This window comes from Photinus pyralis, unplaced genomic scaffold, assembly GCF_008802855.1.
Source record: "Photinus pyralis isolate 1611_PpyrPB1 unplaced genomic scaffold, Ppyr1.3 Ppyr1.4_LG2, whole genome shotgun sequence".
Taxonomy (NCBI): domain Eukaryota; kingdom Metazoa; phylum Arthropoda; class Insecta; order Coleoptera; family Lampyridae; genus Photinus; species Photinus pyralis.
The window spans coordinates 53,280,286-53,424,464 of record NW_022170403.1 but is presented as its reverse complement, the minus strand read 5'-3'; the positions used below and the strand labels follow the sequence as shown (position 1 = coordinate 53,424,464).

The 144,179-nt window shown below is 38.3% G+C and overlaps 2 protein-coding genes and 1 long non-coding RNA gene across 3 annotated transcripts; 2 read left to right on the top strand and 1 right to left on the bottom strand.

Annotated features, from left to right (window-relative positions):
- Positions 1–59,545: 59,545 nt before the first annotated feature.
- LOC116163496 lies at positions 59,546–101,839 on the bottom strand. Its single transcript, XR_004143749.1, has 2 exons — positions 101,797–101,839; positions 59,546–64,470 (listed from the first exon to the last, which is right to left on the bottom strand). It is a non-coding gene; the product is annotated as an uncharacterized LOC116163496 (long non-coding RNA).
- Positions 101,840–120,562: 18,723 nt separating this feature from the next.
- LOC116164251 lies at positions 120,563–121,721 on the top strand. The gene is made up of 3 exons (XM_031478397.1): positions 120,563–121,187; positions 121,245–121,364; positions 121,430–121,721. The coding sequence occupies exons 1-3, from the start codon at positions 121,111–121,113 to the stop codon at positions 121,539–121,541; spliced, it is 309 nt and encodes a 102-aa protein (XP_031334257.1). The 5' UTR covers positions 120,563–121,110; the 3' UTR covers positions 121,542–121,721.
- Positions 121,722–126,135: 4,414 nt separating this feature from the next.
- Positions 126,136–141,986, top strand: LOC116163337 (protein son of sevenless). Its single transcript, XM_031477224.1, has 16 exons — positions 126,136–126,546; positions 126,598–126,717; positions 126,762–126,899; positions 126,951–127,115; positions 131,505–131,683; positions 131,738–131,898; positions 134,342–134,815; positions 134,866–135,598; positions 135,650–135,806; positions 138,439–138,699; positions 138,750–138,932; positions 138,978–139,256; positions 139,305–139,580; positions 140,696–140,883; positions 140,932–141,342; positions 141,401–141,986. The coding sequence occupies exons 1-16, from the start codon at positions 126,451–126,453 to the stop codon at positions 141,549–141,551; spliced, it is 3,972 nt and encodes a 1,323-aa protein (XP_031333084.1). The 5' UTR covers positions 126,136–126,450; the 3' UTR covers positions 141,552–141,986.
- The last annotated feature ends 2,193 nt before the right edge of the window (positions 141,987–144,179 follow it).

Here is a 144,179-nt window from a genome sequence, read left to right as displayed (position 1 = left end):
GTAAAGTAAAAAAATTCTTGTTCCCTTTATCTAAACAAGAGCTTAGGTAACATCCCGTGTGGCTATCACGACTCAGTTATCCTCTACGATGTCACTGCGTACAGCTTATGTGTTTCTCTCCCGCTCCCCTTTCGGAAACCATCAGAACTGTTGTACCTATTTTATTTATTTATTTATTTATTTGTTTATTTATTTGTTTAGCCAGATACCATACAGAATACAATTATTCCAATCCAATTACATGGCACTGGGATGCTGTACTTAAAAGTAAAACTACATAGTAATTACGATCTTATATGACTAATTAATTCATTCAAAGAGCCGTGAAATACATCGATGTCTCTCTCACGGCACTTCTTATTTAAAGCCAACAGGCTCCTCGATAGTGGCGATGACGGAGTGGTCACTAAAAAGATGATATCTTTTTTCCTTAATTTAACATGTGGCATTTTGAGTTTAATTTCATGAAGCAATTCTGGGGCATTTAGGTGATTATTCAGTATCTTGTACACAAAGGTAGCGCAGATCACTTCGCGTCGGATTTGTAAACTTGAGATTTTAATACCGTGCACACTATTTAAAAATTTTAGTTGGTTGGAGTAAAAGATTAAATTGGAAAATTTTGAGTCGACCTAAAATACACTATTCGCACTAATTTTTTTTGAACTTTCTCTATCATGTCTGCGTGCTTATAAGTTTGGGGTATTTGTGCTATTTATTGTTATTAATTAAACACTTTGTGCTGTTTAAATTAATAAAGCAAGTGGATATTCAATAACTTTCATACACCAATCAATTTCCACTACCTACTCTAAAGATTTGTACTAATAAAAAGAGCCGGCGACTTTTCAGGTGTGTGTGTGTTGGAAAGCAGAAAATGAAAAGTTCCTCTACTTAAGATTAATGGCACGAAATTAACACAAAGATATAACACTTATATACCTACCTACCATTAATTCAGTGAATCCGTATTCAGTTGTTAGAAATTTCCTCATTTCGTTGTACATTCTACATTTTTATCGGTTAATGTAAATTTACTTAAATTTTGGCATTCTCAAAATCCTTGTTCCAACGGCGATTCGCTGAACATAAAATAAATAATTATTACAGCCTTATGGGATTTCCTACAATTTAGTGCAATGAAAACAGTACGCCGGTCGTATAACATCCATTTTGCGAAACTTACTTCTGGGAATTTTCAAGCTCCATTTAAGCAAGACGAAGGGCTTTAAATAATCCGGGATTCGAAGAGCTCACACAAAAAACAGTTAACGTTAATGAGAATGTTGTCTTCCAAAGATATTGGCTTCTTATCACATCTATCTATCGCGCAACAAATTTCTGTATCGTGTCTTTTGTCGTAGTAATCGCATCAATGGGGTACCAATCAGGGTAGGTTTCGCTTTCATTCTATGTTGAGCATTGTGTGTGTTAAAATATTAAACTCATTAGAAGGTAATCTATGCGTGTCCTTCATGCTAGCAGGACTTACATTGACATATTGTACACAATTAGGTGCAAATTAAGTCCAAATTTAATACCGCAATGAAACATGCATGGATTTTCCCCATTTCAAATTCTATTTAATTTTGCTAGAATTAGGGAGGCCTCAGCACAACATCGCACTAAAGAAATGTAGAATGAAAGTAGACAATAATTCAGTACTAAGATGCCACAATTAAACATTTCTTGCTCCTGAATTCTAAATTACACCCGTTTCTTCCAATCAAAATACATAATAGAACGAAACTACAGTTGATTTGTGCTTCCATTACACGGTACCAAGCGCTTCTTCAGAATACACTGTGCAGAAACAGAACAAAACTAGGATTAATAATTGCATTCAGAGCTGTGGCTTCCGTCTCTTATTTTCTTAATTTGGTTTCTCTAGGTCTCCATTTAATTTTATGGACACTCTTTGAAAATTAGGTAAGTGGTGAGTTTTGTACGGTCGATTTTTAAAGCTCCCAGATTTCACAAAACAACCAAGGAAATATGTTCTTCAATCCCTATTAGTAATGATTTGGTGAATGCCTTTTCCACATTGGAGATTTTATAGACAGAAAGATAGACATGGCAATAATTTCTTCAAAAATCCAAAACTAGAACAGTTAATTAAAAAAGCTTATTCAATAATAAAAAGTAAATCAGTCGTTTTCTTGATTAAAACATACCATTTCGCACCCATGGATCTCTGGATGCTGTACCCACTACCTTTGAATATAAAATTTTATATTCAAAGCCACTACTATACCGGGTGATTCATTAGAAGTGAGGACAATTTGAATTTCCCGCAAATCAAAAAAATTATGAAGTTGGTACTAACTGATGGTCTTTTATTTAATAGCAGTGGTGTATCATCATGCTTTCAGTAACGTTTACTTATTTATAATCTACAAATACTGCTTCTGTTTTACCAAAAATTATAAACTAACACTAGACACAGTCACGTTTCTTACATATTTTAGTGCATCAACTCTAAAAATTGTTCAAAATGGAAAAAGTAATAAACCGCAAATTGCACACAACAATTAACGGCGACACTGGTTTCTTAAATAACAGTCATAACAGAACAAAGTTACTAACGAAATTCAAACCGTCTAATAATGCAAAAAATACTAAAACGTACGTACGTTATGCGCGAAATTCAAGCGATCATCACGTCTAATGAATCACTCGGTATTTATCTACGTGAGAACCTGAACATCTTAGTATAAAACCTGTATCATTTGTAAATACCTCCTCCAGACGTACCATTTTCGAGATATTCGCACTCCAAACTTTCGCTCCACCAAAAGAAAGCTAGTCATGGAAGTGCGCAAGTACGTATGGTGGAACCTCGCAGTGAGAGCCGGGTAAGAACCATCGAAGAGGAAGGTGGCTCTGAAAGTTTTGAAGAAAAGGTCAGTAAAGTAGTGGAAGAAAAGGCCAATAAAGCAATACAGTCACTGGCAAAGAAAGGTGAACCACGATGTTGGAATTGCGGCGAGATTGGACACAGGGCTGGAAAAGTTCACAATAATGCAGACGCTTTGTCAAGAAGACCGTGCAAGGACAACTGCACACATTGTTCTAAAATAGAAGACAAGATTGGCCATCTGCGACGAACGACTGTAGAGAGTGAGGAATGGAAGCCAAGCGAAATCAAAACGGCCCAAGAAAACGACCCACGTATAAAAACTGTTCTGAATTGGATGCGCCACGGACAAAGACCAGACTGGCAAGACATTAGTGCCACAAGTCCTGAAGTAAAGAGTTATTGGGGCCAATGGAATAGCCTGACTCTGAAAGACAACCTGTTGTATAGGACCCTTGAAAGTGAAGATGGCACCGAATCGACGCTGCAATTAGTAGTATCTAGAAGCAAAGTGTCGGAAGTATTGCGAAAATTGCATGACGGCGCTTCCGGAGGACACTTTGGTATTACGAAAACGTTGCAAAGGGTACGTGAGCGATTCTATTGGGTCAACCGTAAAGATGTCCGGCGATGGTGTCAAAAATGTGAGTTATGTGCTACTGGAAACTGTAACGAGTGGTTTGATTTCGCGCCAAATTTCATTAAAAATTTCGAAATTTCTTGTCATGATAGTGAAGGTCACCCTGTATATTTCATTATTTGTTCCGGTTAGAAATTTTGTGTTTGGGCATTTCGGTTCGCTCAAGACTATGGTCCGATAGATTTAATTTCGCTCAGATTTAATTTCGTCGTGGGAAGAGTGTAAAGCTGATTGACGTCATCGTGAGTAATGCGAGTTTTTTGTCGTTCGTTTATCAACTTTGGCGCCGTCTAGACCGAGAATAGGAGCGGATATAGCACCGAGCCATCAAGAGATAAGGAGTTTTCACGTCGTCAGCAGAAAACCGTGAGATCAGTTTATTCAGCAGTTCCTGGAGGTTGACGACGAAGTTAGAGTGGGTTAAGTCTTCTTTATCTAAACCAATGGGAGAATTTCTAGCGGGAGCCATTTTTGTTTTATGGTAATTTGGGTGTGGTTTTTTCATTTCAATTCTGAAGAAGGGGATCGTTTTGGAGAGACTCGCAGTTAGTACGTCAAGCGGTCAACACGTACCTTGAGCGATCGTTTTGGTACACTTGGCGGTTTGAGCCACCGGCTTATTTCGGTTGCTCGCAGTTGCGTGCTTTTTGCACCCGTTTCGAAGTGTTATTTTCTTTTCGCGTTGATTTTTTGGCGAAGAAGACCCAGGTTCCAATCAGGTGATATTTTGGCGAACCCTTGAGCTTCACCCCAGTTTACTTTGGATGCAGTGAATCGCGTTAGGATACGTTGTGATTTCTCGAGGATATATAAGGCAAAGTGCTGCCCTAGTCCTCAAGGCGCAGAATTTCGGGATCCGCCTCAGGTGGAATTTCCTACTAGTGCCGTACGGTCATTTGTCGAAGGAGCGCTGCGTTTCGGAGAGATATTTGCCCCAAGAAGAGCTGGTGAAATAATACGTCGAACCATCGCGGTTTACCGTCGGATAGTGATCATAAAAGTTTGTGTTCTGCCGTACCGCTAACTCAAAAAATCCGTCTCCCGCAGGCGGTCAAAGCTAATAAACTAATAAAATAAAATTAAATACACGTGCTGTGTAGAAACTTTGGCAACTAGCCGTCTCCCACTCGCCACGCGAAGGATTTCCTGGACTAAGTTTCAGTTCAAACGCTAAACTTTGCTTTCGTTCCGAGGAAGGATAGGCACCGTGGATTTTTGTTTCCGTGTGTTAAATTCAAGCCACCCCCTAGGAAGTCACAGAGACCTAAGTGTCAGGTTTCATCACATCCACCCTGTACCAGAGGAAAGAGCAGTTCACAAGATCGGCTGTACAAATGTTGTAAAGGTTAGTCTAATTAAATTTGTAACATTCTGTAAAATTCCACTTTTTGGTAATTAAGCTATAGTAAATAGTATATTAAGTATGGAGAACGGTAAGGGATTTTTACCGTTCGAAGACAATTGTTATTGTCTGAGAACGGTAACCCTTAACGTTCGACGTGCTTATAACATTTTTTGCGCGATCGAAATTAAAATTATGCAACCAATATAAATATGCACTAAGAAATTAACGAGCAGAATAAATCGAAATGATCGAAGTGGTATGGTGTACATCACTAGGTAACCAGTTTATTTGTCAAAATTGAAATTAATAATTTCATAAAAATGTGCATGTGTCTGATGTAGTTTACTAGCTTTGCACTTCCTTTATGACTTTATGAGCGTCTTGCTATAGGAAACAACAGCACAAATTGTACGTTTAATGTACCTAACAATAATTAAAGATTAAATGTAATGTAAGACTGTTGATTTTTAAAAAGGCGTCGGTAAGTATTTTTGCTGTTCTGTTTTTAGATCGGTAAGTAATTTTGGCGTCGTCGTAATCATAGCAACTGGTAAATTCTACGTACTGTCATGGAAACACCCATGGTAAATAGTCAGAAATGACCGATCGCGCAAAAAAAATTTTTGATTTGATTGTTTATTAAAGTCCAATGAACGATGACCAAAGAGTAGGATAAATTTTTGTGTTTATTTAAATAAGTCCCAGCCCACGCTGGATTAAAAAACGATTACCTGTTGTTGCAATTTTCAAACTGTAGAGGATGGCCACCCCTTGAGTAAATTAGTTTCACCTGATAGGATTTTTTATTTAGTTTAGTTGTCATTGTTAAGCTAGTGGTTTTTACCAGGAGGAGAGAAGAACTGCTAGATCCCTGTAAATTGTTTGTATATCTAATATCATTTCAATATATTATCTATTTGGTTCCAATGTGCCTATGTCTTTAACAAAGAACGAGGGGAAGGAAAGGGAGGAGTAGGAGTTGAGGCAGGAGATTGGTAGGCGGCAGGTCAAGGTTTGTTACGCAGTTTCAAAAGAGTTAAAAGCCCACCGATTTGAGTTAGCCGGAGCATTTATTTTTATCGATTGAGCAGCCTAAGAAGAAGGCGGTTTACCTTGCCGGGCGGAACCGATGGTTCCAAACCAAGAGGCAGCAACAGTTGCAGAAGTGTTGGTAAAGGAGTTCTTTACACGTTTTGGTGTTCCTATAGAAATCCATTCAGACCAAGGAAGGAACATTGAATCGGCTTTGTTCCAAGATGTTTGTCGATTGATAGGAGCCAATAAAACCAGAACAACACCTTTGCATCCTCAGTCAGATGGAATGGTGGAGAGAATGTATCGAACGATGAGTAAATATCTTTCAAATCGATCAGCCGTCAACGAGACCACGGGTCAGACTCCTGCCTGCCTTATGTTGGGTCGTGAACTACGCCTTCCATGTGACCTCGAGTTTGGGCGTAAACCCCATGAAGAATATGTCGCAGATGAAAATTATGTTGACCAACTAAAGGCCAAGATGAACGACATTCACGACTTGGCTAGAAGACATATTCAGATTGCCCGCGATCGCATGAAAAATCAATACAACCTCCGCTCGGCCAATGAAACTTTTGAAGCTGGAGATCTGGTATGGCTGCACAATCCACAGAGACGAAGAGGTCTTTCTCCCAAGCTACAAAGACAATGGGAAGGTCCGTATGAGGTGATCAAGAAAATAAATGACGTGATATATCGTATCAGAATGAACCACCGGAAACCGAAAGTTGTCCACATTAATCGACTCGCACGATATGCCAGATCCAACAACAACGAAGAAGTTAGAGGTATTCGAGAAGAGGAACGCAGCTTTGGGATCGAGCCAAACTTTAACGATTTTATATCAAATTACGCCCAGCGGAAGAAAGCTCGATGTGGCGTTACTCAGGAAATTTGTCAAAATATTTTTGAGCTTCCGGTTAACGTTTCCATCGCCCATTGTGTCGCCGAAGACCTTCGCATGGGTAGACCACGAGTGGGTAAAGTACTGCGCTTGGAAGATAGTCAACGCTCTTTGTTCTACTTGGTTTCAAAGAAAACGTCAGAAGGCAAACCCACCTATGAAAACCTCTGGTCTGCTTTAAAAAGCTTAAAGAAACTCATGGCATACTATGACATAAATAGCTTGGCGATCCCGAAGATTGGAAGTGGTTTAGATGGGTTGGACTGGAAGATAGTGCGAACCATGATCGAAGTGATTTTTAGAAACACTAGCGTTCGAATTACAGTATGCTGCTTCAACCCACAGGGGACGACCATCCGCAAAACTGTGGACTGTTACTTTTTCAAGAAAGGTGTTTGTCGAGCAGGCTCTGACTGCAGATTCCGACACGTGGCATTAAAAGGTAATACTAACGCAGTTTCTGAACGAGACGTCCAGAATTAAGAAGGGGGCAGTGTAACGGAAACGCTCCAGACGTGACGTCGCCTTTGGCGCTCTGGAATTTTCTAAGCGCGCGATAGTGGGAATGTTTGCGACGTATCTGGTAATTACGCGAGTGTTCTGGACCTACATTGCTTGCGTGTATAAATGGTTGCGGACCGAACATCGCAGTCAGTTTTACTACCGAACGAGATCGAGTACGGATGAAACATCGAGCGCGGAAACATAAACTGCGAAGTGTGTGATATAAATAGTCGATATAAATTGTACAGTTTTTATAGTGTTTTAGTTTTGTTTAATAAATATTGATATAAATCGAACCCGAATTTATAAATCACGTTACAGTACCTATATAGGCCGATCCACAGTATTCACTGGGCCAAGTGTGAAATACCCGTAGAAAGTCTCTTGAACCCAAACGCCTACCGGCCAACCATCAAAAGGGGCTTTAGATTTGAATGTGTTTATAATCCGCTTTAAATTAAAGTTAGGATTAAAGTTAAATATACCGTACGTGGGTAACTATTTTAAAAGCACTAAAGTTATTCTATTATTCACCAGAGATATCTGTGGGGTGTAAATACGTAAATAAATAAGGGCGACCGCATAATTTTATCATATGAAAATGTTTCCCAAATTCTCGCTCCCTTAGGCACTCTGTAATGAGGAAGACCGATTGTTATACCAATCCCCTGGACACTTTCTGTACTTGCAATTTTGAAAAACTGTCGAAAATCACATTTGAGGACAAAAAATATTGCTTTTCGTTTACGTGCTATTTCGGAGTTTTATTGCATACTTCAAAATCCATAAATCCATATCTTACATGTAATATGACAACCCTTATATCTTGGTGTAAGGGTTTGAACATATCACGGTAGAATGAGTTTGTTCTATAAAAGGTAATGAAACGTTGCCGCTTGTAGGCGGCCATTGGAAATGTACTACACTGATTTTATCGCAATATCTTTAAACAGATCTACCCCTTAGATATTGAAATGGGGTCAAATTGCATGGAAAATTCTAATCTATATATTCGTATTATGGACTCTAACTAACCGGTTTCTAACCGTATCATAATTGTGTTGTTAGTTTCACATTACATCTAAATTTCCAATTCCTTGATTTAGGTACCTACTTGTACGTATCTAATTTAAATTTTATGTTTATCATTATAGTTTTGAGATCTCATTGTTCGGGTTCCTTATAGAGCTTAAACATCTCTCGCATAAATGTTAATCATTGAAAAACTTTCGGTCTTTATAGGTACCTACAAGTTGTTATAGAAGTATGAACACATATCACACAATAACTTGAGCAAAGGTGCTGCACAACAGGTAGCTATGTATCTTCTTTTTGTTACATTTTGGATAACAAAAGTCAATAAATGGTTTAATTTGTCCTTGGGAATAATTGAAACAAAGCGATAATAAATTATTGACGACATTGTTAGGTATACAGCGTCGCTATTAAAGATGGTGCCATATAACTCACGCTCAAACCGTTTAAGATATAGACATTAAACTTAGAACGCTTCCATTTGAAATACACCTAATGCCTATCGCCCAATTAGTGTCTTTTAATAATAATAATAATAATATAATAATAATAATAATTTATTGCCATAAGTTTTACATTTTGTAAACATTAGCATTGTCAGAGTAGGAGAGAAGAATAAAGATTAGTAAATTTAACAGTAATTTATACGAAATGTGCGGTGTATAGGGTTAATCGTGGTAAATAAAGCTTCAACGATGCGTTGGTATTATTTTTTTTAAGACACTTGGAAGAGGGTGCGATAGATACATAAGGGATATTGCGCTAACACGGGTTCCGCTGCACCCTAACCAACACGATTACTCCGCAGGAAGCTCCACAGGATCAACCCAGCACTGCGTCGTAGGGCGAATTGAGAGATCGCCGGACTATAAACAGTCCACACTCGGAGTATTCATACATATAGAAGGGCCTTTAGACAAAACGCCAGCTTCAACACAATATAAACAGCATTACACCACCATGGTGTAACGAAAGCCTCCAAGGTGGGGTGCTATCACCACTTCTGTGGAACTTTCTGTAAACAGCCTTCTCTGTCGCCTCAATGACATTGGTGGTGACTATACGCTGGGATATGCGGATGAAATATCCATACTAATAACCGGCAAATTTGAGGGTACTCTATGCAGACTGATGCAATCAGCTCTTAAAGACTAACCGAAAAATGGTGTAGGGAACACTCCTTGTTCGCCAACCCGACAAAAACGGAGCTAGATCTCTTCACAAGAAATAAATAGGTAGAGAGTCTTCGAACCCCCTAGCTATTCCAAGACTACCTCCAATTTTCAGAGTCAGTGAAATATCGGGGAATCACACTTAACAAAAAACTGATTTGGAGCAAACGTATCCACCTCAAACCCGAAAAAGCAAATAGGGATTTCTGGCAAAGTCGCCGCGCAATTGGGAGACTGTAGGAACCATCCCCGAAGGCTGTCTTGTGGCTGTGCACTGCCGTAATAGGACCTAGGCTCTGCTAAGCATCAATTGTTTGGTGGCCTTAATTAGGTGCAAGACTTGTATGCCTTGCTTGCAGGGGCGAGATGCGAACAACTCTCCCAGCCGCTTTAGAGACAATTGCGGGTCTGCCTCCACTAGATAGATCTCCAAGTGAGAGTGCAGGCCATTCGGACATCCTTGCGTATGAAAAATGAAGGGTTATTGAATAGCAGAGGAACTGACGTGGACCACTCTCGAAATATGGGCGAGGCGACTAAGCGACTGCCTATCTTAGAAGGGCGACTCTCCTCAATCCATTACCTAATATTATTAGGTAATAATAATAATCACATCTTCTTTATGACTTATGAGGATGGGGTATCCCAACCCTACATATTCTTATCCTACATATCTTGAAAAACATTGGAAGGAACAGGCACTGGTATTTACTCCAAAGAACTGAACTTCCATATCACCAAGGCACTAGGCAAATTCTACCGTATTCCAATCAGATTTGGTAGGATTAACAGTATTAACACGCGCAGTGCAAAAAAAGTTCTTATGCACAACATAAAGAACAAAACTGTCAGAATCCTCATGCCACCAGGGGTCCCCTGCAGGCGCACTCGGTCACTGTAAAATTACCTCTAGGGTTGGTTTCCGAATGCTTCTACTAGAGCAAATAGCAGGCAGAAACGCCCTTGATCTCGCATGGGTCATACTGGAACGGAAGGTAATGGGAAAGCCGATGAGAGGCCGATTGGTCTCAAAACAGGTGTTTTATGGATCAGAGCCGGCTCTCCCACCTGCAGTTGCAATTGTAAACAACCTAATAACTCAAGACACCCAAACCCAACACAGGGCTAGGTTGAATAATATGTTGTTATATTGTCGCCATACAAGAGAAGCCTTCAAAAGGACCGTCTCGTAGCCCGGCGCGGTTTTGCAATGGGCTATCAAGAAAGAACCTGAGGTTACTCGTGGACACAGTTTCTGGGCACTATAAACTAAACATGTACATTCACTGGGGGGGGGGGGGTATAGAACCATCCATGTTGGAGGTATCCTATGATTAGAGCTTGAGTGACAATGAGGGGTCGGACGACTCTAATCAAGGAGATACGAGCGAATCCTGTCCACCCTGCTGTCATAATTTGTGGTATATTGGAAGAAATATACGCTAAAATAATTCGTATATTTTGTGATAACCTACCAATTAAGTATAGTTTAAACACTGAAACATGTATAATAAATTAATAGTGCAATCGTTAATCGCGTAGTCACTTCTCTGTCTAATGTCAAAAGCAAAACGCTGTACACGTTGACGTCACTTCCTGTGGTTATGCAACGGACGACACTACAGTAATCCAGAGTCCAGATTCCTAATGCAAAAGTGATCTTTTGGCATCCTAACGTTATATTTTATAGTGTTTATCCTCCCGGAAAATTCCTTCACTAAGGCCACGACTTTCTCAAATCTCAACGGCATAAAGCAAAGTCACTTCATATGGAAGTTGGAACTCCCCTCCAGCAACGTCACGGCTATTTCGCCGTTTTACGACCGTGGTCCAAATTCCTAGAAGGCGGAGGATGCCTGGTTTCTGAGCCTTTCATTTTTTTTAACACTGTTACTGTCACACCTTTACATGGTTTTTTAAGCTATTATTTATAGGAATGTTAATAATCAATTAAATATAGTGTGTTCCATTTAAAAAAAGGTTGACGAGAGAGATTTAAAACAAAAGATGGCATTTCTTTAAAGATTTAAATTGAGAAACAATTGACATGAGTAATAACGAAGAACAAGTAAACTAGACCTTATCTTTCAGTACAAACCTTTAAATGCAAAGACGATTACTTTTGCCTTTGAATAAGGTCTTTCCCATTAAAACATTTATAGGGTTCAGAGATTCTGTTTTTATTTCATCTGCGGTATCAAAACGTGGTCCTCTCGCAGTTTTCATTTAGCTTCGGTAATAAACAAAAGTGAGTCAAAACAGCCTGACAGTATAATTCATACTCGTAGTAGATTTGTCACAGTCAACGTTTCCTTCAATCGATTCATCTTTTACATGTGATACCTACAATAAGTGTGTAATACTAGGTATAGTTAATCTGTGGTAAATCATATTTAACATTTATGGTGTTTAAATTCTAAATGTTTTGTGTACTGATGGGTGGTAAGGTAACAATATAAGAATTGGGATATTCAAACGGCTTATTTTGCTGGTATACATGGATCAAGTTAGCTGAACATCTACAAATCTTAGCTACAAATCTACATAACTTGTTTGTTGTCCTGAAAACATGTTACAGCACTAGTGCGCTACTTTAAACACTAGGTATATAATATAATCTCGAGATTTGTGTCTTCAATGTCCTGCTAACTTAACGTGGTGTTTGTTCTATCCGGATTAAATGTGGCAGATATAATACGATTCGATAAGGACGCGTGAACAATTGTGTATCTACTTACCATTACACCTTACATCCATGACGACTAGAAATTTTATTTTGTCGCTCACCTGAAACAAAAAAATAGAATTGGTTATTCAGATTTGCAAGAATGGATATGTCAACGTAGATATGGTGTCAGAAGAACTATCTACTCCTTATTCTCGGCGTTAAACCCTATGCAAATACTTGTTACGCATTCCCAAGGGTGCAGTGTCAAGTTCCATATAGTTTTAGTAAGAAACTGCTTTCGGCAAATTTCACAGGACGACAACGTTTAAATTCAAGCAACTCAATTACATCGACATAATGTATTTATACGTAACACTATGCGTTAATAGATGTAAGTACCTACTGTTTGGACTTGTAAGTTATTGAAGATTATATAGTAACAAAATCAGAATAAAAGCTAATTTTCTGTATAATGAAGCCACTTTAGCCACATTGTAGTAACTTATTGTAACGTGTGTAGAGATGAGTTATGTCCCTTATATGTTTAGCTAAAATTTAATGTACCTATATTTATCGTTATACTACAGCGTTTCTCAAACCGTGGGATACATACCCAGGAGGAAGGGGTATATTAAATTGATAAGGGAACAGCGCAATAAGTAATTCCGAACTACAATAGTGTATTGAAGGTCAAGTGTTACTATGTGACCACAAGATAGGAGTAGTACAGTAAAGTGTTTTTCATACTTATTTAACGTTCTTTGTTAAATTAAAAATATATTGCTATTGTTTGCGTTTTGTTCGTTCGTCTGTCCGTCCGTCTGTTGGTCCGCCGTCTGTCGACCATCCGCCCGTCTGTTCTTTCGTTCGTCTGTCCATGCATTTGTCGGTCCTGTTTTTTTAAGAACCAAAAGAGCCATAGCCTATTGATTCGAAAAAATTGAGTAAAAGTGAAAGCTATGATTGCCATTGACATTGAATGCCTTAATGGTATCTATAGGCTAAAAACTACATGTCAATTTCATCACATATCGATCACTTTAAATGGTTCAAGGCACTCTAGATAAAAGTATTAAGAATAATAAAAAAAAATCACTATATCTATCAAAAACCGACCAGTGAGTGTCATTGTACCCAGAAAGTCATGTCGCACCAAAACAAACAGTCCAATTTAAAAATAGAAAATTAAGTCAATTTTCAAATATTTCGTTATCTAAAACAAGAAAAAATTACCGTGTGGTGAACAGAAATTGTCCTTATATGGACCAAACTACCTTGGACAAGATGGGGGACACCTACAACCATAGGCCTCACGTGAACTTCACCAGGGTGATTTCAAACTCCTACCCAAGACGAAAGTGGAGGGAGAGAAGGTGGTGAAGACGGAGCGCGAAGAGGTACAGCAGTTGATGGGTCCCTCAGGGGAACCACAACCAACTGTGAATGAATCTCTTCTACATTACATTATTAACAATCATCTAGAGATAGCCAATGTAGGAAATGAACCAACCTTCGTTAATAATCGACGAAGGGAGGTAATTTACATAACATTTGGTACTGTGATTGCTTGCAGCTCAGTCCACAAATGCCATGTGTTGCAACAACCACCCTTTATCTGACCATAGACATATTCGTTTTCACATTGAATCAGATGAAGTGCATGGGGTCGTATACAGGGTGACAATTTGAAAACTTACCACCCCCCATATCTTAGTAAATAAACGAGATATTTAAAAAAATCAAAATCCGTTTCGGTAAGTCGAAGGGGGAATCACAATGACATAGTTGGTGACGCACCCCCTCACACCCCCTGCGCCCTAGCCACCCCAACTTTTAAATCTTAAATAGTGACTCTCCATGTGTGATACGTCATTGGAAAGCTCTGAAAAAATGCTTTCCAACCATACCAAATAGCATTACATTTAGGTTAGTAATTATCGTGCAAATCAAAAAATAAACATGGAAAATCGTATTTAACTTGAACTTCCAAAGCCGACTTGACAGCAACTCATTTTTGATCGCCAGTTATAATCTATTCTCAAACTCTTGTCGAACCTTTCCAATGTTGGTTTTGCAATATTTCGACATTCTTGAATTATTCTCTGTCTTAGTTCGTCCATGTTCGCCGGTTGCGTTTTAAATACGACAGATTTCAAATGTATCATATTAGTTTATTTTTGATTTGCACGAAAATTACTAACCTAAATGTAATGCTATTTGGTATGGTTGGAAAGCATTTTTTCAGAGCTTTCCAACGACGTATCACACATGGGGGGTCACTATTAAAGATTTAAAAGTTGGGGTGGCTGGGGCGCAGAGGGTTGGAGGGGGTGCGTCGCCAACTATGTCATTGTGATTCCCCCTCCGAATTACCGAAACGGATTTTGATTTTTTTAAATATCTCGTTTATTTACTAAGATATGGTGGGTGGTAAGTTTTCAAATTGTCACCCTGTATAAAAATTCGAGAAGAACCGACTGGGAACTGTACTGAGAGAGGGTTAATCTCGAGAACTAAACTGTTCCACCCGAGCTAGTAACTTGGTGGGACTGAAAGTCATGAAATCAAACCTTCGTATGGCTATCAAAGGTGCCTATGAGGCAAGCTGTCCCACAAAAGATAGGAGAATCTCAAATAAAGTACCATAGTGGCAAGATAGACTCTCTTTGTAGGCACAGACTAGGAAGCTTTTTAACAAATCAACGGAAAAATGGGTTTCATACCGAACCACACTCACGCAATACAATAAGGCCATATGAACTGGAGTTGCTACGAGCAAATTCCAGAAGGTGCCAGATTCCTAAGAACTTTACAAAGAAGAATCGGTTCCTTGAATAAATTTGAGGAAGGTTATACAGATATCACAAAGGAGACCTTGGAGCTTTTGCTTCAATCACACCTTTCAGGACTTTCAAAGATGTCCCACTGGTATAAGTACACTAAAATGATTATACCAGTCATTACGTATGCGTCACTCGTGTGGTGGCATAAGACCTTCGCCCATAAGAACATACAGATATTTAGCAAGGTGCAGTGCAAAGTTTGCCGTGGAATTACGGGGGCAATGATAACGACCCCCACCACAGCTATGAAAAGTCTCTTGAACTTAACTCCACTGTACCTAGGGTAGAGGTGCTCAGAGGGGCATACCGTCTGAGAGTCATTGGTGAGCAGATCTTTATAGTTGCAGAGAGCAAAGCAGTGATTGCAGCATTAAACTCATATGTAGTACATTTAGGACTAGTCCTTGAATGCACATGGGTGGTAAACGCCATACGCAATTGGAAGGTTTGTCGCTCACAAGGAAAATTGTTAAGTTCAAAGAGCCACTACGCACTGTGAGAATCATCCTCAATGACCTATGTGTAAAGCGTCAAATGTTTTGGGAATGTTAAAGAAGAGGCTTTGCAGTATATTATGTACTGGTGCGAGAATAAAAGTGTCATGCGCGACATCATAAATTTATGTGAATGTATTTTGGTTGTTGAAAACGTTCTTTGGCGCCTTAAAACAAAGCTTGCAACCGAGACTAGCTTGACTAGCCCGAGGAACAACCGGACGCACAGTACGCTTGCAAGACATCCATATTCTAAGCCAGATTCAATTAAACGCTGCTATTGGTTGCTTGCCTAGATTAGACCAAAGGGGTCGGAATGGTACGTCGCAGTCAGAATTTTAGTATGCTATTCAGCAAACCATGGCCTATATTAGGCCATGCAGCAAACATTCGTATAGTTCCGTACTTAGGGAGAAACAAGTATGCATGATTTAAGTAAGCCGTTGAAACGTTATTTTCTGTTTTAGGGAAATAAATAAATAAATAAATAAATAAATAAATAAATAAATAAATAAATAAATAAATAAATAAATAAATAAATAAATAAATAAATAAATAAATAAATAAATAAATAAATAAATAAATAAATAAATAAATAAATAAATAAATATGTCCAGTACGTTGAACGCTAATTTCCAAGTCCTCGTTGATCCTTCGCCAAAAAATACATTGCCGTTTGCTTATGGTGCGTTCTACCTGGGACACACTGTATAAGATTTAAGTGTAAAAGCAATCCAAATGAAAGAAAGCTTTGTTATACGTTTAGTGTACGTAATATTGTCATAAGTTGCATACGTTTGTTTACAAGTTTATGCCTTAGTCACGTATTTAGATATAGGACACGGTTCCCAATTTAAAATAGCTTTGCGTGTAAGACAGTTTGGATTACCCAAACAAACTGATGGTCTACCTACTTGTACCTACTCGTAAAAAATTGCGTTTCGGAGTTGCTTCGCCAAAGGTTATTCTTGTATGACAACTACACTCTGCTAATGCATTGCCACTCATGTTTCAATTTCGAAAATAATGAACCGTTTCATCCGAGATTGCATCGCTCTCTATTCAACGCTTTTTCATAATGATTTCTTCACCTTTACGATCATTTAGTTTTCAAGCAGTAAACAGTGATTTTCAAAAAGTTGTTCCCTTTTTGCAACTCCACTTTCACTCAAGCCACAGCTAACAGCATCCTGGGCGATTAAATCACTGTGGATTTCCTTACTTGCCTAGTGAAATGTGCTTCGCACACGATTTGCTCCTTTATGACCTGTATTCATTGCCTACGACTCTTCGATCGCATAAATTATTACTTTGAAACTAGTCAATTGCAATATAATATATTTCTTACGCTTATTACCGAGCGACCCAAATCGTTCATGATTTTGAACTTTCTGTCCGTCCATCCATCTGTGTATATGATAACTTACAAACGGTTTCGAATTTTCCAATTCTGTTTTCCGTAGTAGGTATAGACAAATGATCAAGGGACTAAATGAATAAATTTTGGTCATGTGAACTTTCTGTCCGCCCGTCTGTGTGCATGATAACTCGCGAACCATTTTGAATGTTCCAATTCCATTTTCAGTAGTGTAGGTAGAAAATGATTAAACTGTTCGTTCATCTGTGTTTATCACTCGTTGTCTGTCTATATTGGTGTGGAACAGGTTATTTTCTGTTTAGTCTTCACGCCAAGAAGTGGAATCTCGAAAGAGATAGCAAAAACGGAGAGTGTACAATGATTGCAGTGCGATGTTCTGTAATGCAAATAAAAACACTGAAATACTTTCGCATAAAATGAACCTGCGGATTAAAATAACACTACTGATGAAGATTGGATCTGGCAACCACTTATACTAGAACAACGGTCATTAGATTGAGTTACCCTAATCTTTACGCTAGATCTGCAAGCTTTGTAGTGTAGTGTAATGTAAATTTAATGTATTTTTATGCAGGGAATATTTTTTTAATACGCCACCCTCCGACTATACTTTTTATTATCGAGTCTATAAATTCTAAAGTAATTACGTACAGTGTAGCTGAAAATACAAGAGGCCTTTAAGAGGTAGTTTGGAAGTTGAGATATAGGGCAATAAACGCAAGCATTATATAAGCAGAAATTGAACCGAAACGAGGATGAAGGGAACGTGATAATATACAAAAGAATTTATGTTGGGACAGATTGATCTTTATAGGTTACTTCTTATACCAATAAAGTTCTATTACTTAAAGTTAATGGAGAACTTATTTACCTACTTTTCTTGCATAAAATCTTAAAGACCACTTCAAAAACGTTTACTCAAGTAGATTTTATACATTGTTTATTAAAAACGTTCACGTACCGACCTTAGGGTGTGGTTTTTTAAAGCTTTCAACTTTAGAAAAGTTTTTATATGTCGCTAGAACGTTGTTATTAATGATCAGAAGCTTTTTGATCTCTTTAGTGACGAGGACCCCGACATTCGCCGTTATTTATAAATTCTTATGGGACACACTTCAAAAGTTTGTGCATGTAGCATAATATGACATTGTCAGCACAAATTACTATTCATGGAAACGTTAACGAGAGATACCTACATTGCAAGATATCAATTTTTTGCTCATGTACAGGATGACACTAAAACGCTTAAATAGGCTGGTTTCATTAAATTCCTTTTGTTGATTTTGTGATAATCCACTCAGATGGTAAGGCAACACACGTTTACATCTGAAACAAAAATATAATAAGCTCTCAGAGACTTAAGTCTCTGTATGCTCTGTATATAACCAACCGAATACTAGGGGATTTTCATAATGAAGCTGAGGGGAAAATGAGGAAGATGGGGACGAGGTCGACGAAAGGCACACGCTTTCTCGGTTTTTTATTATTCTTGATTATTTTTGGTGGTGGTGTTTTGAAGGTGTATTTACAGGTAGTAACCATTTTATTCTTTCTTGTACTAGCTATTTAATCATTGAATTTCTTGCCACAATTTGATATTATTTACATTTTGCTGATTTTGCATAAACTATGATATCTGAATCATGGCGTAGTCCATGCCTTTGTTTTGAGTACCGTTAGATGAATCGTCTTTTGCGGCGGTTTTCTTAACTTGCTCGCAATTAATCGTTATTTTGGTAAAGGTTTCCTAACAAACTGAACGTAGGTACGCCATTTTGCCGTGGATGTTTCCCTTTACAAAATAACAGTAATTTTTCAGGTTCGTGTCGGTGTGAAAAATCTTCTTTTTCTCTCTTCAAAGTACTTAGGACTTACCTTCTGTACCTCTTTAACCCGCTAGCTCAGATAATAACATGGGTGCAAATAGGAAGATAATTCGTTCTATTCTAGCTCACGGTATAACATTCATTAATCATAAAAACGTAACCAAAATTTGGAAGAATGTTGTTTTGACGTTACTACTCTCATATGCTTCCGAGATTGGTATGTAAATGCAACAATTTGGGTTTCCTTTATACGCAAACTTCTTGACCTCCTTGAGAAATTACAGAGAATTAACATTAATTATCTTTAATACCTTTATTTGAAAGTCAATGGATTCAAAACATATAAATATCTCCGCCCTTAAAAGAACGGTAAAGCTTAATAATCAAAAATAACGGACATTTCCTTTAACTAGTACCTTAATCAAATTTAACTGTTATAGGTACAATCCCCTAAAATACATAAAACCCCAAAAGTCAAATATAAAATTGTTCAGATCGATCCAAAATACGCAAACTTCACGATTTAATCAAGTTTATCAAATATAAAACTGCAAATTCTACCTTAATTCGTCTCGGTAATGGCGTTGCTTCTTATCTAATCGCCTTACATCCGCTGGGAACAGGTTGGTGACCTCGCATTCCAGGCGTTCGCTTTTGTCGTTACAGGAAATCAAACTGGTGGTGGTGGACTGCCAAATTTCCCAAATCTAATCTTCTCAAGGTGGAAATACCCAAAAATACTCGCTGGCGGAAAACAATACGCCGGCGGGAAAAACTAACGCTGCATAGGCTCCTCTTCCAGGCTGGGAAACAAACTACGTTGGCACGCAGACCCCAAATTCCACCCTTAGATAACGATGTGGGCGTAAAATATCTCGATAACTTTATTTACGCTATATCAATTTTAAAACGTTCGGCGACGTCACACTACCACTTTTGACTTTTTGTTGCGTATTGAAATCGTAGTACGCTAACTGCGTATACCGCGTACTGCAAATTTCCAGACACTAATCACCACCTTTACTACTCGATGGTTGAACGCCGACTCCCTGCACTTTTTACTCCGCATAAAAATTCCCCTCGCACCGTATTAATTGCATTCATATAAAAATGAAACAAAAGCACTTTAAAAATAGAATCTGTCTTTTGCACTTTATATCTAAGTTACATTGTAATTAAAAAATTCTTTCTAGGACGTAAAGAATGTGTAAATTTGGTTTTAAAAAACTCCAACCCATTACACTTTGTAATACTGTACAGATGATTATGCCATTATTTTGTTTAATTAAGTATTTATTTCTGTATTCACGAGGAGTTGATTATCGGTGCGATGTTGCTCTGTCCGATTGATCCGTAACTATTCCGTGAGTTAAGTACCTAATACAGTTTGATTGTTCGCTGTATCTGTTACTTTTTGATTCGTGGCGCGCTGCAGTTCTTGTGCGTTCGCTATACGAAGGGTTTTTTTTTAATTTGAAGTTTCGATGTTTGTGTGTGCGAGTGGGTCATTCTATCTCCGTGTAGTAGGTACCTAATGCAGTTAGATCTTTCGCTGTATCTGTTGCCTACTCGTCTCGTGCGGATTGTAGTTCTTAACATCTTAGCAATACGAGTGGGGGCCCTCTCATTAACATTTTCTCTATTTAAAATATGTTCTGTTGGAGCGATAATCGATTTTCACATGAATACTTGCTATTGGCCAATGGCATTATCACATGTACTTTTCGTGGTAAATTAAATTATGTTAACGGAAGGCTGGAGTAGAGCCACACCATTTACATGATTCCCATGTACATACAATTTATTATTTTACGAGTTGTGTTATCTCTATTGATCGTAAAGGTATTTTGATGTGTTTTTCTACTGAATTGATTTATCATGTTTTCAACTGCATTTATGATGTTTTGCGTATTTTGATTTTATGAACTTGTTTAATTGCATTTGATTTATTATCTGATTTTTATCATACAATTTGAGATGTTTTATTTATGTGTATTTTCTCTTGCATTTTATTGCTGTAGGTGATTTATTTCATGTATTTGTGTGGCCTATATGCCAGGGTTTTAATCCCGTAGAAGGTTTCCCTGGCATGGTCTTGTGTGTACGTAATATATTTGTTTGTTCTTGTCATTTCTTACGCTCAAAAGTTCTGTCCCTTCCCGATTATGTCTCACGTCCCAACACACAAAAGAACCGATTACACAATGTCACAACGTAGGAGTCATTCCTGCCATCCATATTGAGCCGACTGCCATCCAAATTCAAAAGTGCCGCGAAACGTCCATCGTTTCGATTTATAGTTTTTTCCCAGAGTTGCCAAGTATAGGGTAAGTCAACGTTTTCAGTGTCGGCTTGATAGAACCCTAGGAACATTACAATTTTGACATTTGTTTCAGATGCTTTATCAGCTTTATGACTTTATCCAAATGTGTCTTTTTTATGGTAGCATTTGTTAGAGGCCTTTCAATGACGAGTCACAAGTTGAAGATAGCAATTTAGAAGGGAGGAGTGGAAACAGTTAGAGAGAACATTGGCCTTGTGTATATTGAAGTGGTTCACCGCGCACACCTTCGAAAAGGCGATGCATCCCATCCCGGCGATGTAAATCCCGGAGACGTACACCCCGGCACCGTTTTCCCGGCGACCATTACTACCCCGACAGCGTACGCATTACGGCATCGGTCATCCCGGCGACGACCAATCTAGACGACTATTGGTTTCCCGGCATCGGTTGTCCAGGACAATTTTGGACATAATTAATGATATGCTTTAGACGCGGATGTCAAATTTGCTGTTATTACGCCTGGACGAATTGTAATTAATGCTTAGAAATAGATAGGGACCGAAGTATGCAAGGAAGATCAAATAAGTTGTGTTGTTTACACAAATGCCTTCGGTGCAAAGGACCCATTTTTTTAATGCGTTTTACCATTTACCTGCGCGGATAGATACCAACATTTCCTACCTATAAATGGCATAATGTCAATTTGATATTATACTATTCAGATTCAGATTGTATCATATCTAAAAAGGAAAAATCACTCTATAAAATACTTTGTAAATTAGAAAACTTAATTCCGGTGAATTGTTTCAATATGATAAGCATGAATTTTCTTCATATGTTTACTTCCATCCCTCCGATCGCAGAGTTTAAATTGCCAACGACCGAAGCCGGGATTGCCCATCGCCGGATTTAGAGCGCCGGGATAACCGAAGCCGGGAAGTAAATTGTCACCGGGATGGCTTGTCGGCGGGAAATCGGTGCCGGGATGGTCATCGCCGGGATGACCGTGGCAGTTGGAAAGGTGCCATAATGAATTTACAATTCATGAGCGTTTTTACTTTTTTATGAGCGTTCCATTTGTATATTATATGAACCTACTGTTAGAATGTTCGAAAAACTGATCTTTCAAAGTTTGTTTTGTGCGTGATAAAAAGGTGGAAAAACTAGAGAATCTATATTTTCAATTAACCATTACCTCGCAAACTGAAAATGCATGCAATATAAAATAGTATATTAAGATACAAGTGCTTTAAAGAACAATTATACACGTGTATCTTATAGTATTTTTTATTATACCTGCAGTATAATTTAAAAATAGGAAATACAATGAAGTCATATTGACGTTATACTCAAATATACATGTCTAATTAAGTGGGCTGGGTGTTCGTCATTTCACGATTGCCATGGAAATGTCACTTGACGTTTGCTTATAAAAATCAACGTCTTTGTGAATAAAACGATTTCCGTTGAAAAAGATAAATACACTGTCCATTAAATCGCTTGTTATGAAATTTAAACAAACGTTGGTAGGTGTAATATCCAAATCCAGTAAAGCCTATTATAAAGAATATGAAAAGTTGTTTCCATGGATGAATAGGAAGTTACTTACGAATAGAGTCTTAAGTGCATCGCTAATGCTGGCATATATGTCAAAGGTATTTAAATCTTCTATCATTTGGTGCTTTCATTTAAAACTTCAAACAATGCTGTGATTAAAAAGTGGAACAGATTTGGAAGCATACCCTAAATTACGCGCGTTTGTGAAAGCTTCAACAAAAGGATAGGAGAAGCCAAAGGAATGTTCTGCATTTACAGAAACCGACCTAAGAGGATTTTTTACACAGCCGTCTATAATTACAAGCCGTGCTGAGAATTATGGCAACACTGCATGGTAGGCCGATTTCCTAATTCAACTTGACAGATTTTGGGTGTATTTTATATGTGTTTTGGGTGTAATATTCCAATTTACCTGTTTTAACAGAGCGAGATTGCGACAATTTGTGTTACTCCGTACGGAATGAACAGAAGTTATTATTCAGGTAAGTTGCTATACGAAATATATCGATTTGTTGTCATAACCTCTAAAGCAGGCTACTCGTTACTGGACCCTTTACAAGCACTGGTATTTGTTGAAAGTACCTGTACAAGCTCAAATATGACCTACACACTACGTGGTACGTAAGTACGGTAAGTATTTATCATGAAAAAATACAATTAGTTTGTATTTCAGGTATTCTAGCACAGACATGTCAAATCGATTTTCTGAAGGAACCTTTCAACTTATTCCCAAGAGTTCATGGTACGGGAATTTGTCTACAGGGCGCCCCTCTTTAAAAGCTTCGTACCTACACCCACTGGAGTAGCGGCTGGCTTAAAGTCTGCCATTCCGGATCACACCTGGTCGTTGATAAAACCTCGCTGATGCGCAGCGATTTACTGTCCTTTTACCTAAATTAAGTGCTCAAGCGTGTACTTCACCTCGACCTGTTTCGACAGAAGTTCACCACTTTCGGAGATCTCGAGGGAAAACACATTATGATGCAGTTACCAATTTACAGCGTTCCGAATTTTAAAGACAAATAAAAATGTTATTATCCATTTTTGTAAATAAATAATGTATATGCACAAATTGTAAGCTGCCTAAGTATCTTTCTTCTATATTAAAACCGCCAAGGCGAAACACAGGAGAGAGGAAAATGCCATTTTTCAAGAGCAACAAGACGCCATTAAAACGAAATCGGCCCACCGATTGACTTTCGAACAACGTTGCCAAACTTCTCAGCATGGCTTGTAATTATAGACGGCTGTGATTTTTTATTTCACCCAGATGACAGTTTCAAAAGTCATACTTGCTAGAGTTACTAGACCTAATTTATCTAGAAATCTTGATCTTGTCGATGATATCATGTTAATCCATATCGGGCCCATAGTCGAATAGAAGTATCGTTACTTAGCAACTTTAAAGCACGTGTGTTTTAAAGGCCTTTTTTCGCACGCATTTGAGTGTTTAGCACGGAGATTGTGACACAGGTATAATAAAAAAAAAGACTTAATAGACTTGAATCATTTAATAGTACATTATATATCAAGGTAGAGAAGTCCACTATTATTGCCTGAGCACCAAGATTACATCTCCAGGCGCTTGCGCCGAGGGGTGTAAGGTGCGAAGGCAATAATAGACTTCTCTACCGTGGTATATATACTATTTTTTTCACTACTAGCACTTGAAATCCTCTAAATTAACATATTATATTGATAAGAGAGTTAACGGTTGGACAGAATTGTTTGTTTCTTAATTTAACATGTCAATCAAGTACGTGGAAGTACAAGTCAAACAGGCCGTATTTTGTTCTGTCATTGAGATTTAAAGAGTAATTTCGTTCGAATTTTTTCAAAATGTGATAATTTTAGGTATGTAATTTCTCTGGAAATTGCGAATGGTGGCAATTATTCGTTTTAGAGAACTTGTCTAAACGTTCATTGAACGAAATTTCGGGTTGTGTTTTCTAAAAGTGACAGCGTGACAGTTCTCATTATTGACTACTAGTTAATAATAAAAAATTATTAACCACTTTGAACAAATGCCGAGAAAGCCTACTTTACAAGTGGAAAAAAGGTTAATAATCATGTCATCAGACGCTAGTAGTGAAAAAAATAAATTCCACTATTTTATTAACCAATCACATCAAGGTGTAGTTTTTTATAAAGTTAAAGCTAAAGACAATTTACATAATTCTATCACACTCCAACAGTCAAGAATAATTAAGTATAGATACGAAATACTAATGATCAGTAACACACACAAGGAATAGATTTAATTACATGAATTAAAATAATGGAGTCCTTAACAATTAATCAAAATTATTTGACATTCGTAGACAAGTGTTTCACGATCGGTTTGTCATTAGTCCAATCCGTAATAATTGTGGTCAGAATGTTTTACAATAATTGCGTACCTAATGCGTTGTCCCCTGAATTGATATTAATTCAGATTGCGAGTTGTGGATTGATAGAAAACTGATCGTGTGTTGTGCCTTGATCAGCGCCTCATTATTTAACCGCCTGGGCAGGAATGGAGATACATGTCAAAGGCAAGAGCGTACAATGAAGACACCGTACAGATACAGTCATTTCAGCAACCGGAAAATCTATCTATTTGGAACACTTAGACTTCTGTGAAATAAAACAGATAAGCAGTACAAGAATAAAAACTTTGCTGTGAGCAGCATAAATACCGCCCGCACACCTGCGCATGCGCGATTGTGCCCAACATTAAAATCAAAGCTTCCTAATATTGTGTTTTATTTACTTGTTTTCGCTATCGATTTCGGACTGTGGGTCCAAAATCAGGCCATGCGTCAATAATATTACAAGAATTGAGTCATGTAAACATGTAAAGGTAGATGGTATGAAGACATCGATCGGTGGTATGGTCGAAATTGTAAAGCAGATTAACTGGTAAGCTGTATAAATAAAAAACATGTCGTATGTGGTAAGAATGAGGTTATGTGTAGGATTTTATCTGCCCAAAAGGTTTGCAGCTTTCAGCTTTTCATTTGGTTCCATTCGGTTTATTTCTGAGGCTTCAAAACGTGGATCGCCGTAAAAAAAGTGGGATGTCATTTTTTACCGTAGGTATGTCAAAAAGCTTTGGTAGCACAGATACCACTCTCACACCTGCACATGCCCTTTCTGCTTTTTAGCACTTGGAAATGTAAGTTTGACACGCTTGCGTATGCGCGATTCTGTCCAAAAACTTTTCAGCTCTTCTTTTTATGTCTAAAAGTAAGTGTAGTTTCTAAATTTGGTTTCAGTCGGTTCAGCTGTTTAGCCGGAATTGAGAGTAAAAGCAGAACGACGGACCGATAGACAAACATCATCGAAATTTTGTTTGATTCGGTTTCCTGGTACTTCAAAACGTGTATTTCCGGCAAAAAAGTGGGGGTAATTTTTATTCTCAATGCATCAATGCCTCCCATACTAACGTGCGGGTGGTAAAAATGGGTGGTAGCGCCGGTCAAAACAAGCATGCCCCAAAATTTATCGCACGGAAACTTCAGCTCCAAGTTCCAAAATGTGCGTTTGTCCTTTAACGTGTTACCACCCGCACGTTAGTACGTTAGTAAGTTTTTTGACGGAAATACATGTTTTGAAGAACCGGGAATCCGAATCAAACAAAATCTCGATGATCTCGACCTGTCGGTCTATCGGTCTGTCTCAGGGTCTGTCTTTACTCCAAATTCTGGCTAAACGGCTAAACCGATCGGAACCAAATTTGATACACATGTCCTTATACATTACAAGGAAAATAGCGCATGTGCAAGTGTGTCAAACTCTCATTTCCGGCTAGACGGCTGAACCGAATGGAATAAAATTTGGTACACATTATGTTAACCTTAAAAGAACGTAGAACGCGCATACGCAGGTGCGCGGGTGGTATCTGTGCTAGCCACAGCACATTTGTTGTTAATGCATCGTAGCAGGATGGAGCTTGTGGTTTTACCTATGTTGTTGTACATGTGAAATACAACGTAAGAGATTTTTAAAAACTTTTCAAAGCAAAAAGTTACAGCAGGTCCGATATTAAAGCATGTTTAGGTTAATAGACTAGTAATACTATGCGATCAAAAATGAGTTGCTGTCGAGTCACCTTTGGAATTGTTGTTTACATGGGAAATCGTACTTCACTTGAACTTCCAAAGGCGACTCGACAGCAACTCATTTTTGATCGCCGGTTATTATAATGTAATGTAAGATGGCATTACAAAATTCCAAAAATTTGGTGATATAGGGGATCAAGACAAGCACTTTTTTCCAAATAAACCAAGGGTCCAACGTGTTTCGTTTGGGAGCCACCCCCAAAGAAGTGGTGAAATTTGGATTTCTTTTTTCTCGGCAACCATAAGAGTTACAAAGATAGGTGACGAAAGGTTTTCGGGTGTGCCCTATCCGATTTTGAAAATTTTTTTCCAAAATTCCTACCACGAGACGAAATTTGGTATCTGGGGGTTTTTGAACATGAAACTGACGAATCTGGAATTAGTTTCTGAAAATTCGAAAAAAAAAGTTCCACTGCAATTCTTGGCCGGACAACGAAAATGGAGAGAATTCCACTAAATTTGAGGTGTACATACTTGATGATTTAAGGAACAAAACTGTCAAACAGTTTTTTTTAAATAACTTTTCAAACAAAAGTTATGATTATTTGAAGTTTGGGCCGTCAGGTTACAAAGTGTCCCCCGCCTACTAGTGAGTGATCTAATTTCGCATGTAGTTAATTCAAAATGTCGCAAATAACAAAAAAATAACGATTTAAGTCGATAAGATAAAATTTGTAAGATATGTCCGTTTGTAATGAAAAAGAGACTGGGTTCCGTACGAACCCCACCCGGTATTAGGTGTTTTAAAAATCACCCGGTGTTAGGTTCTATTCATCTATTTTGACTTTTCATAGCTTAATTGTCTGTCATCAATGAAAGCGACCACGTTTACCTTATAAGGTGATTTTTAGTTCGAGTTTCCTTTTAATTGACAGTATAACTCCTTTTCGACCTAGAATGTTCATCTTCCCCAAACCATTCAATGGTCCGTATGAATAAAAGTAAGCAAATGCTTATACTTGCAAAATTCAAAGTAAATACTCGTAACTGCCCCTTCATACTGGTCTGTTTAGCATGGTTTAGCAGCGCTGCACTGCGTCCTGTCCTTCTGCTTAAAAGCGCTGCTAAGTCGCCCAGTGCGAAGGAGCACTTACGAGTATTTACTTTGAATTTTGCAAGTATAAGCATTTGTTTACTTTTATTCATACGGGCCAATGAGTATATTAGCAAAGTATTTTTATGTAATCTACCTATTCTAACAAAATTTATTCTGCAAGGCCTTAAAGTGTTACCAGGTTGCGCTGCGAAATTTTACGATTGTGTATATCATCACATAAAATACAAAGGAAATGTAACATGAAACGTCTAAAACCTATATAAAATTTAAACCTCGAGGGCGCGTACGCAACAGTACCGTTTACTCTCGGATGAGTCATTTTGAGGGTTTTGGATATTAAACGTACAATTATATACAGCACAAATTCAAAATTCATGCAATCAAGTATCTCTGGGACGCGTCAGAGATTGCGCTATAATAATTTAGGGGGCGTAAATCGGGTAACGCTTTCTGCGGTGGGTATTTGACGTAGGTATCCCAATCTATTTTGTACAACCGAAAAATTAAAGGTTCTTTTAGTGTGCTATAAATCAATATTAAATTACGCTTTCATATGTAGTGGCGTTAAAGTTGTTATGGAACATTTGGACCAAGTAATATGTCTCAATCTGTTTCAACAAGTTTCTAGGACTGTAGGAAAGTCATTCGATCGTTAGCAATCCCTTGGGCGCAAACAGATTAAAGTTAAGAAAGGAAGGAACTTTTAATAATAGAGATTTCTTTTGAAATTGTTTATCTGACCTGGCATCTAAAGGACTGACACATGTCAAGAACGATACAAAGTGCTCTTGTGATTCTAAAATGCGTTACAAGGAATTCATATTGGAATGAAAACTTTATTAATCTGCCACTGTCATATAAATCAGGTTCAGAAAATGCACGTTAACCTGCTACGAAAGCACACTATCTTATAGTTTTATTTTCTGACATATTAGATAGTTACACGCATGACATCTACCACTCAATGCTTCCGATTTTTATGCGATGATTGCCTTTAGATTACAAGAAAAACAAACATGTATTGTATATTCGTGCTAGCGAACAGACGTGTTTTGCGATTGCTCGTCAACAAATCTTCAATTTTGTGTAAACTACTGTTTTACAATAATTGATAACTAAAATCAACGATAAAGTGTTGAAGTGCATCATTTGATCAATTGTTGTAAAATCGAGTTTTATCCTATCTAGTGCATATTATGTGGAATTTATTGTTATCCAAGGATTCTCTACTATCATAAAGGTCAGACTTAGTTAATATATTTTTGTAACCGGTACTTACGTATATCTCAATTTAAATTATGGCACCGGTGCCGAATTTGTGCACATTTTGTAATAAAACTGATAGCTCTCCTATGCTACAGTGTGATGGTTGCAAAAAGCACATCCATTATACCTAATTGCTCGCAAATCGATTTTGATGACGCGAAGCGTATAACCCGCCAACGTACCAAAGGGGTTAAGTATTTCTGCAATGCTTGTGACAAATCCATCGATCAATTTTCCCAGCTTATGGAACTCTTGCAAAATTTGTCGGATAGATTGGAGAAACTTGAGAATCGTCCAACCCAACCAAGCGACTTATCGCCCCAAAATTTTGAAGTTTTGGTTAAAGAAGTCCGTGAAAGAACCAAGAGGGAGAGCAATGTGATTATATACAACGTTCCTGAGGATCCTCAGTCGGATGTGGATGAAGTTATCAATATCTTGGCCGTGGTTATACCCGATGATAATTTACCAATAACCAAAAATAATATTTTGCGCCTGGGAAAAACTTCACCTAATGATCAAAGTAAACCTCGTCCACTTCGTATTACTTTTCCAACTGCTGCTTTCACTATCAAAGTTTTGCGTAACAAGAATAAGTTAAAAGATAATCCGGGATTCAAGAATCTTACAATTAACAGCGATCAAACTCCATACCAAAGGCAATTACTTACTACCGCTAGGTCAACGCTCAATGATCCTATCGCCAACGGTGAGACCAATCTCACAATTAAATATATACATGGAGTCCCAACAATCGTAAAAAAAAACTAGTATCTCCCAACAGCAGCAACCTTCTATGTTATTTTCAGAATGTTAGGAGCCTTAGAAACAAATTTTTTTGCAGCTATTAGTGTTTGTGAATTTGATATAGTCTGTCTTGTTGAAACGTGGTTTTCTGCTGATATAAACAGTTCGGAATATTTTTCTTCGGACTATCGGGTTCATCGGTGTGACCGGAACTTTGACCGTACCAGTGCAACTCGAGGGGGAGGAGTATTAATTGCTACCAAACAAGAAATTCTTGTCGAAACAATTGACCTATCCAACCTGTTAATCGCACTTAGTTCCATTGAAGTGGTGGGTTGCAAATGCATGTTTGGATCCACAACCTTCTATATCTACGCATTATATATTCCTCGTACTCCAACCGTCGAATCCCTGGAAACTCTAACCGATTACTTCACTACACTTCACTCTCATACCAAAAATCTTCTGATTGTTGGTGACTTCAACTTACCGAATTTCTACAACTCATCGTATGAAGACGGCGCCAGTCGAATTCTGCACAATTTTATGGATTATGTGAATATATTACAACATAACACAGTTTTTAACGCTAATAACCGAATGCTAGATCTCGTGCTCTCTAACATTAAATGTACTGTACTACGTGAAGAACTTCCTTTTGTACATGAAGACGTTTTTCATCCATCACTTAAAATTGAAATTAATTTAAGATGTGATAGGCATGTAGATTTCTCTGTAAATTTAGTAAATGCGCGATATAATTTTCTCAAAGCTGATTATTGTAAACTTTATAGAGATATATGTTTAGTTGATTGGAGTAATCTTGATGATTGTCTCAATGTTGATGATGCCTGTAATATTTTTTATGATAAACTCTATTCACTATTTAACAAGCATGTTCCCTTAATGAGAAATAAGCCTTTCAAGTATCCTAAGTGGTATTCCCGTGAGGTAATAGCACTGATTAAGCAAAAAAATAACTTGCATAAAAAGTTTAAAACAACTGGTTGGACTTACTACTATGATAAATTTAAGTCGCTTAGATCTATAATTAAAGCAAAAATTACTGCATTGTATAACGATTATTTACAACGGGTTGAAGCATCTGTGTCACTTAACCCGAACTATTTTTGGACATTTATACGAAACAAGACTGGTCATTCTAGGATTCCAGGCAAACTATATAACAATGAAACACCCTACGATTCACCAGCAAGCATTGTCAATGGCTTCAGAGACCACTTTTCTTCCGTGTATGTCACTTCTGATGATAATAACAAAAATTATCAAGAGTCTAATATCTCTAACTTTTTCTCTACAACACACATGATCAACGTATCTGAAGAAGATATCTTAAAAGCAGCTTGTCATCTCAAAAACAAAGCTACGGCGGGTCCCGATCAGATTCCTTCTTACGTTGTCAAAGATTGCGTTAGGGCCTTATTACATCCTCTCTGTTTTATTTTTAATTTGATAATTAAAACTGCATATTTTCCACAACGATGGAAGGTTACTCATATTGTCCCCGTGTTCAAAAGCGGTTCTCAATCCGACGTTCGTAATTATCGACCGATAGCTATCTTATCGAATTTTTCTAAATTGTTTGAAATTGTAACGCAACGATTTATGTACAATAACCTTAAACCCATAATAACATCTTATCAACATGGATTTGTGCAAAATCGTTCTACCATCACTAACCTCAGCTGTTATTCACAGTATTGCCATGAAGTTTTGGACAACCAAGGCCAAGTTGATACAATATTTACAGACTTTAGTAAGACTTTTGATAGAGTGCATCATAACATTTTGTTGCACAAATTAGCTGGAGTGGGTTTTTCTGATCACTTTGTCGCCCTTATTAAGTCATATTTAACAAATAGAACTTTGTATGTTACTTACAATGGCCATCAGTCCAACTCGTATATAGCTACCTCTGGAGTTCCCCAAGGTTCTAACTTGGGTCCTCTATTATTCCTCATATTTATTAATGATTTATGTGAAGTAATATCCTCGAATGTACTACTATTTGCTGATGATGTAAAAATCTACTCATCAATTTATACAATTTCTGATTGTATTACTCTTCAAAATGATTTGTTTGCAATCTACAATTGGTGTCTAATTAATAAATTACCATTAAACATAGACAAATGCAAATCTATGTCGGTAACGAGAAAAGTACATAAAATTGATTACAAGTATACCGTGAATTGTATTACTTTATCCCAATGCATACGTACTCACGATCTGGGAGTGTTATTCGATAAAGATTTGTCATTTAATGATCATGTTACAGAATCTGTTGCTTCTGCGTACAAAATGTTAGGCTTTGTAATAAGAAGCACAAGAGACTTCCATAATATAGATGTTATAACGCTTTTGTATATTACCTTAGTTCGTCCTCGACTGGAATACGCCGCAATTATTTGGTACCCCCACTATAAATATTATAAAAGCTTAGTTGAAAATATCCAAAGAAAATTTTTGAAATATTTATGGTTAAAGCATTTTGGTGCGTACCCCTGTCAAGGATTTGATCATGGAACATTATTGAATACCTTTAAAATGACATCTTGCGAATTTAGGAGAATTATAACTTGTCTTACTTTCTTATATAAATTACTAAACAATATTACTGATTGTCCTCAACTTTTAGCATGATTAATTTTCGTGTGCCTAGGCTTAATAGTAGACAGCTTGATGCATTTTATGTCTCTCAATCTCGTACAAATTTACTAGCAAGAGCTCCTGTCCATTTAATGTGCTCTAGATACAACCTTATCTGTGATTTAGTTGATATCCACAATGACTCTATAAGTCACATCTTAGAATCTGCTAAGAATGTATTTGTACCTCATTAGAGTGTTTCTGATATTTTCAAATTTTTTGTTTTTGTCATTTGTATTAAAATTAATTAGATTTAACTTACCTACTACATACTTAATTTTTCTTAAGCATTATGGTTAGCATGTTATAGCTTATGAAGGTTTTGCCCTGTTATTGGTCTTATGCTGTTGGGTAAATATATTATTATTATTATTATTATTATTGTCGGTGTTTCTTGTGAGAACTCAGGTCTAGCCTGGTTAACTAATCGCACGGATTAAAATCAAGTAACGATTAGTGTCTGTGTCTGTGTCTAGTGAAGTTATGTAGGGTTCTAAAGAAAAATAAAAAATAAAATAAATATTCACACACTCACATTGGAAATCTAGGGATAGTATGTAATTCATACTTACCAACATAGCTATTAATGGCCCCAATAGTCAACGCTATCAGGAAAGAAGAAAACAAAACAAAAATATCATTATAATAATTCCTGTAATTTATTATATTATCGGTGTTTCTTGTGAGAACTCAGGTCTAGCCTGGTTAACTAATCGCACGGATTAAAATCAAGTAACGATTAGTGTCTGTGTCTGTGTCTGAAGTTATGTAGGGTCCTTAAAAAAAAAAAAATAATAAAAAATAAAAATATCACACACGTAATTCGTACTTACCAACATACCTATTGATGGGCACAATAGCCAACGCTATCAGGAAAGAGGAAAACAAAACAAAACAAAATCATTATAATAATTCCTGTAATTTTATTAAATGGAGTTTATTGTGTAAGTGTTTCTTTGGCTTTGCGTTTGGGTTGAATACGAGTGGGTTGTGATAACGTGGTGTGTTTCTGTGAAGAAGGAGTTTTGTGTTTTTTATTTGTATTTATGGTGTTTCTTTGTTCCTGAGGTCGTATTTGTGAGGTTGCTTGGGTTTTTGGTGGAGATATTGCAGTATTTTGTGAGCCTGTGGTACTGTTAAGGTTTTTGCGCTTCGGTTGTATACGAGTGGGTTGTTTCTGAGAAGAAGGAGTATTGTGTTTTTTAACTGTGCTAGGGCGTGTAACTTTATTGGGTGGACCTGTCTTTGTAGTGCATGTTGCGTTACTTGTATTTATTGTGTTTCTTTGTTCTTGAGGTTGTATTTGTGTGTTGCTTGGGTTATTGGTGGAGACATTACAGTATTTTGTGAGCCTGTAGTGCTGTTAAGGTTGTTGCGTTTGGGTTGAGTACGAGTGGGTTGTGATAACGTGGTGTGTTTCTGAGAAGAAAGAGTATTGTGTTTGTTAGCTGTGCTAGGCCGTGTAACTTTATTGAGTGAGGGCGTCTTTGTAGGGCATGTTGCGTTACTTGTATTTATTGCGTTTGTTTGTTCAGGAAGTTGTGTTTGTGTGATTGGTTGAGTTAAGGGTGGAGATATTATAGTATGTTGTGTGTCATGTTGTGAGTCTAAAGTGCTGTTTAGGCTTTTGCGTTTGGGTTGAATACTAATGGGTCGTGATAATGTGGTTTGCTTCAGAGGTGAATCTCTGATTGTAGTATATGTTGTATCATTTGTTGTACTTGTTTGGTCGGTAAGTTGTATTTGTGTGTTTGTTTGGGTTAGAGGTGGAGATATTACAGTATGTTGTGTACCGTGTTGTGAGCGAGTACTGTTGTTTACATGTATACGTTGTGGATCATTTCTGTATGTAGTATCTTGTGTTATGTTTAGAAATTTATTATTATTATTATTATTATTATTATTATTATTATTATTATTATTATTATTATTATTATTATTAAACATTTCGACCCATATTCAACGACGCAAACAAATCCCACGTGCTTATTATGCGATTGTGGGGCTTCTGTCAATCAATTGTATATGTATATTCTCTGAGAAAAATTAGGAACATACACTATTTATAGGGGTTACGTATACAGAGTGTTACATATACCTAAGCATGTAAAAAAAATTGGGTGGTAGAAGGGATCAAAACAAGCAATCTTTCCAAATAAACCGAGGGCCCAACAGCCCCAAAAAGGTGGTGAAATTTGCATTTCTTCTTGATTTTTTTTCACAGCAACCATAAAAGTTAGAAAGACTAGTGGCATGTCTTTGCCGCTCTATATTTTAGGAACTGGTGAAAAAGAGTCCCAATTTGTTATTCTATTCGGGATTTGAGTACTTTTAGAGCGAGCGATTGTTTAGGGGGGGGGGGGGGCTTTTGACATTACATCTATAAGCTTTCGTTTGATGCCTAGACAGACAGAGTGTATTTTTTTAATCTTTTTTATAATGCAAGAGGATATACCCAACACTGGTTTCTGAAGTCGAGCCAAGAAACGCAAGAATTTAAAAGACATAATATTTGATTTGCTTGATAGACATTGTTTAAACGATTGGAGTATATTGTTGAGAACAGCAGTTTTAACTTTTGTATGTACAGAATGTATGTCAGATTAAGCATCTTCAAGTCCGTCCATGGTCATGGTCGTTGCGTACGAAATAAAAATTTAAATGTCTTTTCACAAGATTTGTTTATCGTTTCCCAATGCGCGAACTGTAAAATGGTAGCTATTTATATCTATACCGAGAAGCACCTTACCTATCCAACGGCAAGAAGAAGAAATTGTTATGTGAGAATTTGATAGTGGTCACAACTCAAAAAAAAAAACAAAATCATAAGCCTGGATTTTCCAACTATATTACAACACTCATAAAATTCTACTCGAAATTGAAACTTTATTTCATTAATTTTTCCGGCCCTAGATGTGCTAAATCTCAAAAAGCATTATAATTAAGCGCGTTTCAAATGACACCCATCACAGTCCAATCAACCGACGGCGACGCGACGTTTAAGGTCGATACGCATTTTACGGAACATCACGTCACCGACTGGCAACGTCACGTCAAAATATTGTATTATAGATTTCTTATGATAACATTCACATACGGAAGTAACGGAACGCACCGTCAATGTCACAAACCGTCGAGATAAGTTTCAAACATTTCTTTGACGCGACACTAATGTTAATTTTCTTCTATTTAATCTAGGCATGATAAGAACATAGGCAGCCAACATAAGAAACTATTGACGTAAAGCAAGGAATTTTTTCTGCGTTTATTGCTAAAAAAGTTATTGTAAAAAAACCAAAAAACCGTTTTTTACATGTTCCATAATTTTACACTTTTGCCGTTTATTAACGATCCTAGAGATCGTTTATAATTTTGTATTGCTGTCTGCCTGTCCATCTATCTGTCCAGTGCCGTTTTTAGGCATGGGCCACCTGGGCCAGGGCCCAGGGCCCCGAAGTCCTGAGGGGCCCCCACTTCCAGGCCCGCGAAAAATTCAGAATTGAAGTTTATCTTCCAATCATTTACACATTGATCACTCAACTGCAACAACGTTCGAAGGCTTACGATCAACTTCTCAATTTGTTCGGGTTCTTTTCTAGATTCTAGTGTTTTGCGAACAGAAGAGCTGGAAATGTATTGTCGGACTTTAGCGAATTTTATGCAAATGATGTCGATGAAACAGAACTGATAGTGGAATGTGAGCATTTTAAGCATTATCTGGTGCAGGAAAAAATGGTTGGTGATCACATACCTATCTACGATATGTACAAACTTTTGAAAAACAACAATCATGATGAGCGTTTCCTAATATAGAGATCGCGTTCAGGATTTTCTTGTCCATGATGATTACCAACGCCAGTGGCGAACGATCATTTTCAAAGCTCAAGCTAATTGAAAATCAACTGAGGAACAGTATGAGTCAGATGAGATTAAAACATTTATCCCCCCTGAAAATTATATTCTCCAAGAAATTGAATTTAACAATGTCATCAAAACCTTTGCGTTACTAAAGGTCCGAAAAAAACCTGTCTAACCTGCATAACTTGTAAAATAAATAAATCTGTAAAATATCTGTTTTTGTTTAAAAATATTTTTATTGAGGGTAAGGAGGGCCTCCACGAACGAATGGCCCAGGGCCCCGAAAAACTTAAAAACGGCACTGTATCTGTCCATGTGAACGATAACTTTGTTTAGGAATGTACAATCGCTTTTACATCTCCGTTAGTTATGAACTGAATTGCATGAAATTCAATATGGGCATAGCTTTAGCCATATAATACGCAATGCCAAAAGTTGAGTCGAATCGATTCAAAATTCACCGTGCCCTTTTCATATCTCGATAAACCGAATTGCAAACTTTTTTACTTATAAAGGTATTTAAATGCAATTTGATACATAGGCACTTGGAATAAAGGAGAATGAAACGCCCGTTTCAACATTTGGTTTTGCGCATGGGCAGTGCCAACTTTTTAGCGCATTTTTGCAAAAATTTTTTTTTGTAAAAAGTAGCTTTTAATCTCACTTTGGCTGGCTGGCTGGCTGGCTGGCTGGCTGGCTGGCTGGCTGGCTGCAAATGTGGGCGCGTAGAAGAACTCTTGTAGAAAGGCAACGGGTGTACGTGTATCTACAGGGCCGTGAAATTTGTCAACCTTAGGGACATGGCTACATGATGTGGGGTTGGCGACATCTGGGCGTCATCCTCGAGCGTAGTATACTAACGTGAAGGTTTTTCAGTTTTTTCCTATCTTCTACTATAGTTTTGGTCCGATTCTTTTGAAATTGGTGTCGTCGGAAAGATGTTGTAAACGCGCACAACTCCTGCGTGGCGGAATTTTGTTTTTTGTCATAGGGGCGAAATTAACGACCTTTTGCGAGGCGCGCGCGCGCGTCTTCGAGAAGTAGTCAGGCGCCTTTTACCTTCCGTTGCGAACTCACGCGGTTTAACGTTTCGTAAATCTCGAATCGCTGTCTCTCTTTCTCGTGTCGCCAATAGAAGTGAATTGCGAGTGAACGGGACGTCGGAAGTGGGTACCGTCAACGGGAATGTGGTAGCCCGCGACACGATCTTCCTGATGGTGGAGTCAAATCTTCAAACGCGAATTGCGGGTGAACCGATCGTCGGAAGTGGGTACCGTCAAAGGGAATGTGGTAGCCCCCGACACGATCTTACTGATGGTTAAAAGCGAATTGCGGGTGCACGAGGAAAGTGGGAAGCGGTTAGTGAATGTAGTAGCCTTCGACAAGATCTGTTATTGATGGTTGAGTCGAAAGTGGCTAATAGAATACTGATCTGCCACACAAAAATGCGCTGAAGTCCCTTCGATCTCAAACGAGGACTTTGATAATTTTTTGTCATGTTTTCTTTCATTTTTTTGTTTGTTTTTGTTGTCACCTGTTGTTCCTTTGTTAATTGTTTGTGTAATCCCCCCCCCCGATTGTGTATGCTTGTTTAGTTTTTTGTCGTTAAATTACCGTCTCGTTCGTCCCACTTTAACCATATATCATTTATCATGAGCTTCATATATCCAATTTTTGTTGTATTGCCTTTTTCTTTTTCTTCCTCCATCCTTTTTCGGATCTACTTTTGCACTTCTCTTTCTGTAAACGTCAAGTCGTTATCGATATATACCTACCTTTTTACCCCTTAGGGCTTGTCTGTTCTTCATAATTCCATTTTTTTCCTCCCAATTTGTACATTTTATTAGAATCTCTATTTTTCGTTCTCTATTTTGTATTGTACGGGCTTCTGTAGTAGAAATATTTATTTTTAATTCATTTTTTAGGAAATTTATTGCGTCGGTTTCCTTAATATTATTTGCTCCTTCTCCTTTAATTATAACGTTATTTTTTTCTTCATCCTTTTCTCTTTTCCAGTCCCCATTCTAGTTTGTCTATTCTCTCCTCTAGTTCTCGTTTTTCTTTGTTCCATTTTTCTTCCTTCTCTTGACTTTGCCTCTTCAGTTCCTGCATTTCCTTTTTAAACTCTTCTCTCATTTCTGTTATTTCTTTTCTGACGTCATTTCTCATTTCTGTCTTACTCTTGTTAAGGGTTATCATCATGCTTTTAATTCCCTCCATATTGTCTGGTTTTTCTCCTGTTTTTTCTTTCTCTTCTGTCTTTGTTGTGGGCGTTGATCGGTAGATTTTGCGTTTTTTTTGTAATTCGGCTTCTAATTGTTTCCTTGATGATGAGTGTTTTTAAATAAGATTCAATCGAATATGACGTGACAAGACGTTGACAATTAATCTATCTGCCTGTACATTCTGCATCTACAGTATGGGCCTTTGTTACCAACCAGTCTGGGGGGGTATGGAACGTACCTAAGTCTCAAAGCGAGTTTCAAATTTCAAATCTTATTTTCCTTATTTTTTAGCAATTCGGAAGCGATTGGTAACCTTTGTCGCAGACGCACCAGTTTTCCTAAACGCGTTTTGGTAAAACACGTCTCAACCCTTTCCACAGGTGCAGCTACCACTTCAATAATTCATGAAAGCCATCTCGATTATGCTTCGAAGTGCTCCCTGTTCGTGCAATTTCTTGTGTTTGGCGTAGCGAAAACGTCGACGCTTTCACATGTAAGGAAATGTGGCAGTTTGAGATTTCCCATTCGACAACTTTAATTAATACAGTAATTGTGTAAGATTTAATTATGCTATACGCTCCGTACGTGTCGGGATTTATAATTAGGGAAAAATCGCTCGCTCAATTTTCACGTTTCAATTCCCAAATTGCGCGCGGCGTATACGAGGACGATTATTATTCGCATATTATAAGTAAACAGGGAGGGAAACTGTCACATTTGACACAGACGTACCTACTTTCCGCTAGACAGAGTGTGCGTTCCTCATTAATTCAGCCGTCTTCTTGTGTCTTAGAGTTATTAGCATCAGCCAATGGGGGTGCGTTATATTCAGTTTGGAAGGATCCTTTGTTTTCACTTCCTGCATCGTCTTAAACCGAACGTTTCTCAAGTTTCTACCACCAACTCGCCGTGCTCCCAACCCCCCATCCTTCCATCACGATATTACGCCAACATATACGCACGCATCGCATATACACCACACGCACACAAGGCGGTGATGTTTTCCATTGATGATGTTGATGATGATGCTCCGCTTAATTACGTGCTCCAACCGAAACAAGAATTTTCGATATAACCAAACTATGCCGAAGATATTTATTAACTTCGTCGTCTATGAATGCCAGTTTCGTTGCCGAACTAAGTTAACAACAAACGGGGCGCTTCATTATTGAACCGGAAGATGGAAAAATTACTAATCCAGCCCTCGGCACGGATGATTAATGCTACACGAAGACATAAAAAGCTTTTGCAAGTGTCCTAATTGGGTTCACCCCCTTCACTCAACATTTTCGTAAAGAAGTGCCTTCGCTCCGCTTTTTCTTTATTCGCACTCATCCATAAAACCAATACTCATATAAAAATAGTTGTTTTCTCTAGTTAAATTTTGAAATGCATAATTTGTCATTTCTTTTAAGCGTAACTTAAGTTTTCAAAATGAAAATAAGATGTCCTTTTGGCATCCTACCGCTATCTCTTCTCGTTAGGGTAATGTCAGGGCACAAACTTGCACCACAAAACAAGGTCACTCTTTAGATATATAACCGGAAAACCTCAGACTACGACCTTGCCCGCAAAAAAAGATATGCAATCGGAAAATCCCAAGGCCACGACCTTGTGTTGCAAATAGTGGTGGGGATAGTACCTGGTTTCTACTTATGTGCTCCTGGTTCAAGCACCTCTTCAAAAAATCCTTCTATCGGCACTACACAAGTCTAATAGCTTTACCCGCATACATTCTCGATACGAATTCCGTTGTATCGAGAATATTCAGTTAATTCAGCAATATTCACGCTTTTTGAAATAGTATGTTCTCCTGGTGAAAACGCAAGAAGGAACAAATTAAATTGATATTCATCTCCTCGCGCATTATGGCTATCCTAATAAAATTTTCTCTCGTAAAGTTATAGCAGAATCACATAAATTGTTCTCCCGGCACTTCCATTTTAAAAATTGCATCGAGACAACAACAACACGCAAAATGTATCGGTGAACATCTCCTCGGCTATTATGTTCTATTGATGCAAATCTCCTCAAGTCTTGATTTTTCTTTTAAAAGTTTTGATATCAGGATCACAGTTTCAGTATCTACCGAGAGCCCAGAAAACACATGTGCTCTTGATACAATCGATTTTTGAAAACTTTTGATATCAGACACTTAAAAGTTGTTATCAAGCCAGGATGTTGTGGTGGATTTTCTGCAGAAATATACATCCGAATGAACTGTGATCCTGATACGCTTAATTATACTTTTGTTATCTTGGTATCAACGGTGATTTGAACCGGACTCGGCGCTCCTGATACAGTTAGTAAAAAACTGCTGATTCATATCATTCCAGTAACAGAAGAACATGACAAAAATAGATATCAGGAGAAAATGGAACTAGTAGAATGCCAAAAGCGGATAATTAAAACATGTGCTCCATGAATTATTTGTATGGGTTTTTAGTGTCGGGCGAGTATGCAACTCGTCGTTTTTAATATTTTGATATCAGGATCACAGAAGAAGGTGCACAGTTTCAGGTTCTATCGAGAGTCACAAATTGTCATTCATCAGAAGACACCTGTGCTCTTGATACAATCATTTTTTGAAATCTTAAGATTTCAGAGTGCTACTTTGTTATCAAGCCAGGATGTTGTGTTGGTTTCTCTGCAGAAATATACATCCGAAAGAACTGTAATCCTGATACGGTTAATTATACTTTTGTTATCTTGGTATCAACGGTGATTTGAACCGAACTCGGCGCTCCTGTTACAGTTAGTAAAAAAACCCGCTGATTCATATCATTCTAGTAACAGAAGAACATGACAAAAATAGATATCAGGAGAAAATGGAACTAGTAGCATGCCAAATGCGGATAATTTAAACCTGTGCTCCTTTGTGGGTTTATAGTGTCGGGCGAGTACGAAACTAGTCGTTTTTAATATTTTGATATCAGGATCACAGAAGAAGGTGCACAGTTTCAGTATCTATCGAGAGCCACAAATTGTTATTCATCAGAAGACACCTGTGCTCTTGATACAATCATTTTTTGAAAGCTTTTGATATCAGAGTGCTACTTTGTTATCAAGCCAGGATGTTGTGGTGGTTTTTCTACAGAATTATACATCCGAAAGAACTGTGATCCTGATACGTTTATTTATACTTTTGTTAACTCGGTATCAACGGTGATTTGAACCGGACTCGGCGCTCCTGATACAGTTAGTAAAAAACCACTGATTCATATCATTCTAGTAACAGAAGAACACGACAAAAATAGATATCAGGAGAAAATGGAATTAGTAGCATGCCAAAAGCGGATAATTTTAAACCTGTGGTCCATGAATTATTTGTGGGGGTTTTTAATGTCGGGCGAGTATGTCATTTTTAATATTTTGATATCAGGATCACAGAAGAAGGTGCACAGTTTCAGTATCTATCGAGAGCCACAAATTGTCATTCATCAGAAGACACATGTACTCTTGATACAATCATTTTTGGAAAGCTTTTGATATCAGAGTGCTACTTTGTTATCAAGCCAGGATGTTGTGGTGGTTTTTCAGCAGAATTATACATCCGAAAGAACTGTGATCCTGATACGCTTAATTATACTTTTGTTATCTTGGTATCAACGGTGATTTGAACTGGACTCGGCGCTCCTGATACAGTTAGTAAAAAAACCGCTGATTCATATCATTCTAGTAACAGAAGAACATGACAAAAATAGATATCAGGAGAAAATGGAACTAGTAGCATGCCAAAAGCGGATAATTTAAACCTGTGCTCCTTTGTGGGTTTATAGTGTCGGGCGAGTACGAAACTAGTCGTTTTTAATATTTTGATATCAGGATCACAGAAGAAGGTGCACAGTTTCAGTATCTATCGAGAGCCACAAATCGTTATTCATCAGAAGACACCTGTGCTCTTGATACAATAATTTTTTGAAAACTTTTGATATCAGAGTGATACTTTGTTATCAAGCCAGGATGTTGTGGTGGATTTTCTGCAGAAATATACATCCGAAAGAACTGTGATCCTGATACGCTTAATTATACTTTTGTTATCTTGGTATCAACGGTGATTTGAACCGGACTCGGCGCTCCTGATACAGTTAGTAAAAAACTGCTGATTCATATCATTCCAGTAACAGAAGAACATGACAAAAATAGATATCAGGAGAAAATGGAACTAGTAGCATGCCAAAAGCGGATAATTAAAACATGTGCTCCATGAATTATTTGTATAGATTTTTAGTGTCGGGCGAGTATGCAACTCGTCGTTTTTAATATTTTGATATCAGGATCACAGAAGAAGGTGCACAGTTTCAGTATCTATCGAGAGCCACAAATTGTTATTCATCAGAAGACACCTGTGCTCTTGATACAATCATTTTTTGAAAGCTTAAGATATCAGAGTGCTGCATTGTTATCAAGCCAGGATATTGTGGAGGTTTTTCTTCAGAATCATCCTGAAAGAGCCACTTGGTTATATTCATCTAGAAGACACGTCGTGTGCTCTTGATACAATCAATTTTTGAAAGCTTAAGATATCAGAGTGCTACTTTGTTATCAAGGCAGGATGTTGTGGTGGTTTTTCTGCAGAATTATACTTCCGAAAGAACTGTGATCCTGATACACTTAATTATACTTTTGTTATCTTGGTATCAACGGTGATTTGAACGGGACTCAGCGCTCCTGATACAATTATTAAAAAAGCCGCTGATTCATATCATTCTAGTAACAGAAGAACATGACTCAAATAGATATCATAGGAAAATGGAACTAGTAGCATGCCAAAAGCGGATAATTTAAACCTGTGCTCCATGAATTATTTGTGTGGGTTTTTAGTGTCGGGCGAGTATGAAACTCGTCGTTTTTAATATTTTGATATCAGGATCACAGAAGAAGGTGCACAGTTTCAGTATCTATCGAGAGCCACAAATTGTTACTCATCAGAAGACACATGTGCTCTTGATACAATCATTTTTGGAAAGCTTTTGATATCACAGTGCTACTTTTGTTATCAAGCCAGGATGTTGTGGTGGTTTTTCAGCAGAATTATACATCCGAAAGAACTCCGATCCTAATACGTTTAATTATACTTTTGTTATCTTGGTATCAACGGTGATTTGAACCGGACTCAGTACTCGTGATACAGTTAGTAAAAAAACCGCTCATTCTTATCATTCTAGTAACAGAAGAACATGACAAAAATAGATATCAGGAGAAAATGGAACTAGTAGCATGCCAAAAGCGGATAATTTAAACCTGTGCTCCTTTGTGGGTTTATAGTGTCGGGCGAGTACGAAACTAGTCGTTTTTAATATTTTGATATCAGGATCACAGAAGAAGGTGCACAGTTTCAGTATCTATCGAGAGCCACAAATCGTTATTCATCAGAAGACACCTGTGCTCTTGATACAATAATTTTTTGAAAACTTTTGATATCAGAGTGATACTTTGTTATCAAGCCAGGATGTTGTGGTGGATTTTCTGCAGAAATATACATCCGAAAGAACTGTGATCCTGATACGCTTAATTATACTTTTGTTATCTTGGTATCAACGGTGATTTGAACCGGACTCGGCGCTCCTGATACAGTTAGTAAAAAACTGCTGATTCATATCATTCCAGTAACAGAAGAACATGACAAAAATAGATATCAGGAGAAAATGGAACTAGTAGAATGCCAAAAGCGGATAATTAAAACATGTGCTCCATGAATTATTTGTATGGGTTTTTAGTGTCGGGCGAGTATGCAACTCGTCGTTTTTAATATTTTGATATCAGGATCACAGAAGAAGGTGCACAGTTTCAGGTTCTATCGAGAGTCACAAATTGTCATTCATCAGAAGACACCTGTGCTCTTGATACAATCATTTTTTGAAATCTTAAGATTTCAGAGTGCTACTTTGTTATCAAGCCAGGATGTTGTGTTGGTTTCTCTGCAGAAATATACATCCGAAAGAACTGTAATCCTGATACGGTTAATTATACTTTTGTTATCTTGGTATCAACGGTGATTTGAACCGAACTCGGCGCTCCTGTTACAGTTAGTAAAAAAACCCGCTGATTCATATCATTCTAGTAACAGAAGAACATGACAAAAATAGATATCAGGAGAAAATGGAACTAGTAGCATGCCAAATGCGGATAATTTAAACCTGTGCTCCTTTGTGGGTTTATAGTGTCGGGCGAGTACGAAACTAGTCGTTTTTAATATTTTGATATCAGGATCACAGAAGAAGGTGCACAGTTTCAGTATCTATCGAGAGCCACAAATTGTTATTCATCAGAAGACACCTGTGCTCTTGATACAATCATTTTTTGAAAGCTTAAGATATCAGAGTGCTGCATTGTTATCAAGCCAGGATGTTGTTGTGGTTTTTCTGCACAATTACACATCCGAAAAACTGTGATCCTGATAAGTTTAATTATACTTTTGTTATCTTGGTATCAATGGTGATATAAGCGTATAATTTAAACCTGTGCTCCATGAATTATTTGTGTGGGTTTTTAGTGTCGGGCGAGTATGAAGCTCGTCGTTTTTAATATTTTGATATCAGGATCACAGAAGAAGGTGCACAGTTTCAGTATCTATCGAAAGCCACAAATTGTTATTCATCAGCAGACACTTGTGCTCTTGATACAATCATTTTTTGAAAACTTTTGATATCAGAGTGCTACTTTGTTATCAAACCAGGATGTTGTGGTGGTTTTTCAGCAGAGTTATACATCCGAAAGAACTGTGATCCTGATACGTTTAATTATACTTTTGTTTTGTTGGTATCAACGGTGATTTGAATCGGACTCGGCGCTCCTGATACAGTTAGTAAAAAAAATCGCTGATGGGTGATACTTTGTTATCAAGCCAGGATGTTGTGGTGGTTTTTCAGCAGAATTATACATCCGAAAGAACTGTGATCCTGATACGCTTAATTATACTTTTGTTATCTTGGTATCAACGGTGATTTGAACTGGACTCGGCGCTCCTGATACAGTTAGTAAAAAAACCGCTGATTCATATCATTCTAGTAACAGAAGAACATGACAAAAATAGATATCAGGAGAAAATGGAACTAGTAGTATGCCAAAAGCGGATAATTTAAACCTGTGCTGCATGAATTATTTGTGGGGGTTTTTAGTTTTTAGTATGAAACTCGTCGTTTTTAATATTTTGATATCAGGGAAGCATAACAAAAGTGAATAATTGACAGCCGAAAATGCCCGTGCTTCTCATAAGGTTAATGATTGTGTTGTAGTTTTAGTATCAGGAGAGTATAAGCTAATGATTTTTATTTTATAGCACATGTTAAATTGATACATTAATAGGTTTGAATGAGTAGGCGAAGCCGTTCTTTAACCGTAAAGATAGATCACTTTAACCGTTAGGGTAGATAAAGTGAAACAGATGATTGTGCATTCTAATGACATCTGTCATTCTTATTTCAAATGCACGATATAAAATGGCGACGGCGACAAAGGACGAAGGCGTAAGTGACGCAATCTTTCCGCCAAATATGACATACTTTTTCGAGAACATTCGAGAGCGTTTGGAAGCGTTCGTAAAAAACCGTTGCTATATAAGCAAATTGAATTGCGATTCAGTTAGTTCTAATTTCAACGCCCAAGTAATAAATAGTTCGGGCTGGTATAAATTGTGTATGTGTGAGTGATAAATAATCTTTTAGGTGTTGTAAATCAATTAATTTCAAGACTGTTATAAATTTATTGTTAGTTAATTGTAAATAAATAAAGCACGTAATTAAATTTACCTTACATTATATTAAAAGCAGAGAAGTACTTGATAACTCTTGCTCTCAATTCCTATCCCTTTTCCCATGACATTAAAATCAAGGGAGGGCTCGATAACTCGTTCGCCCATAACCTCCACCCCTTTCCCATGGTACCCTCGTGACGTTTTGGTGGAAATAGCAATAGAGATGTTGTATGCGCTGGGAGGTATTCCATACCCTCCAGACCTCCCGGTAACACTTTCAAGTTCAGTCTGGAATACCCCCTAGCAATAAAGAAAGGTTCAGTGAATGTTCCCGAAAAATTATAGTAAAATCAAAGAAGGACTCCTTTCCACATAACCCCCATCCCTTTCCCATGGTACCGTCATGATAGTTTTTTTTAGAAATTGCAGTATAACTGTTGTATGCGCCAGGGGGTATTCCATACCGGACCCCCGGTAACACTTCCTTCCATAAAACGTTCAGCCTTCAGGGATTTTTGGAACATCCCACAGGAAAAAGAGGAAAGTTTAATGGCCATTTCCGGATATTTATATTAAAAGCAAGGAAGGGCTCAATAACTCTTTCGTTCCTAACCCTCATCCCTTTTCAATGGTACCCTCATGACAGTTTTCTGGAAATGGCTATAGAACTGCCTGCAGTGTATACGGGAGGGGGGGGGTATTCTTTACCCTCCAGACCCCTAAATAACACTTTCTTCTACGAAACGTGCAGCCTAGTTATTTTTCGGAAAAAATCATCAGATCCTCTCCTCCTACGAAGTACTGCAGAGAACATAATGCCGGGAGGATACCCCCCCCCCCCCCCAGCAAAGGAAGATTCAATGACCATTTTGGCAAAATTATATTAAGAACGATTCGATAATTTTTTCCCCATAACCCTCATCCCTTTACCATGGTACCGTCATGGCAAATTTCTGAAAATGGAAATGGAACGGTTGTATACATATATGCAGACCCCCCGGTACCATGTAACGAAGCACCCGTTTCCCGCCTTGATGTTACCCCTTTTTGTCGTCACTCTGTAGATGAACACCCCGTATCTAAAAGCGTTTTAAGTTGGGCGCTTAGTTACGAAATTGTCATGCCCAAAGTATTTATGTTGGTTCTAGGAGTTGAAGTTAAAAAAATAACCGTAAACGTAGCTAATTCAATTTCTAGAGTTGTGTTTCAGCTGACGCTATAGCTGCAATTAATCTACCATTTGCAACCGTTCCCGACAAACATTTGAATTATCTTTGTTGATCTTGTCATTTACCAGACGAGGCAAATTAATAGTTTAGATTTTCAGCCACGTTTTTTGTGTGTAAATTTTGTAAAAATTCTTTATGCCGATTCGAGGAATTTCAATTAAGTATGAGCCTTACTGGACTACCGAGTACCGACCTTAGAAATTTCAATCCGACCAATTAAGTATGTGGAATTAATAGTAGTTAAATAAATAATAAAAATAATAAATCTTTCAGTTTTATTAATTTTAAGGGGGGGATATTGTTTTGCTTCCCTGCATTTGCTTTCCCGTAGAGACCGCTACCGAATCCGATTATTTAATGTTCCCGATTAGGGAAATGACTGTGCGCTTTAATTTTGTTTTAGCATTCACCACTCCTAATGATTATTTAATTTTTTTTGCCATTTTGGGGCGGACTTATTACGGAAACAATTTTTTCCACAAAATGTCCAGCTATCAGGAATCGCATTGGTATTTTTCGGAAAAAATCATTTTCACCATTTTCGGAAAAGTATATTAAAAACAAACAAGGGTTCGATAACTACTTCCCCATAACCCTCATCCCTTTCTCATGGTTCCGCTATGGCAGTTCTCTGGAAATAGCAATGGAAATGTTGTGTATTCTGGGGGGTAGTATACAAATTTCGACCCCCCCCCCCCACCCCAGCAAAAAAGAAGAATTAACGACCATTTTCAGAAAATTATATTAAAAGCAAAGGAGCCGATAGCCATTTTTCCCCAACCCTCATCCTTTTACCATGGTCCCGTCATGGAAACTGTCTGGAATGGCAGTAGAAGTGTGGTATATACTGGGGGGTATTCTGTACCCCCCGATCCGTTCCCCGACAGCACCTTCTTTCATGAAACGAAAAGCCTTCAGGAAATCGCATCATGTCAGCGAAAAACCATCAGACCCCCTTCTAAGAAACGATGCAGAAAACGTAGTACGGGGTGGGGGTGGGGGGTGGGGTTATGGAATGTAAAAAAGCATTATGCGGGTTACTCTGTAATTGGGCGTAAGCCTGTTGAGGACCCAGAAGAAGAGATAAATTAATCAATAAATTAAATTAAATTAAATTAAATTAATAAATAAACAAAACAAATAACCCCCCCTCCCCCCGGCAATAAGAAGAAGTTTCAAAGAACATTTCCGGAAAATTATATAAAAGGCACACTATTACTCATTTATAACTCGCATTCCTTTCACATTTTTGGGACCCCCTTCCCCCAAGAAACACTACAGAGAACATAATACCGAGGGGTCGAAGGGGGGGGGACACCCCAACATAGAAAGGGAGATTTAATGACCATTTCCGGAAAATTATAATAAAACTGAAGGACTAGATTACTAACATTCTTCATAACCCCCATCCCTTTCCCGTGGTACCGTTATGGCAGTTTTCTGGAAATAGCAATGGAACTGTTGTATATACTGAGGTATCCCCCCCCCCCCAGCAACACTTTTATGGAACGTTCAGCCTTCAGGAATCACGAAAAACCATCAGTCCCTTCTCATAAGAAGCGCCGCAGAAAACGTAGCACCGGGGGGTCAGGGACCCCCCCCCCCAGCAAAAAAAGAAAAATATTCAATGACGATTTCTGGAAAATTATATAAAAAGTAAAGGGTTCGATAACTTTTTCCCCATAATCCTCATCCCTTTCAAATCTGAAATTTGAAGCCGTTCTCTATCTTTTTTTTAGGGCATTTCCCAAAAGGAGAATGAATGCTATTGTCCGCACTTTGTCCATCTGCGTGTCCGTCTGTACGACTACTACTCCCACTTTAATCTTTTTCGTTGTGGTTTCTTTCTTATACGATGTAGCAGAGTCCCGAGACCAAATTTAAACTACCTTTATTATGGATCATTTTCCGGTAATAAACTTCGACGAATTCTTTAAATCTGGGGGGGGGGGGCATAGTTGTACATTTTCAGATCTATTTAAATTGTAGTTTAGTATTTGAACCATTAAAAAATAGTGAAACGCGTTTGAGTTTTGAATACCAGTCCTTATTTCAATGTGATTTCACCACCCCTATTAAAATATAACCGCGAAAATACCTTCAAAAATCGATCCCTTTTACTGTATGCAGTTTGAATTGAAAGTAGGGCGCTAGTTATACGAGACCACAACTTTCCCTGTTAAAGTCTCGACGGATTTCTGTGCTGTCATCTCTACAGTTCGGCATAGCAGTGCACGCACCCCCTTGTAGATGGCGGCGCCTTACGTTCTGACTCAATTTTCCGATTTTTGACTTGATCGCCCCATTTTTTTCAATTTTCTCGCTTCAATAATGACGCAACGCACTTACTCGACGAAGACGCGAAGTCAATTCCGAACTAAACTTAAATTACACCCCCCCCTCATTTCCAATTAAGCCTCGCTATATTATAAATTAAAGGACAAATGATGCGATATAAAATGGCGTTCAGACGGTGCGGATTCCTTAGTAATTCGAGTTAACGAATCATTAACTACAGAAACTTTAACTAAAGATTAAATATAATAGTTAGTGAGTTCTAATGTCACTCATCACTTAAACGTCACTTCCTTAATTATCACATTAAGTTCAGCCGGGAGAGATGCGAATTTCAAGAAGGGGGAAATAATTCAAGTTTATCGCTCGAATTAAAACGACTCGCGCGTGTTTTTTCTTTCGCTCCTCCGTCGCTCGTCGTCGATTATAATTTTTGAGGTGAACTGTAAATTTTTTTCGGGACGTCCCACGTAAAATAAATTGAAGCGCATTCCTATCGGGCACTGATAAAATTCGCTCACGCGTTCGAATTCCTTAAATGTTTTCGGACCACTTCATATTAGGTTAAGGTTCGATAATTATCCATTTTGTCCGCTGACGCCTTCTACAATGCGACCCCTATGACTTTCCATTTCCACGGTCACTATTTGATCTGAAAAAGTACAGAAATATGACGTCGATGCTTATTTTATTGTATTCTCTATTTATGTCGAACTCGCCTTCAACTCGTTCAGCATTGGCCATCTGTTGGCGATATTGTAGAATAATCTGGCACATTTCTCATGTCTTTTCGGCCACTATAAAAAGAATGGATTGTCTATCTCACTCCCTTTCCCCATTCTACTTCGTATAGTCTTTCTTCTTCTCTTTCATCGTGTCCATGTATGCTGACCTGTTCTTCTTCCCCTTCTACTTTTTTAAATCCACATCTCTCTCTTTTCTATTATTTAGGGCCTCTCTATTCTACTTTCGTTGCAACACCTTGATAGAGTGGTTTCTCCAATCCACTATTCTTATTCTTCTCATCATTCTTCTTACTGCACTTATTAACTCTTATCTCTGTTCATATCCTTTCTTTTCTCTTTTTAAGTTTTTTGTATCTTCTGTTTTGTTCTTCCAATTCGATTTTTTTGCTTTTTCTATCATCTAGTTTTTTCTATGGTACAATCGCTGTCCCACCATTGTCTCTCTCTCTCTCTCTCTCTTACGTTTCTATCTCTTTTCTGCCAGTTCTAATAGCAGTTTTCCGTCTTTGTTGCATTCTTTATCCCTTGAAGTTCTTTCTTGTTTCCCCTTTCCCATTCATAACCCTTTTCCTTCATCTCTTATTTGTTGGGTTTAGGTACATATCTTTCCAATATATACCCCTCCTCTTCCCTATTATTTATAACATTTTTACGTGTTTTGTACGCCCTCCGTTGAAAATCATTATCACTCTCATTCTTTTGCCCATTAAGACGCGCTACCTCCCCTCGCCGCCATTTTTTACATTTTTCTTATTCAGAAATTAAGGCGCAAATCTCGGAGCAAATTATGCGCCTCTTTGCGCCATGGGAATCAAATTACTTTAATTAAAAATGAATTACTCCAAAACTAATGTCGCATTATGCTGACACAGTCTCCAACGTTTTTAAGTGCAAATTATGCGCCCGTTTCCGTAATCGTAGTAAATTATATATATTTATATAAATATTGTCGAAATTTGTATTTAGTTCATAACGTTTGATTGAGAGGTCTGATCGAAAAAGTACGAATGGTTTTGGATTCTACGCACCAAAATTAGTGAGAAAAAGTGTTTTCCCGAGAAATTTTGGAGCAGTCGATTTTTGGTAAAAAAGGAAGGAACTGCCTTTTTTTGAGGCCGGAAAAAAAATTGTCTGAGATCGACCGGGAAAAAACATTTTCTTATAGAGTTTGGCCCGTAGAATCCATAATTTCAAACAGTTCCAAGATTGGACCACTAGATCAAAAGTTACAGCCCTTTGAACTATATATATATTTTTTTTTTCGAAATTTGTATTTAGTCCATAACTTTTGATTGAGACGACGTCTGATCGAAAAAGTACGAATCGTTTTGGATTCTACGCACCAAAATTAGTGAGAAAAAGTGTTTTCCCGAGAAATTTTGGAGCAGTCGATTTTTGGAAAAAAAGGAAGGTATAACACTGCCCTTTTTTGAGGTCGGAAAAAAAATTGTCTGAAATCGACCGGGAAAAAACATTTTCTTATAGAGTTTGGCCCGTAGAATCGATAATTTCAAACAGTCCCAAGATTGGACTACTAGATCAAAAGTTACAGCCCTTTGAACTTTATGTATATAATATATATATTTTCGAAATTTGTATTTAGTCCATAACTTTTGATTGAGACGTCTGATCGAAAAAGTACGAATCGTTTTGGATTCTACGCACCAAAATTAGTGAGAAAAAGTGTTTTCCCGAGAAATTTTGGAGCAGTTTTTAAAAAAGGAAGGTAATAACTGCCTTTTTTTGAGGCCGGAAAAAAAAATTGTCTGAGATCGACCGGGAAAAAACATTTTCTTATAGAGTTTGGCCCGTAGAATCGATAATTTCAAACAGTTCCAAGATTGGACTACTAGATCAAAAGTTACAGCCCTTTGAACTATATATATATTTTTTTTTTTCGAAATTTGTATTTGGTCCATAACTTTTGATTGAGACGTCTGATCGAAAAAGTACGAATCGTTTTGGATTCTACGCACCAAAATTAACGAGAAAAAGTGTTTTCCCGAGAAATTTTGGAGCAGTCGATTTTTGGAAAAAAAGGAAAACACTGACTTTAGTTGAGGCCGGAAAAAAAAATTGTCTGAAATCGACCGGGAAAAAACATTTTCTTATAGCGTTTGGCCCGTAGAATCGATAATTTCAAACAGTCCCAAGATTGGACTACTAGATCAAAAGTTACAGCCCTTTGAACTTTATGTATATATATATATATATTTTCGAAATTTGTATTTAGTCCATAACTTTTGATTGAGACGTCTGATCGAAAAAGTACGAATCGTTTTGGATTCTACGCACCAAAATTAGTGAGAAAAAGTGTTTTCCCGAGAAATTTTGGAGCAGTTTTTGGTAAAAAAGGAAGGTATAACTGCCTTTTTTTGAGGCCGGAAAAAAAAATTGTCTGAGATCGACCGGGAAAAAACATTTTCTTATAGAGTTTGGCCCGTAGAATCCATAATTTCAAACAGTTCCAAGATTGGACTACTAGATCAAAAGTTACAGCCCTTTGAACTTTATATATATATATATATATATTTTCGAAATTTGTATTTAGTCCATAACTTTTGATTGAGAGGTCTGATCGAAAAAGTACGAATGGTTTTGGATTCTACGCACCAAAATTAGTGAGAAAAAGTGTTTTCCCGAGAAATTTTGGAGCAGTCGATTTTTGGAAAAAAAGGAAGGTAATACACTGCCTTTTTTTGAGGTCGGAAAAAAAATTGTCTGAGATCGACCGGGAAAAAACATTTTCTTATAGAGTTTGGCCCGTAGAATCCATAATTTCAAACAGTTCCAATTGGACTACTAGATCAAAAGTTACAGCCCTTTGAACTTTATTTATATATATATATATAGTCGAAATTTTTATTTAGTCCATAACTTTTGATTGAGAGGTCTGATCGAAAAAGTACGAATCGTTTTGGATTCTACGCACCAAAATTAATGAGAAAAAGTGTTTTCCCGAGAAATTTTGGAGCAGTCGATTTTTGGAAAAAAAGGAAGGTATATAACACTGCCTTTTTTTGAGGCCGGAAAAAAAAATTGTCTGAGATCGACCGGGAAAAAACATTTTCTTATAGAGTTTGGCCCGTAGAATCGATAATTTCAAACAGTTCCAAGATTGGACTACTAGATCAAAAGTTACAGCCCTTTGAACTTTATGTATATATATATATATATATTTTCGAAATTTGTATTTAGTCCATAACTTTTGATTGAGACGTCTGATCGAAAAAGTACGAATCGTTTTGGATTCTACGCACCAAAATTAGTGAGAAAAAGTGTTTTCCCGAGAAATTTTGGAGCAGTCGATTTTTGGTAAAAAAGGAAGGTAATACACTGCCTTTTTTTGAGGCCGGAAAAAAAAATTGTCTGAGATCGACCGGGAAAAAACATTTTCTTATAGAGTTTGGCCCGTAGAATCGATAATTTCAAACAGTTCCAAGATTGGACTACTAGATCAAAAGTTACAGCCCTTTGAACTTTATGTATATATATATGTATATATTTTCGAAATTTGTATTTGGTCCATAACTTTTGATTGAGACGTCTGATCGAAAAAGTACGAATCGTTTTGGATTCTACGCACCAAAATTAACGAGAAAAAGTGTTTTCCCGAGAAATTTTGGAGCAGTCGATTTTTGGAAAAAAAGGAAGGTATAACACTGCCTTTTTCTGAGGCCGGAAAAAAAATTGTCTGAGATCGACCGGGAAAAAACATTTTCTTATAGAGTTTGGCCCGTAGAATCCATAATTTCAAACAGTTCCAAGATTGGACTACTAGATCAAAAGTTACAGCCCTTTGAACTTTATGTATATATATATATATTTTCGAAATTTGTATTTAGTCCATAACTTTTGATTGAGACGTCTGATCGAAAAAGTACGAATCGTTTTGGATTCTACGCACCAAAATTATGAGAAAAAGTGTTTTCCCGAGAAATTTTGGAGCAGTCGATTTTTGGAAAAAAAGGAAGGTATAACACTGCCTTTTTTTGAGGCCGGAAAAAAAAATTGTCTGAGATCGACCGGGAAAAAACATTTTCTTATAGAGTTTGGCCCGTAGAATCGATAATTTCAAACAGTTCCAAGATTGGACTACTAGATCAAAAGTTACAGCCCTTTGAACTTTATGTATATATATATATATATATATTCGAAATTTGTATTTGGTCCATAACTTTTGATTGAGACGTCTGATCGAAAAAGTACGAATCGTTTTGGATTCTACGCACCAAAATTAGTGAGAAAAAGTGTTTTCCCGAGAAATTTTGGAGCAGTCGATTTTTGGAAAAAAGGAAGGAAGGTATAACACTGCCTTTTTCTGAGGCCGGAAAAAAAATTGTCTGAGATCGACCGGGAAAAAACATTTTCTTATAGAGTTTGGCCCGTAGAATCGATAATTTCAAACAGTCCCAAGATTGGACTACTAGATCAAAAGTTACAGCCCTTTGAACTTTATGTATATATATATATATATATATATATTCGAAATTTGTATTTGGTCCATAACTTTTGATTGAGACGTCTGATCGAAAAAGTACGAATCGTTTTGGATTCTACGCACCAAAATTAATGAGAAAAAGTGTTTTCCCGAGAAATTTTGGAGCAGTCGATTTTTGGAAAAAAAGGAAGGTATAACACTGCCTTTTTTTGAGGTCGGAAAAAAAAATTGTCTTGAGATCGACCGGGAAAAAACATTTTCTTATAAAGTTTGGCCCGTAGAATCCATAATTTCAAACAGTTCCAAGATTGGACTACTAGATCAAAAGTTACAGCCCTTTGAACTTTATATATCTATATATATATAGACTAACAAAACTTCAAATATTATAATATATGTAGCCGAAGAATAACTCTTTCCAATTAACCCGAGTTTGTTAAAATCGACTCAGTCGTTTCGAAGATACAGGGTGTTCTCTACGGAAAACTTTGAATATCCCACCACCACTTTCTTGTTAGAGATACAGGAAAAATTGTCAAACAAAAAAGGTTCAGATTATCGTCAACTTCAAAGACCGGACATTTTTTTGTTAGGTTAATATAGCGGAATTCACGGAAAAATCATTTTTTTAGATTCAGATTGCAGTTACGCGCCCTAGCGGCCATTGCAGAAACTTAAAAATATTTTTCAGGTTTTTCTCGTGGCCGTTTTAGTAATAAATTTTTTTACCGCAAGCTTCTACAATGGAGAGGTTCCCAGGTACAGTACCTCGCATTCTTATTTGGCCACCCTGTACATGTCCATGATCCCTCTACAGTCGCTACACTGTAGTACCTCTACTCTTCGTAGCCTCCCTTGTATCCGTAGTCAACGTAGCCTCAGTAGCTTCTCTGTCTGTAGTCACTATATGGTAGTAACTGTAGTCTCTGTAGCCTCCCACTGGAACTACCGTATTTAGAATCACAGAAAAAGTTACTGCAGGATTTAAAAGATCTACAGTTGTTGCATGAGGATACATTTCCCGAACTACACGTACCATAAAAAACTACAAAAACAACAGATGCTACAGTAACTATAGGAGCTACACTACAAACTGTACTCACAGGCGAAACTAAAGGAACCCTTGAAAATGATAAAGATAAAATAACTACAAGAATTTAAATTGATTGTCATCGACTGGGGAGGGGGGGGGGGGATTGGAGCTCGAGATCTTCCTCCACGCGGGTGGAAAGGAGGAGGATTATGGAAATGGGCCAACGAGCATTTCTGTACTTTCAATATAATTTTCCAGAAACGGTTATTTAAGTTACCTTTTTTTGCTGGGGAGTATTCCAAACCTCCACAGACCCCCCGGGCGGTGCTACGTTCTGTACAGTACTTCTTAAGAGAGGAGGATCTGATATTTAAAAAAAACACTCCTGAAAGCATAAGGTTTGTGGAAGCAAGTTACAGAGGGGTCTGGCGGTACGGAATACCCCCCTCCCCAGCATATGAGAGTTCAATTCCAATTTCTAGAACATTACCATAAAGGTACGGAGGGTTACAGCGAAAGAGTCAACGAGCCCTTATAATATTCCTCAGTGACTGTCATGCGATACCGGGGGTGGGGGGGGGGGGTCTGGTTCTGGTTTTTTGGTACCAGATTCATGCAAAACATCACTTTCCTAAGGATTGTGTTTTTTAATTTTTTATTTTCCTTCTATTTCGTTTTTTTTTTAATTTTTGTCTGTCATCTATAATATTTTTTTACTTTTTTGAAATTAGTACTTTGTGAAACATTCAAATTTTTAATTTGTTTTGAATTTTTATTCTGCGTTACATTAATTTACATCAGCTCAATTGTCTATTTGAAAAAAAAATTCAAAACTTCGCTGTCTCTTTCAGCACCTTTTTTAATGTGCATTTTTTTAAATTTTTGATTTTATTATTAATTTGGAAATGGCGACACTTCGTAACTAAAACTGCGGTAAGGAATGGGACAACGGAATTGGTCACTTATCCACATTCTTATGAATATTGCAATATGGGGGAGGTTGAGACACGGGGAGTTTCACTCTTCCACGGAGACTACAACCAATTCCTAATGAAAAGGCTTCTCCTCGGTAAATAAACAATGTAAGAAAATCGCAGGCGGAAACGCAACACTAATGAAGTTACCTGGAGGAAATCTATTTCAACAACAACCCCTCCCTCACTCTAATAATAAGAGCGCGAAGACTAATTAATTAGGTTATCAAAAATTAAAACCACCCGCCGTCTTGCCAAGACAAAAGTTAGTACATTTTATTTATTCCAGAACACAAAACAATATCATAAAATCTAATACAATCGAAAACTTACAAATAAAGAGTAATAATAATAAAAATATAATGAAAGAAATAAGGGCACTTAATTTAGTTAACAATTAACTTACAAATTAAAGTCTAAATTTAATTAAACAGTTGTATGCGTATTACTTAAGATTAATTTTATTAATAAAACGAGAATTAGAACGCTAAAACCTAAAACGGAAAAAAAGCCCTTACATAATTAATCGGGGAGTAGGGGGAGGAGGAAAAAAAACGAGGTTATAATCCGGAAAATTAGATCAAATTTTTTATGAGCTCGCAAACACGTATTAATCACGAGGAGCGGGCCGCGAGCGAGAGGGATAAAAATCACTTGTTGCCGTAAAAATCCCCCAAGTGCCGTCTCGTTTGGGGTTTCGGAATTAACTCTGGACTTGTAAAAAAGTGTTTTTGATTGCGTTAAATGGACTGGTTTTTTTTCTCTCCTCTTTCTCGCGTAATTAAAACTCGCCGGTTTCGCTCAATTAACTCGGAAAAAAAGGGGTGTAAACATGTTTATTAGCGGCGCGTTTCTCTTTTTTTTCGCCCCCCGCTCTAATTGACGCGCGCGGTTAAAAAGTAATTAATTAGACCAATTTCGGGGACGAATCGCGCCGTCTGAACGGAAAAGGCGGCCTCGCGCCGTTTCTGAATTTAAGATTAATGGAATTAAAGATGAGAAAATGAATTATTCATCTAGTGTGCCTTGGAAAACCTACGATAAATGAAGTAGCACTAAAGCAAACAAAAGCTCGACGTTGTTAAAATTACTATCGCGGTTCCTGCTTTAATTAGAGAATGAATTTCAATTAAAATGCGCTTTGAGTTTGTTGCAAGGAAAAGAAACCCAGAATCTCTGTGTTTCTGAGTCGAAACGAACTGTTCACGTGAAACATGTGACGTAAAAATGACTATTACGTAAAAAAGACGTCTTAGGCATATGAGTTCTTAAAATCAAAATCAAAATAAAAACCTATTTTTGTCCTTCAGTCAACTATTCCATTGGCTCAATTGTAAAAAAATACCATCAGAAAGCGATCAGAAAACGCCTGTAACAATGAACTGATTTTCGACTAAAAATTACGTATGAATGATCTACCCTGAGCCGCAATCCGGCACGCTTGATTTTAGCGAAAAAACTAGGTTCTTACATTAATCTTAATGTGACGTAATAATGACGTTCCTATTTGGTTGGGCAATGAAAAACGTCAAACTGACGTCAAAGTGAATATTTATAAATTTGGTGGTAGGCAAGAAACGTAAAAATGGCGTACTAATGACGTATTGAGTCAATTGTGTAAATGGGTCCGAATGTTCCCAATTGTTTTTGACGTACACGCAGACGAACTATTCCATACTCAAATTTAGACCATAAGCATCTTGTGAGCTACGTTCGTCCACTACGCGAAGAAGTCAAACTCAATCGAAGTAAAAATGACGTAAAAATGACGTAAAAATGAGGTAAAATGTCTTAGCACCTATAAGAAGTTGTACTGGATTAATAGTGCGTCTAGTTTGAAATGAAGGCATCAAAATGACGTCCCAGTAATGGTTGACATTTGTGAGAAGTTGTATTGGATTAACATTTAAAATGAAATTAATACCCTATGACAAAGTGAAAAAAAAAATGAAAAGTGGACGAACATACATACATTTTTGATTGGTTCATGAGATCCAAGCTAGTCAGCAATTTACTGATTTAATTATTCTTAAAAACCGACAAACTCGTGACCTAAACGCGATCTTACCAATATTCCTACGCTTTTTGATTGTGTTTTTCCATAATTTGGCGTAAAAAGGACTAGATTTGTGACGTTTAATTGACGTAAATTTACAAAATACAGGATACCGCCCACGGTTACTGATGGCCTGTGACGAATAGTTGACGTAAAAAGTACCAATTCCAGACCATGTGATTCGACAATACCTCTACGGTTTTTGATGTTTGTTTTTCTTTGTAAATAAGATCATACGATTCTACGGTGTATAATAACGAACCAATTAACTGCATTCGGGATAGCTTCAAGGCTCTAATTTTGTGACGAATAATTGACGTAAAAACGATGTCGTTTCGGATTTCTGGCTCGTATTGTTTTCTAACATAAAAAAATTCACTAAGCACAGGACATCTCCAAGACCTTATTTTTGATGAGCAATTGAGATTTGATTAATAGGCGATATTAAAAATGCCTCTGCGAATTTGTGACGGAAAAGTGACGTAATAAAAGCCATAGTATTTTGTTTATGACGAATAATTGACGTAAAGAGGCTTCTGGTGTTTTTGTGACGTTTTATTGACGTAAAAAAAGATTTTAGTAAGAGCATCTTCGCGACGATACTCTCACGTTTTGAAATTTGTTTCAAATACCGGCTCTCCACGAATTAGGTTTCTGACAAACAATTGACTATCCGATATCTAGATTTCTAATTTTTTAGGTTTGTGACGAATAATTGACGTAAAAAGGACCAATTCACTAGATCAGCTTGATATTCTCTCAAGTATTTTGTTTGGATGGCCATTGAATATAAATTTCTCGGTACGAATGCCATAGCCCAACGGTAGCTTTAGACCTTTTCGTAAGTTGGCGACGAAAATGTGACGTGAAAGGGATTCTTTGCGCGGTGTGAGGTCAGTTGAACAGTTTTGAAACGCCACATGCAATAAATTCTGTGCTAGTAACAACAAAATGACGTAAAAATGACCTGAAATTATTCTCATAATTAGAAACGAAACTGACTTCAATTGAAGTTTTCATATTTTTAAACACCGGAATGGTTTTTTGATTAATTTGGGACCAATCAAATGTCTTTTGAAAGCTCTCTTTAGGCTGATGACAAAATTCAGAGCACTTTCCGCGAGCAATTCCCAACATTTATTAGGCTACAAAATGATCAATTTTCCAGATTTTGAAATTATAGCCACACTGAGGTTCTTCTATTTTTTACTACTTCAATTGGATCAATGAGATTCTTTGTAAACATTTTTTTAATGTAGTGCTGAACAGAATAATCTGATTCACACATGCACAAGCTATTGGACTAGTGATGAGAAAATGACGTAAAAATCCGCTTGCTAGATTTTTGTGTTTTTGAAATGATTTTTATATTTATAAACGTGGCAACACTACTTTTTCTATTAGCCTGGGATCCATGAAATTATTTTTGAATAGACTTTTTAGGATAATGACGTAAGAATGACCAGGTTCTGATACTTTTCTAAGTTTGCTTGGAGAGATGTATAACGTGACGTAGGGAATTTTATCGCGAGGCTACTGTACCGATTTTGATAATTAATAATAGTCATTTGGGATGGTGACGAGAAAAAGACTAATGCTACGATCCAATAAAATAATTTTAAAAAAATTCTGAAAATGCAACTGTAACGTAACAGCTTGTTCTGTAAAAAATCGTTTTATCTTACAAATGGCCCTTCTGACGTAAAATGGACTAAATTTTTGCCGTAAAAATCTTTGCTTTTTTCACGTTTTGAATTACTTAACTGATGTTTTTTTCTGTTTAAATTAAAACCGAAGAAATTACGTAAACGTCACTTTTTGGTAGCGATTATGGAACAGATAAGACGAAAAAATGACGTAGAAACAACCAATCCCAAAATTTTTTCTTTCTATTTATCATTGTCTAGTTCTATATTTGGGCCTGATCACCAAAAATGACGTGAATATGACCTGTCCCGTAGGGATTCACAGCTCCTTTCGCATGGATTAAATTGAATTAGTTGATTACTTTTTTAAATTATTCCTAACGGCGAGGTACGCTTTCAAAATTATTGTTGGCTCGAAAAAATGACGTAACAAAGGTCATCATCTTTCTGACGCAGGCTTTCGACGAAAATTTGACGTAGAGGATCAATGTATGCAGACCTGGTGGGACCGTCGACTTTTAACGAACTGGTACAAGCACCTGCACTTTCTTATCCAATTATAAAAATACCTCCAAATAAAACATGACGAAAAAATAACGTTAAAAGTACCAATTCGGAAACTGCTATTTTGATCACAAAAAAAATGACGTAAACGTGACCTGTTCACGGAACATATTCGAATCTCGGCCTTAGCGTAGGGATATACTAGTCCTTTCACAGGGACTAAATTAAATTGTAGTTGCAACTATTTTTGAATCCGAAAAATCACCTCTAACGAATCAATTTTTGTTGTTACTTGTTGCTAGTGAATCAAAACTAATTTATGATCAAAAAAATGACGTATTGCGTTTAAATCGGTTGCCTACGTTTTTTGGCGCTTCTTTCAGACTCTCGACGAAATGGTGACGGAAAAATGACCAATTTGTGTTTGCACACCTGGCGGTGCCGTCGAGAACTAGCTCAGGTTTCTACACAAGGTTTGTACGTTCTTATCTATTTTCAAATAAAAAATATCGTAAAAAGTACCAATTCGGAATTTTTGTTCCTACATTCTTTATTGTCTATTATTATTTACCTAAACTGTTACATTTGGGCGTGATCACAAAAAATGACGTAAATATGACCTGTTTATGGAACATATCCGAATCTCAAGCTGAGCGTAGGGATTCATCGATCCTGATTAAAATTAATTTAGTTGGAACTATTTTTGAATCTAAAAATCATCAATTTTTTTGCTTTAGGGTAATGAAACAAAGCTAGTTGGTGACGAAAATATGACGTAACAAGAGCCACGGTCTTTAATTCTCTTTCAACGCTTTCTGGTGCTTTTTTCATGTTTTCGACGAAAGTTTGACGTAAAAAGAACCAATTTTTGTACGTTCTTATCAATTTAGCTCAAATGAAAATGACGCAGAAATAACGTAAAAAGTACCAATTCGGAGTCTTTGTCATTGTTATCCTTTATTGTCATATTATTCGCCTAAATTGTTTTTTCTACATTTGGGCGTGTTTCAAAAAATGACGTAAATATGACCTGTTTATGGAACATATCGAATCTCAAGCTTAACGAAGGGATTCACCGATACTGATTCAATTAAATATAGTCGCAACTATTTTTGAATCCAGAAATCACCAACGAATCATTTTTTTGTGCTTTAGGTTAATGAAACAAAACCAGTTTGTGACGAAAAAATGACGTAACAAGAACCATTGTCTTTAATTCTGTTTCAACACTTTCTGATGCTTCTTTCAAGTTTTCGACGAACATTTGACGTAAAAAGGACCAATTTGTTAGTACTTGCGCTTGGTTTATCCTTTTATGAGCATCTCCAAATGAAAAATCACGAAAAAATAACGTAAAAGTACCAATTCGGAATCTTTGTCCTTTTTATCTTTTACTGTCTTCTATTGTTAATCTAAACTGCTTTTTCTGCACTTGGGCACGATCACAAAATTGACGTAAATATGACCTGTTTATGGAACATATCCGAATCTCAAGCTTGGCGTGATTCTGATATTTTTGAATCCCGAAATCACCAACGAATAAATTTTTTGTGCTTTACTTTAGTGAAACATAACTAGTTTGTGACGAAAAAATGACGTAACAAGAACCATTGTCTTTAATTCTGTTTCAACGCTTTCTGATGCTTATTTCAGGTTTTCGACGAAAGTTTGACGTAAAAAGGACCAATTTTTCTATCTTCTAATCCCATTTATAAACATAGATCAAATGAAAAATGACGAAAAAATGACGTAACAAGAACCATTGTCTGTAATTCTGTTTCAACGCTTTCTGATGCTTATTTCAGGTTTTCGACGAAAGTTTGACGTAAAAAGGACCAATTTTTCTATCTTCTAATCCCATTTATAAACATAGATCAAATGAAAAATGACGAAAAAATGACGTAACAAGAACCATTGTCTGTAATTCTGTTTCAACGCTTTCTGATGCTTATTTCAGGTTTTCGACGAAAGTTTGACGTAAAAAGGACCAATTTTTCTATCTTCTAATCCCATTTATAAACATAGCTCAAATGAAAAATGACGAAAAAATAACGTGAAAAGTACCAATTTGGAATCTTTGTCCCTTTTATTGTCTATTATTATATACCTAAACTGACTTTTCTATATTTGGTATTGTGAACAAAAAAAATGACGTAAATGTGACAACCAATTCGAATTTTAAGCAAATGAAAAATGACGAAAAAAGAACGTAAAAAGTATTTTTTGTTGTGTTGGTGACATGAACGTCCCAGAGCTTTAAAGTTCGCGCGGAGAGAGTAGTCCGAAACAGCATACGAGGGTGAACCGGCAAGTTCTGTACGAGGTAATGTCGTGAAGTTTGATGACCGGACTGGGAGAGTATACGAGGGTGCACCGGCAAGTTCCGATGTTATTGTACGAGGTGGAGTGATAAAAAAAATGTAAGCTAAACTGGAATGGGTGAGTATACGAGGGATCATCGGCAAGTTCTCCTGCACTGTACGACGCGACCGGTGTCGTCGTTTGGAGCTGAAAAATCTAAGCAGGCAGTTGACTTACAATTTCCAACCCCAAAAACTGAACACGCGCTCGGCGGAGGGGCGCTCGAAAAAGTCGCGACGCGAACGGGTAAGAAAGTCGTATATAACATCGTATAATTATAAACCAAAATTTATGACTTTCAAGTTCCTTCGTTCCAGGGCAATTACATAAACTTAGGAGTTATAACTTTTGACTTGCCGTAAGTATACCTACAAAGGCATGAAATATATTCTTAATGTTCGTGTTAGAAATCACGGCTTTAATTAATGGGGTGTTTTAGTAATTTACATTATGAATTATGCGAAGTCTTCTCGGGGGTCGGAGCATCCTCCGATTGTTTGTTTATGCGGCCGAAGGCGAAAATGATTTTTTTTCTTCCGTGGAAAAAAGGCGGAAAAGTTTTTTTATTGAGGGCGCGTGCAAAAAAATCAGTTTTAAGGTAAATGTACGAGAGAACACAGGAAACTCTTCGAGGGGGCGGCTGAAATCATTGATTTCTTACATCAGGCCACTCCCCCAGCTTCCTAGTTAGCAATCCCTCCTTAAAATATCCCCTTACCCCTATTTTACTTTACTGTAAGGTTTTCAGTAGATTTCCCCTTGTTTGGGTTTCGTTGTAAAGGATTCTACCCCTCTCTCTATCTTAGGTGTATTTTCGATGCGTCGCTTTTTTAAGTTCGCCCTTTCTTTTTGTGCGGGCCCGCTGTCCATCGCCTTGAATGGGGAACGCGTTGTTTGCATTCTGTCCGTAGAAGTGTAAAGCTGTCTATCTTGATCGGTTGTCTTGTCGGTGCATTCTTCCTTTGGCGTGGCCGGCTGCTGATGGATGAGTCCGATTCTGGATTTACATTTTGATGTTGATCTGAAACGAAAATTTCTTTTTAACAAAATTCTCGAGCAATCTCATTTAATATCGTAAAGTACTTGCACCTTTCATTGTAGCGAGCTGGTAAAAATACCGCTTCAGAACAATCGACATTAATATTGTTTCATATTTAAGGGTGGAAGCTTCAAAGTGTCAAATTTGAAAATTCATTCTTCCAACTTTTGATTGAAACACAGATTCATAGCTCTCTTTCTTTACGTATAATTAATTACTCAAACACATTATGGAGTTCTTCGTCAAAAAACTCCTTTTCTTAATTTAGTCTCCAAAGAGTGCAATCTTAATTTGGATAAACACCCTCCACAAAAAGGAATACCCCCCAGCAATCAAAAAAGGTCGATGGCCCTTTCCGGGAAGTTATGTTAAAATTGCCGGGGGTTCAAAACCCTCCAGCAAAGTAGGACCCTTTCTCTATAAATCTCCCCACTCCGTTATGGTGGTATTCTGGAAATTTCAATGTATCTGTCGTGTACTGGGGGGGAGGGGTATTCCATACCCCCCAGACCCCTCGGTAACACTTTCTTACACAACTTGTTCATGTTTCAGGATTCGCATTAAAATTGTTCTGAAAAAGTATGAGGTACTCTTCTTCACACTGTAGGGAACGTAACACCGGGAGGTCGGGAGGGGGGAGGGGATGCAATACCCCCCAGAAATCGAAAAAGTTGATAATCCTTTCCGGAAAGTTATGTTAAAATTGCCGGGGGTTCAAAACCATCCAGCAAAGAAAGACCCTTTCCCTATAAACCTCAGCACTCCGTCATGGTGGTATTCTAGAAATTGCAAGATACTTGTCGTGTACTGGGGGGTATTCCATACCCCCCAGACCCCCCGGTAACGCTTTCTTACACAACTTGTTGAATTGAAAAAGTATGAGGTACTCTTCTTCACACTGTAGAGAACGTAGCGTCTGGAGGGGGAAGGGGATACAATACCCCCCCAGAAATCGAAAAAGTTGATAATCCTTTCCGGAAAGTTATGTTAAAATTGCCGGGGGTTCAAAACCATCCAGCAAAGAAAGACCCTTTCCCTATAAACTTCAGCACTCCGTCATGGTGGTATTCTAGAAAAATTGCAAGATACTTGTCGTGTACTGGGGGGTATTCCATACCTGGGGGGTATTCCATACCCCCCAGACCCCCCGGTAACGCTTTCTGACACAAATTGTTCATGTTTTAGATTTCGCATTAAAATTGCTCTGAAAAAGTATGAGGTACGCTTCTTCACACTGTAGAGAACGTAGCACCGGGAGGTCTGGGGGGGGGGGGGGTTATAATTACAGAAAAACATTATTTAGTCTTCTTCCCAAAACCTTCCAAAGGTGGGGCGAGTTCTAAGGGTGGGAGGGTCGTATCTGAGGTATGGATGGTATTGAAATACCCCCTTGGGAAAAGCACCCTCCCCGCCTATGATCCCAGCAAAACGGAAAAATGGATGCCCATTTCCCTAAAATGATGTTAAAAGTGGTCGTGGTGTTTCTCTGCAAATGGAAGTAGAACTGTATTGTCATCGATTTCTTATTTTGGCTTGGGGCGGGGGGGTATTCCCCAGATCTCCAGGGCTACGTTCTCTGAACCACTTTTACTTTTTAGGAGGAAGATCTAATAATTTGTAACCAGAAGCTACCACGGATGTACTGAAGGTATCTTGTAGAAGAGATCATATGCCGGAGGAGGGGGGGATACCTCTCAGCAATACTTCCCATCAAAAAGTAAAAATAGGTATAGATAGGTATAGTCATGCATTTTTATTTTTTGATGGGAGGTATTAATGGGTGGTGAGCCCCCTCGATAATGCTTTCTTCTACAAGATCACTTCAATACCCTCGTTGTAGTTTCTGTGTACGAATTATCAAATCTTTTTTTCCTAAGAAGTGTTTCGGAAAACGTAGGCCAGGAAGGCTTGGGGTATGGAATATCCCCCCCCCCCCCCTCCCGCAAAATTGATGACCAATTAACGAAAATCATGAACAACGATTTTTCGTAATTTGTATCCGCCATATTGAAACCGCCATTTTATTTTTTTTAATCTAACATCAGATTCTTAATCAGCGCACTCAAAAACGTTCGTTTAAAAACAATTGTTCCTAACTTTTATCCGGCAAAATGGATCCTCCATTCTATGTATTAAAAATTTAAATTCTCAATTATCGCGCCCAAAAACCCCACTAACCGACTTTCATTTAAAAACAAAATTTCGACATTTCTGTCTGCCATATTGGATCCGCCATGTTGGTTTTTGAAAATCTAACACTACAACGAGGGTAGTGAAGGAACTTCGTTAATGAAAGCGTTACCGAGGGGCTCGGCAGAGTATGGAAAACCACCCCATCCTAGACCCCATCAAAACCCCCCCATCGAAAAGTGAAAATGAATAACTATTTCCGGAAAATTGTGTTAAAAGTGGTCCATGGTTTTCTTCTGTAAATGGAAATAGAACTGTAGTGTCATCTATTTTTCTTGGGGGGGGAGGGGGGGATTTTATATCTCCAGACCCCGGGTTCTCTGAAGTAATTCTTAGACGGAAAGGATGTATATAATTCGTACACAGAAACTACGCGAGTACCTTGGAGAAGGGAGCATTGGCAGAAGATGGGGGGGGGGGGGGATATCGGGTGGTCCCAGCAATACCCTCTCCCAACAAAAAAGAAAAGTAGGTGGTGGTCATTTCCGGACAATGATGTTAAAAGTCGTATTTTTTTTTAGAAAATAGTAATAGAACTATAGTGTACTTGGGGGGGGGGGGGGGCTCTTCTATAAAATGGCGTTAGTGTACTTGGGGGGGGAGCTCTTCTATAAAATGGCGTTAATAGATAATTACCGGGGTGGTAGTTGTTCTTAGGGGGAAATAATGTAAACATTCGCACACGGAAACTACCACGACAGTACTGAAGACAACTGTTACGGGGGAGGGGGGGGGGATCAGCAAAAAGAGAAAATTGATTACAATTTCCAGAAAATTATGTTACAAATGGCTGAGGGTGTTTTTCTACAAATCAAATTTAAACATTTTGTTCTACGAACCGCCTACACTCCTTCGTGATATTTTTCTGTGTACGAATTATCAAATTACCTCCCCTTCAGAAGTGTTGCAGAAAGCTTAGCCCTGGGGGTCTGGGAAGCTTTCCATACCCCGCAGCAAAAAAGGAAAAATGGAGAGTAGAAACTTCAAGAATTTGGAGGGCTTAAAATCTATATTTCTTCATTTGAAGTTTTAAAAGAAAATGTAGTTTTGATATTTGCGTATTACAGTTTGAAGAAGGGTGCCGAAAATGCAGTCTTGTTCTTTGGAGCGGTCCTGCTATTGGAGAAGGAGGCTTCAAATATGGTCTAGAAGCTTGATATGTAGATTTTGACTTTTAACGAATCGTGATAAAATCTCTTAAATCTCAGTTTGACAGAAGACTGTCAGAGATGTTTCAAGAGGCTTTCTAAGAGTATTCCAGAAACCTCGCAAGAATTACCCAAAAACCACCTAACCTATACTGTTCAAGGTTTTTTTTTAAAGAAGCTCAGTTCAAAGGTCTCCGAATAAATTTTTATGAGAGGATGAAGGTATACAAAACCTTAGATCAGAAGCCATCTAGCAACCTCGTGCAACCCCTCCCAAGATTCCATAAAATGTTCAATCCCGTGCGTGGAAAACCGATTAGTCTTAAAAATGACCTTTTCGTCATAAATTGGTCATTTTTCCGTGTTTGATTCGATTAGATGCCAAGTCCTCCTATTGCGTTTAGGGAATTAGCAGCGAACAAACAGCTGTTTATGTTATCTGAAATAATACCAAGCCATTTCTGGCATGCCGGCACGATTTTTCCAGACCCGTGGGGCATTTACGAGCGCATGTATACGTAATAAACCTAATACGGATTGCATCCATCATTGAGGTTATGAATAAGTAAAACTCGCGTAAAACTTGGAAACTCCACTTGTATACTCAAATTTTAATTAGTTTTGAGCTCAGTTTAAGTTGATGTCGAACAAACTTTGCTAATATTAAAACGGAAATTAAAAGATAAGAAAATAACGAGCTTAGTACGTCGGAAACCACGCCGTTAAGGGCCGCTCTCTCTCTCTCCCGTCGAAAGTTTTTGACGCCCCGAAACATCGTCGATCGCTGCATAATTTACCTTGCTCCTTTAAGACTCGGGGCGAAAAAAAAATTGTACAACGTAACGCAATTCCGCCCCGAGCCCGCGGAGAACGGCGGCGGTTTTCGAGGGGGAGCCGAAAAAAAACGTCCTCTTTCTTTGCGCGAAAGAAAAGCTCGCGTCGTTCTCCTTATTTTAATGTTTGATCCCTCGTTTCCAACTTGGCCAACCCCGCTTTAAAATAACCCTCTTACATTTCGTGAATCACGCTGGCGAAGGCACTTTCGACGTCTCTCCATAAGGTTCGTATTAGCCTGTGTTATTTCTAAAGCTTAACACAAACATCCCTCTAGAAAATTCGACCCTCATGTAAGTATATGCCTTAGATTTTATTTAAGATATTCACCCTTATTTGTAGTTGCGTATAAGGTTCATTTTTGTGCGATTTTTGCGGCAAAATGGCGCTGTATTTAATGTAGGGAAAGTAATTCTAATTTTAGTTCCTGAACGTAGATTTCAGATTTTAGCTCTGTTTAAGTTTAAGGAGGATTTTATGCTTTCGTAATTGGCCCCAGAGTTGAAAGTTAAAACATTTATCATCGCCCTTATTGCGCGTCTCCTTACGCCCCCGATAACGCCGAAATTTATTGCGCTTCGAGCGGAATCGTTCGCCTTTTTTTTTCGGAGGACGCGAAAAAATTACGCGCCGAAGATCGTCGGATGAGGATGGGGTAGGTCGAACTGCACGTCGTTGCATCGAAAAGATGCTCGTCTTGCGGGATGCAATCGGTAAAAGGACCTAACTAATATCCTCTAAAAGTTACAAATTCAAATTCGAAAATATGATTTCTATGTTGCAAAATTCAATTTGGAAATTGAAATTAGGATTAGCTTGAAATACACTTTTGAAGCTGAAAACTACAAAAAAAACGCTTTCCTTTAATGTTTTAGTGTAATTCAAGTCAATACGATCGAAAACTATTATTACCTACGTACTTTTGCTTAAATTATTAATTTTTCATAATTGCTTTCCATACAATTCACTTTTGAAGCCGAATTGGTTTGAATAGCTCAAGATATTTTTTTAAAATTCAATTCGAGGGTACTGTTTCAGAATTAATTTTTCTCCTCAGATGAGTTTGTGCGAATTTGTAATTTGTTTCTTAATTTCAAGTCTACAATTATTTTCATTCCATACGCTTTTAATACAGACCCTCTAGGAAATCCTTACAGATATTCTTTATGGAAACGCTTTTAGATTTCTTGACTTTTGAAGTAGTAGCCCAATCTTCGAACTGTTTGAAATTATGGATTCTACAGGCCACATTCTATAAGAAAATTATTTTTCCGGATCGATCTGAGACAATTTTTTTAGGGGCTCAAAAAAAGGCAGTGTATAACCTTCCTTTTTTACCAAAAATCGACTACACCAAAATTTCTCGAGAAAACACTGTTTCTATTAATTTGGGTGCGTAGAATCCAAATCAATTTGTACTTTTTCGATCAGAGTTCTCAATCAAAAGTTATAGACTAGAAACCATTTTCGAAAAAAAATTCAAAGGGCTGTAACCTTTGAACTAGTAGCCCAATCTTGGAACTGGAAATTATGGATTCTACAGGCCACATTCTATAAGAAAATTTTTTTTCCGGATCAATCTGAGACAATTTTTTTTAGGGGCTCAAAAAAAGGCAGTGTATAACCTTCCTTTTTTACCAAAAATCGACTACACCAAAATTTCTCGGGAAAACACTTTTACTTATTAATTTGGGTGCGTAGAATCCAAATCAATTCGTACTTTTTCGATCAGACTTCTCAATCAAAAGTTATACTAGACTAGAAACCAATTTCGAAAAAAATTCAAAGGGCTGTAACTTTTGAACTAGTAGCCCAATCTTGGAACTGTTTGAAATTATGGATTCTACAGGCCACATTCTATAAGAAAATTTTTTTCCGGGTCGATCTGAGACAATTTTTTTTCGGGCCTCAAAAAAAGGCAGTGTATAACCTTCCTTTTTTACCAAAAATCGACTACACCAAAATTTCTCGGGAAAACACTTTTTCTTATTAATTTGGGTGCGTAGAATCCAAATCAATTCGTACTTTTTCGATCAGACTTCTCAATCAAAAGTTATAGACTAGAAACCAATTTCGAAAAAAATTCAAAGGGCTGTAACTTTTGAACTAGTAGCCCAATCTTGGAACTGTTTGAAATTATGGATTCTACAGGCCACATTCTATAAGAAAATTTTTTTCCGGGTCGATCTGAGACAATTTTTTTTCGGGGCTCAAAAAAAGGCAGTGTATAACCTTCCTTTTTTACCAAAAATCGACTACACCAAAATTTCTCGGGAAAACACTTTTTCTTATTAATTTGGGTGCGTAGATCCAAATCAATTCGTACTTTTTCGATCAGACTTCTCAATCAAAAGTTATAGACTAGAAACCAATTTCGAAAGAAAATTCAAAAGGCTGTAACTTTTGAACTAGTAGCCCAATCTTGGAACTGTTTGAAATTATGGATTCTACAGGCCACATTCTATAAGAAAATTTTTTTCCGGGTCGATCTGAGACAATTTTTTTTTCGGGGCTCAAAAAAAGGCAGTGTATAACCTTCCTTTTTTACCAAAAATCGACTGCACCAAAATTTCTCGGGAAAACACTTTTTCTTATTAATTTTGGTGCGTAGAATCCAAAACAATTCGTACTTTTTCGATCAGACTTCTCAATCAAAAGTTATAGACTAGAAACCAATTTCGAAAGAAAATTCAAAGGGCTGTAACTTTTGAACTAGTAGCCCAATCTTGGAACTGTTTGAAATTATGGATTCTACAGGCCACATTCTATAAGAAAATTTTTTTCCGGGTCGATCTGAGACAATTTTTTTTTCGGGCCTCAAAAAAAGGCAGTGTATAACCTTCCTTTTTTACCAAAAATCGACTGCACCAAAATTTCTCGGGAAAACACTTTTTCTTATTAATTTGGGTGCGTAGAATTCAAATCAATTTGTACTTTTTCGATCAGACTTCTCAATCAAAAGTTATAGACTAGAAACCAATTTCGAAAAAAAATTCAAAGGGCTGTAACTTTTGAACTAGTAGCCCAATCTTGGAACTGTTTGAAATTATGGATTCTACAGGCCACATTCTATAAGAAAATTTTTTTTCCGGGTCGATCTGAGACAATTTTTTTCTTCGGGGCTCAAAAAAAGGCAGTGTATAACCTTCCTTTTTTACCAAAAATCGACTACACCAAAATTTCTCGGGAAAACACTTTTTCTTATTAATTTGGGTGCGTAGAATCCAAATCAATTCGTACTTTTTCGATCAGACTTCTCAATCAAAAGTTATAGACTAGAAACCAATTTCGAAAAAAATTCAAAGGGCTGTAACTTTTGAACTAGTAGCCCAATCTTGGAACTGTTTGAAATTATGGATTCTACAGGCCACATTCTATAAGAAAATTTTTTTCCGGGTCGATCTGAGACATTTTTTTTTAGGGGCTCAAAAAAAGGCAGTGTATAACCTTCCTTTTTTACCAAAAATCGACTACACCAAAATTTCTCGAGAAAACACTTTCTCTATTAATTTGGGTGCGTAGAATCCAAATCAATTTGTACTTTTTCGATCAGACTTCTCAATCAAAAGTTAAAGACTAGAAAACAATTTCGAAAGAAAATTCAAAGGGCTGTAACTTTTGAACTAGTAGGCTGGGGGGTATTCCAGAACCTCCCCCCCTCTCGATATGGCGACATTCTGAAGTTTTTTTAAAAAAATGTGTAGGTTCTTTGTGTTTGGAAATTCGTGAAAGGCGTTTAGAGGAATTTTTGGGAAGACATCTTCGTATGATTCCTGGATGACGTCTCCTCGAGGATGCTTTGGGGGGTTATTGAAGGTATCAGATTTCACTTTCCTGCTCCTGAATTTTAACGTTGAAGCGCTACAATGGCAAACGCTTTTCCTTAAACCTCCCAAGGCGTCGAAAAAGAGTCGCAAATGCGAAAAACTCGAAACGAAAGCAATCGTCCCCCCCATCCACGAGGAAACATGTTGAGAAAATTGCCGCTTCACGCACAGATGTGCTTGATTGAACGTCGACGTTTCTCTTTAAGAAAGCTCCAGCCCCCTCCCCATTTCGCGTTTTCAATCCAACGAAACCCCGACGAGATTACAAAGTATGCCGTGAACGAAATTAGATATTATTTTGGAGGTTAATTGCGTCTTCTTGTTTTCCGAGCTCTCCAGTTACCATAGCGAGTCGATTTTCGGCCGCTGTACGTCGCCGGAACGTAAAAGAAACGACGTCGCGTGAAAATTGAAATGGTAGAGCGTGCGAAAGTATGCAATAGAAGTAAATTAATGTTTCGCGTTTCGAGTTGGAAGTAAAAGCCCTACGAGAATAATAGTAGGTAGTCACTTGACGTTATCAGGTTTGTAGAATTGCTAGCGCACGTCTTCCAATTTAAATACCTTAGGGAATTCTAGTTCTGATAAGGTGGTACAACGTGCACGAATATGAGCAAATAAAATATATTACTACGACTAGTTTCTAGGAATAGGAATTCCTATTTTACGTTTAACGTTTTATGATAAGGATTTATCGGTTTTTTGCCCGACGTGGGGGAGGGACTTGGTATAGGGAAAGCGAAGGCACCGCCATGGTTTCTTCTTAGTTAAAACAAAGACGAATTGGGTACATTACTAAATTAATCTTTGAAACAAAGCTCTCCTCCTTGAGCTTTATTCATCAAAGCCAACTCATTTATTTAGTTACTTCCCTTTTAGTAAATTCTAGTCGTTAGCTCGCGCCTTTCTACTTCGTAGCTATAATTTATAAAGGAATTGGTGGAACTTATAAAGCATAATGATGGAATTGCAAATTTTGCTACTTATTGTTCCGTTTGTTTGAATTGCGCGCATAATGGGGAGAGAACAATTACACATTAACGTATTGTCAATAATTACGTTTAAAAAATCGTTCGTACGTGTGTCTCTATACCACTAATTAGGAACGTATTCAATTCGACGCGGAATTTTAGACGTATATTCGACCTATTTTCGACGTTATCGAAAAGGTTTAAGATTGAAAACCGAAGACTGAAGAAGAAACAGTAAAGACAGAGAATCAAAAACAAACAAGTAAAAAGGTTTTCGCCCTAAGGCGAGTAACTTCAGCGTATTTTTAATAAAGAAAAGGGGAAGAGAAGACGAGGAAGAAGTAAGGAAACAGTTAGAAGCCGAACTAGAACAATTACAAAAAAAAAAACCACAACAAAGGCAGAAGAGAAAGAAAAAACAGGAGAAAAACCCGAAAACATGGAGAAAATTAAAAACATGATGATAACCCTTAACAAGAGTATGATAGAAACGAGAAATGACGTCAGAAAAGAAATAACGGAAATGAGAGAAGTTTTAAAAAGGAAATGCAGGAACTGAAGAGGCAAAATCAAGAAAAGGAAGAAAAATGGAACAAAGAAAAACGAGAACTAGAGGAGAGAATAGACAAACTAGAATGGAAACTGGAAAAAGAGGAATGGATGAAGAAAAAAAATAACGTTATAATTAAAGGAGAAGGAGCAAATAATATTAAGGAAACCGACGCAATAAATTGCCTAAAAAATGAATTAAAAATAAATATTTCTACTACAGAAGCCCGTACAATACAAAATAGAGAACGAAAAATAGGGATTCTAATAAAATGTACAAATTGGGAGGAGAAAAAATGGAATCATGAGGAACAGATAAGCCCTAAGAGATAACAAGTCAAAAAGTAATCGTAAACGATTTACATAAAGCGCATTTCCACTTGCATTCTTTTCCCATTTGAAAGATGCAACTTCTGTTAAAATCGTTAAAATCCGGCCACAAATATGAAAGATAGCGTTGCACATGGGCAATCCATTTTTGACGTGCTATTTCAATTTCAGTTTATGAGACGAATTTCATTCCAATGCTTTTCTAAATAAGAAAGTTGGAACTGCGCATGCGCAAACCTAAATTTTAAAACTAATGTTAGATTTTCCTTTGTTCCAAGCGCCTAAGTATCAAATTTACTTAAATGGTTCCATAGATAAAAAAGTTGGCACTGAGCATGCGCAAAATAAAATTTTGAAACTGGCGCTAGATTTTCCTTTCTTCCAAGTGCCTATGTATCAAATTTCATTCAAATACTTTTATAAGTAAAAAAGTTTGCAATTCGGTTTATAAATGGTCGAGATGCGAAAAGGGCACTGTGAATTCGATTCAACTTTTGGCATTGCGTATTATATGGCTAAAGCTATGCCCATATTGAATTTCATGCAATTCAGTTCATAACTAACGGAGATTTAAAAGCGATCGAACATTTCTAAACAAAGTTATCGTTCACACGGACAGATAGATGGACAGACAGACAAAGGAACAGACGGAGAGACCAACCGGCAGGCGACAGATAGCAATGCAAAATTGTAAGCGATCTCTAGGATCGTTAATAAACGGCAAAAGTGTAAAATTATGGAACATGTAAAAAACGGTTTTTTGTTTTTTTTTACAATAACTTTTTTTGTAAGCGGTACAAAAAAAATTCCTTCCTTGGTACAAGACTCGACACCATAACGAACCAAATAGCGAAAAAAGTAGAACAATAGCTCTTAAGATAAAGAACTAGTAGCGTCGCAAAACGAGCGGACGGACGGACGGGCGGACAAAGTGGCCACAATAGCGCATTTTTTTTTTATTTTTGTGGAAATGCGCTAAAAAGGTATACAGTGTGTCCCAAATCGGGTGGGATTGCATGGGTAACTTTGTTACTATTAAAGATAGAGAATTGGTTAAATGGGCAATGTTTTGCAGTTTTGGATGCTTATTTAAAATTTCCTTATGGAAATTCAAAATGTCGCATAGGTTCGACGTAAATTCAAAAAAACTAAAATTGGTCATTTCCTTAATGTCTTATATCATCGAAAGTATAAGAGATATAAAAAAAAGTTTTATATAAAAGTTACTGTCTTTGATACGCTTAATTTAGAATTGATGTCAAAAAAAAATTCAAGATGGCCACTTTTGAGGAACATTTACCAACTTCCTAAAGTTAAATGGGCGCCATATAGGATTTTTAGATTACTTGATAGATTTTTAAATTCTCTTTTCAACGAGCTATTATAACATAAGATTGAAAATAAGATACCAGTTATATTAACGGTTTTTGTATTTTAATCAAGTAGTCTATGACGAAAAAAAAACAAAACAAAATCTATTCGAGGCAACAAAACAATGAAAATAATTACACCAGATGTTTAAAATACTGGCCATTATTAGTGAAACACACTTCAAGACAGTTTAGTTTAGGCAACGTGTTGCCATTGATGATTATTATTATTATTGTAGTGGTAGCTACTTCCACTTTACTTTTATTTTTTAATTAAGTACTTACTTTTATAATTTAATGTACTGTACATAATTCGTGAATTGTGACCTGAGCAGCCAGTTTGTTGGTAGGTAGCATAAACTAACCCTTCCTTCGAAATATACGTTGTCGAGAAAAATCCTTTAAGGAAGTTTATTGGAGAATTTGTAAATAATGGTGAGCAGTTAAAGATCCATCGTAGATTACCGATCCAATTACATGACTTCCCATTATGCCATAACATTAATTTAAAAAAATATTACTATTTCGGCGTGAAACTACAACATGTAGGTTTTCCTGTGACGAGTAGTGTTCATAATGTCGATAATACACTTCGCAGTTACAAAAATAAGATTTATCTGTCCATATACTCGGACTGGTAAAACTGTTAGTTTCAATATTCTTGCGGATAAACCACCTACAAAATGTGACCTGGGACAATGCATCAATGGTAATACATTGTGTAAAATAAAGCAAAGTGTCTTGAAATGTCTTTAACTGGATAATGGCATGACTTTTTTCGAGGAGATAGTTTGTAGTTATACCACCATTTGTAGGTATGTAAGTATGGATAATAAGTCAATAAGTGATGTTATAAAAATCAAATTTTTCTAGACCACTTATATAAAATTTTGGAGGGAGTTGTAATACCCAAACCCCCCTCTCATGAGTGCGTCCCTGATTTTTTTAAACATCTGATGTAATTATTTTCATTGTTTTGTTGCCTCGAATAGATTTTGTTTTGTTTTTTTTTAATTCATCACAGCCTACTTGATTAAAATATAAAAACCGTTGATATAACTGGTATCTTATTTTCAATCTTATGTTATGATGGCTCGTTGAAAAGAGAATTAAAAAATCTATCAAGTAATCTAAAAATCCCATATGGCGCCTATTTAACTTTAGGAAGTTGGTAAATGTTCCTCAAAAGTAGCCATCTTGAATTTTTTTTTGACATCAATTCTAAATTAAACGTATCAAAGACAGTAACTTTTATATAAAACTTTTTTTTATATCTCTTATACTTTCGATGATATAAGACATTCAAGGAAATGACCAATTTTAGTTTTTTTGAATTTACGTCGAACCTATGCGACATTTTGAATTTCCAAAAGGAAATTTTAAATAAGCATTTAAAACTGCAAAACATTGCCCATTTAAGCAATTCTCTATCCTTAATAATAACAAAGTTACCCATGCAATCCCACCGGATCTGGGACACACTGTATATCGATAACGACATGACGTTTACAGAAAGAGAAGTGCAAATTAGATCCGAGAAAGGATGGAGGAAGAAAAAGAAAAAGGGAATACAACAAAAATGGGATATATGAAACTCATGATAAATGATATATGGTTAAAGTGGGACGAATCACACAAACAATTAACAAAGGAACAACAGGTGACAACAAAACAAACAAAAAAAGGAAGAAAAAAAGAAAAAAGAAAACATGGCAAAAAAGGGAAACATCAAAATTCGATTCTGGAACGTGGCGGGAATCAGCAACAAGGATGCAGAATTTTGGGAGTACGTGAAAACTGATGATGTAATCGGCACGACAGAAGTATGGGGAGAAGAAAAATATTGGGAAAATTGGGAGAAAAAACTACCAAAAGATTTTGAGTGGGAATATCAATACGCCAGAAGGGAAAACAAGAAAGGAAGGGCCAAAGGAGGAATATTAACAGGTCTAAGAAAAGCGATAAAAACTGAAAAAACAATGCGGAAACACGAAAATGGAATACAAGATAGAAAAATGATACTAAAAGATGTACGATGGAGAGTGTTAACATTATACAATCACATGAATATGAAAAGGATCATGGAAGAGCTGAACAACATAATAGAAGAATCGGAAGATGATGTTATAATAATAGGAGGGGATCTAAACGCGCGGATAGGCAAGGAAGGGTCATGGATCGCTCGTACAGTAGAAGAAGAAGAAGATAACAAAAGAAAATCAAAAGATAACGTGACAAATAAAGAAGGGAAAGAATTGATTAACTTCGCAACGGAAACGTGAAAGGAGGCGAAGAGGGAGAATATGTATAAATGTAAATATAAATGAAAAAGGGAAAGAACACTTAAAAAATTTTCAAGTAGACCAAAGGATAGAATCCGATCACCAACCAATATCCACAACGATGAAAGGCGGTGCTCACACACAATACAGAAGACAAACAAAAGAAATTACATAAACGGGACAAATCTGGACAGAACAAATAATAGAAAAATACAGAAAACATCTAAAGCAGATAAAATTCAAAGAAACTGATTGTGATGCTGCACTAGAAGAAATCAAAAAGGCAATAACTAAAGCGGTGACAGAAAAAACATCAAAAATAAACAACTGAACACCGGGAAGAAGCAAGTGGTGGGACACAGAATGTAAAGAGAAAAAACAAGTTACAAAAAAAAAACCTAATGGATTGGAAAATAGGAAAAGACACAGGCGAAGCGTACAGAACAGAACAAAAAAAGGATATAAGAGAAATACAAGGCATCAAAAACAAAAATGAAGTGTGGAAATTTAGAAACAAAGGGAGGAAAATAAAGAAGGAATACCGTACGACATTGGAGAAGAAGAAGCGAAAACCTACTTTATGCAAAGTTTAAACGGACAGATAAGCTTCAGAGGGAAAAAAAACAAAAAGAAAAAGTGAAGAGGAGGATGAAGAAATAGGGGAAGAAGACATGGAAGCAGAAATAGCAAAGATGAAAAAAAGAAAGCTCCTGGACCAGACCAAATAACAAATGAGATGATAATACATGCACCGGAAAACGTGAGCCAGCAAATCAGAAAATGATTAACAGGGTATGGAGAGGAGGAGGCTTTCCAGAAAGTTGGAAAGAAGGAGAAATATACCCAATATACAAAAAAGGAAACAAAGATGACATCAAAAACTATAGGAGAATCACACTCCTAAACTCACATAGGTACAAACTTTACGCTAAAATACTAAACAACCGCTTAAATGAAGAAGTAGAGGACAAAGAAATACTAGATGAAACACAAATGGGCTTTTGAAAGGGGAGGGGGACGATAGACAACATATACATAATAAATCACGCAGTACAACAAGAACTGGAAAAGAAATCAGGTAAAGTTTACGCCCTATTCGTAGATCTAAAAGCAGCATTCGATAATCTAGACAGGAACCAATTATATAAGAGCTTGGAAAAGAAAAATATCGACAGCAACACAATAGAATGGTTTAAAGAAATCTATAGAGAAACAAAGAGTAAAGTTAAAGTCAATAACAAACACACAGACTGTTTTTGGACGGAAAATGGAGTCCGGCAAGGATGTCCCCTAAGTGCAACCCTTTTCAACGTTTATGTGGCAGACCTGGAAGAAGCATTAAGAAAATGGCAAGCAGGAGGAATAAAAATTGGAGGACTCAAGATATGGTCATGAACATACGCGGATGACATGGTGCTCCTTGCAACAAAGCAATCAGAAATGTAGAAAGGTACGCAAGAAGAAAGAAATTCATAATAAAGACAGAAAAATCAAAAATAATGGTTTTTACAAAAGGAAGAAAGAAGGACGAGACATCGTGGAAAATCCAAGGAAGAGAAATAGAAGAAGTTTCGGGATTTAAATACCTTGGGTACACACTAATGAAAAACGGAGTGCTCATATAAGACAAGTAAAGAAAAAAGCAAATGGATTAATACCGCAGATATGGAGCATAGCAGAAAGAAAATTCATGCACTTTCTGAAGCTTGAACGGTTTGTGAAAGAATGTTATCGGGGAGTTTGGAGAATGTGGAATACTCCTCAGTAGACTGAGATTATGATACGGAGAAGAGATTCTCACAATCCTTCACCAGCAACTATCATAAGAGTACTGAAACCTAAATAGTTTTTGAAAGAAAGTGTTGCCGGGGGGGGGGGGGGTCTGGGGGGTATTCTTTAACAGAACAACGATGATGTCGAACTGAATGGTATCGAGTTTAAAATTTAGAACTGTAAAAGTTCTAATTCTTTTCCGTTAAATACGAATATCGTCTTATGAGTCAATTTAAAAGTGCCCACGAGCGTATGGCTTGGTGTGCATGTACGAAAAATATCCCTTTGGGCATCCAAGTGTGTGTGCGGAATAATGTATTTTACTAAACAAAAACGTCTGTGGCTCAGTGTACAAATACGGAAAATTTTCCTTTGGACACCCCAACCAGTACGCCGGAAAGGATTGTGACCATGTGGCATATGGGATACGGAATAAGTGCGTAACTAGGCCCATAAGGTTGTTAACGAATTTTTCCAGCAAAGTGACTTTATCACCGCCAGATGTATAACCACAGCGGACGAACCTGAAAAAATAATACTTGGCTTTTCAAAGTTTTTAAAACGTGTAGACCCTTTGGATATTTTTTTAAACGTAACAAGAATCATCTAGACATTTTACGTTTAACTTTCAAAAACGTCGGAAATGTGGAAGAAATTTGGAAATGTCTCAGAAATCTTGCCAAGTGCAGGAAAATTTGAGAATGTCTCTAAAACGATTACAGAATTTTGGAAATGCTTCAAAAAATGTGTGGGTTATCGATTAATAGGCCACGGCGAGAGCAAGTCGAGCTATTACCCATCACGTATTGAAGGGAGGTGAGGTGGCGCAGCCGCCGAAATTGAGATTACAGGCAATCGCATATTAAGGCGAGAGGATGTGGAATGAAATTCTAGCGGTTAAATTTAATTTGAGCTTTATGTCTTCATTAAAGTCTTCAAGGGCATTAAAGGTCATCATAAACATTTAAAGACTAATGAGTTTTCAAAAGCCCACATCGGTTTTAAAATGTTCAATGAAACATTTTCAAAGGGCTCGTCTATCAGAGAAAGAGGAGAATATCACGGACATAAAGGTCTCTCGTCGACTGTTTGAGACCATTTGAAATTCTTGGATGCTTCTAACAGGGGGTTCATAGATTCTAAAAACCCTTAAAGGTTCAAGACAAGGTTGTTAAACCAAGTAAGGCGTTAAAGGCTTGCTAAAAAGCCTTGAGAAACTTGTGAAAAAGTGAAATAAATGCAATCTTGTAATAGGTTCTTTGGAGGCTCTCATCATCTTAAAGCTTAAAGGGTTTTAAGGATTGTAACAGTCTGCATGAGGTTTTTAATACACCCTTTGGGAAGATTTGGACGATATTTAGAAATACTTTCCAAATTATGGTTCATAAAAGCCCCACACGAATATATAGATGGTAGTCTATGAGGTTAGAGGAGAGATCTCCAGGGCATCACAAGCTTCTGCGACTTATAAAGGCGCAAAAGGTGTGTAGGGCTCTCATGGGCGCGAACACTTTAAACAAGTATAAATTGTGCACAACTCTTGTGCAGATAAAGCGCATTTTTTAACCGAAATAGCTTTTGTTTTTGACATCACCAATGGATATACTTCTCGCAGACGTCTCAATCGCCCTTTGTGACTTTGTGAGTACCATCTTCCGACAATCCGTTCTTGAAGTATAAGGGAATATACCCGATCACGATAAGAGGTCGAGGAGGAGGGCTATGGTTGGTAGAAATTCCTAATTCCTTTCGTGGAGACCTTTCATTAGAGTACCATGAAGGATAAAACTAGTTCCCCTCCCCCCCCCCCCCCCAATCCTCTCCACTCCGTACTTTGATAAGAGGACATAAAGATTAGAATTCAATGAGAGATAACATTAATTTTTAACCCCCCCGGTCCCGTCGCTCACTGATCTCGAAAAAGAGTCGCACGGGAAAGCTATGCACGTTTTACTTTCAAAAACAGCATCTCAAGAAATGACTCGTGGGGGGGGGGGGCTTTTAGTCAGCGATGGCCGTCTGGCACAGTTTCAGGCCTACCTACTTCAAAAAATCCAGGACTCTAGGACCATTTCCCTAGAAGTGGTTCGAAACGGCAGAAGTGGGTCCGGACGGACGGACGGACAAAACGCAAAATATAGCACATTTTTTGAATTCTGAATTCTGAAAATGCGCTAAAAATAGCTAAGGGCCTTTAAAGATGTGTTAAAAATGTCTTAAAACAAAAGTCTATAAAGTATTGAGTACCCCCCCCCAGTAGACGACAGTTTCGTTGCCATTTTGAGTTTGTCTACCACCACTAGGGAAGACGGTTATGTACTGCTTTGGTAGGTGATTTTGAACCCCTGAGCTCTTACAGTGCTAAGGGGTATTGAATACCCCCACACCCCTCTGTTCTACGTTCTCTTCTCCGTATCGCCGAGAACGTATAATGGGGGGGGGGGGGCGGAGGGTATTGAATATGTTTTCCGAAAAATTACTTGAAAAGGGAAGGGTTCAAAGTTACCCAGCAAAGCACTCCATAACCCTGTCCCCAAGAACTTCAATATCGCCGAGAACGTAAAATCTGGGGTCTCCCCCCCCCCCACACAAATTGTTAAGGATTTAGAACTCACGTGACAGTTTCTGGAGAAGGATGAGTTATCCTGAGGGGTATACAATACCCCCCCCCCCCATCAATGTAAGAGTTGATGAACATTTCTGACAAATTTTGTTAAAATGGCGGGGGTTTAATCAAAGGGCTCCATAACCCTCTCACATAAACCTCTCCGGTATTCTGGAAATGACAATAGAAGTGTCGTATACTGGGGAATATTCATTGCTCCCCAAAACTCCCCGGTACCACCTTCTTCCGTGAACCGTTTGGGCTTCAGGACTCGCATGACAGTTGTTCAGAAAGTATTATGAGGTCGTCTTCTCCATACTGTAGAAAAGTAGCACTGCGAGGAGTCTGGGGATATTAAGAGTTAATGAAACTTTTCGAAAAATTTTGTTCAAACTGCGAGGGTTTAATCAAAGGACTCCATAACCTTCTCTGGAAATGACAATAGAACTGTCATCTACAGGGGGATATTCCATGCTCCCACACCCTCCGGTAACACTCCGTTTTACCAACCGTTTAATATTCACAACTCTCCCCACAGTAGACGACAGTTACATTGTCATTGTCAACTACCACCATAAGGGAAAGGGGAGAGGGGTTATGGAGTCCTCTTCTGGGTGGTTGTGAACCCCCCTGCATTTTAAACGTACTTTTTCGGAAATGATCGTACCCTCGTACATATTAATATCCCCCAGGCCCCCCCCCCCCTCGGTTCTGCGTTCTAAAGTCTAAGTCTAAATCGTTTGCGAAGGAACGCGCTACCGGTGGGTCTGGGGGTATGTAGTACTCCGGAGTAAACGACAGTTCTATTGCGATTTCAATCAAAAATAACAAAATTGAGATTCCAGACCTGGAACTTTAATTTAAACTGATTGTTTCAAAACTACTTTCTCGTCTCTAGGGGCTTACTAAGTTTCCAACACCTTATTAAAGTTAAAGGGCTATGCTCCACATCGTTCTTTAAAGTTCAACCTTCAAACGTCAAAATTGAGGCATCCTTATGTTGATTCAAAAGGCCTCGAACCTAAACTACAAGTCAATGGTTCAAACTTTGAGATGAGAGTGGAATACCTCCCAGCAGACGACAGTTCCAGTTCCATTTCCCGAAGATCTTATCTCCCTTTCGTTTTTCTCCGACAGACCCTCCAGTTCTACGCTCTCTGCGGAAGAGAGAAGAGAATCTCATGATCCTCCCCCAACAACTGTCGTAAGATTCCTAAATCCTAACCGGTTTGTAAAAAAATATGTTACTGGGGGGGTCTGGAGGGTATGCCATACCCCCCAAGTAGACGACAGTTCTATTGCCAATTCCATAATACCATTATAAAAGAACTGAGGTAATGTTTCAGAAATAGTCATCAATTCCTTCGTTTTGCTGGGGGGTATTCGGGTCCGTTAACTTGCCCCCCCCCCCCCCCCACTGAGAGATTTGATAGTCGTATTATTTTGAAATGAATGCGCTCGTTATGCGCTCATATGCGCCACCGATAATAACTCTTGCGCCATTATCGTTTTTTAGAAATCCGAAAAAACATTTGGGGGGGGGCAAGTGAACGTAGCCCCCCCCAGTACGTATTTTGTCCCTTGTAACTAGGTCACCTGATACATTTGGTTATGCGCTCAATTGCGCCACTTGAATTAAAGCTAGCGCCATTACGGTTAAGCCGTCACAAATTTTCAAAAAGTGGGGGGGCCAACTTAACGTTTTTAAAAGTTACTTTTTTTAATATCTTTTCATACGAAATTGTACTCTCAGGTATGCGCTGAAATGCGCCGTAAAAAGATATCTTTGCGCCATTATTGTTTTTTGGATATCCTTAAATATATTTGGGGGGGGGGCCAAGTGAACGGAATCCCCCATAACGCATTTTGCTACCGGTATTTGTGCCACTTGATACATCTGGTTATGAGCTCAATTGCGCCACTTGAATTAAAGCTAGCGCCATTACGGTTAAGCCATAAAAATTTTTTTAAAAGTGGGGGGGGGGCTAACTTAACGTTTTCAAAAGCTACATTTTTTAACATGTTTTTTCTACTACATCGTACCTTTCATCATGCGCTAAAATGCGCCGTAAACAAAAATCTTGGCGCCATTATAGTGTTTCAGAAACACTATACAGGGTGTTTTTTTTGGGAGCTTTAGTTAAACGATTCTGGGAAAGTAAAATAGGTAGGTTTTAAAAAATTTGTATTTAGGAGTTACTCCGAAGGCCGAATCGATGTAAAATATTTTCAAAATGGACGCACTTCCGGAAATAACTTTTGAAAACGCTAAGTTAGACCCTCCACTTTTTAAAAATTTTTTATGGCTTAACCGTAATGGCGCTAGCTTTAATTCAAGTGGCGCAATTGAGCGCATAACCAAATGTATCAGGTGTTTAATATTCATCAAACAAGAATTTAGTTTCGCGTAAATACGACCTAGAATAGTTGCATTACAACAATTGGCAAGTAAGCAGTTAAGCAAGAGTAACAATAAATTATTATCGTAGGTTTTATGTAGAGCAATTAGGAAATGGGTTGTAGGAAATTGTATACTATTAATAACGTTGTCATCAAAATATGTAGAGTAGGTAATTGCAATGTGCACAATCATTCTGTATATAAACTGTACAAAAAGTAGAATAAAGGGACTATTGAATAAAACGTCTTTAGTTCACCTGCATCTGAGCGTCCAGGCCATAATTTGGGGAATGAGGCCGTTCTCCACTCAGTGCAGTTTAATAATATCCCCCCGGATATTAAACATGGTCCTTCGAGCAATTTAAACCAGCGACCTATGGATGGACGGTCCGGATAAGACGTCAAAATAAGGAAAAAGACGTCTGAAAAAGGAACTAAGGAATTAGCACCATCCGAAAAAGGGAATAACGGGTGAGTGACTGAAAAATTTTAGGAGGAACCGAGTGCTCAGGACAGCACTGCATAACGGAAAAAGGAAATAACCACCAACCCAACAAGGCAAGTGGTAAACCAATTGGTAATAGGCGCTAAGGAAGGCGTCAAAGGAAACAAAACGAAAAATAAACACCACACGAAAAAGGATTAACGGGTGAGTGACCGAAAATTTTTAGAAGGAACAAAGAAAATAAACCACCCCGTGGCAAAGGGTAAATAGCGGAAAAATAATCAAAAGGAATCCAAAATGGAGGAAATGAATAAATTGGTGGTACGGCAGCAGGAGATTGGAAATGACATATCCAAACTGCTGTCCAACTCAAAAAAGGATACAGCAGCCCGGAAGACTGCAAAATACATAGAAGAACGGCAGGCGAAATTAGAAGATTACCATCGGGAGGCAAGGAACAATCACACGGAGATAATCAAATTAAAAATTTCAGAACACGATTATTATGCAACAAATTTCATGGACCAAATTGAGGCAGTATACAACACTGCAAAGGCATACTTGAATGGGTTACAGAACACTGAAACAGATGGAAAAATGGACGAACAATTGATGAGGGTCAAAAGACAGGAGATTCGCATTGAACAATTCTACACAACAGCAGCTCAGATTACAAAGGAACGGGAGATGGGAAAGATATGCAAAGCGTTATATAACGACATGCAAAGGAGATGGGAGGTGATAAGCGACAACGAAGTAGAAATACAAGTCAATGAGGTAAGATTTGCTCACGAATATTTTACCTTGAAGAAGTTTGGCGAAGCACAAAAAGAATACTACAGAATACAAAGCCACCTAAAAAACGAGTGTGAGGACAACACTACACGGACGTCAAAAATCAAGCTGCCTAAAATAAGGATCCCGACATTCCGAACTGGGTATGAAAACTGGACTCCGTTTCATGATCTGTTTCAGAAGCTAATACATTCCAATGAAGAACTCTCGGATACAGAGAAGATGCATTACCTGAAAGGCCATTTGGATGGAGAAGCTGCCAAATTAATATAACATCTACCGATAACCGAGCAGAACTACGCCACGGCTTGGGACATATTGAAGAATCGATATCACAACGTGAGGCTGATGGTATCAAACTTACTGGGCAAGATGATGGGTGCTCCGGCAGTCGAGAAAGAGGACGCGGAACAGCTGAAACGGCTTCATGACACAATCCGTGGGTGTCTCGAAGCAATAAATAATTTGGGGACAGACACAGCATCATGGGATACAATTGTAATAAAAATTGTATCAGACAAATGGGATGTTGAAACCAACAAGCTGTTCGAGCAGTCACTGAAGCAACCAAGTCAAATACCCAAATTAGAAGAAGTGATGGAGTTCTTGAAGTTGCGGTTCCAGTCCTTGGAGGCATCAGAACAAAGACCAAAACAATTCCAAGAACAATCAACATCGAAGTCAAGATGGCAACCCACCAGCGCAATTACATGTTACTACTGCAAACAACATCATTCCATGGAAAGGTGCCCGAAATTTCAGACGCTTGCAGCACCACAAAAGATGAAGATCGTTAGGGAACAGCAGCTGTGCATCCGGTGCATGAAACATCATCAACAATACAAGTGTTATTCCACAATTAACTGTGCAACATGCAGCAGACCACACCATACCATGCTGCACACCCCATACAACGGAACATCAACACAGGCTACAAGACCAGCGAAATCAGCCTCCCACGCAGTCACAAGGTCGGGACAGAAGGAGACGAAAAGACAAGACCACCAAGTGTTGTTGGCAACCGCAATGGTGAGAGTCCAGGATATAATGGGCGATCAGCAAGTGCTGAGGGTTTTGGTGGATCCAGGGTCACAAGCATCCTTCATCACCGAACAAGCGGCCCAGGAACTGAAGCTACCAAGAACCAAGATAACTGCGATGGTTTCGGGGCTTGGAAATAATGAACCGAAGACAGCAAGGTCCCAAGTTATGGTTCATCTGCAGCCACGGCACTCAAGTAAATACATGTTAACAACAGAGCTGATCGTGCTACCCAAAATTACCGAAAATTTACCACGGCAATCATTCAAGATGGAAATGGAATCTTGGCAAAATGTGGTACTGGCAGATCCAACCCTAAACATCCCAGGTCCAATAGACATTTTATTAGGAGCACACGATTATGCAAAAATAATAATGGAAGGGATCAAGAAGACAGAAAGCGAGCTACTTGGACAACAGACGCAGTTCGGATGGGTTATATCTGGACAAATCACGTATCCAGCAAAGAAGGGGAGACCGGTACTAGGAATGGTATCGGTGATTAATGAGGACAAACAATTAGCCAAATTTTGGGAACTGGAGGAGGTAGATGTCCCAATTCGACAGAGCGAAGAAGATCAATGGTGTGAAGACCATTATGTTGCCACCACCACCAGAGGTCCAGATGGAAGATATACCGTCAGAATACCATTCAAGGAGGAACCAAAAGAAATGGCAAAATCGCGGCCACTTGCAGCAGCACGACTCCGGCAATTAGAAAACAAATTGGAAAAATATTCAGACCTACGGGAGAAATACAACTCGTTCATGCAAGAGTATCTAGAGTTAGGACACATGCAGTTGGTCGAAGCCACACAAAAAGGAGGAGATCGCTACTATATTCCACATCAACCAGTTATTAAGGAATCCAGTACGACAACCAAGTTAAGGGTGGTGTACGACGCTTCAGCAACATCTAAACCACGTAAAAGCTTGAACGAAATATTGCACGCAGGCCCAAGGTTACAACAGGAATTAGCAGACATTCTACTCAGATGGAGGAAGCACCAATTTGTGTTCACGGCAGACATACAAAAAATGTTTCGTCAAATCAACATCCACAAAGATGACCAACTGTTTCAAACAATACTATGGAGAGATGACCAACATCAACCCATTGGAGAATATCAGTTAACTACGGTAACATATGGAACCACAGCAGCACCATATCTGGCGGTCCGTACCTTATTGGTGGAATCTGGGAGAGTGGCGTCAAGTCACTTAAATATCACCTGAGACGAGTAATAGGCGAGGCGACGTTAACATACGAAGAATTAGCCACGTTAACTCAACAGATAGAGGCGTGTCTAAATTCGAGGCCATTAATTAACACCGGAGAAGTAGTAGATGACAGCATGCTATTAACACCGGCGCACTTTCTGATTGGAAAACCTATATTAGAGCCGTTTGAAGAAACAGGAGACAACAATGTCAATCTGGGCAGTAGATGGAAACTATTACAAAAAATGAAGAGAGAATTTTGGCAAGCTTGGTCAACGGAGTATCTACACAACTTGCAACAGCGGTATAAATGGAAGACCGCTAGGGATAATATCAAAGTCAAAGATGTGGTTCTGATCAAAGAGGATCATTTAACACCTGGTAAATGGCCGTTAGCAAGGATCGAAGAAGTACACCCAGCAGAGGATGGAACTGTACGAGTAGTAACCGTCACCAAAGCGGATGGGAAAAAATCAAAACGCAGCATACATCAATTAATACCATTAAATTCTGAAACAGGCGATAATGAAGAGCGCGTCAAAACATCAACATCACTAGTGAGCACTGCCAGATCACAGAGGGTAGGAGTTAAGGCGTTGCTGATCGCAATATTTCTAATGGTGGTAACAACAGGGGCAAATTACACCATAACATACCCTAAACCAGGACTATATGTGGAACACATTGGAGAAGCAAGAATAGAGAGAGGAATATTTAGAATCGAGGTCCAATATAGTAAAACCAGAATAACTGAAGATATGGAAAAAGCAGCTGTTAGCATAGACAAGTTTAAGGCACTATGCAATAACGTCACATCATTAACAGAAAACTCCCACTGTGAAACATTGGTACAACACATGGATGAACAAAAAGACCAACTACGATGGCTACAGGATGGTCTACAACACGTGATAGGTGTACGTGAAAGAAGAGGAATCTTAGGAGACATCTTAACATCAGTTTTTGGAGTTAATGATGAGGTGTATAGAGAAATCGACACACTGAACAAGAATCAACAAGAAGTTATTCGAAATTCCGAGCATCAAACAAAGATAATGTTATCCGCCATTTCTACATTCAATGACACGGAGACGAGAATTACAAACCAGCTGGAAAGGTTTCGCCTTAAATTAAATGAAGGAATAGAGGCGATAAATCACATGGAAAAATGGTATAGGCAAATCGACGAAAACAAGCTAAATATACAAGTACTTAATACATATCAATTAGCGATGAATCTGGTTAGTGAAATTTATAATCACTACCACAAAGTACTAAAAGTACATTACCAACGAGGGAGCTTTTACGACTTACTGTCAGAAACCCACATCAGGAAGGTAATCTTAACAGCGCAACAACAGCTGCCCAGTAGCATGGAAATTTTGGCACATCCAATAAAACGAACAATGGTGCAACGGAATGACACTCACATACGCGTGTTCGGAGTGTTTGTGGTGGCAGAGATCACGGAATACGTGATTATGAAGATCACCCCCATTCCTTTAAAGATGGAAGATTCAACCGTTTGGGAATTAAGTACAGACAACAACATAATTAGCGTTGACTACAACAATCAATTATACTTCGAATTAACGGACGAAGAATTCAAGAACAGCATTAAGATAGAGAAGCACAAATTTCTATGTGCACCTACAGTAGTAAAAAAGATGGAAGACAGCCCTAACTGCATCATAAGGGAAATTTACAACCATACGGAGAACAGCAATTGTAACATTCAACAGCATACAATTACCAGCACCATATGGAAACAACTTTACATGGAAAACACGTGGATGTTTATTACCAAACAACCCACAAGAGTGGCAATCATATGCAACGGACGTCGACAGGAGGTTATGTTAAACAATACGGGAATCATCAACCTATCCCAGGATTGTCGACTACAAACGAGGCAAAGCATCTTAAACCCGAGAAGAGATAAATCTATAATGGTACTCGGCAGTTACATCAAACACGTTAATATCAGTACTCAACATACCAAGAGGCACCCACACCACGTACATCCACTGGAAGAACCTGTAGTGAAGGCCGGAGAACAGTTGAACCAGCTAAGGGATAAGGAGCAAGAACTACAAAATCACATTAGGGAAACTGCATGGCAGAAAGTAACAACACATTCAATGATGACGAGCACTCTAACTACCATAATAATCATTACGGCATCATTGGCTATTGGAGGAGGTTATATCTGGTATAAACGACGACAACAACCATCCCGGCAAACAACAGAAGACATAAAGATGGAACCAATAATATATGCTCAACCAGAAACACAAGGGCAGAACACCGTTGGAGCTGTCGCGAGTCGGCAGAATGTTTAATATTCATCAAACAAGAATTTAGTTTCGCGTAAATACGACCTAGAATAGTTGCATTACAACAATTGGCAAGTAAGCAGTTAAGCAAGAGTAACAATAAATTATTATCGTAGGTTTTATGTAGAGCAATTAGGAAATGGGTTGTAGGAAATTGTATACTATTAATAACGTTGTCATCAAAATATGTAGAGTAGGTAATTGCAATGTGCACAATCATTCTGTATATAAACTGTACAAAAAGTAGAATAAAGGGACTATTGAATAAAACGTCTTTAGTTCACCTGCATCTGAGCGTCCAGGCCATAATTTGGGGAATGAGGCCGTTCTCCACTCAGTGCAGTTTAATAATATCCCCCCGGATATTAAACATCAGGTGACCTAGTTACAAGGGACAAAATACGTACTGGGGGGGGGGGGGCTACGTTCACTTGGCCCTCCCCAAATGTTTTTTCGGATTTCTAAAAAACGATAATGGCGCAAAAGTTATTATCGGTGGCGCATATGAGCGCATAACGAGCGCATTCATTTCAAAATAATACGACTATGAAATCTCTCAGTGGGGGGGGGGGGGGGCAAGTTAACGGACCCGGGGTATTCCGGTAGAGAGAAGAGTATCTCATAGTCCTCCCTTAATAACTGTTTTACGAGCCCTAAATGCGAAACGGTAGCGGGTATCGGAGGGTAGGGGATAGTTGCCATTTTCGGAATACCATCATCGGAGTACCGAGATAATTTTTCGGAAATAGTCAACGACTCTTTCATTTTGGTGGGAGGTATTCCGTAACCCCAGATTTCCCGGTGCTACACTCTGTCGTACAGGGAAGAGGATCTCATAGTCCATAGGGTCCTAAATCCTAAACGGGTTGTTACCGGGTGCCATTTTCAGAATACCATCATTAGAGCGCTGAGGTAATTTTTTGAAAATAGTCATCGATTTTTTCGTTTTTGAGGACCCCCCACCCCGGTTTTACGCTCATTGCAGTACAGAGAACTGGATCTCATAAGATCCTTCCCCAGCAACTGTCCTGAATTCTAAACAGTTTGTGAAAAAAGGTGTTACTGGTAGGGAGTAGCCAATAACCCCCCCCCCCCCCCCAGTAGCCTCCAGTTCCATTGAAGATCTTTGAAAGATGGTGACATTTCAACCAAATTTCGAGAGCATTGCCCGATTTTGATTAGATTTAAAGAATGTCTCTTCATCGGCCATTGAGGCAGAGAAAGGACGAATATATGGCAAAGTTGGCAGTGTAACAACCCACAAGTCAGATGTTAAAACCGGCAGGAGGTACATCAAAACACGAGTTTAATATCGCCCTCTCAAGTACAGCAAATTAATAGATATAGTCAACCAGAATAATCATAATAATAATTTGGGATTGAACAATTAGGTAAACGTCAAATATTTTGAATAAATTATTTAGGGAGTGCTTGTACTCGTTTGGGGTGTATGGTTTCAGTCTACAATTTCGGTAGAAGTGACGGTCTACCGCCTTACATTCCCAAGTCCACTCAGTCCACGAACTTATTAAGATGGACTGCTAATGCTGAATTGACAAACGACACCTACATGGGGGCAGCCATGATGTGCACTCACTTGGCGCGAAATTCAAATCAACTAATAAACAAGCATTAACGTCACGTTTTCTAAATAAATTATTGTGACACACGTCATTTTCCAAGGCTGCAACAGTCTCAGCACTAGGAAAATTCCCATAGAAAATAACTAAAATGTGCACATCATGGCGGCGCCCATGCTAGGGCCATTTTTACCTTTATGCAACTGTTTGATCAGCAGTCCATCTTAATTTATAAGTTCGTGACTCAGTCCCATACCGAAATGGAACACAATTTGCAAGCATTTTACGAGAAGACCCCTTAGAAGATGTTTAAGAAATCTTTTGAAGAATCTTAAAGAATTGGAAGAGTGAAAATTCAGACATTACATCAAGAATGATTATCTAAGATTGAGTCCAGTTTGAGGGATCAAGTTCCTTCCCCTCTGAAAAACATATCCGTCAATTATATGCCGCATATAAAATAAAATAGTCCTATGGCCCAAATTTTCATCTAATTTGAGAAAGAAGTGGAAGTTAAGTTGAAAGTAAACTGCCTATTAAGCGGTAACAATAAAGAAGGAAAACAGAATGAAGTCCCGCACACAAATATAAATAATGTAGAACAATCTGTTGTACTTAAAATTCACTTAGGATAAAACTGTCCGGCTATTTTTCATGCGGAAGCGGAGAGAAAAAAGGCGCGCGAAAAGCGGAATTTTAGAAAGTCGCCTCTCTCGCTCGCCCCGAATCGCGGATCTCTTCGTCCTTGTCTCTGTACGGGAATAATTTTTCATTTTGTTGTGTGAAACCTCTAGAAAATTGCCACTTAGGCTCACTTTTATCAAATTGACTTGCGCCGCACGCAAAAGTCGCATCTAAAGCACGAGTCTCGAAATGGCGAAAGTCGTCTGAAAAACGTCGGACCGGACGTGTAATTTATTTGGAAGTTGTTAAAAGGGTACGAAAATATGTTTTTATGTCGTGCTTTATACGTGCGGTACGTTCCCGCAACGTTACTTCATTAACGTTCTCGTCGGGCGATAAAAAAGGACGCCCGCGTCGAGCGAAGACGCGCTTTAATTAAACAATTCGGAAAAGCGTGCCCCGAATTGAACGTTGACAAAACAGAGAGACCGCGTGACGGCAAAAAAAAATTGGAAAGGCGAAGCGAAGCGAACTTTTCAAAGTGTCGTAATCAGCGAAGACAAAACATCACGACGAACGACGTCGCTAACAATCCTCCAGCATCGCTTCATAATTTTCGTAGTTTTGCGAAACTTCAAGGAGCGTAATTTTACTTTGAGGAACACTTTAAGCGCTCGCCCAGATAAAGTTTCTCTTAGAGTTAACCTCCCAATAAACACGTCGCGTTGAAAATTTTCGTGAACGATCGCTTCCACAATGAAATGCATGGCAGCGAGCACCAGCAGAAGCGGCAAAATATATAGAGGAGCCAAAATGGCGTCCTCCCATCTATCTTATTTTAACTTGCGTTCTTCAAATTTGAATCTTTTACATCAACCGCGCCCGTCTCCTTCTGATCCTCGAGCTAGACGACGAGCATACGTTGCCAAAATTTTCGCCTAATTTATTTTCCATGCTTTGGATAATTTATATTAGTGAACACCTTTGGTGATGAGAAAGGAGTTCATATAGAGCTACGTGTCAAAGGAAAGTTTCATTTTGTTGTTCGAACAAACACATAGCGGGATCCAGGCGCGGATAAGAATCGATAAGGGACTAGTTATTAGTTTCTAACCACCTCAAACATTATTATTAACCTTCTCGAGAAATTTAATTAACGCTGCGGCGAAATTATTTTCGACCAAAATAAAAATAACTAAAAAATGACGTTACCTTACTGAAGTCATAGTTACGTCTACACATTACGTCTATAATACGTTGCAGTTTACCAACGAAATACCAAACGGAACATAATTTTGAAGACCAATGCACCGTGACGTCAGCATGCAAGAGAACAACCCATCACTCTGGCGTCTCTACTGCAATGGTTCTTTAAAGTCCTGATCAAGGATTTACTGACGTCAGAGGTATGTCCACATGTCAATTCACAGCATCAAAACTTGCCAACCTTCGGACCTTACCTCCATATCATGCCAGTCTAAAATAAGTGAGGTCAAATTGACGTCCACGAATCTGAGGTTCTGAAAGGAAGTCCTCCCGGTTTTCCAACTTTCAAAAATTTAAACATCCTCAACAGGCCTTAACAGTTTTTAAGAATCATCAGGAGGAAATTCTTGTTGAGAGCCTATTTATTAATACGCACGGGCACATAAGAGAAGCCGATCTTTCTTTCGGACAAAAACTGTTAACGTTGAAATGCGGGTTTTGTAAATCGTTTTTTAAGGACCTAATTCCAAATTTTTTAAGTTTAAAGATGTAACTTTAAATCTCCAGTTTCGGCAAATTTAGAGATTTGCTCTCTTTTCGGTCATTGAGACGAAGTTTTGTTGTGAAAGCTTCACTTTCAATTCGGACGCATTTTTCTCACTTATTCTTCAGAATTTTTACTTCAATTCAATTTAATTTAGAGAATGTTATAATTTAAAGATCTAATTCTAATTAAGTTTAAAGATTCTTTCTCTTTCAATCTTTGGCTTTAACAATTTTTGTTCTATTTGGGAAATGTTTATTTTAGCTTTAAGTGGAAAAATTAATTACGCTGGAAATGAAGAAGAGCCAATAGTAGATTTACTAAAAATCTTAGTGTAGATACCAATAATTAATCTCAATTTTTAAAAATTTCACACAATTCTACATATTTCAAGTTACTTTTAAGTTGGGAGACAAATTTCACCCGACATAAAGGAATGGCAATTACACGGTTTGAACTGAAAATTAATGGAGATTATACTTTCGTCTTTTTTGAAACACGCCTAAGCCAATTTAAGTTGAAATAATTAATTTTAATTGAAAAAATGGTCACATAACTCCCAGAATAGGCTTTAACCGCGAGCTTTTGCAATACTTTCATTTCAAGACACTTTTGAGTTTTAAAATAAGTCGCAGTGAAAACCAAGAAATTCCTAAGGGTTAGTTATCAAAGATTCTTAGAGTCGATCAGTTTCTTGTTTCTTCAAACGCTCTGAAGGAAATTTTGAATTAAAAAAATGATTTTTTTGATAGCATCTTCAATGAATCGAATTTTTTTTGCAACACCCGCCGCTTTTGCATTGAACGCCGGTTTTACATCGACCGTCAATTTAGCATCGCCTCCTTTGGCATCGTATTGGGGAAGGGATGCTTGTCGACTCTTCCATCGATCGGATTGTGTCACATTGAGATGACTACTTTTAGGCCCTATAAACGTACACCTCAACCAATTTTGAACTGTGGACCTCCTTCCAATTTTTATGAGCTTCTCCTAAATGCCCTTTGTGTTAATACGAATTTCAAACTTACTTCAGGAACTAATTTTTGAATTTTTGCAATTTCTGCATCCTGAAGTCTAAAACTAAAAGTTTTGGAATTTCTGACGCGTCTCAGTTTTGTTGTAGTAACAGGGCGAGGCGAGGCGGCACAGCTGCAAAATCCGAAACTGTGACCTCTGTTGCATTAAAGAGAATATAATACGGGGCGTAGGCTGGGCCACCTCGCCTCGCCCCATTACTACCCATAACGCTTTATCGCAATGAAAGAGCGAGGCGAGGCGGCGCAGCCGCCGAAGCCGAAGCTATGTCCCCTATTGTACTCCTTTAATGATATAGGAGGTATAGGTTCGGCTGCGTCGCCTCCTGCCCCGTTGCAACCCATCGGAGATAATGCTTTAGATTCGGTACAGCTTTCCCGCAGTAAAAAAGCGAGGTGAGGCGGCGGAAAGACCGAATCCGAAACTATAACCCCTATTGTATTAAACAAAATGTAATACCGACCATAGCTTCGATATCGGCGGCTGCGCCGCCTCACCTCGCCCTATTACGACCCATCTGAGATAACGCATCATTGTAAAAACAGAGCGAGGCGAGGCGGCGCAGCCCCCGAAGCCGAAGCTATGTCCCCTATTGTACTCCTTTAATGATATAGGAGGTATAGGTTCGGCTGCGTCGCCTCCTGCCCCGTTGCAACCCATCGGAGATAATGCTTTAGATTCGGTACAGCTTTCCCGCAGTAAAAAAGCGAGGTGAGGCGGCGGAAAGACCGAATCCGAAACTATAACCCCTATTGTATTAAACAAAATGTAATACCGACCATAGCTTCGATATCGGCGGCTGCGCCGCCTCACCTCGCCCTATTACGACCCATCTGAGATAACGCATCATTGTAAAAACAGAGCGAGGCGAGGCGGCGCAGCCCCCGAAGCCGAAGCTATGTCCCCTATTGTACTCCTTTAATGATATAGGAGGTATAGGTTCGGATGCGTCGCCCCCTGGCCCCGTTGCAACCCATCAGAGATAATGCTTTAGTTTCGGTACAGCTTTGCCGCAGTAAAAAAGCGAGGTGAGGCGGCGAAAAGACCGAATCCGAAACTATAACCCCTATTGTATTAAACAAAATGTAATACCGACCATAGCTTCGGTATCGGCGGCTGGGCCGCCTCACCTCGCCCTATTACGACTCATCTGAGATAACGCATCATTGCAACAACAGAGCGAGGCGAGACGCCGAAGCCGAAGCTATGTCCCCTCTTGTACTCCTTTAATGATATAGGGGGTATAAGTTCGGCTGCGTCGCCCCGCTGCAACCCATCGGAGATTACGCTTTAGTTTCGGTATAGCTTTGCCGTAGTAAAAAAGCGAGGTGAGGCGGCGGAAAGACCGAATCCGAAACTATAACCCCTATTGTATTAAACAAAATGTAATACCGACCATAGCTTCGGTATCGGCGGCTGGGCCGCCTCACCTCGCCCTATTACGACCCATCTGAGATAACGCATCATTGTAGTAGCAGAGCGAGGCGAGGCGGCACAGCCGCCGAAGCCGAAGCTATGTCCCCTATTGTACTCCTTTAATGGTATAGGAGGTATAGGTTCGGCTACGTCGCCTCCTGGCCCCGTTGCAACCCATCGGAGATAAGGCTTTAGTTTCGGTATAGCTTTGCCGCAGTAAAAAAGCGAGGCGAGGCGGCGGAAAGACCGAATCCGAAACTATAACCCCTATTGTATTAAACAAAATGTAATACCGACCATAGCTTCGGTATCGGCGGCTGGGCCGCCTCACCTCGCCCTATTACGACCCATCTGAGATAACGCATCATTGCAATAACAGAGCGAGGCGAGGCGGCGCAGCCGCCGAAGCCGAAGCTATGTCCCCTCTTGTACTCCTTTAATGATATAGGAGGTATAAGTTCGGCTGCGTCGCCCCGTTGCAACCCATCGGAGATTACGCTTTAGTTTCGGTATAGCTTTGCCGTAGTAAAAAAGCGAGGTGAGGCGGCGGAAAGACCGAATCCGAAACTATAACCACTATTGTATTAAACAAAATGTAATACCGACCATAGCTTCGGTATCGGCGGCTGCGCCGCCTCACCTCGCCCACTACGACCCATCTGAGATAACGCATCATTGCAATAACAGAGCGAGGCGAGGCGGCGCAGCCGCCGAAGCCGAAGCTATGTCCCCTCTTGTACTCCTTTAATGATATAGGAGGTATAAGTTCGGCTGCGTCGCCCCGTTGCAACCCATCGGAGATTACGCTTTAGTTTCGGTATAGCTTTGCCGCAGTAAAAAAGCGAGGTGAGGCGGCGGAAAGACCGAATCCGAAACTATAACCACTATTGTATTAAACAAAATGTAATACCGACCATAGCTTCGGTATCGGCGGCTGGGCCGCCTCACCTCGCCCTATTACGACCCATCTGAGATAACGCATCATTGTAGTAGCAGAGCGAGGCGAGGCGGCACAGCCGCCGAAGCCGAAGCTATGTCCCCTATTGTACTCCTTTAATGGTATAGGAGGTATAGGTTCGGCTACGTCGCCTCCTGGCCCCGTTGCAACCCATCGGAGATAAGGCTTTAGTTTCGGTATAGCTTTGCCGCAGTAAAAAAGCGAGGCGAGGCGGCGGAAAGACCGAATCCGAAACTATAACCCCTATTGTATTAAACAAAATGTAATACCGACCATAGCTTCGGTATCGGCGGCTGCGCCGCCTCACCTCGCCCACTACGACCCATCTGAGATAACGCATCATTGCAATAACAGAGCGAGGCGAGGCGGCGCAGCCGCCGAAGCCGAAGCTATGTCCCCTCTTGTACTCCTTTAATGATATAGGAGGTATAAGTTCGGCTGCGTCGCCCCGTTGCAACCCATCGGAGATTACGCTTTAGTTTCGGTATAGCTTTGCCGCAGTAAAAAAGCGAGGTGAGGCGGCGGAAAGACCGAATCCGAAACTATAACCACTATTGTATTAAACAAAATGTAATACCGACCATAGCTTCGGTATCGGCGGCTGGGCCGCCTCACCTCGCCCTATTACGACCCATCTGAGATAACGCATCATTGTAGTAGCAGAGCGAGGCGAGGCGGCACAGCCGCCGAAGCCGAAGCTATGTCCCCTATTGTACTCCTTTAATGGTATAGGAGGTATAGGTTCGGCTACGTCGCCTCCTGGCCCCGTTGCAACCCATCGGAGATAAGGCTTTAGTTTCGGTATAGCTTTGCCGCAGTAAAAAAGCGAGGCGAGGCGGCGGAAAGACCGAATCCGAAACTATAACCCCTATTGTATTAAACAAAATGTAATACCGACCATAGCTTCGGTATCGGCGGCTGCGCCGCCTCACCTCGCCCTATTACGACCCATCTGAGATAACGCATCATTGCAATAACAGAGCGAGGCGAGGCGGCGCAGCCGCCGAAGCCGAAGCTATGTCCCCTCTTGTACTCCTTTAATGATATAGGAGGTATAAGTTCGGCTGCGTCGCCCCGTTGCAACCCATCGGAGATTACGCTTTAGTTTCGGTATAGCTTTGCCGCAGTAAAAAAGCGAGGTGAGGCGGCGGAAAGACCGAATCCGAAACTATAACCCCTATTGTATTAAACAAAATGTAATACCGACCATAGCTTCGGTATCGGCGGCTGGGCCGCCTCACCTCGCCCTATTACGACCCATCTGAGATAACGCATCATTGCAATAACAGAGCGAGGCGAGGCGGCACAGCCGCCGAAGCCGAAGCTATGTCCCCTATTGTACTCCTTTAGTGATATAGGAGGTATAGGTTCGGCTACGTCGCCTCCTTGTCCCGTTCCAACCATCGGAGATAACGCTTTAGTTTCGGTATAGCTTTGTCGTAGTAACTTTATGAAACTGATTAATTAAATAACTAATAATTCTGAGTATTAAATTACTTTAATTAAAAAAGCTGCAAGATTCATTTATTTACTAACGAGCTCTTAAACGGGGTTCGTGATTTTGTACTTTCTGTCCGTCCGTTCGCCTGTGTACATGATCCTCGCGAATGGTTTTGAATTTTCCAGTTCTCTTTTCAGTATTATGTTTATCGCCAAAATTTTCAGTGACCCAGGAGATCATTTGCTATATTTGTTACAAGTTTATTATTCCTTAAACTACGTTTAATCTTTTTTTAATTAATTGAGTCTTCAATTTATTTTTTTAATTTACAATTAACTAATTAAAATTTACCAAATTAAAAACCTCCAGATTGACGTGCAGAATTCGATTTTTGGTCTTAATGCTGAATTAATTGATCCTATTATTTCACTACTTAATTTAATTTTAAGCGTGTTCCTGCAAAATTGCTATTTTCTACTTAATACGGACCTTCGGGCTTCCAAAGCTTAAAGCTTCTCGAAAAAGATGGCATCCGGAACTCAATTTTTGATCAAATTTCTTAATTAAATAATTAACCTTATTCAATTTCTTTAATTCAAAAGGTAGGAAGGCGCAATTTATTATTTCGTAATCCTCGTGTAATCATTTTTTTAATTAATCATCAATATGGAAATCCGGTGTGGCCATTTTATGCTTCTCTATTTAAACTTACTCATTTGTAGGTATTTTCTTTTTTTTTAATTTAAATTTCTCAATTTTACGTGAAGTAAATAATTTTCTGCTTCTCACAGCGTTCAATTAAAAACCTTCAAATTAAGAGGCGATTTTTTATCTTAATTCTGATTACTTCACCACTAAATTTATTTTTTAATTGCTGCAGGCACATCCATCTCCCAAAAATTAAATATTCTGCAAAAGAGATCCAGAGATAGATCTTTAATCAAATTTCTCAATTAATTAATTAACCTGATTATACAATTAGTTTAATTAAAAGAGTAAGTTTCTTCAATTTATTGTTTCTTCAATTCTGTTTAACCTTTTTTTTTAAATAAAGAAATCGAATGCCCTCAATTTATTTTTTTTTAATTGAAACTTTTTAGTGATAGAGGATTGGCCTCTTATAGATTTCAAGAATTAAAAAAACTTTAAAATTAACTATCAACATATTGGTGCTTTCTTGAGCCGAATCAAATTTCGTTCCGCTCTGCCTTTTGGAACAACCCTAACTACATTCTTGCAACGATCAAGCAAAATAATTTTACCAAACGATAAAACAATAAACACTGGCGATTGCTCTAGTTTTAATTCAATAAGATAGTCACATAATTTGTTTGTTTTTTTAACACACCCGATTCAGTTTGAATTTGCTGGGTTTTTCGGAGAGAACGCGGAATCGATGGTGGAAAACTCAAAAATCCTCGTCTAGGACGGAATAGTTAACGACCCAGATGATAAAGCATTTCCTTGGCGGACGGGAAATAAAACAAACGTCGCGTTTATTGTTCTACTGCCGATAGTAAAACGAATCGTTCGAGCAAAATTCGCAGGTGGTGCAAACTTATATGGAATGTAGTGTGATAATTTAAGGGTAGAAACAAAAGCAACCTAAGATGCAATTAAAATCCTGAGATTTCCATTGGCTCTTTCGCTCGCTGCAATTCTCACCCTTAAGGACCACCAAATTAAGCGTCCATTTTCTAGGAGAGAGAGCCTTCTCTTCACATTTTGCTTAATGTTTCCCCATTTATAAAGTCTTAAATTTTAATTTCAATATACGTCGTCTCAACTAGAAGGAGTGCGAGCGATTGAAGTAAGGGAGGAGAGGCTGCGAGCGCCGTCTCCACGAAGAATAATTTTTCGCGCAAATTCCTACGGAATACTTCGTATTATACAAACAGAAACTTTAAGCAAAATACATAGTAATTTTATGTATCCAACGAAAATTTAGCTTTCTGCAAATAAGTCTGGTAATTTCGTAAGGAAATTGCTGTTTATTCTAGCAAAAGTTTGTTACGCCATGCTAGATAATCTCCAGGAATATTACGGTGGTTCTCATTTCCAACCCCCTCGTTTCTTTTCGCGAGTTTTTCCCCGCGCGAGAGGCGCGCAACCCTTTCCCCCCCGAAGAAGCCGCTCGTCGTTCGATTCTTGGTTCACCCTTACATAAAATCACATTAAAATTAACAACTAATACGATTACACCCGAAGAGCAAGAGATAATTAACGGAAATTCTATTAGAATTATTAATAACAACACGGGGAAAATTGGAAAATTGCGGTTATTGATTTATTATTTCGTAATTTATTAAATTATTATACTACGCGAGCTCTCGGATTTGTAGAATCATCCCCCGCGCGCGCTCCCTTAACAATTAGAAGTTACTTACGTGGGTTACGTGCTCGCGATGTCGCCGCCACAGATTTTCGAATCGGACTGAATAAAATATTCAAAAACGATATTCAAATATAGAGGCTAACCGAAAATTTACATGAGCCAGAACTAGAAAATCAAGTTAGCTTGTTGTGCCGGATGGTCATTGCAATTGTTTTCGAACGCGACTTGATGTCGGTAGAATCGTTGACCATAAGGGTGTTGTTCGCCCGAGGGGTTTTAAACTGACCCTTTCTTACGTCTAATACAATTCGCATACGCACCAGTTTCGGGAACAGGTTTCAAACTGACCACTCTGTATATTTTTTTTTCACGAAGCCGGACTCTATTCTTCCAAAAGGGAAGCGTTATTGTACATTTTTGAAAGGGGTTTGTATCGAAGAATGCGTTACCCGTATTCACACGGCGATAAGTAGGCCATGCAATGTTGCAAACAATTGAAAACTTAATTGCGTTCTCCCTAATTAGGGATTGTGCCATTAATAAACATTAATTCTTATCTTACATCCCCCTGGTCTCCTTTGCAGAAAGGGATGATATTAGAAAAATGAACGAGAGAGTTTAGTTCAATTCAAATTCAGTTTCCTGTACTTTCACCCTCCTGACACTATTTCCATTTTCTTACCGAATCAGGATTCAGGAGGTCAATTTATAAAACATTTTCGTATTCCTGTGATCCTAATACAACAATAATTCAAAGAAAAATCAGAACTCAGGAAGATGGAGAAGACCCCCTGCTTCTTGAAATCATATAATAACACATAGAACCTAAATAATTTATCAGGAGAACATAAGTGGGAAGTTGATGCCATTAAAATTTTCACCCTGTTATGTTTCATAAGGGAGGCAGAAGAAAAATGGGGAAGGTGGCGGAAATTATTATCGTCTCCTAACCAAAGTGTCTCATATCTTATGTTTTCCTAATAAAGATCTTTTGATTGACTCCAGAATGTGGAAAAGAGATGGAAATTAATCCAGAATCACAGAAATGAAGGAAGGGCCCACCTTTTTGCTTATTATCTTCTCCTAATACAAATTAAAAACTGTAACTCTAAGTGCCTTTATGGTAATCTTCTGGAAATTGCAATGGAACTGTCGCTGTGCTGGGGGGGTATTCCATACTCCCCGACCCCCCGGTAGAACTTTCTTTATTCCTAACCCGTTTACGATTCAGGGCTCGCATAACAGTTGTTGAAGAAGGATTATGCGGTCCTCTTCTCCGTACCGCCGAGAACGTAGCACCGGGGGGTTTGGGGGGGTATAGAATACCCCCTAGCAATACCTTTCGGCAACGAAAAATTCGATTACCATTTCTGGAAAGTTATGTTAAAGTGGCGGGGGTTCAAAAAGGCTAATCATTTTAAATTCTATCAGAACGTAACACAAGAGATGGGAATTTTGTATCAGGACAACATAAACCCTGAGTATCTGTTTTTATTCAGGGATTTATTGCGGTATCAAAAAGGTTATAAAAACGGGTTTTGCGTTTATGAGACCCTAGGACAATTCTGTAGTAAAATCTGGTATTAGGATATTAGGAGTGTTTACTGCTTAGGATGGACCCAAAATACCTCTTCTGATATCAAACAATAGTTGCTCCTCCTCATTCCTTATGGTGTCCTGATAGTTCGTAGGAAAATCACGAAAAACCTTTTAAGACCGTAATGACCGGTGATATTGAAAACCTTATCAAGAAGTGACAGGGGCTGAAACACTTCCTCTGGATTTAAGCAGTCGCTGTTCCTATTCGCCCCTTATGTTTCCCTGATAGTTCGGTTTTTGTGTGAAAAGTCACCTAAAACCTTAATCCGCAGTTGTATTAAAAACCTTAGCAAGAAGTAACAGAGCCCAAAATACCTGTTCTGGTCTCCAACAGTAATCGTTCGTACTCGACTGTTATAGCTTCCTGGTAGTTCGTTTTTTGTCACGGAAGCGGCGAAAGACCTAGAGCTTTAATTCCAGTAATATTAAAAACCTTAGCAAAAGGTAACAAGGTACCTCTTCTGCTATCAAACAGTCATTGTGCCTACTCGCTTCTTATGGTTTCCTGATAGTTTGCTTTTTGTGGCGAAAGTCATAAAAGACCTCCTAGAACCTCAATCGCCATTTAAATTAAAAAATCTTCGCAAGAAGTAATAGGGGCTAAAATACCTCTTCTGATCTCAAACAGTAACCGTTCCTTATGCACTCCTGATAATCTGAGTTTGGTCGCAGAGGTCCAGGAATACCTCCTAGATTTTTATACTCGCAGTGGTATCAAAATATATTAGCAGGAAATAATAAGAGCGTGGAGACGTTATTTTGACAATACATTTATGGGCATTCACGCCTCATCATGTGAATTTAATTTTAACATCTCAAGGAAAAGGGAATATGATACTTTGAGTGCAAATACCTCTTCTAACATCAGGCAGTAATTGTTGCTACTCGCTTCCTCTGCTTTCTTGATTGTTTGATCTTCGTCAAATCACGAAATACCCATTAGGACTTTATACTTTCCGAAAAAATTAGCAGGAAGTAACAGGAGACAAACACTGCATTGCCTCGTGTGCCCTCCTGATAGCTTCGTCCAAGTTAGAAATACACAAGAGGACTCCTGGAAGCTTAATCTCCCAACTATGTCGAAAACCTTAGTAAGAAGTAACTGGAATTTAAGTTATCCAACAGTAATTGTACCCACTAGCTCCGTATGCTCCCCTGATAGTATGTTCGATGTTAGTCCGAAATACTCCTAAAGCCATTTAGTCCTGTAGACAACACTTACACATTAGTAAGAGGTAACAGGGGATAATTTACCTCTTTTGAGTAATTGCTCCTACTCGCTCCGATCTCCTGATCTCAGACAGTAATTGTTCCTACTTGCTCCTTATGGTTTCCTGATAGTCCGGTTTTTGTGCCGAAAGTTATAAAAGACCTCCGAGAACCTTAATCCCCAGTGATATTGGAAACCTTAGCAAGAAGTAACGGCGGCTAAAATACCTTTCCTGATCTCAAATAGCAATTGTTCCTACTCACCCCTTCTAGTTTCCTGATAGTTCGGTTTTTGTAATAAAAGCCACGAAAGACCGCCTTAATCCATAGTGATATTACAAAACATTAGCAAATAGTAACAGGGACAAAAATACCTCTTCTGATCTGAAACAGTGATTATTCCTACTCGTTCCATTTGATTTCCTGATAGTTCGGTTTTTGTAAAGTCTCAATAGACTTCTTATGGTTTTCTGTTTTGACGAAAGTCACAAAAGACCACCTAGAACAGTAAAATTGAAAACCTTAGCAAGAAGTATCAAGGGCAAAATACCTCTTCTGATCTCTAACAGTAATTTTTCCTACTCGCTTCTTATGGTTTCCTGATAGTTCTCTTGCTTTTGTGACAAATGTCAGGAAATTCCTCTTAGAACCTTAATCCCCAGCGATATTGAAATCCTTAGCAAAAAGTGACAGGGGCTAAAATACCTCTTCTGATTTCAGACAGTGATTGTGCCTATTCGCCCCTTATGGTTTCCTGATTGTTCGTTTCAGTTGTTCCTACTCGCTACCTTACGGTTTCCTAATAGTTCGGATTTCTTCCGGCGAAAGTCGCTAGAGGCTTCCTAGAATTTGAATCCATTAATGAAAACCAAAAACAAACAAGAGCTATATACCTCTCTTAGTATCTAACAACTCCTAATATCCTGTTACAGATTCCTTTAAATTATTGTGCGAGGGTGAAGTGAAAAAACAAATTCAAATAATACAGTGATATAGCGTTAACGGGTTATGCTCTCCTGATATCTCATGATATAGGTCGAAACAGAAAATTCGGGAAAACCTAATAGAAACGTCACAAGGAAGAACCAATTTACGAAGAGGGACACAGAAAGGGAATGGTATATTAACATGCATAATAAAAGGGATAAGGGAAATAAAAGAGGGGGAAGGCGTACAGGAAAGACGAAAAGAAGTAGAGATGAAGGGAGTGAGAGAAAAGGAGCGCTAATATTTAGGGGAGATTTTAATGCCAAGTAGTAAAGGAACATGGGTAGAAATGGGAAGAGGAACGCAAGAGGTAAAGAATGCAACAAAGAGGGCAAATTGTTAGTGGAACTCACAGAAAAGAGAGGATGGAGAATACTAAACGGAGCTATGAAGGCAGACAGAGACAATACACATATATGGGTGGAAGATGGAGGTCGCTTTTTTTACATACTAGTAAAGGAAAAAAACAGTGGAAGAAATTAAAGAATGTAAGGTGGAAACAAAGACAAAATTAATATGGGAACAGAAAACTAAAGGGGAATGAAGAGATAAAACAAAGTAATGAGATTCTCGTATCCATTCAAGACCCCCCAGACCACCCCGTGTGTTTTCTCTCTCAAAACCTTAAGGCCTTAAGGATTCTTTTGAAAAATGCCAAGGGTAATAATTTTTGAATACTACGTAACCGGTGGGCCTAGGGGGTGTGGAATATTTCCAGGAAAGAGAGATTAAGTGTTCATTTCCCTACCACTATCATGAGATTCTCGTGTGCTGAGGGGTACTCCATACCCCTTAGACTCCCCGGTAATGTTTTCTTCCTCAAAGCCTTTAGGCCTTAAGGATTCTTTTGAAAAATGCCAAGGGTAATAATTTTTGAATACTACGTAACCGGTGGGCCTAGGGGGTGTGGAATATTTCCAGGAAAGAGAGATTAAGTGTTCATTTCCCTATAACTATCATGAGATTCTCGTGTGCTGAGGGGTATTCCATACCCCTTAGACTCCCCGGTAATGTTTTCTTCCTCAAAGCCTTTAGGCCGTAAGGATTCTTTTGAAAAATGCCAAGGGTAACAATTTTTGAATACTACGTAACCGGCGGGCCTGGGGGGTGTGGAATACTCCCAGAAAAGAGAGATTAAGTGTTCATTTCCCTATAACTATCATGAGATTCTCGTGTGCTGAGGGGTACTCCATACCCCTTAGACTCCCCGGTAATGTTTTCTTCCTCAAAGCCTTTAGGCCTTAAGGATTCTTTTGAAAAATGCCAAGGGTAACAATTTTTGAATACTACGTAACCGGCGGGCCTGGGGGGTGTGGAATACTCCCAGAAAAGAGAGATTAAGTGTTCATTTCCCTATAACTATCATGAGATTCTCGTGTGCTGAGGGGTATTCCATACCCCTTAGACTCCCCGGTAATGTTTTCTTCCTCAAAGCCTTAAGGTCTTAAGGATTCTTTTGAAAAATGCCAGGGGTAATAATTTGTAAATACTACGTAACCGGGGGGCCTGGGGGATCTGGAATACTCCCAGGAAAGAGAGATTAAGTGTTCATTTCCCTATAACTATCATGAGATTCTCGTGTGCTGAGGGGTACTCCATACCCCTTAGACTCCCCGGTAATGTTTTCTTCCTCAAAGCCTTAGGCCTTAAGGATTCTTTTGAAAAAGGGTAACAATTTTTGAATACTACGTAACCGGTGGGCCTGGGGGGTGTGGAATACTCCCAGGAAAGAGAGATTAAGTGTTCATTTCCCTATAACTATCATGAGATTCTCGTGTGCTGAGGGGTACTCCATACCCCTTAGACTCCCCGGTAATGTTTTCTTCCTCAAAGCCTTTAGGCCTTAAGGATTCTTTTGAAAAATGCCAAGGGTAACAATTTTTGAATACTACGTAACCGGCGGGCCTGGGGGGTGTGGAATACTCCCAGAAAAGAGAGATTAAGTGTTCATTTCCCTACCACTATCATGAGATTCTCGTGTGCTGAGGGGTATTCCATACCCCTTAGACTCCCCGGTAATGTTTTCTCCCTCAAAGCCTTAAGGTCTTCAGGATTCTTTTGAAAAATGCCAAGGGTACTAATTTTTAAATACTACGTAACCGGTGGGCCTAGGGGGTGCGGAATACTCCCAGGAAAGAGAGATTGAGTATTCATTTCCCTACCACTATCATGAGATTCTCGTGTGCTGAGGGGTATTCCATACCCCCTAGGTAAGAGAGATTCTCGTATGTCAGCCTAAAAATCAAAAAACAAATTTTGCAGTTTCAGAGGCTTGAGGGGCGAATATACCCTTGCTAAAGTTATAATTTTACTCATGTCTTTCGACAGTGGATTTGCCACTTTAGCCTCTTATTCGGCAAAATCTGTCTTCGCAATGTTTTCTAAACGTCATCCGAGCCTATTATTATGAGTGCAATGATAGAATTTGTCGTTTTATCCGTAGACCCTTCGAGAGTAGATTCTACCCTTTGGCGTCCGAAAGGTCTGATGATTATAATCACACATTTTGATAAATTCATAATTAGGTAATTGTGACTCCGAATCCCAAGCTAACTTGAAAAAGTGCGACCCCCAATAATGGAGTAGGTAAGGAGGCTGAAACTTTTAAGGATGCGAATCGTGTCGAAGGCCCCCCTTTGTGCAAAATTGGTACGCCGTTCGTCGCGCAATTTAAATTTCGTGGGTAGAGTAGCTGGAGGAGCTACTTATAACATAAAATAGTTTTGCCGAATAAGGAGCGTTGTTTCATTTATATTATATTACTGTGCGATATTAGATATGCAAATGAAGCTCCCCAGCGTTCCTGGCGGCAACAGCGTCAACTAATTGGCAACTTCTTAATGTCGTTTATACTTACTTTGCCAAGCTAGGCACGTCTCTTTGATATATTCACTATATTCTCCTCTAATACAATTCTAGGGGGGCGGCTCCCGTTCTATTTTCGAGTTAAGCGAATTCGCATTCTAATAAGGCGGAACGCGCTCGGTCTTCGTTTTTTACTTACGTATAATAAAGGTATGGCGTAATTAGAAGCGAAATTTAAATGCGAGGTCAATGGTCAAGCGAGACAAGGGTTGAGAGTCCAAGAGAAAAGGGTGTCATTCGATGTAAGATAGCGAGCGTCCGTGCGGCGCGCTTCCGTGGGAACACAATCAAGTTTGATGGTCAGTTACGGGACGAAAGGGTTTAAAACTGGCTTTTCCAAACCGGCCCGATGTCCAGGACGCTCAGTTTTCGGGGTAAAACCAGTCTATTATCATATCAATTTTGTTGCTAGGACTAAAAGACCGCCACCGTTCGTGACGTATACCCATTCCAATTACCTACTTTCGGCTGACCGTGATTTCTAGCACAATGCAAATTAAATCAAAGCGAATTAAGGGTAGGTTTTTTTTAAAGCGAAATACAACTGCAATTACACGCTGGCCGTTGGTTCGTCTCGAAGGAATTTCCCATTTCAATTGTGCACTCTACAATTAACCACGATTATTTGTAATTCGCCCACGAATTAGTGCTGCTTCCGCAAACAAATGCGATTCGCGTATTTGCATAAATGGACCATGATTGTCAATATTCTGCGTTAAAATTGCATGCAAACGCCACGTTCAAGAGAGTCTGTCTGTATAACCGAATAACGAAAGTAAAAGAACCATCAAGACTGAATGTTACCCTTCAATATAACGAGACATGAGAAAGGATAGGTAAGCCCGAGGGTAAGCCACCCCCACCTGCCCTTAAACATAAAGTAATACTCGTATGCATCAAATATCGCAACATTTCCAAGAAAAAAAAGGGAAGTTATGTCCCAATTGCATTATTCTCTTCTTCATCCATTTTTCTCCTCGTTCTCCATCGGCCAGTATTTCTTTGATTTTCCTTGTCTTTCTTACCTGGGGGGGTATTCCATACCCACCAGACCCCCCGATTGTGTATTCTTCAAAAACCGTTGGAATTTTAAAAAAGAATCTTTATGGCCTTAAGTTTTTGAGGGAGAAAACATTACCGGGGGGTCTGAGGAAATACTCCCCAGCACTAGAGAATCTCATGATAGTTGTAGAGAAATGGACATTGATTCTACCTAACAAAATTAATAAGAAAGTGTTTTCCCGAGAAATTTTGGTGCAGTCGATTTTTGGTAAAAAAGGAAGATAATACACTGCCTTTTTTTGAGGTTCGAAAAAAAATTGTCTCAGATCGACCCGGAAAAAAAATTTCTTATAGAATGTGGCCTGTAGAATCCATAATTTCAAACAGTTCCAAGATTGGGCTACTAGTTCAAAAGTTACAGCCCTTTGAATTTTCTTTCGAAATTGATTTCTAGTCCATAACTTTTGATTGAGAGGTCTAATCGAAAAAGTACGAATTGTTTTGGATTCTACGCACCAAAATTAATAAGAAAAAGTGTTTTCCCGAGAAATTTTGGTGCAGTCGATTTTTGGTAAAAAAGGAAGGTTATATATACACTACCTTTTTTTGAGCCCCGAAAAAAAATTGTCTCAGATCGACCCGGAAAAAAAATTTTCTTATAGAATGTGGCCTGTAGAATCCATAATTTCAAACAGTTCCAAGATTGGGCTACTAGTTCAAAAGTTACAGCCCTTTGAATTTTTTTCGAAATTGGTTTCTAGTCTATAACTTTTGATTGAGAAGTCTGATCGAAAAAGTACGAATTGTTTTGGATTCTACGCACCAAAATTAATAAGAAAAAGTGTTTTCCCGAGAAATTTTGGTGTAGTCGATTTTTGGTAAAAAAGGAAGGTTATACACTGCCTTTTTTTGAGCCCCGAAAAAAAAATTGTCTCAGATCGACCCGGAAAAAAATTTTCTTATAGAATGTGGCCTGTAGAATCCATAATTTCAAACAGTTCCAAGATTGGGCTACTAGTTCAAAAGTTACAGCCCTTTGAATTTTTTTTCGAAATTGATTTCTAGTCCATAACTTTTTATTGAGAGGTCTAATCGAAAAAGTACGAATTGTTTTGGATTCTACGCACCAAAATTAATAAGAAAAAGTGTTTTCCCGAGAAATTTTGATGCAGTCCATTTTTGGTAAAAAAAGGAAGGTTTATACACTGCCTTTTTTTGAGCTGCGAAAAAAAAATTGTCTCAGATCGACCCGGAAAATTTTTTTTATAGAATGTGGCCTGTAGAATCCATAATTTCAAACAGTTCCAAGATTGGGCTACTAGTTCAAAAGTTACAGCCCTTTGAATTTTCTTTCGAAATTTGTTTCTAGTCTATAACTTTTGATTGAGAAGTCTAATCGAAAAAGTACGAATTGTTTTGGATTCTACGCACCAAAATTAATAAGAAAGTGTTTTCCCGAGAAATTTTGGTGCAGTCGATTTTTGGTAAAAAAGGAAGGTTATACACTGCCTTTTTTTGAGCCCCGAAAAAAAATTGTCTCTGATCGATCCGGAAAAAAAATTTTCTGATAGAATGTGGCCTGTAGAATCCATAATTTCAAACAGTTCCAAGATTGGGCTACTAGTTCAAAAGTTACAGCCCTTTGAATTTTTTTTCGAAATTGGTTTCTAGTCTATAACTTTTGATTGAGAAGTCTGATCGAAAAAGTACGAATTGTTTTGGATTCTACGCACCAAAATTAATAAGAAAAAGTGTTTTCCCGAGAAATTTTGGTGTAGTCGATTTTTGGTAAAAAAGGGAAGGTTATACACTGCCTTTTTTTGAGCCCCGAAAAAAAATTGTCTCAGATCGACCCGAAAAAAAATTTTCTTATAGAATGTGGCCTGTAGAATCCATAATTTCAAACAGTTCCAAGATTGGGCTACTAGTTCAAAAGTTACAGCCCTTTGAATTTTCTTTTCGAAATTGGTTTCTAGTCTATAACTTTTGATTGAGAAGTCTAATCGAAAAAGTACGAATTGTTTTGGATTCTACGCACCAAAATTAATAAGAAAAAGTGTTTTCCCGAGAAATTTTGGTGCAGTCGATTTTTGGTAAAAAAGGAAGGTTATACACTGCCTTTTTTTGAGGCCCGAAAAAAAATTGTCTCAGATCGACCCGGAAAAAAATTTTCTTATAGAATGTGGCCTGTAGAATCCATAATTTCAAACAGTTCCAAGATTGGGCTACTAGTTCAAAAGTTACAGCCCTTTGAATTTTTTTCGAAATTGGTTTCTAGTCTATAACTTTTGATTGAGAAGTCTGATCGAAAAAGTACGAATTGTTTTGGATTCTACGCACCAAAATTAATAAGAAAAAGTGTTTTCCCGAGAAATTTTGGTGCAGTCGATTTTTGGTAAAAAAGGAAGGTTATACACTGCCTTTTTTTGAGCCCCGAAAAAAAATTGTCTCAGATCGACCCGGAAAAAAAATTTTCTTATAGAATGTGGCCTGTAGAATCCATAATTTCAAACAGTTCCAAGATTGGGCTACTAGTTCAAAAGTTACAGCCCTTTGAATTTTTTTTCGAAATTGGTCTATAACTTTTGATTGAGAAGTCTAATCGAAAAAGTACGAATTGTTTTGGATTCTACGCACCAAAATTAATAAGAAAAAGTGTTTTCCCGAGAAATTTTGGTGTAGTCGGTTTTTGGTAAAAAAGGAAGGTTATACACTGCCTTTTTTTGAGCCTCGAAAAAAAAATTGTCTCTGATCGACCCGGGAAAAAAATGTTCTTATAGAATGTGGCCTGTAGAATCCATAATTTCAAACAGTTCCAAGATTGGGCTACTAGTTCAAAAGTTACAGCCCTTTGAATTTTTTTTTCGAAAGTGGTTTCTAGTCTATAACTTTTTATTGAGAAGTCTAATAACCGCGGTTTCTGGGGGGTCTTCCTACCCCACAGGAATAAGAAAATCAACGTACATTTTACTACTACTAACAATCCCCCCCCAAACCCCCCTGTAACACTTTCGCTCTCAAAACGTTCAATCATAAAGTTTTTTTTCAAAAATTTGGTAAGTAGCAGGGTACTAAACATTTTGGGGAAGAATGTATAATTGTGGGGGGGGGGAGTATGGGCCCCCCAGGAATAAGAAAGCCAATGTTCATTTCTCTACAACTAACATCAGATCTTCGCGTGCTGGTGGGTATTCCATACCCCTCGAACCCCCCGGTAACACTTTCAGTTCAGTTGCGGCTACAACCTCTACCCTCCATCGTATTAAAAAAATAATGAACTACTACTAGTGCCTTTTTAACTTAACTAGATTTAGAATTTTTGGTTTCTTTGTATTGTTTAGCTTTGCGTATTTTTTGAATTTTATTTTAATTGATCCGAAGTATAGGAAAATTGACAGATGTGCCGCTTCATACGAGAGGTGAGCGCGACTTAGGTTTAGCGATAAAACGAGCGTATTTCGAACGCGTGAGCTGACCGCGATAACCGCCAGCTTTTGCGTTGGTTCCGTCTAGAGCAACCGACGAAAGTGCAGGATTACAGGGAACGCCGTCGTGGAAATTGCGTTTGTTCAGTTGCGACGTTTTACTGGGTGACCGCATATGGAAATCGGGTGACAGAAAAGAGAGCGAGGGAGTAGTATGCCGGCTCTCCGTTTGATTTCGATTACGCGGTTTTAAGAGAGAGTATAAATCGGTCATACAAATTCTTGTGAATCGAGGAACAATGAATTGTAGTAGGGCCTAATTTAAACTCGTGCATAAAATTGTGAGATTTAACACTTACCGTGTGTGTAGGGTAGTTTGGAGTTTGACTTTTATTTTTTATGCACTATAATACCCAATAACTCGAGTTATTTCTTCGAGAATTTGACTGCCGTTTAAAGAGCATCACCCCAAAAGCGATCCAGTTTTCAATTTTTCTTGGAGGGAGTCTTTTCAAGGGCGGAACATGCCAAGGCAAAACATCCCGTTTTGGAAGTCATTGGTCTTTAATAGCGTTGAGAAGCATTCGAACGATTTGAGAGCCTTTTGCAGTTTGTAAGAGGGTCATGAAGTATCTTGAAAAGTCTTGAAACTCATTGGTTTGGAAAACATTCCGCGACTTTAGGGCTTTTACAACGCCTAAGAGGCCTTCCACATTCAAGATCCTTCATGGGATAAGAACCTTGATGACTTTTAAAGACTGCTTGAAAACCTCTTAAAGATAAAACACGAAAATGTCTTGGTTCCCCTGACTTTCAACATTGTAGCTTATTGCGTAAGAAAAACACGTGCACTTTCGCACGTTTTCGATCAAGGAAAATCCGCTTTCGCCCCCCCTGCGAAACCACGCGGATTTCCGCTTATAATCCAAAAAGTGTGACATTGAAAATGGTTCCTCTTCCCAGATTGATCGATGTCGACAATGTAAATTACCGTTACTTTACTACATAGGTACAATTGAAGAACCTTGCCGCGAAAGGTCCTTGTGTTAGTCATCGAGGAATGTATTATAAAGATCGTTGTACTCTTGCACAACGTTTAATTTTAAACAAATTAGCTCGCGACCCTCGTATAAATTATCCCATTGATAACGTGTTCGCGGTTATCGACGTGCGTGATTAGTTTTTTTTTGTCTTCATTCGCCGAAAGGAGATTTACGACCGGAGGCGCGCTTTCGGTGCATGTGCATCATCTTCTTAGAAAACGTAACAAAAAATCGAATACAAGGAAAGGTCGGTTAGTAACCCTTTTCGATTTAATACGCGAGTAGTGCGGCAAAAAAAAAGTTGAGGAGGAATTTCCTGTAAGAATTTATGAAGGTATTGTTTCGTTGACTTCCAGTTTCATTTATAATCAGTTCAACGATCTAAAGAGCGGCATACGTCTTCTTAGAATGGTGATTTTTGCAAAAAGAGGCGAGATCGATCTATTCCGTGCCACGGCATTGATTGACATAATTATAGGGACCATTTCGGAAATCTTATAACATAAATTTGCGGAATACGTCAAGAATCCTTAATGAGGAAGAACAGTGCACCCGTAAGAATAATTTGAAGCTTTTTAGAATAGTGGGCATGCATATTCCAAGTGCGAGTCTCTTTGAAAATAACGTCTCATGGGACCCCCGAAAAGTTCACCCTTAGCAGCAACTCTCAAAATCCTCTTCCACCAGAAACTTTGTCCACCGAATATTCGCCTTCCTTCCTTCTTCGTACACGAATTTTGCTTGGGGCAAGGCAAGTTTCCTGGACGTATTTTCTATGAGCGACCATTACTGATGCAAATATATTTCGTCGTGGAGATTCAGAAGGAGAATATGTCGAATTTCCGAAATAAAATTGTTATTTTTGTAGTTCCATTCCATCCCATCACACAATGGAGAGTAGTTTACTTCTGCGTTACTCCCTTTTGCCACCCCACGGTGGTATAAGCCACAAAAAAGTAGTTTAATTAAGGTTGCTTTTACTTACTTCTTTGTCTTGTTGCTAGAGTTCACGCTTTGTATCTTTCTGCACTTAATTCCATCCCCATTTCAAATTGATTACTTTCTTGATTTTTTTTAATGTATTTGAGATATTAGCTACCGTTACTTTGTGCATTAGTTTTTAAAGTTACCAAGACTTTGTCCAAAGCCATTTTCAATTACTTTATTTATTTTGCTCCGAATTAGATTGTTTATGTCTTAGAATTTATTAGATTGCTTCACTGTGGAATAGAACTTTAGTTATTTGTGCTTCGTATTCTTGAATTGAACGTCACGTTTATGCTTTTTAGACCCCGAAGATTGTAACGATAATCCGTGGTCGATCGAAAGGTTGCATTATTGATTCTTATTGAATATTCTTTACAGTTTTTATTCCCGATTGCTTCCGTGTCAGACATCAGCACTCCTTACGCAATATTTTATGTACCGCGCTATTCACTACCCCTTTTATTTGTTTGTGTTGTGATCTGTTACAGATTAGGCAGAACGCGCCCTTCTGAATTCAGAGGATCGCTACATCCATAATTCAAAGGTCTTTTTTACGTGTTGTGGCAAAACTCAAACGCACTTACTTCCACCTCCTCACGCCCTAATACGCGATTCCAAATTGGAACTAGCTAGGGATTATTACTTAGAACTAACGTAATTGGTGGATGTCAAACGAATCAGAGTAGTACTAAAATTTCAATAATACAGCGCTATTGTAGGACGATAATTAATCAAGAAAGATGGGTAGGGAGCAATCCGGGGGAGATTTTGAAAGGCGTTCGGTTTTGGGCCACCGATACCTCAAGTGCGTAGACCAAAGCAGAGTTTTGATTCCGTTTTTTGGCCGTCGTAGAAAAATTCGGGTTCAAGTTACGAGAAAATTAGTCCTGAACCAAAATTTTCGCGAGTTAGTATCATGCGGAAAAATTCACGGTTAAAAAGGGCGTAGAAAAAAATGCAAGCTTATTAAATATCTCCTATCGAACTTCAGTTGAGAGAATGATTTTCGAAGGAAATTAATTTAAGATGTATTAGCCAACAAAATTTGAACCAAACACTTATTCCAGCCGTCTCCTACTACAGTGTACCACATCGTTTGCGATTTTTTGATCAATTGGCCCAAGGTAAATGGATTTTGGGATTTTTGAAATTCATAAAAGACAATTTGCAAACTCGATACGCACTAATTTGAATTTGAACTCCCAGTTGGACGCATCTCAAGCCTTTAAAATATCTTTAAGAGCACTTACGATACTTAAAAAGAGAACCTTCCCGGTTATACATTCCCCCCAACAAATGTTTAGAACCCTTACCACTTACAACAAATTTTTGAAAGGGTTGAACATTTTGAGAGCGAAAGTGTTAGCGGGGGGTTTGCGAAAGTCCTATGTTAGTTGTAGGGACATGAACATTGTTATGACTTAGAGCTAACGTAATTGGTGGATGATAAACGAATCAGAGTAGTACTTAATTCTTCATACCCCATTAATAAAGCGCCATTTTAGGACGATAATTAATCAAGAAAGATAGGTAGGGATCAATCCGGGAGAGATTTTGAAAGGCGTTCGGTTTTGGGCCACCGATACGTCAAGTGCGTAGTCCAAAGTAGAGTTTTTGAAGAGATTCCGTTTTTTTTGGCAGTCGTAGAGGTCAGGTCAGAAAAGCTCGGGTTCAAAATTGGTCCTGAACCCCCGGATTACTCCCTACCTATCTTTCTTGATCAATTATCGTCCTAAAATGGCGCTTTATTAATGAAATTTTATTAAGTACCACTCTGATTCGTTTAACATGCACCAGTTACGTTAGCTCTCGAGTCGTACCTCACAATCCCGCGCTTGTTCAAATTTGGAGTCGCGTATTAGGGCGCGAGGAGGTGGAATTAAGTGCCATCGAAACTGAAATTTTTCATTTAATAAATAATGGGGACGGCGAATTGCATTAAGTGCATTTCATTAAACAAATCGAACCAAATCTTCCTTTGGCTGGACCCCCCAGATCCCCCGGTGCTGTACTTGTCCCATTAATTTTATACTATCAAAGACGTACCCACATTCACAATACAACTGTATTACATTGGAAATAATTTTCCAGTACGACAGGGGTGGTTAGAATAATAATCTACAGGCTGGACTCCTTGGAACATCTAAAGGAGGTAAGTAACCTCTATTTACAGGTTGTGCGAGCAGCCATACTATACGCGGCGGAGTTGTGGGAACAGAAGGCTCATAGAGGTACTCTCTCCACGCAGTAACTGGGTAGTTGAATTATACAGGGCAACAGCACACTGATAATATACTTCCACGTGAATACATAAATAAATACTTAATAAAACAATGTTCATGTCCCTACAACTAACATTGGACTTTCGCAACCCCCCCCCGGTACCGCTTTTGCTATCAAAATAATCCCCCCCCCCCCAGGCCCCCCTTTCTCTTTCAAAACGTTCAACCCTAAAGTCTCCTTTCAACAATTTGTTGTAAATGGTAAGGGGGGAATGTATAACTTTTCCAATGAGAAAATATTAAGACAGGAGCCAAGTGGAGGAGGTGCGTTGGGAAGAAGGAAGATAATTATGGTCCCTTGCATACGCGGAGGGCACAGTAATAATGACAACAAAGATAGAACATATAAAAGAAGTGATGGGAAGAATGGAGTTAAATGTCGAAAAATCGAAGATGTTGAGATTTGTGAAGGGGGAGTAGGGAAAAGGGCGGTGGAATGGAAGTGGGGGGGGGGGGGGAGGTGATTTTAAATACTTAGGATACCAAATGCAGTGAAATAATGGGACAAACGCATACATAATGGAATTAAGGAAAAACGGGGAGGTGAGAGCGAGAGGCAGCGGAGATGTAGGGATGGATGCGGAATGGGACTGGGACGAACTAGAAAGAATATATACAGGGTGATTCCTATAGTACCTGCCACCGTTTGGGAGCGTATAGGGGGTGCCTAGGGGANAAAAGTGTTTTCCCGAGAAATTTTGGTGTAGTCGATTTTTGGTAAAAAAGGAAGGTTATACACTGCCTTTTTTTGAGCCCCGAAAAAAAAATTGTCTCAGATCGACCCGAAAAAAAATTTTCTTATAGAATGTGGCCTGTAGAATCCATAATTTCAAACAGTTCCAAGATTGGGCTACTAGTTCAAAAGTTACAGCACTTTGAATTTTTTTTCGAAATTGGTTTCTAGTCTATAACTTTTGATTGAGAAGTCTGATCGAAAAAGTTCAAATTGTTTTGGATTCTACGCACCCAACCCAAATTAATAAGAATAAGTGTTTTCCAGAGAAATTTTGGTGTAGTCGATTTTTGGTAAAAAAGGAAGGTTACACTGCCCTTTTTTGAGCCCCGAAATAAAAATTGTCTCAGATCGACCCGGAAAAAAAATTTTCTTATAGAATGTGGCCTGTAGAATCCATAATTTCAAACAGTTCCAAGATTGGGCTACTAGTTCAAAAGTTACAGCCCTTTGAATTTTTTTTCGAAATTGGTTTCTAGTCTATAACTTTTGATTGAGAAGTCTGATCGAAAAAGTACGAATTGTTTTGGATTCTACGCACCAAAATTAATAAGAAAAAGTGTTTTCCCGAGAAATTTTGGTGCAGTCGATTTTTGGTAAAAAAGGAAGGTTATACACTGCCTTTTTTTGAGCCCCGAAAAAAAATTGTCTCAGATCGACCCGGAAAAAAATTTTCTTATAGAATGTGGCCTGTAGAATCCATAATTTCAAACAGTTCCAAGATTGGGCTACTAGTTCAAAAGTTACAGCCCTTTGAATTTTCTTTCGAAATTGGTTTCTAGTCTATAACTTTTGATTGAGAAGTCTGATCGAAAAAGTACGAATTGATTTGGATTCTACGCACCAAATTAATAAGAAAAAGTGTTTTCCCGAGAAATTTTGGTGCAGTCAATTTTTGGTAAAAAAGGAAGGTTCTACACTGCCTTTCTTTGAACCCCGAAATAAAAATTGTCTCAGATCGACCCGGAAAAAAAATTTTCTTATAGAATGTTGCCTGTAGAATCCATAATTTCAAACAGTTCCAAGATTGGGCTACTAGTTCAAAAGTTACAGCCCTTTGAATTTTCTTTCGAAATTGGTTTCTAGTCTATAACTTTGATTGAGAAGTCTGATCGAAAAAGTACGAATTGTTTTGGATTCTACGCACCAAAATTAATTAAAAAAAGTACGAATTGAAATTTTGGAGAAATTTTGGTGTAGTCGATTTTTGGTAAAAAAGGAAGGTTATACACTGCCTTTTTTTGAGCCCCGACAAAAAAATTGTCTCAGATCGACCCGGAAAAAAAATTTTCTTATAGAATGTGGCCTGTAGAATCCATAATTTCAAACAGTTCCAAGATTGGGCTACTAGATCAAAAGTTACAGCCCTTTGAACTTTATATATATATATATCTATATAAAGGACGAAAAATCAAACTAATAGCGAGATTCAGATGCAGAAACGAAGAGGAAAGAAGAGAACAGATTCAGGCTTTGTGGAAAGAAAGATACTGACCATCTGATATGGGAATGCACAAGTACAGAAGTGGAAAGTGAAATACTGTACAAGGGGTGAAGAGGAGAAATTTGTTGTAGGTAAAAGGGGATTTCATGGGGTGGTTTTGTTTTTACTAGACTCTAATGTTGTAGAACAAAAGTGTCATTTGCAATTCACACTCACTTTCAAATTACGGGTTTCACTGTACAAAGTCCGATTAGTAGAAAAAGTAGTTTTTACATTCGAAAATGGAAGGGTGGCGCATGGGTCCGTCATGCGACCTAAATTGTTACCCTGAACGCGATTCGTCGAACCCGTACCACTTTCTCAGGTGAACGAACCCAATCACGCATTCGGAACCCCCCGTTTTGTTTTTTCTTAAAAAAAAAAATGATCGCGAAATTGAGTTCCAGAAATCGGGGATGCGAGGTGCCGTCGCGCTGAGAAGAAATACCCGGAATGTCGAACAATGGATGCCAATAACGACTTGCCACTTTTTTGTGATTGTTTTTTTTTTCAGATGTAGGTAGATGCCATTTCCGTTTGGCGTGAGTCGTCCTTCTTATGTAACATATACGCGCGCTGGATTGTGCATAGTACTTTTTTGTGACTAGCGATAACCTCGCGCAATTCTATTTATGTAAACTAGACCTAGATCGAGTAGGAGAGGGAATATTAATTTTTTAATTGCTTTTTGCGAAAATTGGGTCACGTTGTGCCTTATTTTTTGGATAAGAGAGACCACTTCAGAGTATTTGTCATTACAGGTCTAAATATTTGATTTGTGACTGGCGCGTTACGCTGAAATGTATTTTTTCGAGAGGGGTAGATAACTGAGAGCTCTCTCTTGTTATCTGCCTACCTTTATTGCGTGTACCACAAAAGCTGAAAAGCCCCCTAATATCTAAAACAAACAAAATTCAATAAAACGCGCTTTTAGGTTGTTTGCAATTAGATTCTCCTCCGAAATCTTGCGTATTTAATCCTGCCGAGAGGGTGAGTAATAAGCTTCAATTAGTCACACTAATTAATTGACTGATTATAGTCTCTCGTTCAGAAAAAAACCACTTCATCTTTGGCCGATCGGTCGCGCGGCGGAAGCGTGACTCGCTCACCCTTTTTGAAAAAAGCTTTCAACGCAACACAATTTAATTATTAATTAATTGCGCGTACTCTTTTTTTTAGTCGGCAGGATTCCCGAGAGTGTAAAAAGACCACGCGAAGATGTAATTGCGCAACGAAAATCTTTTCTCATTCTCGCTGCCCGCTCAATTATTTATAACCGCCGTTTACATTAGAAAATGAAGCTTTCCGAGGAGCACCTATGCTCCATGATTAATTAATGAGCTGGGTTATGTAATTGGAACAAAATCTGAGAATTATTACGCACGTCGTCGCTTGCTCGCACATGTGGCGGGCGCCAGATTTTTCAGTCACCTACACACCCCCGCCGAAAAAATTATAAATACACCGTTGCCGGAAATATTGTAGGGGAAATTCTTGCTAATCTTGATACGAGACGCCGCCGCCGTCCGTCAATCATCACAAGGCAAACGTGTGATTAATTTCTCCGTTTGGAATCTGATTAAATATGTGCAAAGGCGCCCCTTTTCGCCACCCGTCTTTCTCTCGCGTTTTCGCAAACGCCGCGCGTATAAAAGTTGAAAGCGGAGCGTGCTGCATCATTTTTCAACAAGTGAGCGGCGCGGTAACAGCGCGATTTTTAAAAAACGGTGTACTTACGTCCGATAGTAATAATGAAAAGTTTGTGCTTTATTGGTGCGATTTTCTTCATCGCCGTCTATCAACAAGTGGAAGCGATTCCATTTACAAGGTAATTTTTTTTTTCGCCCCGCGAAAGTCGCGATTGCAAAGTCGATTTCTCTTGCAGATTAAAGAGGGTTTCCGATCAGCGGCTGGCCGAACTGGAAACGTTAGTGGCGCTTAGCAAAATGTCCGGGAAACTGGTGACGGTACCGCTCGGTTTGGGCAAAGTGGATCCGAAACTTATGTAAGTTGCACCCGTCCTACCATCCCTCGGGAGAACCTGTTGAATAACCGTCGTTTCTTCCGCAGTGGCAGAAAGCGACGCTCGCAGTCCAGACTTCTCGACTCGCTCTTCAACCACTCCGCCGAAGAGGACGCGGGCGCGCTGGAGTACGAGGAAAACTATCGCTATCGAAAATGATGAAAGTGATCTTAGCCCAATTTTCTTCCGAATCAGTATTATTTTTCCTTTAAATGAATTGAAGACTTAAAAAGCGGTTGTGTTCATTGTTTTTTAAGGTAGCCTAATTTATTGTATTTATTTATAAACAATTTAGTATTGCTAAGTATTATTTATAATAAATCTCGAAGTTTCATCAATAAAGTGAAAGCATCCAAAGCAGTTGGGCAATTTTTTACGGTTACCGCAACCAATTTACCCAATTATGGCATAATCGCGCCTTGTAGGCAGAAATGATAATGGTATTTGTTTTACTTTTTTTTTTGTTTGATTGGCGTATCAAAATTGAGGAACAACGCCAATTAAAGTGCTCACTTAATCTAATCGCTCAGAGTTACGATAATTTATGGATCGAAATCGGAGATTGCAATGGTTCCGCCATCTGGCGACTGTGTGGAGATTATCTTCAATTTCTTGCACAACCTTTTGAAATAATCGGCAGTTATTTTAGTAACTTTTTTTCTTATTCACGTTTGTAATCGATCACAAAGAAGGCCATCAAGTTCGAAACGGCAACATTTTTATCTTTGTCATTGCATCTCCTCAACGGATGTAACGAACGTTAGCTGAAAAGGAAGCAACGAGGGGAATTACACCTACCCAACTTATCCATACGAACTATGGCGTCAATTGGGAAAAAAATACACTTAAATATTATTTATTAAGTACCTATTTCCTCCTGCTCCTCGTGATTTCCCTCTTACCTCTTTGGTAAATCGGCTACTGCATTTTTGTTACCATCCCACGTTTTATATTGTTTTACCGGGTGTACATTTTCAAGTGTGTACAACCAATTGCCCAGAGTTATTAAAAGCATTCAATATGCCCATCGTTTTAAAAAAGCGGTGACAAAGTTACCAATTACAAAAAGTTATTATTCCCTAAAGGAATATTTAGAGGACACATTATAAAAAAAAAATTCGCATTTGTATGTTAAATTTTGATGTTATTTATTTGTTTTTACTTGTTGCATTTTGTGTTGTAATGACATATCCCACAACGCTTTAGTTCAAGGGACGAATAAAAATTATTATTATTATTATTAAGTTGGATTTAGACCATTCCCCATGAAAACATCTAAACAAGTATATGTGCACAACTCTTTGTGGGTACTTTCAACCGACAAAACGTTTCCGTTTCGTTGAGACCTTTCATTAGAGTACCATGAAGGATAAAACTAGTTCCCCCCCCTGCCCCTCTACCCAAACCGGACATTCATATGATTTTTTTAACAGGAGTTATAAAATAAACTCTTTTTTGAGGTTTGGGCAGTTTTTGGGGCTGTAACTTTTTGGCACGTTCGTTTACGTAGCCGAAAAACAATAGCGTCCTTTCTTATATCCTGAAGAACATGTGTATCAATTTTCAAAGTGATCCGACGTTTTTACACAAAGTTATCGAGCACACGGACAGACAGACAGCAATACAAAATTACACCCCCACCCCCATTCTCGCTCTCCAAATCCCCTCTTCTGATAAGGAGTCAGGAAGTAGGGCGGTAGTTGGTAGAAAACGGTTCCTTTCCTTGAGACCTTTAATTAGAATACCATGAAAGAAAATTAATTCCCCCCCCTCCATTTTTTTTATTCTTAAAAAATGCGCTAAAAATAGTGGATAGTATAACCTCGGGGCCGCCCGTCCCTATAACTATCATAAGGGCTTCGTAGACTGGGGAGTATGGACCCCCTGGTGGCACGCTTCTCCATAAAACACTCCCGAAGAACTACTGTGGTAGTTTTGCATATGGGACTATAGAAGCTTCTTTTCCTGATGAGTATTCCATACCCCACGAGCTCCTGGTCGTAGCTTTTATGGTCCCTTTTCAAAAATTCTGGTTTAAATGGTGTGTGAAATATAGGTTTTGCGGAAGTGAATAACCGGGGGGTCTGGGGGGTATGGAATACCCCCCAGTATGCGATGATCTTGTGATTAAAACGTTCTTCCATGGAGAGTTCAGGATTAAATAGTCTCTTCGCTATAACTATCGTAAGGGATTCGTAGACTGGGGGGTATTCCAGACCCCCCGGTGGTACGCTTCCCCACAAAACACTCACCCTGAAGACTATAGCGGTCGTTTTGCCTATGGGACTATAGAAGCTTATTTTCCTGATCAGTATTCCATACCCCACGAGCTCCTGGTCGTAGCTTTTATGGTCCCTTTTCAAAAATTCTGGTTTAAATGGTGTGTGAAATATAGGTTTTGGGGAAGTGAATAACCGGGGGGTCTGGGGGGTATGGAATACCCCCCAGTAATACCCCCCAGTATACGATGATCTTGTGATTAAACGTTCTTCCATGGAGAGTTCTGGATTAAATAGTCTCTTCGCTATAACTATCGTAAGGGATTCGTAGACTGGGGGGTATTCCAGACCCCCCGGTGGTACGCTTCCCCACAAAACACTCACCCTGAAGACTATATCGGTCGTTTTGCATATGGGACTATAGAAGCTTATTTTCCTGATCAGTATTCCATACCCCACGAGCTCCTGGTCGTAGCTTTTATGGCCCCTTTTCAAAAATTATGGTTTATATGGTGTGTGCAGGGGAACTGTATAACCGGGGGGTATTCCATACCCCCTTAGTATACGAAGATCTTGTGACAGTTGTAGAAGAAAGATCATTATTTATTATTATTTATTATCCCACTCTTGTTTTGGGCACTCAAAAAAAGTGTACATTTTCGGTTTATTTCTTTGACTGTAGTGAAAAAGTAGTTTTGGTTGTCGTAAGTGTCGTAGAAATATTCTAAAATGCGAAAAAAACGAAAAGAAGAAATTGGATTCGGCTCAAAAAAGGACCATCATCCAATATATTGATAGATTTACCGTATAGGTTAATAAAAATGCTTTGCATTTTAAAACTCCGCTGACGTGAATTTACTTCACCTCTTTAATAAATCCTTCCTTCCATTCATCCGGCAGTCCTCATCTTTTCGATATCTTGTTATTTCCTTAGCTCCTCCTTGATTTCTCATTTTCATCCTGCCCTGATATCTCATCCCCTTCTATACGGCCCTTCCTACTTCCTGCTTTCCTTATAGTAACTTTAACTAGATAGGTAGGACCTATCACTGCATTGTTGGTACAATCCACCGTTTTATATTGTTTTACCGGTGTGTACATTTTCAAGTTGAATTAATAGTTGGATTTAGACCATTCCCCATGAAAACATCTAAAAACAAGTATTAATTGTGCTCTTGTGCAGATAAAGCGCATTTTTTAAACCGAAATAGCTTTTGTTTTGACATCACCAATGAGTATATTTCTTGCAGACGTCGCAATCGCCCTTTGTGAGTACCCTCTTCTGACAAACCGTTCTTGAGGTATAAGGGAATATACCCGATCACAATAAGAGGTCGAGGAGCAGGGCTATGCTTGTTGGAAATTGATTCCTTTCGTTGAGACCTTTCATTAGAGTACCATGAAGGATAAAACTGGTTCCGCCCCCCCCCCCCTTAGCCCACATTTTGATAAGAGGACAGAAAGAAGGGCAGTAGTTGGTAGAAAACGGTTCCTTTCGTTGAAGCCTTTAATTAGAATACAATGAGAGATAAATTTTTAACCTCCCCCCCCTCTCGCTCACTGATCTCGAAAAAGGGTCTCACCGGAAAGTTATAGTTTGTACAAACCAATTTATTTCGATGAGACCTTTCATTAGAATACCATGAAGGGTAGAACATGTGTTTATACCCCCCCCCCCCCCATTTTCTAAAGTGCTTTAAAAATGTGAAAAAAGAATGTTTAGTTTATTATGCGAAACTTAAAGTAAATGCAATTTTAAAATTTAAGATGGCAGTTACGGCCTCTGGTGGTCATTTTTAGAACTTGAAAATATTTTCCAGCGATTCTTCATAACCGATTGACCCAATAATTTTTTTACCCCTAAGTCATACGACCAACGGTTCCCGAGATATGGCCGAGGAACAGTCTTATTGGGTCACCCGGTACAAGCAGTAGATATATTTTTTCAGTTTTGTAATCTTTTTATTAAACTTCTGTTTTTGGGTCATAGTTTAAATCAACAATAAAACCAAATGCCCTTTCCGTTCCACGTGCCACTTTGTCTTCGAATAAATTAAACACTGCGGCGAAAAAACATATGCGATAACACGTGCTTATCTTGAAACTAATTTGCCTACGCAGTTATAACCGTAAACTTAATCTTTGAGAAGTAATAAAAACTAAATAACCTACTGACACCACATTCAACGTTAACAAACCACTGACATTCAAATACAGGATGCCAGATCGCCATTCCCGATGCTGATACCGAACAAAACCCCCGCATGGCGTAGTTTACGCAACAATATTGACCTTAGTGTGTTGCCTACTCACTAGTTTTGGAAGATAAGCTACCGTGCAACTAAGGCCTCGGCATTCTGAGTATTTATTTTGTGAGTTAGAACATGCGCGCTTTACAATTAAGCAAAAAATATCCTCCACCCTGTATATCAACCACATCGAAATTGAAGTGGTTAAGCATCCGCCGCGTGAAATTGCGATTGATATTTGTAAGAGTGAGAGATATGCGCGTACCAGTGGCACGGACAGAGACGGGGCGCACGACGTTAGTTTGATATATGGAAATGGGAAAATGGTGCCCCACAACTGATTTGTGTTATGAGAACAAAAGTTTAGCGTGAAATGTACGTTTTTTTATCGATCGTATTAAGGAGGTCTATAAAAAAATTGTCGACAATGTGCAATATTACGTAAATGTAGTGAATACGTGGTCCCTTTCATAGTTTATTTTTGTGTTCTTCGTTTTTCTCATCATTTTTAAACGCAGCAACAATGGCGGTGTGTGCGATTTTAAGTTTCCCTTAACTCCCTCGGTCCACCTCCTCCTCCTCCGTGCCGCAGGTCCAAATATGAATGCAACAAATGCCGGTGATCAGATCTATGATTTCGAATCGGAGGAGAACTCGCCGAAGTGGAAGGGAGTACTTATAACGGCCCTTAAAAGAGTTTGTACCCCCCGTGACCGAAATCTCCGACGGTAACCGGTTTTTTCGTAGGTGCTGGAGCAGGTACATCCGTCGTTAGACGCACGCGAAGATGCCTTGGATTACGTGGAGAGCCTCTGCCTGCGGCTGCTCGCCATGCTATGCGCGAAACCCAGTCCGCATACGGTTCAGGTACGATGTCCGCTGCTTCGCAACTACTAAACGTTTCCGTTTAGGACGTCGAGTATCGGGTGCAGAGCACGTTTCCGACGCCGATCGACAAGTGGGCCCTCAAAGAGGCACAGGAGGCTTTGGAACGCGGCAAGAAGAAATCCGTACTGCCCGTCGATAAAATACACAATCTCCTTCAGAAAGTAATTCGTTTCACCCGTCGCGATCGTCAGCTAAATCGTGACCCTTTGCAGGAGCTGCTGTTGTACAAGGTAGATTCCGCCGTCTCCCTGTTTCTGGTGGCGGTCTTGGAGTACATCTCGGCCGACATACTCAAATTGGCGGGTAACTACGTTAAGCACTTTAAGCACGTCGAGATAACCTTTCAGGATGTGCAAATTTCGATGAACGCCGACAAGGTAAGTGTCGAGTCGATTAGAGAAAGAGATAGAAACGAATTTAGACTAAGATAGGCGCCGCTTGGCATTTTATTAACTTGCTTAATGCTTTCACGCCTGCCTCAGACCACCACCGCCATGGTAGGTAGCCGTATTATGTTTATTATTATTATTATCGGGACAGATTTTTTGTGTTCGCCGATTCGGGGGGTGGACAGGTGAAAATTTGGGATTTTTGAATGAATCTGTTCGTCTAGACATTATTTCTAACGCTATTGGTCAATGCAACGGGTGCATATCTTAGCCCAAAGGGCTTTCAGACTCGACCTTGAGAGTCTTAAAAAGCTTTTGTAAGCCTTTCAGTCTTTATATATTTTAAAAGGGTTCCCAGATACCTTTAAGAACCCAGTAAGTAGTTTTTTGAGTTTTTAAAAATCTTTTTGGGCTTTTTGAAGTGTTGCCCAGGTTCTCTTCTCCCAAAAATGAGAAATATTCCGAGGGCTTTTAGACAATTCATTTTTTGATAGGTTTTAACAGCCTTAGTGTGTAAAAGTCTTAATTTTCTGTATTTTTTTAATTCTTGATTTATTTTTTTCGAATTTTTGTATTTTTTAAATTTTCAAAAATTTTTAATTATTGGAATTTGTTACACCTAGTTCGAGTTTTCTATTATTGTTGAATTATTGGGTTCACTGACTTTTTGATTTTGAATTTGGTTTAATTTTATTCAAATATTTAATTTTCTTTTTTTATTTTTAATGTTTTTTGAATATTTCCGAGCGAATTCTACAATATTTGCGAAAATATTCGAGAATATTCGCACTTTCATTATTATTTTTGAATGAGAATTTGTTTTAGTATTTAAACGTTTTTATTTTTTATGTATGTTAAATAAACAATTAAAACTCAAATGCCTTTTATTAACATTATATTTTATTCAAAGATCGATTCCTTCTTTGGTGTATTGTAATTAGTATGGTATGGTATATTTTGTAAAACATGAAAATTACCGAATATTCTCGAAGGTTTCCGAATATTCGTAACGGAATTTTGCAGAACTAGTCTGTTGCATTTTTTAAAATTTTTCAAATTACCTAAATTCCGAATTTTTCTTATCCTCGAATTAGGTATTTAAATCTGTGCACACTTCCTGCAATTTTTCGCTACAGAATGTTTTTAAATATCCCGATTTTTCAAGATTTTTTGCTAATTCTTGCTTCTGATAATTTATAATTTTTCCAATTGAAACTATACCTTTTTTTGACAGTTCGACCAACTCCCAATTTTTTTTAATTCTCTTCCAACTAACGACCTATTGGCACCAGATCTCAAATACCATGTATATAACTGTAATTACACTCTGTATATTTAAAATGATACAGTCAATTACAGTAAAAAATTCAAATGCCCCGCACAAATTCATACTTCCCGCTATAAAATGGCGGACATCCGGAAATTCAAAAATTTAAATCTCGCACAAATTCAAATTTACCGCTGCAAAATGGCGCAGTCAATCTCAGCGCAGCACATGTGACGTCATAAAAAAGTGGAGGGGGATTGCAGATCGCTTTCTACTCTTATTCTAGAGTAATCAAGCAATATAAGAACTAGCCATTTTTTAAATACATTGAATACTCGTGGATTTACTGTAATTTTTCCAAATTTTTTGTTTTTTTTTTCGAATTTTTAACTCTTCAAATTTTTTTATTTCTATTTCTTTAAATGTAAACGAAATTTGAAAGTCTTTATGAGGAATTCAAATTTTTTATAAATATTTCGAATGCATGCACATACAACATTCAAGGATGTACAACGATACAATAAATTTATAACAGTCTTAAAATGGATTAATTCTTTATATAACAGTAGTTATTATTTAATTATATTATAAGAGCACAAATCAAATGTAAATCAGGAATATCAATCGGTAAGAAGATTCCGTTCAGCCGCCTCGATGTCTATAGGCGTTTCTGGAATATTCGCTACATTCTTTTTTACCTCCATGCTAGCTTTCATGTCATGTACAAGCAGTAGATATATTTTTTCACTTTTGTAATCTTTTTATTAAACTTTTTTTAGGGTCATAATTTAAATCAACAATAAAACCAAATTCCCTTTCCGTTCCACTTACCACTTTGTCTTCGAATAAATTAAACACTACGGCGATAAAACATATACGATAACACGTGCTTATCTTGTAACTAATTAGCAGTGATAACAATAAACTTTTAACACGTAATCAAAACTGAACAGAAATCAAAACAAAACAAAAGGCGAATATTTAAACAAAATTAACATAATTCTGATCTTCAACTAATATGATCGAGATTTGTGTTCTGTCACATTTAACGTTAACAAACAACTGAAATTCAAATACAGGATGCTCATTTTATAAATATTCCGAATGTCTCAAGTTTTACGGAAATGTTTTCAATTTTAAGCTTTTTTTTATTTAATTAAAGTTTTAATTTTTTAGTTCTTTGGATTGTTTGTAATTTTTAATATTCTTAAATTCTTAAATTTTTCGAATTTTGATGAAATGTTCCTAATTTTTTTATTTTTTTTTGTGTGCATCTGCTGCCAAATAATTCTAATTGTTTAAATTTTACATATGCGATAACACGTGCTTATCTTGAAACTAATTAACATACCCAGTGATAACAAACTTTTAACACGTAATCAAAACTGAATAGAAATCAAAACAAAACAAAAGTGCATCTGCTGCCAAATAATTCTAATTGTTTAAATTTTACATATGCGATAACACGTGCTTATCTTGAAACTAATTAACATACCCAGTGATAACAAACTTTTAACACGTAATCAAAACTGAAAGAAATCAAACCAAAACAAAAGTGCATTCTGCTGCCAAATAATTCTAATTGTATTTAAAATTTTCATATTGCGATAACACGTGCTTATCTTGAAACTAATTAACATACCCAGTGATAACAAACTTTTAACACGTAATCAAAACTGAATAGAAATCAAAACAAAACAAAAGTGCATCTGCTGCCAAATAATTCTAATTGTTTAAATTTTACATATGCGATAACACGTGCTTATCTTGAAACTAATTAACATACCCAGTGATAACAAACTTTTAACACGTAATCAAAACTGAATAGAAATCAAAACAAAACAAAAGGTGAATAAAAAAATTAACATAAATTCTTGTCTTGAAAATAATATGATCGAGTTTTGTGTCCTGTCTCAAGGAATCACATTTCACGAACTGAAATTCAAATATAGGATGTGTTCATTTTTATAAATATTTCGAATGTCTTTTCAAGTTTTTACGGAAATGTTTTCAATTTTAACTTTTTTTTTTATTTATAAAGTGTTTAATTTTTTTAAAGTTTCCTTTTTGGGGGGAATGTTTTTTTGTATTTTAATATTTCTAAATTTTTGAATTTGATGAAAAGTTCCTTAATGTTTTTATTTTTTGTTGTGTGCATCTGCTGCAAAATAATTCTATCTAATTGTTTAAATTTTACATATGCGATAACACGTGCTTATCTTGAAACTAATTAGCATACGCAGTGATAACAAACTTTTAACACGTAATCAAAACTGAATAGAAATCAAAAAACAAAAGGTGAATAAACAAAATTAACATAATTCTGATCTTGAACTAATATGATCGAGTTTTGTGTCCTGTCTCAAGAATCACATTCAACGAACTGAAATTCAAATATAGGATGCTGATTTTATAAATATTCTGAATGTCTCAAATGTTACGGAAATGTTTACAATTTTAAGCTTTTTTTTATTTGATTAAAGTTTTAATTTTTTAGTTCTTTGGATTGTTTGTAATTTTTAATATTCTTAAATTTTTCGAATTTTGATGAAATGTTCCTAATTCTTTTATTTTTTTTGTGTGCATCTGCTGCAAAATAATTCTAATTGTTTAAATTTTACATATGCGATAACACGTGCTTATCTTGAAACTAATTAGCATACGCAGTGATAACAAACTTTTAATACATTTATATTTTTTAATTTATTGAATGTTTGTTTACACTTTTTTACTTTCAATTTTTCGTTCCCGGATTTTTTTTGTTATTCTTTTGGAATTCGATTGTTGTGGTCTATAGAATTTTTAAAAATAAAATCGGAGAGGAGAGGGGGACTGGCCGTCAAATCAACCTCCCCAAATTTGCACTTGTTGACTACCCGTCGACGAACATAAGAAGTCTGTCCGACAAATGCATGAGAATTATTCGAGATTCACACGAACACAGGGCTGTTTTGCTGTAGCTTGCCTTGTTTCTTTGCGAACTTGCGTTTTATTTACGTTCACACGACACACACTTTACGTCGAACCACAACTTGATGTTAGCTCGTAGTTTTTAGTTTGCATAAATCTCGGCCGCGATCGCCTTCACTGACCGATCTGACTACTTGCAGGCATTAATGGACATGTTCTACCAGGACGAGGGCGGGGGGCCGAATACGCTCTCCGACTCGCCGGTCGTCACGTCGCAGGCGCCTCGCAATAGCCTCACCTACGAGGAGATCGTACGCGAACTGATGGCCTCCGAACGCCAATATCTGCGAGAGCTGCACATGCTGATTAAGGTTTTCAGGTACGCCCGATCTTCCTCCTCCCAAGCTTGTAGGTTTAATCGGAGCGATTGTAGGGAGGAAATAATCAAACTGAACGCCGATCAGAGGGAGTTGGACGCGATCTTCTCCAACATCGTCGATATCTACGAGCTGACCGTAACGTTATTGGGAAGCTTGGAGGACGTGATGGAAATGGCGCAGGAACAAATGCCCTACATCGGCAGCTGTTTTGAAGGTCTGTTATCCGCGCTCCTTTGATACAGGTTTTAATGAAACACCCTGTGTATTATTAACGTTTTCTTGTTGATCTAAAATCAGATTGGATTTACATAACCTTCATGTTATTCCAAATTCTCATGGGTCGATTCCCTTAAGCATATCAAACTGACCTCAAACCCAATGCGTTGATACGGCTTATTATCACAAGACATATTTTTGTTCACGTGCGCTATGAAGCGGTAGGAATATATGAACATTTTCCTATGCTAAAGAAAATAATAAATTCGAAAATATTGCGTTCTTTAATTCTAAAGCGACGTGCCACGTGGCGGTGACTTTGCAAAGTACGTCAAGGTAAAGCTCCAGGGCCACGCTTTTTTCTGGTAGTGACCTTGGAAAGTAAGTTAAAGTAAAGCTCAAAGATAGCTAGCGCTCTGATGATTTTGGGAAGTAGATCCAGGTGAAGCTTAAGGTCACTAGCCTTAGTGGTGACCTAGAGAATTATTCAAGGTGAAATTCGAAGGTCGGTTTCACCTCTCTTTTGGTTAGGTGTCTTTAAAAGTAGTTCAAGGTATTGATCAGAGGTCAATTCAGGGGCAGACTGGCACGGGGGGGGGGGGGCGGGTGGCGATTGCCACCTAGCCTGTAGATCATAATGGCCCGTTGGAAATTTATAAGTATGTGCTGCATTTAGTTTCTTGCACTATTAATAAATTATTAACACGTTTCTCTAATTGGGGTTGATGTTAGGTTGTTAAAAAATTCTGTTTTAATTGAAGTGTTTTACAATGAATTTATCATTTTTTGTCGTAGCATGAACGTGCTGAAATACAATGATAGGCGACGCACCTCGTGTGGATTGTATATTTTGTTACTTTTAATTATCAGCTGCAATTTAAAAAAAACTGTAAGTATGGTAATTGATTTTCGAGAAAGGAGTACTTTAAAATGTTTTTGTGGTGCACCTCAGAGCTATCCCCCCCCCCCCTTCCCCGGCACCATCATTACTACACTAATACTTTAATGGCTTAATGGCCCGTAAGTATACCCAGTCCGCCCCTATGTATAACCTTCCTTTTTTACCAAAATTCGACTAGGTACACCAAAATTTCTCGGGAAAACACTTTTTCTTATTAATTTTGGTGCGTAGAATCCAAAACAATTCGTACTTTTTCGATCAGGCTTCTCAATCAAAAGTTATAGACTAGAAACCAATTTCGAAAAAAAATTCAAAGGGCTGTAACTTTTGAACTAGTAGTCCAATCTTGGAACTATTTGAAATTATGGATTCTGCAGGCCACATTCTATAAGAAAATTTTTTTCCGGGTCGATCTGAGACAATGATAGGCGACGCACCTCGTGTGGATTGTATATTTTGTTACTTTTAATTATCAGCTGCCATTAAAAAACAAGTTGTAAATCTGCATATGCATGATTAAAGCGCATTTTTGGTAATGCAGGTCAGTATTTTATTAGCGAAGTTTAAAATTATCGATCTCACGAGTAATTTTGGCTGCGTTAAATAATTAATTTTATTTAATTTCAATTGACGGTACGTCTTTAATTTTGTAAAACAAATCACAAAGTAAATAATAAGTTTTTTAAAGTCACTAAATAAAGAAAGTACCGCAATCCATTGGGCTCGTGTGTTTGAGAGAGAATGCATTATTTTTGCCCAAAAATGGCGGAAGTTACCAGATTCTAGTAACTTTAATGTTAGGGATTGTTCCACCTGTTTGGAGATATCTGTATATATTTTCATAAAACATGACTACTATGAAGTTAGGTTATAAAAAATTACAGCTATTCAGATTTTGTCAATTTTTTTTAAGTTGGCAGCAAATTTGCCCAAAAATGGCGGATGATTGTGGTACTTTCTATATCTAGTAACTTTAAAGTTTTTATACTGGTAACGCTATCTAACGGTAAAATTATAGAACCTCCGAAACCCATATCGAAATTATTTTCTTCAATTATCGATCTCACAAGTAATCTAACTCAAAATAGACTAGTGCCTGCACATGTACACTATAGCAGAAAGCTTTTAGTGAAAATTTGAATTCTCTAGCTATTGTAGTTGTGGAGATCTCACGCGGACAGCCGGCCTGCCAGCCATAACAAATATAATAGCGTATTTTTTTCAAAAATGCGCTAAAAATTGTATGGTAATTTATTTTCGAGAAAGGAGTACTTTAAAATGTTTTTGTGGTGCACCTCAGAGCTAACCCCCCCTCCCCCCGTCACCATCATTACTTTACCCAGTCCGCCCCTGGGTCGATTCACGTTTCTTTTAATACAAATGATCTGTTTATAAACGGCAGGTACAATATTCGGATTTATAGCGCGAAAATGAATTGACACCCCAAAAAAAAGTTGACCTTGAAAATGAAATTTGACACTCCAAATTTTTGTAACGGTTTTCTGTCCACGTTAGTGCATATACCGATTTCCCGTTTCAGAATTGGCCGAAGCCGCCGAGTTTGACGTTTACAGCAAGTACGCGCACGATGTCACGTCGCCAACGTGTCGCGACACGCTGCACAACTTGCTCTCGCGGCCGCAGGTGAACAGCGCTCTAGTCACAGCCGGGCAGGGCATGCCGCTCGCCCTAAAATATTACCTACCCGCCCTTCTGACTGGTCCAATTCGTCACTGTTTCTCCTACCTAGACTACATTAAGGTGCTACGAGGGTTATCGGAATCTCCGGAGGATCGGGAAACGTTGACGCAGGTCGAGGGACTGCTGACCCCGTTACAATTAGAGCTCGGCCAGTGCGTTTCGTTTCAGTCGCTGCAACGTTCGAGCGTCGTGTCGAACTACGGGACGAGGTCGCGCCGTCAAACCGCCTTAGACAAAATACACGAGCTTCAGCGAATAGTCGAAAATTGGGACGCGAAGGATACGGGGCAGTGTTGCAATGAGTTCGTCCGAGGTACGTCCCCCTTTCGCCCTTTTCATGGCCACTTAACCTTTTGTTCGCAGAGGACATTCTCATGAAGGTCAGTTCGGGGAAGCGCCTGACCGAGAGGCGGGGGTTTCTCTTCGACGGATTAATGATCTTGTGCAAGCCGAACTCGCGACGTCAAAGCTCGGTGCACCAGAGCCATCCCGAGTGTCGCATTAAGGAGCGCTTCTTCATACGCAAGGTCGAAATAGTCGATCACGTCGACACCGACGAGATGCGGAACGCGTTCGAGATCTCGCCCCGCATTCAGCCGGCGGTTACGTTGTGCACGAAGAACTCCGAGGAGAAGAACGTCTGGATGGCCGATCTGGTGATGATCAACACGCGCGCGATGCTCGATCGAATTTTGGACAGCATACTGCTGGACATGGAGCGAAAGCATCCGCTTCGGCTGCCCTCGCCCGAGATATACAAGTTTGCCGAGCCCGACTCGAAGGACAACATCATCTTGGAACAGCGCGAGAACGGCGGCGTGCCTTTAATCAAGGGGGCGACCCTGTACAAACTAGTCGAACGATTAACCTACCACATTTACGCCGATCCCAAGTTCGTCCGGACGTTTCTGACGACGTATCGGAGCTTCTGCGCGCCCTCCGAACTGCTGGACCTGCTAATCGAGAGGTTCAACATACCGGACCCGTCGTTGGTTTACGAAATGGACTGCTCCGACACGGACAAGATGCAGAAGAACTCGCAGCGCGAGGATTGGAAGCGCTATCGGAAGGAGTACTGTCAACCCGTACAGTTTAGGTGCGCGTGCGTGTAATTTTCAGTGGCGTTCGCTGCATCGTTTGCTTTCAGGGTGTTAAACGTTCTACGCCACTGGGTCGACCATCACTTCTACGATTTCGAAAGGGATCCGTCACTTTTGGAGAAGCTGCATACTTTTTTAGAGTCCGTTACGGGTAAAAGTATGCGAAAGTGGGTCGACAGCGTTTTGAAAATTTTACAAAGAAAGGTAAGATGAATATAGGGAGGTAAAACGTCCAAATTCAAATTACAAACAAGAGTTTTGCTCTAATTGCCACGAGAGTAGCTCTAGGGCCTTCATTGATACGAAGGAAAAAGAGCAACTGGAAACCTTTCAGGCTACGTGCTCACTTACTTTCTTCTTCTCCAATTTACATTTTACAATTACGTGCATCGGGGAATCTCATTTTCCTCATACTCTAGACTTTACAGTTATATTTAAAGTATTGTGACATTCACACCGAGGTCTCACGGGCTTATAACATTTGTATGTTTTTTTACCTCTCTCGTAATAATAAAGTCCGTTGGGGGTTTCGAGATCCATCACATAACAGTATTCAAATAACATAAATGTTCAGGAGTCATCAATAATTGTCACAAGTATTTTACGCCCCCATATAAAACAAACAAAAACGTCGACCCATCGCACAAGCCGATAACAAAAATCATAATTGAGCTATTAACTTTTAACCTAGGGGTCGCTGATATTCATCACGCTGTCAGCTCGCCGTTGCCGTTGTATTTTCAGCAGAACGTCCATTTATTTTAATCGGTTCTCTGTCGTGCAGTTGTCCTTTGTATGACCCGGTTGTTTACATATGAAACACTTTAAAATCTTTCGGACGCGGACATTCATCAGCATCATGTCCCTCAGACGCACAATTGAAACATCGTACTGCTTGTATCAGAAGAAGTTAATACGAGTGTTGTCAACCAAGCAGTAACAAAACTGTAAGTAGTTAAGGCTCTGAATGTCTCTTTTTCTTCTAGCGTTATTGTCGCAATGAAAAATCTCAATGTTTATTCTCAAATTAATAATTTGGGAGACTCGGTAGCTTCGATCAAATTCCAAGGAATTAACCTCAGAATTAACTAAAGAAATTAATACCTGGCATCATAATTGGGTTCGAATAGAAAATTCGACCCTATCTGGGTCGCACTTAGGGTTCGATTAAACACACACTTAAATCCTTAACTTTTTCCGCACACTTCATTTCGATTCCGACGAATTACGTTACCACATAAACGGGCCAACTGTCTGAAAAGTTTAGCATAAAGAAATGTACACGTACTCAAACCGTCGCGAAAGAAAAAGTGCCGTGTTATTTAAAATACAAGTACATTCTGAAGCTAATCAAAACGGCCTTCCTTCACAACTACTCGCACAAAAATTCTTTCTAAAAGTTCTTTTTCGCGACCCGACTCCTCCTCATTCCCTCTTCAATAACCAATTAATGTTTCCTCAGCTCAAGAGATGCCTGAACCTTTATACCGTACGATAAACACGACACCTCTTGGCTAATTCTATTAGTACATAATCCAATGTATTTTGCTATACGCATTTTTGCACTTATTGTTGGGTATCTGATTTTTTAAATTTTGTATATATAGCCCTGTGTTATTATACAGCGATAAAACACGTGCGTTAATTAAATTTCACCTGATAAAAACACTTCTTATCGCAAACGACCAGATTTCTGACACCTTACCTAAATTGAACAACTTACAAACGCGATAAAAATTAAAAATATGCATCTACACAAATTTCTAAAAAGAACAATAAACACTTGAGATACAAAGTCAAGTAAAGTAAACCCTGAAGGTATAAAGGAGCACGAGTTCCTTTCATAGAATGCGATGTAAGTTCTGTTGAGCATCACCACTTACAGTAATGTTGGGTCACCCTGTATGCTTGAATTTTTATTTTGACGTTAAATGTGGTTCTAAGTTTTGATTATATATCTGGAAATATTTGCGTAGTATTTGTAATATTTTCGGTCGTTGCGAGAAGAGCGTTATCGCTGCGTAGGCTAATTAGTTTAGTGATAATCACGTTTTATCCCAGATGTTTTTTCGTCAGTAAGAAAACACATGCGTTTAATTTATTCGAAGGCGCAGTTGAAAGTTGAAAAGAAAGGGAAATTTTGTTAAATAGAAGAGACGGACGTTAATCGTTGCTTCTTTGGTGGTAGACGTTAACCGCTGCTTTTTGGTTAAGGTTTTCTTTTGTTTGGTGGACGTTGAAGTAAGACTTTTCTTGTATTACACCAATTATTTCTACATTGTTGATAATACAAACTTTTTAAACTCGAAATTCCATGCGTAAACACTTCTTGCACAACATTAAACTTGTTTCCTTATTATTTTACTAACATGAGGACGCTTAAGTTTCTTTTTTTTTAAATTGCCTAGCCGACTGTACTACCGGTACCAAAAATTAGCGATTTCTTTTGAAATAATCCGAGCCAGCCTCGTTTACTCTTCACTCTTCCCATTTAAGAAAAAAAAACACTTTTACTAAGAAATTCAATATCGTTATTAACTGGACCATACTCGAAATTCCTCTACGTCGCCAAAACTGCTAAACCACCTGCATCGCTTATCTCGCACGTGACATTGTTGTTCGAAAAACATATCAACACCTGACCCGATAAAACTAAACTTTTCATTGTCGACCTATCACATTGCGCATGATCAGTAAAGGTTATGTTTAGAAGCGCGTGTCACGAGAGTAAGTATCGGTAATCGTAATGTTTTCGTCCTTGGCGGCTAAGCGGTTCGCGTCTAGACTAACGATAGATCTACAATTTACCGACGGTGCGCTTCTAAACTTGTTTTAGACTGAACCCGATTTACAAAGGCACATAAAGTTCGCGTTCGACGAGCCTCCGCCGCCGATCGAATGGCACCATTCGGTAACCGAGGAGGACTACGGAATTCTGACACTGCATCCCGTCGAAATCGCGCGGCAGCTAACGCTATTGGAATTCGAGATCTACCGAACGATAAAGCCGAGCGAACTGGTCGGCTCGGTTTGGACGAAGAAAGACAAGGAGATCACCAGTCCGAACCTGTTGCGCATGATGAAGCACACGACGATCGTGAGAGCGCGGCGCTTGTGGCTTTCTCGGTTCACAGTCGTCTGTTGCAGGTGACGCGCTGGTTGGAGAAGAATATCGTCGAGGCCGAGAACTTCGAGGAGCGCACGGCGATACTTAGTCGGATCGTCGAGATCATGACCGTATTGCAGGAGTTGAACAATTTCAACGCGGTGCTGGCGTTCGTTTCGGCTTTGGGATCGGCGTCCGTTCATAGACTGAAATTTACATTTAATGTAAGCCCCTTCCAGGTTATCCTAACTGTAACGCATCTGTTACAGAGTTTACCTCAGAATCTGAAAAAAATATTGGAGGAGTGGCGAACGGACGATCACTTAAAACGTTACCAGGAAAAGTTGAGATCGATCAATCCCCCTTGCGTCCCCTTTTTAGGCATGTATCTAACCAACATTTTGCATTTAGAAGAAGGCAATCCGGATTTTTTACCCAACACCCAGTTGATCAACTTCTTCAAGCGTCGAAAAGTCGCCGATATCACGGGGGAAATCCAGCAGTACCAAAACCAGCCGTACTGCTACAACGTCGAGCCAAAAATTAAGGTAACTATGTGACCGAGTTTAGCACCGGACATCATCGAAATGTCGTAGATGTTCTTGGAGACGTTGAGCCCTTTCGGCGACATGACCGATACCGATATCAGCAATTATTTGTATAGTAAGTCGATCGAAATAGAGCCACGGGGTTGTAAGCAAGTTCCTAAGTTCGGACGGAAATGGCCGGGGTTGAGCCTGCGCAGTCCGGGCACGAAGACAAAGTCCTCGCGCCAGGTGCCGCCTTCGTCCATCGCGCATAATCAACAGATACTGAAGTCTGAGGCTAAGGAGGACAATTCGAAGACGGAGGATTTCAGCGTCTTTGCGCAGGTAATGATTTAATAGTGCTATGCAAAAAAAAACGACGGCCGGTAAATGTTTTAATAAAATATATATTTTCAAAAAAATATATATATTTAAAAAAAAATATTTATATTTTCAAAAAAAATTTTGAAATCATTTTTGAATTTATCCCAAGTGCTTTCCGAATATATCAATATTCCATTCTAGGTGCAATTCCAAATATTAATAAAATATATATTTGCAAAAAAATACATATATTTTATATATATTTCTAAAAAAATATATATTATTAAAAAAATATATATATTTAAAAAAAAATTTAGAAATCATTTTTGAATTTATCCCAAGCGCTTCCCGAATATATAAATATGCCATTCTAGGTGCAATTCCAAATATTAATAAAATATATATTTGCAAAAAAAAATATATATTTTATATAATTATATTTCTAACAAAATATATATATTATTAAAAAAATATATATTTAAAAAAAAATTTAGAAATCATTTTTGAATTTATCCCAAGTTCTTCCCGAATATATAAATATTCCATTCTAGGTGCAATTCCAAATATTAATAAAATATATATTTGCAAAAAAAATATATATTTTATATAATTTCTAAAAAATATATATATTATTAAAAAAATATATATTAAAATAAATAATTTAGAAATCATTTTTGAATTTATCCCAAGTGTTTCCCGAATATAATAAATATTCCATTCTAGGTGCAATTCCAAATATTAATAAAATATATATTTGCAAAAAATATATTTTATATATTTAAAAAAAATTTAGCAATCATTTTTGAATTTATCCCAAGTGCTTCCCGAATATATAAATATTCCATTCTAGGTGCAATTCCAAATATTAATAAAATATATATTTGCAAAAAAATATATTTAAAAAAAATTTAGAAATCATTTTTGAATTTATCCCAAGTGCTTCCCGAATATATAAATATTCCATTCTAGGTGCAATTCCAAATATTAATAAAATATATATTTTCAAAAAAATTATATATTTTATATATATTTCTAAAAAATATATATTTAAAAAAAATATATTAAAAAAAAAAATTTAGAAATCATTTTTTAATTTATCCCAAGTGCTTCCCGAATATATAAATATTCCATTCTAGGTGCAATTCCAAGGCGGCGGGCAAAACAGCCCAACGCTGAGCCCGGTTTCACCGGCGGCACAACCGTTCATAGGTTGGTTTCCGCCGACACACAGTCGTAGTCCTAGCGTTAGTTCGATAATGTCCACCGCATCCGTAAAAACGGTACCGGTCATGATGTCTAAACAGGACGGAATAATTTCACATCAGTAAGTCGTACGATTTGCACCAGTTGTCGGCGTAAACAGGTCAATTAGTTCGCAGAAATTCGTGCCTCAACCGGGAAGTCCGGGCCCTCACAGTCCCGCGTCTCCGGGACCCCACACGTCCCTCTCCGACTCGACGAGTCCCCGTTTGCCCTCCACGCCGCCGCCGCTTCCTCCTCGCCGACGACGCGACAGCGTCGAAATCAACTCGCCGCAAGCCAAACCGGTCCCTCTCCTGCCGCCCCGCGATAGCTCCCCTCCGCCCCTGCCGCCGCGCAGAGAACCGGGACCGTCGCCGAACGCCCACCACAACAGCCTTCCCGCCTCCTTCACCCCGCCGACCTTCTCCGGCACCTTACCCCGCCTCAATCCCACCCACTTCTCGCAATTGCACATTCGAAGGCACACCACCCTGCACCCCCATCTACCTCCTCGAACCATTTCGCACACAAACGGATCAAAGTAAGTATTCCACCCTCCTCCCTCTGTAGAAATATAGCAATCTCTTTGTGTTTTGAAGTGCTTCGAACCAACCCCCCAGTATTTCTCCACGTTCTATCAGCGACTCATCGGGGCAAACGACTCCGAAACTACCGCCGAAGCCGGCGATCAAATCGGCCGGCCTACCCTGCGGTACAATGTTTCAATATCCGAGCACAACGTCGACGTAATCCACCAGTATTATCTTAACAGCGGGAGGTGATCTCTAACATTGTTGTAAATATGTACATTGTACATTTCTTCGTAAGCTAGCGTAATGTAGTGTTGCCAAACTTATGAGAGAACAAAAATATATCTTGTTTTATATGTCTAAAGAAAAAAAAAATTGAGCATTATATGTTGATGTACAACGCGAGGTGCGTATAATCAACCGCTAAAAAGGAATTGTTAGTGTAGCTAATTTTTTTGTATGTATATTGTTTTTAGTTTCGCTACATCCTTCGTATTATGATTTTTCGATCAATGAAAAATTGGAACGATGAAGCGTTTGTTTTTAATTGATATAATTTGAAATCTGTGATAGTAGCATGGACCATTATTTGTAAAAAATCAAGAAATGTAATATGTCAAAATAAGACCAATAAATGTATGGATGTGTCTCTAAATTAGAACCTGGTCGTCCACTCCTTTAAATCAAGAGAATGGAAGATCGCTTCGCGAGCGGGAAGAAGGAATCGCATCTGGTGATGGAGAAATATTACGGAATTCCTTTTTATTGTTTCGAAATCGTTTTCATTTTTGGTGTAAACGATTGCTCAATTTATGGTTAAAATTGTTACGACACCTAATGCCGGGACTGATATACGATAATAAATAACGTTTTGCCTGCAATATCCTTTACTTACCTTTCATACTTTGGTTGTACAACACCATGTAACTTCCAGTTTGGGACAACTTGCCTCTTATTGACTACAAGTTTGATATTAAGCATCGATCGAATAATTTGTTTATAAAATATATTAAAAAGTATTAACGTAGGTCGGTTCGCGTTTGCTCTAATTACAGGATAAACTGACAAGAAACTTCTAATTTTCTTTTAAACTGTTTTATAATTAATATATTTGACTTAATACTTAAAATTGCAAAAGATTTTTACGAGTTGTTTTATCTTAATTGATTTATCATGTTTTCCTCTTGCGTTGTTTTTATGAATTTGTTTAACTGCATTTGATTCGATTACGTGATTTTGATCGTACAATTTGAAATGCTTTGTGTATTTTCGCTTGCATTTTGCGCCGTAGTCTGATTGATTTCATGTATCTGTGTGGGGGTTTTTGTCCCGAAGAAGGTTTCCCTGGTTCTTCCGGACAATATTTTGCGTTTTATTCAATTCGAAGTTGATCATTACAGATTGTTGCCGTGGACCAGGAGGTGTGAAGGGAAATTGATCTCACTCGCAATATTTATTTTGTTGTGTAATAACACATGTGCACAATGAACTACCTGTGGACCTTAAATTCCTTTCCCTAAAATCATTCAAATCCACTATTCACAGAGATCTGCTCAGGGCACTAACAAAATACAGGTTAAGTAAGTATTCAATTTCTAAATATTTACGGTAAAAGATTAATACATCTATTTGATGCAATTTATTTATTTTTATCTTTTCTCATACTCTACTTATTTTTATAATGTAATTTTCTTCGTTTTTCGTGGATCGGAATTCAAAATAGTAAGGTTAAGTGGAAGAACAGATGGCATTATTTTATTGTCAATCTGAACTTCGCCTTGCACTAATTTTTTCTCTTGTTCATTTTCTTTTTTTTTTTTTTTTAAAGGCAATATTATAAATATCACACTTTTAGAAAACAATCATTTCTTCACTATAATAGGACTGGAGCGAAGTGGTGTGAAGCACCAAACTATTAGGAAAACGAATACAAGAGACCCAAGATCTACCACCTACTTAAGCCAGAAGATCGCGCTTGAGGTTCAAAGAGGGAATGTCAAGATGATAACAGATGTCTACATGACAGCTAATAATACAACTATAAAATATTATAGTCAATTAATGTAATAATTATTATAAAAATCAATAAACGAAATTATTATTATTTTAATAATCTCGATATAGATCAACGATAGAGGAAGCATCAATTGCAAGATTATTAGCTACCTCTGTCGGAAAAAAGATGTTTTTATTGATCTATGATGGTGAGTATTTATCTGAGATACTACTTATTGTTAATGTATTTCTCTTTTTAGGTACTAAGCAGTCATGATGAATTATTGGTGAGTATTAAAAATTTGGTATAATCCAGTGTCACAGTTCGTTGTATAGATTGGTTATTTTAAAAAATTGTATTATTTTATGATATCAATTGCGCTGTCGCAATGATTGTATTATATTGTGATAATACGAAGACTACATGACAGCCAATGATACAACTATAAAATATTATAATAAATTAGTGTAATAATTTTTAATAATAATAACTTTATTATTATGGTCAGTCGTTCTTGTCAGAACTGAGGGCTGGCCTGGTTAATTAATCGCACGGATTAAAATCAAGTAACGATTACGGCTTGTCTTTACGTCGTTCGTCTAGTCAAGTTTTATCGAGTCCTACGTTTTATAAATGATAGTAAATTAAAAAAAAATAAATAAAAATTGGTTTTTGTCCCGAAGAAGGTTTCCTTGGCGTCGCCTTCTTCCGGACAATATTTTGCGTTTTATTCAATTTGAAGTTGATCATTACAGACCATATTCAAAATACGAATTATACGTCTTATTTTGCGTTCCTTTACTACCGTACTTCAGGTCATGGCGTTGTTTACAACAAAGAAAAGAAAGGATC

Coding starts and splice junctions, on each gene's coding strand:
- LOC116164251 (XM_031478397.1), top strand. CDS start 121,111: ATGAAAAGTTTGTGCTTTATTGGTGCGATTTTCTTCATCGCCGTCTAT. Junction 121,188..121,244: donor GAAGCGATTCCATTTACAAG/GTAATTTTTTTT, acceptor TTTCTCTTGCAG/ATTAAAGAGGGTTTCCGATC. Junction 121,365..121,429: donor AAAGTGGATCCGAAACTTAT/GTAAGTTGCACC, acceptor TTTCTTCCGCAG/TGGCAGAAAGCGACGCTCGC.
- LOC116163337 (XM_031477224.1), top strand. CDS start 126,451: ATGAATGCAACAAATGCCGGTGATCAGATCTATGATTTCGAATCGGAG. Junction 131,684..131,737: donor ATGCTGATTAAGGTTTTCAG/GTACGCCCGATC, acceptor GAGCGATTGTAG/GGAGGAAATAATCAAACTGA. Junction 138,700..138,749: donor TGATGAAGCACACGACGATC/GTGAGAGCGCGG, acceptor CGTCTGTTGCAG/GTGACGCGCTGGTTGGAGAA.